The sequence below is a fragment of the Sarcophilus harrisii genome, chromosome 5 (genome assembly GCF_902635505.1).
Source record: "Sarcophilus harrisii chromosome 5, mSarHar1.11, whole genome shotgun sequence".
Classification (NCBI taxonomy): Eukaryota; Metazoa; Chordata; class Mammalia; order Dasyuromorphia; family Dasyuridae; genus Sarcophilus; species Sarcophilus harrisii.
Genome location: NC_045430.1, coordinates 19,902,191 through 20,046,369, shown reverse-complemented (window position 1 = coordinate 20,046,369; position 144,179 = coordinate 19,902,191). Strand labels below are relative to the sequence as shown.

Sequence of the window (144,179 nt, the reverse complement as noted above, 5' to 3'; positions counted from 1 at the left end):
TTTCTGAAATCATCCTGCTGGTCAGTTCTTAAGAACAATAATATTCCATAACATTCATATACCATAACTTATTCAGCCATTCTCCAATTGATGGGTATCTACTCAGTTTCTATTTTCTAGCCACTACAAAAAGGGCTGACACGAACATTTTTGCACATGTGGGTCTTTTGCAGTAGAGACACTGCTGAATCAAAAGGTATGCCCACCTTGATAGCCCTTTGGGCATAGTTCCAAATTGCTCTCCAGAATGGCTGAATCAGTTCACAACTCCACCAACAATAGTGTCCCCAGTTTTCCCTCATCCCCTCCAACATTCATCATTATCTTTTCCTGTCATTTGAGCCAATCTGAGAGATGTGTAGTGGTACCTCAGAGTTGTCTTAATTTGCATTTCTCTGATCAATATTTTTTATATTGGCTATTTTATATTTTTATATTTATATTATATAAATATATTTATTTATATATATATATATAGCCACTTTTTATATGGCTAGAAATAGTTTCAATTTCTTCATCTAAAAATTGTCTGTTCATATCCTTTGATCATTTATCAATTGGACAATGGCTTGAATTCTTACTAAGCCCTTTTCTTTAAGAAGATGGAGACTTCAAAAAATGGAGACTTCTAAAGAATATGAAATTATTGATAATAGCTTATTGTCTTAAGTAATTTGGATCAATCCCCTACACAGAGGTCATGAGACACAAATAAAGGGATCAGTGTTATAACTCAAGATTTTTGAGCCACATCTAATGTTTTTTCTATTTTGCTGTTCAAGCATTTCAATCATGTTTTTTTTTTTTTTTTTTTTTTTTCATTTTTCAATCACTCCATTTAGGGTTTTCTTAGCAAAGATACTGGAAAGATCTGACATTTCTTTCTCTAGCTCATTTTTCAGATGAGGAAACTGAGGGAAACAAGATCAAGTGACTTGCTTAGGTCACATAGCTAGTAAGTGTCTAAGAATAGATTTGAACTCAGGAAGAGGAGTGTTTTATTCATTATTGTGCTACCTACGGTTGCAAATCTACTGCTCTTTCCATCATGCCCTTATAAAACCCACCAAGAAAAAGGCAAGATTGTAGTGGAAAGAATAGAGCAGTAGATTTGCAACCGTATTCATAATCTACTTTTTTTTGAGAGCCAACTCCTAGAAACAATATAAGGTCAGGTATCTATCTCCATGAGCAGAAGTTTTCCCATTGGAATTATATACACAGAGTAACTTACAGGTATAATAAAAACAAACCAAAAAAACCCACACTGGTAAGGTGAAGGATAAAATTATCTGGCAGGGATGCTGGAACTTGGCCCTCACATTAGCAGGTCACTTCAGAAAGTCACAGCTTAGGAATGTTTCTTACTAAGGCAGGTTGATAACTTCTCTTGGAATCGGGATAGAGAAATAGCAAGAAGAACTGGAAAGAAGCCAGGGAATAATGTTCATTGGGAAGATGCCCAAGTCCCCACATCTCCCCCTCCCTCCACATACGCGCATTTTTGAAGGGTTCCTATAAGTTTCCCATAAAATATGTGCTCTTTGAAAGTAGGGATGGTTTGGGCTTTTCTTTTGATGATTTTAATTAGATTCTTTTTTTTCAATACTTCTAAAGAGTCATGGTTTTAGAGTTGAGGTAGTCCCTCCACAGCAAAAATCATAGCCCCTTCACACCTTAGTAGGTGGTTTGGTGAGTGTTTATGCCTAAAAAACTTCATCAACCAATAGGCAACTTGCTGATATTTAGTCAAATCCAATTACTCTATTTCCTCACTTTACTGATAATCCCATGATACAGTTCTGCCAAAGCTAGAGTTGGGAAGACCCTGCCTCTGATAAGAACCGTGTGCTTCTAAACAAGTCACCTAAACTCTTAAGAATTTCAATTTCCTCATGGTCAACATGGGGATAACGATATCTCAAATGCATCAAATGTTACTGTGGGGAATACTATGGCATAATGAATAGAACTGCCTCTGCCATAAATTGACTAAGTGTTCCTGGGCAAGTCATTCAACTTTTTGAGAGCCAACTCCTAGAATGAATATAAAATGAAGATCAGGTGTCTATTTCCATGAGTAGAAATTTCCTCATTGGGAGTTATATACACAGAATAACTTACAGGTATAATGAAAACAAACAAAAAATCCCACACTGGTGGTTGTGTGAGTCAAATAAGAAAACATTTGTTTGCAAATGTTAAAAGTGTTTAATTCATTAATAAATATTTATTTAGCTCCTGGGACCCACAGGATACAAAGAACCATAGAGGAAATGGACTATGCCTTTAAGAAACTTATGTTCTAACCAGGGAAATAAGATATTAAGAAAATAGACACGTGCAAGAAAGAGAGCAGATACAAGTTAGGGGGGAAGACATAGGTACAGAAAGAGCAGATACAAGGTGACCTGTAGTTTGGGTACCTGGGTAATACAGTGCATAGAGGGCCAACCCTGGAATCAGGAAGACACTGTGTGACCCTGAGCAAATGCCTTGATCTTGTTTCCCTCACATTACTCATATGTAAAAATAAGCTAGAGAAAGAAATGGCAAAGCACTTCAGTATCTTCAACAAAAAAACACCAATAGGTGTTAAACATAACTAAAAAAAAAAAATAATAATAACTTGGAGCTTGAGAGGAAGACACACATAGAATAGATATAAGGTAACCGTGGTCAGGGGGGAAAACAATAATAATTGATCTGACTGAAAGATGTTTTTATGGGGAGATTTTTTTGTTGTCTTTTTAAGGTGGAATCGAGTGTATATTTCAGTATTTCCATCTCAATGGCAGGCCATGTTGAAGACGAAGAGATAAGCCAGCTTCCTTTCTCTGTAGACTTTTCCCAGAATCACTCCACTAAGGGACTGGATGATTCCACTGGTCTCTGGGAACCCACCCTGACAGCTGCATTTCAAGTTTCTATTTTCTTTCTCCACCTCCTGAGGTCATGCCATTATCTCATTTGAACTGATGGCTCTCACTCCTAGCTTAGGACTGGCCCCAAGAGAAATGGCCCCAGGGTTAATATGAAGCCTTCCCCACCCTGTTTAGAGTGAATCCCAGCACTAGGACCATGGGCTAATATCCAACCCTCATTGCCAAGTGCATTTCCACCTCCAGATCTTTTACTCATGATTTTCTTTCTGCCTGAAATGCCATCCCTCTAAATCCTCTATTGCCTTAAAAACTCAGAAAAGGGCACTGGCTCTAAATTCAGATGACCCTATCTCTGTGAACCTGGGCACATGACTTTCTTCCAAAAGGCCTCAGTTTACTCATCTGTAAAAAGAGGGATTAGGTTGATTAGATGGCCTCAGAGGCTCTAAATCTTTTATTCTAATTCCCACCTCTTCCAGGAAACTGTCCAGAAAGCCAGCTGCAGCACTAAGCTCAGAGGTTAACACCCAGCCTCCCACGGCTATTCGGAATCAACCTCCAGTCTAGGCCCAGGGGTCAACAACCATTCTCAGGAATTAAAATCAGGCTTTCTCCGCCCAGCTCAGAAAATCAATTGCAGTTCCAAGACCCAGGGGTCAACACCCAGACTCATCCACCCTACCCAGCCCACACTCTAGGTCTGGGGCAATCTTAGAACCTGACCATACTAATCTCAAAAACCAGATGGATGGCTCACCCACCACAGAATCTGGCAGGACCTCTCACTCCTCTCTCTCTCCTCCTTGGAAGCAGATAAAGACTTGTCACATTCTGAAATGCCACTGGAATCAGCAATTCCAGTAATAAATGCAGGGAAAGAAAAATTGGGGAAATAAGCAGCGGGAACCTTTGATGACAAAGGGCCTCTCCCAGCTACTTTGGAGCTTCCCAGATTCAGCATCTCACCCACTCCACTGCCTACCCCAGATTTTCTTTCTCTCACCTTTTAAAAATGAATGTCAGGCAGGAGATTGGCACAGAACATCGGTGTTCCCTTTCACCTCGATGCCAGCTCTTTCCTCAGCAGGATTGTGACTCACGTCGACTTCCCTTCCAACTCAAAGCTCTTGCAGCCTTCAGAACACTTGAAGGAAAAAAAGTTAAAAATAGTTTCTCCTTGCTGGGCCACATGGCTTTCCATATGGTGACGCAACACACCTATTCAGCAAGACCAGCACACTCTTCTGCCAAGCCTATCTCTAATTCAATGTGGAGTTTTCCATAAACCAGATAAGGAGAAGAGTTATCTCTCCATCCCCTACAAAGACAAGTCCTTGGATGGTCGAGTCAGGAAGATGGAAAGGAATAGAAAGTTTTCTGAGCCTTTAAACAGAGAAAAGTCTGGCCGAAGCACAGGCGTGTTGTGTGATCTTCTGGGAGATCAGATCTTCTTTAAGGATCATTCTTGACGGCTGACCCAACCTCTCACAAAAAAAGTGAGTTGATTTGAATGGAGTCTTCCAAGCCACGTAAAATTGGGCCAGATTTTATGGTTCTACAATTCCATGTCCACAAGTCTTTTATCTTTTACAAGGAACACCTTCTGGTATAAGACAATGGGACTAGAGTTGGGAAGGATCTTGGAGGCAATTAGTCCAACCTTTCATTTTTAGATGAGGAAATATAAACTCAAGGTGTTTAAATTATTTGACCAATATCAACAGGTAGTAAATATGTGAGGTAAAATTTGAATCCACATCCTCTGACCTCAGAACCAATGTACTTTCCAACATACCATAGCTTATGTGCAAACAATCAATCAATTAGGCTTTCATTAGGGTGTCTTCTACCTATTCATATCTCAAGGCCTCCAAAATGTACATACAAATGGTACATACCAATGTACCATTTGTTTCCGGGCTTCTATGCAAAGGCCGGTGGTGTAACTCAGGTAAAATAGTTAGAGCTTTGCTCCAGGATGGCAAATTTAGAGGGTACCAAAGATTGTTTGCTGGAAATATACCCTTATTTACTTGCTCATCACCTGGCAGCAGCAGTGGCAGTGATCACCAGCTTCACCACCCTTCTCATGCCCTTCTAATCTTCCCAAGATCCAATAGCACACTATATATCCAGTTCTATGATTCCTAACCTAGGGCCTTTTCCATTATTTGTAGTCAGTTCCCCAAACCTGGGCTTGATAAAGGGTGTGGGAAAGAAAGATACCTTAGACCAAGATAATGTAGCAAAATGAAGAAAGAAATGGACTTGGAGCCAGGAAGACCTCCATTCAATGCCCATCAAACATTTTTTTTTTTTCTGAAGCAGTTGGGATTAAGTGACTTGCCCAGGGTCACATAGCTAGGACATTAAGTGTCTAAAGCCAGTTTTGAACTCAGGTCCTCCTGACTGCAGGGCTGATGCTCTATCTACTATACTAACTAGCTGCCCCCCACCTCAAACACTTAAAAATTGTGGAATCCTGAACCTGAACTTCTCCATGGCTATTTCCTCATCTCTCAATTGAAGGTATTGACTTCAGCAGCCTATAAGATCTCTTCTACTTCCAAATCCCTAATTCATGAAATAAATGTAACCTTTAGGGAAAAAAATACCCACTTTTTAGATAAAACACAGGTATTATAAATTTCATGTGTGATGAAAACTGAATATTATCTGAAATCAATATATTATTTATTTGAGATGTTAGGACAAAAGGTCACAGAATTCTAGGAAATAGCTAGCAAGAAAAAAATGTTTTGCATGTTACCAATTTTATTTTATGTATACTGCATTTTATGGGTTATTTCATGGTTACTGTATTAGTAAAAGTGCATATTATTAGAATTAATGTTTTGTTATAAAAATTGTATACAGATGTCTTGGGGAGGAGTAGGAAGGGAGGGAGGGAGAAAGATTGGAACACAAAGTCTTACAAAAATGAGTGTTGAAAATTATCTTTACATGTATCTGGAAAAATAAAATACTATTGAAAAAGGAAAAAAAATTAAACAAAAAAAGAATTGTATGTAAAAAAAAAAGTATACTTTCAGCAATCTCTAGTGAAAAACAACATATTGTGCTCACAGGAACTTAACTCTTCATTTCTCATAGATTCAGAGTATTTACATTCATATTTTTTCCTTACTTTACTTAGTATCTATGAACATTCCACCCATGAAAGTTGAGAACTGATTGCAATGAATGTGCACTTTGCATATGAATGTGAGCAGGGAGAGGGAACAAGTATTTATTAAGCACCTGCTATCTGCCAGGAACTGCACTGAGCTCTTTACAAATATTATCTCATTTGATCCAATTATCAAGATAGCTGGGAAAATTGGGCTTCAGCTTAGTGAATATTTAACTGACTCATAGCAAGTTGTAGACTAGATTAATATTGGCATATATGCCCTGATATCATACTATCATATATGAAAATGACACTATTGATCCACTCTCAACAGAGCCAAAGATTTGAGGTGGCTAGTTTGATTCCTAGTACTGATGTGTTTCTTATAAACAATATATTGTAGATTTCTGATTTTAAATACATTCTGCTATCCACTTCCATTTTATGGGAAAATTCGTCCCATTCACATTCACACTTATGATTACTAGTGGATTCTCAGTATTGAGGCAGAGATCTAAGTCATCTACATTCTCTAGTCTGCTATTCTGGAAATGAATGGCCAGGTTTAGACTAGTGGTATTAGTAATATTAATGATAAAACTAACATTTATATAGTATTTATTATTTTCCAAGCACTGTGCTAAGTGCTTTACAATTATTATCTCATCTGATTCTCACAACAACCCTGTTGTGTTATTATTATCATCTCCATTTTATAGATGAGGAAGGTGAAGCTAAAAAAGGGAAGAGGGGATTAAGTGACTTGTCCAGGATCACATATTTAGTAAGTGCCTGAGGCTGAATTTGAACTCAGGTCTTTTTTCCCAGGCCTAATACTCTATCCCCTGCATCACTTAGCTGCCATGAAGACTAACCAGCCTCTTCATCAAATAGAGACCTAAACTTTGAACCTTTTTTTTTTTAAGCTTTGTAGTAACAACAACAACAACAAAACCCTCACATTTCTCTAGTACCTGAAGAATTGCAAAGAATTTTCCTTTCAACATATCTGTGAGATAAGTAGTATGAAGGATTAATATCCCTATTTTGCAGATGAGAAAACTTAGAGAAAGGTTAAATGACTGTCTCATATCTATTAAATATAGGAGCAGAAATTTGAACTTAGTCTCCTGATTCCAAATGTTCCACTCCCCCTACTAAACTCCATTGCCTCTCAAGTGAACTAACCAAATAGATAAAATAATAATAATGATAAACCGTATAAGTAGTAAAGTAATGTGGGTAGATTTTATTTCATGAATTATCTACTATTGTTACCACAATACAATAGAATGATAAAATATTGACTCAAACTACCCAAGAGGGTTCTGGGATTAGTCTTTGAATAAGATACCTCATACTTAAGACAGACCACAATATTTTCCGTCCTCCAAAAAATGTTAATCTCTTTAAAAGCCTAAATTATGAACAGAAAGAATGAAAAAAGAAAGATTAAAAAATCAGTGATTGCTTATGTGATATACAATACCAATTACAATATACAATCTAGAATGTTGGCACTGGGAAAGAACTTAGGAGATGGAATTCTGAGCAAGAAATTTTTTGAAACAGAAGGATTGAACTGGATGGGATCGGCAAACATACAGAATCAGAACTAGGAGAGACCACAAAACCCAGAGTTCCTCTGAGACATTAGAACATAGAATGAAAGAGATCAATGGAAGCTTAGAATTTAGAATTTCAGGGTTGCAAGGGGGCTTGGAATATATAATGTAAGAACTAGAAGAATTCTTGGAAGACCATTGAGCACAAACCTCTCCTTAACAAATGAGGAAACTGAGGCTCCAAAATATGAAATGATTTGGTCAAGATCACACAGGTCACAATGAGTGATTTAGCTAAGGCTAGAACCCAGATGACTTGAAGTCAAACCTAGAGTTTTCCTCAAGACTACAGACACCTTTTAAGTTTGGTTCTGGGACAATCGAGTGATACAATGGATTTATTCTCAGGATAATGCTTTGAAAGGCACAAAATAAAATACTTAGGATTATAACAAAATTAATTAACAACATTAAAACAGAATTAACAAAATATTTTTTAAATAAATTCACATTTCCTAAGTTGTATCCTTTTTGCTATACCACGTCACCCCTGATAATTACCATGACTACATTACCATCACTATAATTTCATCATTACCCATCCCCTCATCTCTCCTTCTTGATTCCTCTTCCTTGTCTTCCCCTTTTGCCTCTACCATTTGGGAGTGTTGTCATGCTTCATTTAGAATTAAATAACTTACTCAAATACCATCTCTCCACTCTTAATATTTAAAACAGACAAGTCAATATTTTTAATAGCCTTGGATAGTATGCATATATTATTATTATACCCACTTGACAGTAAATGGCAAAGTAGTATGTAATAGGCAGAGAAATGGAGTAGGATCTGAGCTTCAAGGCTCAGATCCCAGCTCTACTATCTCCTCTTTGGAACCTCAGTGTTCTCATCTGTCAGATGATGGCTATTGAAAATGAACACCCTTCCAGCTAAGATTATGACTCATTCAAGGGCTCAGAGGTAAAAGGTGACAGTTAACGAGTATTTCTCAAATTACTATGTTCCAGCCACTGTGCTAAGTGCCAGAATGCAAAGCAAAAAACCAATCCCATGTTGTCATGAGTCTATTGGGGGAGACAGCATACAAACAATTAGGTACAAATAAGATAAGCATCTGATAAATGGGAGTTAAGACAAATACAGGATACATAGGAGATAATCAATATAGGAAAAGTATTAGGATTAAGGGGGATTGGGAAAGGAAGACTCCGAATGCCAAACAAAGGATTTTATATTTTATTTCAGAAGTGATTGATAGGGAACCAAGGAATAAAAGGAGGATGAGAAAGGAGACATGACATGGTCAGATCTGACTTCTAGGAAGATCAGTTTGGCAGCTGAGTGGAGGGTGGACTAGAATGGGAGATAAGCTAAAAGACTATGGCAATAAACTAGACATGAGTAGACGTGGGCCTACACCAAGATGGTGGCAATGTCAGGGAGAAGAGGATTGGTATAAGAGATGTTAGGACAGGATTGATGGCAAATGATTGCACAGGGACATGAGAGTAGTTGAGAGGGATACCTTCATTTTGATTCTGGTTGATGGAGAAGATATTGGTGGCCTTGAGCAATAATCAGGAAGTTGGAATGAGGGAATGTTTGAAGGGAAAGATAATAAAGTCAGTTTTAAACATGCTGCTTTATCCAATTTGAGATGTCCAATAGGTAGAGAGAGAAGTGAGTCTGGCAATTGGATAACAAGATAGGGCTGGAGACGGAGACTTGAAAATCATTATAGAGATGATAGCTTAATCTATGAGAGCTGATGAGATCACCAGCAAAATGGTAAAGAGGGAGAATAGGAAAAGGTTTTGGGACTGAGCTGGGGTGAGGAGGGGAAGGGATTACCCACTGTAATCAGGTAAGAGCTAGTTGAACAATGAGACTGAGAAGGAGTGGTCAGGGAGACACAAAGCTATTGTCCCAAAAACCTAAAGAGAAAAGAGTATCAAGAAGAGGGTGATCAATGAGATCAAGGGCTGGAGAGGTCAAAAGAAGGATTAAGTCTGAGTAAATGCCCTTAGATTTGGCAAGTAATAGATAATTGGTCATTCAGAAGGGAGCAGTTTCATCTGAATGATGAGCTCAGAAGCCAGGCTATAGATAATCAATGAGAGTGAGAGGAGAATTATAGATGACTCATTTAAAGACTTTCTCCATGAAAGAAAGATATGGGAAGAGAGCTGGGGAGGATAGTCAGATCCCAGTGAGGATTTTTGGTTTTGTTTTTGTTTTTAAGAGAGAAAGATCTGAATATCTTTGTAGGCATGAGGAAGCAGCCAATAGACAAGATGAGATTGAGGATAAATGAGAGTGGAGATGAAAGATGGGGCAATACTATGTTTTGATCCACATTTAGTCTCCATAGATCTCTCTCTGGATATGAATGGAATTTTCCATCCCAAGTCTATTGGAATTGTCTGAGATCACTGTATTGCTGAGAACAGCCAAATCTATCATGATTGATCATCACATAATCTTGCTGTTTCTGTGTATAATGTTCTCTTGGTTCTGCTCACTTCACTCAGCATCAGTTCATGTAAATTAAAGAATTCTTTTCTATTCCAAATTGTATTCCTGCACTGATGAAGATTTGTATTGTATCTTTTGAAAGACATTAATAGTCATTCTACTGTAGAAATATATGAGAGAGTGAAAGTCATCAAAAAATCAAGAAAAAAGCACATCCATTGCAAAGCATGATGTTGCAGAAAAAGTACTATATTTGATTTCCCAGAACTTGTTTCTAAGGCCAAGTTCTCTATTTCCTGCCTATGATCTTGAACAAGCCATTTCCTTCCCTCTGGACTTCAGTTTCCTCATCTTACTTTTTTTTTTCTTTCTCTGAGGCAATTGCCCAGGATCACACAGAAAGTGTTAAGTGTCTGAGGTCAGATTTGAACTCAGGTCCTCCTGACTTCAGGGCGGCTGCTCTATCCACTGTCCTACCTCACTGCTCCTAGTTCCCTCATGAATAAATTGAGAAACATTAGATTATATGATCTTGAGGCAGCAATTTGGTCCAGTAGATAAGAGCATTGTGTCTGGTGTCAGGGAGATCTCACTCAAAACTAGCCTGGATGTGTCACTTAATCTCTGTTTGCTTCAATTTCAACTGTAAAATGGGAATAATAACAGCACCAAGAAGGAAACATTCCTGCCCTTGAGGAGTTTATATAGTTTTCTAGATTAAATAAACTGTAAAGTTGGAACTATGGATAGGATGATAAAACAACCAATGCAAACTTCTTGAGGGCGGGACTGTTTCCTTCTGGTCCTTGGTAAAATGGGAATGACAGCAGCTCCCTCCCAGGATTATCCATAGGATTAAAAGAGACAATATTTGTAAAGTGCTTTGCACTTCTTGCTTTTACTCTGCCACCTTGGCTCTGCCTCCTACTTCGTGATTTTCATATCTATTAAAGGAAACATTAGCTTATCTAACTGTTATGACCCGTGCAGTGTCCATCACCTGGTCCACCACCCTCAATAAATCCTTGTTGAATTAAACTGAATTGACTTGTTCATTTTATATCCTTCTCAGGCCTGGATATCAATTAAAGTTCTTAATCATCGATTAGAAGGGACCGGAAAATCTGTCTAATCCAACTCCCTGATTTTACAGAGATGGAGGCTTGACACCAAACCCAGCTTTCCAGACTTCAAAATAATGGCTCCATCCAACTACATTGCTCCTCCATTGTGTTTTCCTGAATTGGATTCAAATTATTCCGACTTTAGAACTGGAAGGAACAGCAGGAGTCTCGTAATACACATTTCTTCTTTGGAAGCCCAGAAAAGACAAGGGGTCCAAAATTACAAGTAGTAGAGATTGGTTGATAAGGGATCTGAACTTAGGGGTCTGAGCTTTGGTCCCAGCATCCTTTGCTCTATGAGGATGTTTTAATAAAATCCTTCTGATATTTTTCTCCCTCAAATATTTAAAGGGCCAACAGAGCATTTAGCTTTCCCACCCAGGTGCAAACACTCCAGGTGGGTAACAAGGATAGCTTATTTTGGAAAATGACCATAAAGCCCTTTGCAAATTTGATAAAAATTATTTTAAAGGGCCTGACCCCCAGAAAGCACTATAAACATGCTCAATAACAAGCAATAACCAGAGAGCGAGCTATAAATGCAGGAGAAAGCCACAGGCCCAAGGCCAAGAAACCTTTGTGGCCCCACGTCATTATTTTCCATAGTTACTGCCTTGTTCCAAAAGGGTCTTTCTGAGCAGCCCAGCCCAGATCCTGAGGCAGCCGGGCCTCTACGATTGTTGCTCTCCCAGTGGACTGCTGTGATTTGCAGCTGGCACTAACTTGAAAAAAACTCCCCACCCCCAAAGCAAAAAAGACTCCAGCTCAAAGGATGGGGAGGGGTGGGGTGGCCCGGGGATGGGAATGGGAAAGCTTTCAGAGCCCATCTCAGGCACGAGGGCTGGCGCAGAGGGAAGCCAAATACTAGCTTTGTTTATTAGCAACAGCAAGGTCAGATGTTGCTAAGCTGCTAATGACAAGTTGGCCTCTAAAAAGAAAGGGAGATGGCCTTAGTTCTTGGAATATCTCTCTGGATCTTGTCCTTCTTTGCTCCTCCTTTTTTCAACTATTGTTCTCCCTTCCCAACCACGTTGATACAATGTGAGCTCTATAAGAGCAGGGAATCAAAAGAACAGGCTCTAAGGGATGCCCCCAGCCTCTTACCATCTGTGTGAACTCCAGGGGATTCTTTTCCCCCTCGAGGCCTCAGTTTCCCCATCTGTGAAGTGAGAGGGTTAGGCTAGAAGGCTTCTGTAGTCCCTTCCAGCTTTACCTCTGTGTGCCTCAGTTTTTTCATTTGTAAAATGAGGGGCTGGGACTCTTTGGCCTCTGAGGCACTATCCAGTTCTAGGAAGATATCTGCTGACACAGGAATCAAGGAAGGAGAGGCAATGAAAGTGGATGAGAATATTAAGAGAAGAAAGAGGGAGTCAGAAACTTTGGGCCATTCAGAAGAACCATGAATGGCAGGTTCATGACTTTGAATGGAAGATCAGAAGAATGGGTGTAAGGAGTATTCAGGAGTCCCTGGGGTGTGGGAGGTTGGAGCCCAGCAGTGATACCAGGATTGAAGCACAGTTGATGAGGATGCTGGCAATAGAGTCTTTGTATCCAAGGGACAAATTATAGTTTCCAAAGAGGGGAAGTTCCCTGAGGAAGCCGATCCCCAAGCATAACGTGTGACTGAAGTCCATGGCATTTGTGTAATTGTAATGGAGTGCTGTACAACTGGGTCTGTGGCTCTGTTCCCCAGGCTTGGGAGTCTGCCATTGGGACATCACGTCTTTTTGCAGAACAAGACTCTTCCACAAAGCAAGCATCCCTGCAATGGGCATCCCACAGTCAAGCACGGACTCTTTAGAGTAAATTAATTTATCAGATTGCTTTATACTATGAAAGAAATCCTCAGGGAGCAGTAGAAGGCACAGAACTCACTCATTCTTTCTTCTCTTTAATATCCTCATCTACCTTTATTGCCTTTCCTTGATGTCTCTGTCAAGCATATATCTCCATGGCCTTGACAGTACCTCAGAGGCCAGAGAGCTCCCCCCATCCATTTAACAAATGGGAAAATTGAGGCACAGAAGTAAGTTATAGCTCTAACTCTGGAATGGAGCTCAGAGGTCATAGAGACCCATCCCTATGATTTACAAATAAGGAAACTGAGGCACAAAAGTCATAATTCTACCATTGGAAAGGACCTCAGAGGTCAGAGACCCATCCCTATAATTTACAAATAAGGAAACTGAGGCAAGGAAGTCATAATTCTACCACTAGAAAGGACCTCAGAGGTCATAGAGACCCATCCCTATGATTTACAAATAAGGAAACTGAGGCACAGAAGTCATAACTCTAACTCTGGAAAGACCCTCAGAAGACATAGAGACCCATCTCTATAATTTACAAATAAGGAAAGTGAGGCACAGAAGTCATAACTCTAACTCTGTAAAGACCCCCCAGAAGCCATAGAGAGCCATCCCTATGACAAATAAGGAAACTGAGGTAAGAAGTCATAACTAACTCTGGAAAGGACCTCGGAGATTATAGAGATACATCTCTGTGTTTTACAAGTGAAAAAACTGAGACATCTAGAAGTCATAATCCAACCTTTTCATTTTATTGATGAAGAAACTTCAGCTTAAGGAAAGGAAATTGTTTATCTGTGGTCACAAGGATGGCAAATCAAGGAATGGATAACACTTGCATTTGAGAGTTGAGAGTAATTTTTGCATGAGCAGTGAGCAAATATTTGAGGAAATAAAAAAAGGAATATGTTCATTCCCTGGCCCCAACCCTTTCTGCTGAATTTCCTCAATGATTTAAGTATAATCCCTAACTCATTCATTTCTGTGGCCCAACTTTCTAAATCTTCTATTTGCCAACTAAGAAAAATTCATGTTGCATCATTTTTATTTCAGTTCTTTTTTATTTCTCTGAAGACTCTGCTTAGATTTTTTTTCCTTACAGCTTATCCACCACCCACAGCAATTTTTGATCCCCTTTTCATGTAAATTTATTCCTTACCTTGCTTGATCCAGACAGAAACTGCCACATCCATCTCTTCCCTTCCCCACCATCCATTTCAGCATTAACTCACTAGGATAAAGTCAATCCCACCTACAGTGAACTTGACAAAGAGTCTCTCCTTGAAGATGGGAAGTCAGGCTGTCAACCTGAAAATAACCATTGAAGCCAGAGGTGTGAACAGGGCCAGGTGAGGAGGAAGGGGGAAAGAAGGTCCAGGGGAGATTATCCATCCTAAACCATCACCACAAAGTCAGGAGACCTGCTGTGCAAAATAATAATAAATTTTAGAATAGTAAATAACAACAAATGAATTGTAATAGCAAATAATAACAAATAGTAAAAAATAATCATTATTAAATACATAGCTGTATTAAAGCTTGCAAAAATACTTTACAAATAGTATCTCATTTGGTCCTTCCAGCAACTCTGGGAAGTAAAGGCTATTATTATCCCCATTTTTTAAACAATTGAGGCAACTGAAGAAAAGTTAAGTGACTTGGCCAGGATCATATAGCTAGTAAGGGTTTGACACAGGATCCAGGTCTTCCTGGCTGCACATCCAAGTTCTCCGTTCACGGTGCATCCTAGGTGCCTCTATCTAGCTCCCTTAGGGAGCTTACATTCTGCTAGAAATATATCTAGGGTACATTTCCTTCTAGCATTGAAATTACAGATCTGAGTCTTTTCTCTAGTCCCCTCTCCTTCATTAGGATGTGAGTGCCCGGGAGGACCAGTCCCTATTTCTATTCTAGTTGGTGTTAAGGGACCAATTTCAGGGTCCCTGGACATGGATCTGGGGATCTGTAAGCACAGTTTCAGCCTTCTGTTTCTGCCTTTCTTTGTACCTCAGGAACTTAGACAAATGAATCGATTGACTGACTGAGGCCCCTCTTTTCCAGAAAAGGAAACAGACCCAGAGGGATTTGCTCAAAATCACACAGCCAGTTAGTTAGTGGCAGGCTGATTCATTCAATCTTCACATCACCCTGATGATACAGGCAGAGAAAAATGTGTGAGAAATGGATAGGGATTTATTTGGTTTCTATAGAGTTATGAAAATTAAATTGGAGAAATGAAATTTAAATTAGAAAAATGAAACCCACAAGGACATCAAAGAATAGTCAGGGATGGAGATTTTAGATTTGAACAAGGGCCCTCAGAACTTTGCCTCCATGATGAGACTGAAGCTCCTTGGGGGCAGGGACTGGCTTTTGTAATCAAGGATGGTTTTCTGAGAGTCTGAAAAAAAAAATTCTGGGTTATCTTCTTTCTTAAGAATGTAAGCTCCTGGGGCAGCTAGGTGGTGCAGTGGCTAGAGCACCAACCCTGAAGTCAGGAGGACCTGAGTTCAAATCTGAGCTTAGACACTTAACATTTCCTAGTTGTGTGACCCTGGTCAAGTCACTTAACCCCAATTAACTCATACAAAAAAAGAAAGAAAAAAATGTAAGCTTTTTGGGGACAGACATTGGCTATATAATGAGAGATGTAATTTCTGTAACACCCAATTAAGGGAGAATGGGTGTTCAGGATAGGAAATAAAACACTGCCTTTGCAGTACTAATCTAGGCACCCAATTCTTGCAAGGACGTAAAAATAAATCTTTCCTACATTCAACAGTGAATCAATGGAGTTCTTGGTAAGATATTTTGTTTCTTAGAATAGTAACAGTAATAGTTCCCTAACTACTATTATCCTCAGTAGTATTAATGGAAGATAAAACTGAAGCCCTCAGAGATCAAGTGACAGCAGGATCAAAAGCAAGATTCTCTAGCTTCAGATCCAGGACTTTCAATTACCTCCATTGCTCCTCTGGGGTAGTGTGTCCATGCATTTCCTAGCCGAGTATGTCCCCCTTGGTGTATTTGTCGGCACTCTGGTCCATTTAAACCATTCCACTACTTGCGGAAGCATATCTCAGCCAAGGACACAAGAGTTAAAGTCATTTTCTTTCCCCTGGCCAACATGGAAAAGTAAAAGGATTAAAGAGTGGGACAGAGAGAAAGACCCTCGAGTCCCAAAATTGATCCCTTATCTCCAGCTAATGTAGAAAAAGGAACTGGTCCTGAAATGTCATTGGGATAGAGAACTCCCAGGTGAGGACATTCCCTCAACCAACACAGATAGAAGCCTTCTCTATAAGTAGAGTCCTACAGAAATGTGAATCTTTTCAATCGGCAATGGGATTGGTTTATTCTCAGAAGGAATGGCTCAGGGGAAAATGGAAGGAAAGCTCCCAGAAGCACATTCTGTTTGTAAATCTTTGTGGGCAGAGATGCAGATGGATTCTGGGAAAAAAACAGAATTATATTGGCAGACTAGAGAAAGAGGGTCAATTAGATTATATAAATGATCTCTAGCTGGAGGAGGCAGTAGCCTGATAATGGAAAGGGGAAGACATTAAAGATGAACAAAGAGCGGACCAATGCAAAGCAGATGGGAGGAAGCACAGTTGGGAAGTCAGAAAAAGGAGAAAACTCAAACTGGCAAAGCCTGGAAGAAAAGCCAGTTTAAGGCCCTGGAGAACCAGGGGCTGGGTTTCCTGACAGCTGTTTCAGTCAAATGAGGATTGTGATAACTTTCAGGAAAAGCATTGCAGAAGTTTCAAAACCAAAGCCCATGTTCAAATCTGGATCTCATGTTTGCTAGCTGCTAGGAAAACCTGTTTCTTCATCTGTATAATGGGTATAGGTAACTCAATCTTTTGAAGAAAGCACCTCAAAGATCTATAAAATTTTAAATGGTTCTTACTGTTACTCTTAATAATATTATTAATTACCTTGTTGCTTCTTTCAAGTCAATGAGCCCAGATTTTGACTAACAAAACAAATTATTAACTAGAGCAGCATTGTTTAAACTTTTTGGATCTTAAACTCCTAAGAGCAAAGGTTTTTTGAGTATCCATAAAACTCCTGATATATGTATATTTATTTACAAATTATGTGCATGTTCTACTGTGCTAATATGTCAGGAGAGGCCACAGTTCAACTCCCAGATTCTGCCAATATACATCATAAAATCCAAATAAAAATTAGACATTTTAAAGGGAGAGATAAAAATGAAATAAACACTGCTTTTTAAAAATAGCATTTTTTAAGAGTACAAAAACTTTTTCACATTGAGCTAGGATTAATTAGTGAAAATGTAATTTAATACTCTTCATTATTTTGGGAAATCTTGTTCTAACTTGGTGATACAAATCAAAAGAAAATTCATCTAATTTTAGGGGCTAGCGTAGCTGAAAGATTTACCTCACCGATGCTCCAGAGAATTCAACTACTAAGTGTGTCATTTAGTGAGCCCACTATTCTGTGCTTCTAAAACCATGATAGCCATTTTTCTTTTTTTTTATTATTATAACTTTTTATTGACAGAACCCATGCCAGTGTAATTTTTTACAACATTATCCCTTGCACTCACTTCTGTTCCAATTTTTCCCCTCCCTCCCTTCACCCCTTCCCCCAGATGGCAAGCAGTCCTATACATGTTAAATATGTCACAGTGTATCCTAGATACGCTATGTGTATCTATCTATCTATATATATCTATATGTATATATATGTATATCTATATAGATATAGATATGTGTGAGAACCGAACAATTCTCTTGTTGCACAGGAAGAATTGGATTCAGAAAGTAAAAATAACTCGGGAAGAAAAACCAATATGCAGTTTACACTCATTTCCCAGTGTTCTTTCTTTGGGTGTAGCTGCTTCTGTCCATCATTGGTCAATTGGAACTGAATTAGATCTTCTCTTTGTCAAAGAAATCCACTTCCATCAGAATGCATTCTCATACAGTGTTGTTGCTGAAGCATATAATGATCTCCTGGTTCTGCATGATAGCCATTTTTCAAAGCCATCCACAGTTATACAAGGGTTTTCTTGAAACTCATTGAGTAAATTTCCATGATGTCAATCAGTTGCTCTTGCTGACTAATCAGAAAGCATTACATTTTTATGCTTTTGACATAAACCCACTCAAATTATGCATATGGAAGATTTTTAAGCAAGATTAGAAAGTGATCTCGAGTGATTCATCTATTGCAGACATGAGAGTTAATAAAGGTGATAGAAAACGAAAATTTAATATTCAAAATCCTTGCTGTTCAAGGTGACTTCTTCCTACTTAATATCTCAGACCCTCATCAAATCTCACTTGAATTAGGACCATGCCTCCCTCTTGGCTCTCCCCAGTCTTTTTCCACCCTTACCCATCCCTTGCACAGCCAATGGGATCTTCCTAAAGTGCAGGTCTAACCATGTTACCCCCTAAGTAACTTCCCATCACCTCCAAAGTAAAAAGAAAGATGTCTCCTTGGCATCAAAAGCCTTTTACAACTTGGCACCTTCTTCCCTTTCCCAAGTCAGAAGAGAAGAGAAGAGAAGAGAAGAGAAGAGAAGAGAAGAGAAGAGAAGAGAAGAGAAGAGAAGAGAAGAGAAGAGAAGAGAAGAGAAGAGAAGAGAAAAGAGAAAACTCCCAGGTCTCATCCAAGGGGAAACTCCCCCAAATCTCTAGTGTAGCAAGCTGGAAATAGAGACATGATGGAGACCATCCATTCCTCTCGAATTGGCTTCTTTCCAGATTCTTTTTTTTCCTTCAGAAGCCACCTAAAGTGAGGTTGACATCATCCACCATGTCCCTCAAAGCTGGAAGCCAGAAGTACCCTAAGTGACCACAGATCTGATGCACCAAAGGGCTGCATGGAGCCTTCTTCTCTCCCTGGGTGCGGGGCATTGAGCTCCACCAATGAGAAGAGGTCCCACCCATGCCAGTGGTTTTTGGGACTCAGGTTATAACAAGATAAAAGGCTGAAGGAAGAAAACAACCCCTGTCAGACATTCCTCTCATATCATCTTTATTAAATTGATGGTGCTGTAATTCTTCGGCACCAAAGCTTGCATTAAAGCAGTAAATGTTGCCTTAACCTGCTTGGTATTTACTGAATGGCTGAGAGTGTCCCCATCCTGAAAGAAGAGTCTCCGACTTCATTGCTTTCCAAAGGGAGAGGTGATATTTTTTCCAGAAAGAGTAAGATCAGCTACCCAGTCACCTCCTGCTCCTGCTCACATATGCATTCCCTTTAGTTTTCCAGATGTTGGACAGAGCACAGTAAATGAGATGAACATCTGGCACAGAAACTATGTATCTGCCCTATTTTTTCTCTCTAGAATATGTTGCCGTACTAACTCTGAATGGCCATGGATGCTCTTTCTATTATTCTAATCATCCAAAGGCACAGGAGGAGAGACAATTCCAGAGTTTAGCCATATCTGGATATAATATGGCTCTCCCACACTGGTGATACCTGTGAGCAACATATAAAAGTGCAGAGGGTTCAAATCTCTAGGCAGGCATTCTGGAAGCGGCCATTACAATAGGAACAAAAGAATTAGGTGAGACATCTTTGGAGAGTCCTGGAGAGCCTGACTACCTAGGGAGTTTTTCTTGAATGTGTTTCTATCTTCATGTTTCATGCATCTCGAAAAATAAAATTTACGTCTTCAGCTGTACAACAAACTCCTGGAAATCTTTAGCAGAGTTAACCAAAGGGCTAAGAAGCCATGACTATGTGATATCAATGACAACTGTCCTTCACAGAATATTTTGAGTCCTCTCTGGTCTTTCATCTCTGCTGGTGTCATAAGTCTCAGGCCCTTGGCAGTCAGAGATCACAGAACCCTGGTATCATCTTTTTTTCCCCATCATTTTTAAAAATCATCTTTTTTTCATTTTGTAAAAAAGAAAATTAAGGCCCCCCCAAGGGGAAGTGATTTGGCCAATTTCACACACAGAGTTAAAAACAAAACAAGAACTAGAACACAAATCTGACTTTTCTTGTTCAGGTCTTTCCATTACACAGTATCCCATTTGCCAGAGCAATGCTACTAAATGAAGGCCAGGCCTCTGTTACATTTCTCTGCAGATTCTATCATGGGTAAATGACCAAAATTTGAGTACAAGATTTACAGACATATGACTTTTTTGGAAAACTAACATGCTGACTTTTTTATTTTGCTTCTTGAACTTCAAGATCTTGTCTAAAACACATCTTGTTCTAACCTCCATCTAGTAAACAATTATATAGACCTGCCTGTGCAAATCTGTTCATGTCCCATCAGCAGAATATTTGATTTTGAGCAGATAATAAACTTCTTGAGGGCAGAAATTATTTGGTTTGTCTTTGTATCACCAATATCTAGCATATACCTGGCTTACATAGTAGATGTTTAATAAATGCTTAGTTGAATCAGGAATGTCCATTTATTTTTTAACCTTTTTTAAAATTTCTCTTTTTTTATTTCAATAGTATTTTATTTTTTCCAATTACATGTAGAGATAGTTTTCAAAATTCATTTTTGTAAGATTTTGAGTTTCAAATTTTTTTTTCTCCCTTCCCCATCTCCAGACACCAAGCAACTGATATAGAATATACATATGCTCATTTTAAACACATTTCCATATTAGTCATGATGGGAAAGAAAAATCAGAACAAAAGGGGGAAATCATAAGAGGGAAACAAAGCAAATTAAAAAAAAGTGAAAACAGTATGCTTCAATCCACATTCAGGCTACGTATTTCTCTCTCTGGGTGAACATGGCGTTTTCTATCCCAATTCAATTGGAATTGGCTTGAATGTATTTCTAAGGAGAATTGAGTCTAACATAGTGAATCATTACATGATCTTGCACTTATTTTGTGCAGTGTTTTCCAGGTTCTGCTCACGTCACTCAGCATCAATTCATTTAAGTCCTTCCAGCTTTTCTAAAATCAGCCTGTTCATCAACAACAATATTATATTCATATGCCATAATTTAAGAAATACCCATCTAGAACTAGAAAGAACTTGAATGGTTATTCAATCCAATTCCTCATTTTACAGATGAAGAAACTGAGGTGTAGGGAAATGAAGTGATTTGTCCAAGCTCATGAATTTGAACCCAGGCCCTCTGACTCCAGAAACTGATCATTTTGCTCTGTCTGTGAAGCAAATTGTTTTTCCAGTTCTTAGGACGGCCATGGCAAGCTGGATGATCCAGATTCCTTGACCTCATCCCCTTGGTGCCCAGAACTTGACAGCTGTCTACTTAGGATTAGGCACAGTGTCTATGGAAAAAGACCTGCGAAAGGACATAGGTAATGAGTCCCATGAGGATGGCTCCAGTGACCTTGGCTTCTTAGTTCTGGCACATGTGCTGTGCTCTGCTTCATACGCATCTCCTTGCCTGTGGACCAAAGCCCAATGATTTAAAGATTTCCCTCCTGGCTCAGATGGCTGCTGAATTGACATGTTTTTCTCTTCACTGATTCACAAATTCCAGTCTATAGTTTTCACATTTTGCTTTCGGAAATGAGATGTTTGGACTCATTTTCTCCATTACCTGCTTCCAAAAAAAAAAAAAAAAAAAAAAAAAAAAAAACCCTAACTCTTTTGGTTTAAGTGAATTCAACTTAATAAATATTTATTAAGAACCTACTATGCACAAGGTCCAGAGATATACAAAGCTCAAAAATAAATTCTGGACCTCAAAGAGCTTAAGTTCTATAGGCAGCTATGAAAGCACATGAATTAAAAAAAAATGCAAATTATATTTTTGTATTACCCTGTATACCATCAAACAGGATGGTCTGACTGGCCTTGGAAATGGCTCTCACCATGCCCAGCTGGAGTTTTATATCTGGGGCGTGGCACTTGGCACTTCCCCCTGTCACCCAGAAAGATTCCCAAGCATCCAGGCCCTGGGAGACCCAGCACCCTCAAGGCAAGGTCACAGTGGAAAACATGTGCAAGGCTGCTGGTGTGTGATGTTCGCTACCCTCCGACTGGGGAACAATCGGCTCGGGATGCTTGCGGCTATTGGAACTGCTGGCTTGGTGGGTGCGGTCCATCAGCTGGAGGTCTCCCTTCCCATGGACACTTAAGGGATAGCAGATGGACAAGTTGCTATGAAAAAAAAAAAAAGGCACATTCTTTCCCTCCTCCCATTCTATGGTTGCAGAATTAAAGAGATGAAAACATAGACCATGGAGTCTGGTCAGTGTCATCTGAGCCTGGATGAACAGGGAGGATGATGGGAAATGATTCGTCTTCTTTTGGCCTCCAGCTCTCTGGACCCACACTCTTTTAAGTCTTGATTATATCCATGCAGTTCCTTTATAGGCTGTATGTTTAAGACTTCTATCAACGGCTTAGCTAAAGACATAGAAGGCAGGCTTGTTAAATTAGCAGATGACACAAAGCTGGGTAAGAAAAGGAAAATATTCAAGGACATTCAAGTTTTTAAAAGCCTATAAGAGCGTAGAATCATGGACTTTTTTTTTTTGGTGAGTGGATTGAGAACTATCAGTAAGGAGCTTCCTCCACCAATGCAACTTTTGTCTAGGAATACAACATCATAGTCAGGTGCAAAGGAAGACATCAGAAGTCATCTAGATCAAAACTTCTTAAACTGCGAGTCCCAGTCATGAAAAATTTGGCAACAACATGAGGCTTCTGAATGTTCTACATTCTTCAATATCAAATATTTCACCAAGATTTAATTCTTCATGTAAAAATAAACAAACATATTTGTCTTATTAGTATGCAAATTTGCTTTCATCTTTAATAAGTAGTAAAATTATATGTATACCAAAGAGTTGTTTTAAAATAAATTTCTTTGGGATTTATTATCAGCAAATGTTTAATTTGTATACCTATTTTATATACCTATATACCCAAGGTCACATAAAAATTCTTGGATGAAAAGGGCATGAGTGGAAAAGTTTAAGAAGTCCTGATCTAGAACAACTCCTCACTTTATAGCAGAATAGAGGGATGCCAAAGAAAGGTAATGATCTGTCCAAATTTATACTGATTCATACTGTCAGTTCCCCTTATTACTTCTGACAACGGGAGTAACTCACAGTCCCTAGCTTGATGGAAGTCTTTCTCTTATTTCAGAGAATATTTTAATCTTTAAAGTATGATAGTCTTGAAGCTACGTTTTTGTGGAATATCTAGTTTCTCTTCCATTCCAGATTAGAGACTTCCATTAGCCACTACTGTTCCAGAGATAGTACTGGAATACCCACAGGAAGTTCAAAATTATCCAGCCTTTAGCTATTTTTTCCTTTCCTTTCATTTGTTTTAATTAGTCAAGATTTATCTTCTTACCCTTCCATCCCACCTCACCCCCAATTGAGAACAGAAAAAAAAACAAAATTCATTAAAACATATATAGTCAATGAAAACAAATTTCCACATTGACCAATGGCTAAAATTTTTTTTTTTATCTCATTCAGCATTCTGAGTCCTTCCCCTTTCTATCAGGTAAGTAGCATGTTTCATTATTGGTTCTATGTAGTTCTAATTGATTATTCCACTGATCGGCACAGTAGTTTTTGTTCATTCATCCTCCAATTTATGGGCACCACTTCAGATTCCACCTAATAAAGGGCAATATGTATTTTTATATATCTTCAGCATTTGATTTGTTTAGGATTAATAGGAATAGATTGAACTAGGGCTCAATCTATCTTCCTTCTAATTCTCCCTTCCCCCTTTTTCCATTTTCCCTTCCATTTCCCTGTAGAGTAAAATGTTCTTCTATATTCAACTCTCTCTGTGTATTCTTTCTTCGTTTGACCAGTTCAGTTGAGAGTGAGATTCAAGTACCTGCAGCTCTCCCACCCTCCCTTTTATGTTTATATATATGTATCAAATATATTATATATAATATAGTACATATATAATTATATATATTATACATGATATATTACAATATTAATAGTATATTAATACATTATATACTATTAATATAAAAATTATAAATATATATATCAAATAATAAAATATGTTTATAAATATAAACATAAAAGAGGGGTGAAAGAGCTGCTGGTACTTGAATATATATAGTGTCTATTTTTTTTTTCAGCTTTTTGACTTTGTTTCAATATTTCTTGCTGTCTCATTGCCTTTTATTTGGTCCATTCCATTTTCAGGGGGTTTGTTACTTGAGTATGGTTTTGTTCCTCTTGTGCCAAGCTGTTAATTACCTTTCCAATTCATTCTTCCATAGCTCTCATTTCCCTTCCAATTTTTTCTCGTGCTCTCTTTGCATTTATAAAAATATTTTAATTGTTTTTTTTTTTAACTCTTACTTCATTTGTTCAAAGAATTCCTGTGCCCAAGCTCTGAGGCATTGTTTGTAAATGTTTTGGAGTCATTCTCTTCTTATGTCTTGAGCATCTTTGCTACCCTAAAAGATCATTATGATAAGATTCTTTTTTGTTGTTGTTGTTACTGGCTTTTCCATTCTTCCAAATTATTTCCTGACTTCAGACTTGATAGAAAGACTGAGTTCTGTAGCACAGTTGGAGGGAAGGTCTGAGCTGGTCCTGTCATTGCTTGTTTGGAGTATCCAGTGTTACATTATTCCATGCTTTTAGGGACTGGGATCCACAAGCTTTCAGGGCTCCAGAACTGGTCTGATTCAGGGCAAAGTCCGATTCTGCCCTACTAGTCTTAAACTCTGCAAATACCTCCCTTGGATTTGGATCTGAGCAAGAGTAAATGCTGTTGGAATGAGTAACCATAGATGCCCCTACCAGCCAACTGGGAGGCTCTGTTGGTTCAGAGCAGCAGAATTGTTGGCTCTGTTTTGTTTCGGTTATTCCTCTGCAGCCTAGGCTAGATGCTAGAAGGGAGATTGGCTGCCTTTGGCCTCTGAACTTCCTTTCTTGATCTTCCAGCCTTTTGAAGTTCACAAGGTCATTTTCCAGTGAAGGCTCTCCTCCATTCAATCACTTTCCACCCCCAAGGAATTTCCTCTCAAGGGTTTGGCTAGAACCGATTCCATGAGCCAGCCTGCCACTCAAATGTCTGTGTTCTGTACAGACTTACTGTTTTATACCAGGGTATGATTAAATATTCCCAATAGATCCCCAAATACTTCCCCTGTAGTGTTCAATGGCCTTCGTTCCTTTCAAATGGAGTGAGGGCTTTTTGTACTTACTTAATTGATTGATTAAAGTGGTGCTTTTCCTGATTAAAATTGTTACTTTCAAGTGAAGTGGGGTGATTGATTGGTTCAATCAACTTCCACCCTTAACACTCCTTTCTCCCAGTTTTTGACAAAGAGGTAGCTGTTTCTTGCCAAGGCTAATTCTCCTCCTCCACCTCCTCTTCCTCCTCCTTCTCCTTTTCTTTTTTTCTTTTTCTTCTTCTTCTTCCTTCCTCTTCTTCTTTGTTTCTTCTTTTTCTTTTCTTCTTCTTCTCCTTCTTCTTCTTCTCCTCCTCCTTCTCCTCTCTCCCCTCACTTTCTCTCTCTCTCTCTCTCTCTCTCTCTCTCTCTCTCCCTCTCTCTCTCTCATTCCATCTCTCCTCATTTCTCATGTTCAAGCTTTTCTTTCTATTCACATAGATATCATCATTGCTCAGGTCCCCAAAACCTCTCATGTGGATTATTAAAAGATCCTCCACCCTGTTGGTTTGCCTACCTCAGGTTTCTCGAGGTATCCTACACAGAGTCACCAAAGGGACTTTCCATAAATATACTACCCTACTCAATCAACTCTATCGATTTGCCATTGACTCTGGAATAAAATATCTTTAAGTCTTCCATATGAATTGGACCCTAGCTTTCCAGACTCATTGGACATTACTCCCAATCTCAAGCTCTGTGATCTAGCCAAATTTCCCTTTTCTCCATTCCTCACATGTGATACTCCACTTTCCCATTTTTTGGACATCTGAAATAGTCATCCCAGATGCCTGAAATTACCTCCCTCCTCACTTCCACCCAATAGCACTCCCTTTTTCTTTAAGACTCATCTCAAACACCACCTTTTTCCTGACTCACCTTCTTGTTAGTTCTGCCCTCCCTCCCAAACCACTCTGTATCAAACTAGTTTGTATGTGTTCCCTTTATATTTATTCTATATATGTATATGTATATGACTAGTCTTGACAATTAGGGCATAAACTCCTTACAAGTAGAGATTATTTCATTATATCCCCAGCACCTAATACAATGGTGATACATAGTAGTAATAAATGTTAATACATTTTTGTTTAATCGATGAGTGAATGATTGGAAGAATAAATGAAAAGATTGTCATTTGAATCCAGAAATTCTCTCAATTCCAAATCCAGTACTTCTTCCACCAAATCTCACTGCATTTTTTCCCCCTCTGGTCATTAAAATGTTTTGCTTTGTTTTGATTGGAGCTAATCTAGGATTCTTCCTTTTGAAGTGAGCCTCAAAACCAAGAGTACCAGTAAGGAGTGGCCCCTTTAATGACAATATCAGGGTCACAAGTTTATAGAACTAATACTGGAAGGGACCCCTGAAGCCACCTACTCTAACTCCATTTTACAAACAGGGAAACTGAGACCCAAGGAGATTAAAGTCACATAAATTGTAGGCATCAGAGACAAACTCTGAACTCAAGCGTTGTATATCCAAAGCCAGTGCTTTTTCCATTATACCATGCTTCCTAGAGTCAAGAAAACCAGCTCTAAGATCATCAAAATGTCAGGTAATGAGAGCAGGGGAGAAAATGAAGGATTAACAGTGAAGATGAAGCAGTTAGGGGAGAAGTCTCTTCTTTTGAAGGAACACATGACATTAGTTGGCAGCAGAGAAGAAACTGCGATTTGGCAATTGCCACCAGATGAGAAGCCGTTACTGCAAATGCAAAAATACTCAATGATGTCTCCTGCCATAGTACCTGGATCGCATAAACAAACTATTTCAGCACAACCACCAGAAATGAAAATGTGAAAAAAAAAAAAGTCCTTTTTTCATTTATGCACAAAATATGAGACTGCTCAAAAAGTTGGTTTACAACATTAATTACTAGTGCATTACACAGAACACAGTAATTTTATTGGTCATACAATATTTTGTTAAGCATGTGTGGCAATCCCATAAAGTGGATCAGCTGTGACTGTACTGTTTTAATGAAAGATGGTTGCTCCATTCAACACGTGGTCCCCAGATGAAGTCCATACTGGGATCCAGTTTTTTAAAAAGGGGAAAGAAAGTGAGAGATTCAGGGTGAGAGGGAGGAAAGACAGAGACAGAGAGGGAAGAAAAGAGAGAGAGAGAGAGAGAGGCAGAACAAGAGAGAGAAAGGTAAAGAAATGAAAAAAGAGAGAGGGACAGAGAGATGGAGATGGAGAAGGAGAGAGCCAAGGAGAGAGACAAAGCCAGAAAAATGAAAAAGAGAGAGGGAGGGAAAGACAAAGAGATGAAAGAGAAAGAGGAAGGGAAGGAAATAGAACCAGGAAGAGAGAGACCACAAGGAAAAAGAAGAGTAAGAGGCTATTGAAATACTTGTAACAATGGTCTGCTTTGTATTGAGATTAATTTCTTAGAAACATATTTTAGGGTCACTTACTTCTTATGTGACTTTGGACAAGTCTTCCCGGTCCTTGGTTTTCTCATTTGTCCAAAAGGGGTGGGGCATGTGAGACACGGAGGTTTCAGTTTATCATCTAGATTTCCTTTTTAAAGACCATGCCTTAAACTTAAATCACTCTGGCTCTCATTGATTGATTAGACAATTACAGGTCCCAGGTCAAACCCCACTGGTCATCTTTTGGGCTCAGATGGTCTCAGAGTGAATGTGATTGGCCAGAAAGCCCTAAGGGTCTTTCTCTCTCAGGTTTTGGTTTTTTTTAAAACTAGGTAAAAGAGGCCATTCTTTGCCTCTTTTCTTACCTACCTTTTACTCACTGAATGGGCAGTTGCCTTGGTCAAATGGAAACCTGCTAAAGACCTCAACTTAAAAAAAGCCAAGGTGTCCCACTGCATCCTGGGACATCTCCAGTTGTCTTGATCTATATCTTGTCCTTGGACCCAGATGGCTCTGGAAGAGAAAGTGAGGCAAGTGACCTTGTACAGCCTTCCCTCACTTAAATCCAATTCACTTGCATATCATGACATCCTCCTGATGTTATGGTCCCCTTTAAGAATGAAAACATATAATAGAACTTAAACCTATGATCCAGGACTCCCCAACTCCTCCATCACTAGATAAATCTTATTAACTCCAAACCATGTCTTAGCTAAATTTTGCACTTTCCCAGAACCTGCAAACAGCTGGTACTGAATAAATGCTTCTTGAATTAAATGGTTTCAAGTCATTCATTCTGTCCCCCATCACCTCACTTCCATCCACACCAGTCCCACTGATGTGAATCCTGAAATCAGCTTATTCTTTCCCTTTTTCAGAGCTAAAAAGCTCAACCCAAGAACCTAATTTCCTAGACTATCTTATTACTATAGTTAAAGCAACCAAGATATACCCAGATTGCTTTGATGAGCATTTTTAAGATAAACGGGAAGCCAGGTTTTTCCATTCTATCTTTGTTAGTATCAAGAATCCCAATATCTCAATATACATCCTTGTTCCTGCCTTTATTTCTCCTCCTTCCCTGAGAAACCCACAAGGTTCTATTTCCCTGTAAAAGATGTGCTTATGAGAAAGATTTTTTAGTCCTTTTCAGGACTAAACCCACAATGAGGTTCTCTCTCTGTCTCTCTCTTTCTCTGTCTTTATGGTATCTTCCCTTTAATGATGTCTCTTTACTTACTGTAGCTAACTCTGGTTACTCTGCTATGGACTCCTCCATGGATTTAGCTTGCTAGTCAACGGCATATTCCGACCTAATGTTATTTTTCCTTTCTCCTGGAAAATTGTGAATTCCACTGGGGAACTTGTCTTTTTCATTGTTAAAACCCTTTTCCTTGTTAACGAAAGGCTCTCCCAAATCTATTTACAACTCCTGGCGCCTATTTTACCTCTTCGTTTCATCTTTAAACTCTTCTCCTAAAAAATGTACTACATTTTGGTAATTTTTCACATGTGAATTGCTACCGGACCTCATCATCTGGTGCTTACACTCAATCTCATCACTACCACTATATTGTCCTCTTATTTTAAATCCTAACATTTTGTCCCACTTTACCTAAGCAACCAAAAGCTTCCATTTGCCATCCTAGCTAATAGTTTCATTCCCATCCCTGTGGACTACCACAGGTCAAGTTTAAGTCAAGTTTAGTTTTACTATATTCTCTCTGGATTGGGACAGGAATGCAGTGCATTGGGACTGAATTTGAATCCCACCTCAGATAGCAGATGTGTAATCCTAGGCAAGTCACTTAACTTGCCTCTGTCTGCCTCAGCTTCCTTATCTGGAAAAGGGATAATAATGGCGCCTCTCACACAGGGTTTTTGTGAAGATCAAATAAAAAATATATGTAAAGCACTTTGAAGAACTATGTAAATAGAAGATGTAAGCTGTTGTTATTCTCCCTTCTCTATTAAATTAGACCTATTTTTTTAAATCCGGGATGGGGGGGGGGAAATACATTTTTATGATGCTTCAAGGTTTACAAAGCACATAATCACTTTGGGGATTAGTTACAGGTATTATACTTGGACAGCCAGGTGGCTCCGTGGAGGTTAAACTGGAACCAAGAAGAGTAAATTTCATGAGTTCAAATATGACCTCAGACTCTTACTAGCTGAGCAAGTCATTTATGTCTGTTTGCTTTAGTTTCCTCATCTGTAAAATGATCTGGAGAAGGAAATAGTAAAACACTCCAGTATCTTTGCCAAGAAAATCCCAAATGGGGTCACAGAGAGACATGACTGAACAACATTATGATCCCCATTTTAGAGAGGGGAAAAGTGAGCCTGAGAAATGTGGTCAGGCCATGAACACATAGCTAATAAGTAAACTCAGGTCTTCTGTGTTCAGGACCCCCATTCTCTCCATTACTCCTTATCATCTCTCCACTGAGCTAACCCCAAAGCATCCCATCCATACTGACCTTTCCCAGCTTCTTAAAGTATTACATCCACAACTGATCTTGATCCATGACCAGACCTTTTGTCATTAATTACCTTCTTCCTCTACATTTTTTAATGGAAGCATTTTATTCACTGCTGCTGGCTAATACAAGCTGAATTGTCATCAGTTATCTTGGATATGTCTTCTCCCCCCAGAGTGTAATCTCCTTGAAGGCAAGGAAGATTTCCCCACAATAGTAAGCACATAGTACATACTCAATAATTACATAATGCATCAAACCCAATTGTTTTACTTCTAGTACCAATATGGCAGGACCCTAGTTCCCATGGTTCACTCTGGCCCAGTCAATTCTTTATGAGTTGTAGATATTCATGTAAAATTCCCTGGATCTCCCCTTTAGAAAACTGATCTAAATGAGCAATAGTGAAGTTTTTAGACTCTAGAATGGGTCAGAGAACACTGGTTCAAATTGTGAGGTCAGATTTGAACTCATGAATGCAAGTCCTTCCTGGTTCCAGGGCAGTTTTCCCACTGTGCCAACCAGCTACCCAAGCATCATGATAGCTGTAAATAGCCCCCAAAGTTTCAATGTGTACTTTGGCCACTTACTTCCTTGGGTCTCAGTTTCTTAATCTATACAATGGAGGATTGGACTAAATTGAATTAAAATCTACAAACTAAAAATTGAACTAGATCTACAATCCTCGGATACTATTTATGGATTGTAATCCATGGATCCTACCAATTTCAAGCTCCTCCAGTTCTACAATGAGAAAGCTCATTCATATTTTATTCTAGTTATTCCTAAATTATGGCCCATGGGGCAAGAAGGGGCAAAGAGAACAAAGGCCAGACCAAATACGATGAAAAGATACCAGATCACAGCAGTTCAGTTCAGCTTGTTGCATTTTTTATTTAATCTTAAAAAAAAAAAAATCAGTATCCAATGAAAAATCCACTTTGGGTGAGTTCTCCAGCTTTTTCCCATGTGCCACTGAGCTCAAACAAACCAATGAGAGAAAACCAGTTTTGGCTGGAGCCTTCAAACGCACTGCACCAATTAAATTACACCAAATATATTATTATACCTTTGAAATGGCTTTCAGACCAATAAATAAAAAAAAGACAAATTCAAATAAAAAAGTCAACTTTGTATTACAAAAAAAAAAAAATAGAAATTAAATAAAAATCACAACACTGAGTGAAACAATTATGTGCAGTCAAGTTTTTCCTTTCTCTCTTTCTGTGTCTTCCTCTTTTAATCTTCTAGGAATGATAGCATGCCAGTAAAACCCCTACAGAACATTTCCAGTCTGACGATAAGCAATCGATCATTCATTCACATTTGTACTTGAGAGAGCAGGCTTGGGCAACACCCTCCCTCCCCTCCATTTTCAACCTGAAAAAAATGCTTCTGATATCTGAACCGGCTTCTCAAACATGGAGGCCAATCCAGGTTACCATAATTTGATTTCCACCTGGCACTTTCTGAACATTAGGGAAGATTTGCAGCTCACCCATGAAGGGAAGGATCAGTATACCCATTGGGCAGATGTGTAAACGGAGACACCAAGGGGTCTTGCCTAAGAGGGATGGATACCTGGAACGCCAGGTTCCCTTTCCAGCATCATTAATTCCATGGAAATTAATTAAACATCACTCCTGTGAGGACTGGTTAACGGGCAGGCTAGAATCCAGCAGAAAAGTTGGCCAAAGGTGCTCCCGGCTATTTCAAGTTTCTCTTTCCAAGAATCCATGAACTTTTCAGAGATCCTGGGTTAAGAATCCCACTTCTGATCACTGCTTTTGTGACATTGGGAAAGTCACAACTGATTCACCTGGAAATACGTTAGTTCTAAGTCAATGATCCTATGATATATTACTTGTGTGATTTTGAACAAGTTTTTGAAACTTCTGAGACCTCAGTTTCCCCCTCTGTAAAATGAGGGGTTGGGCTAAATGGCCTTTGAGGTCCCTTCTTTGCTCGCAGAATGGAATACAGGAGCACTCTAGGGGTGGAGGAGCTAAGAGGGGAAGAATATTTGGGAGCAAAATGGTATTTCACTGGCTTTGGAAATACACTGCACCAAAGTTCTTAAGAGCATTAACAGCTGTTTGGCAAAGAAAAAAAGGGGGGTGCTGAAAGCAACGGGCACATCTGCAGCCTTTGTACCTGAATCACACGGGGACTTCCTGACCAGGCCAGCTGTGGTCCATGGACAGCTGGCGGCAAAGAAGGTTCACTTTATCATTCGTTGAGTTTGTGATGTACAAAATGGCACAGGGGATGAACTCCCAAAAGCCTTTACCCTCCCCCGCCCTTTATTTTTAGGAAACATCCATTTTCCTTGTGGAGGGAGGGGGGGTTAAGTCAACTGCATTAGGATGCAGTGGAAAGAGCATAGATTGATTAGAAATCCTGAGAACCGGGTTCAAGTCTTGCCTCTCTGTGGGGAAGGCACTTCATCTCTTGCCTCTTTATTTCTTTGATATGTATGATCCCCAGCACGCTTTCTAGTTCTAACCTTCCCATAGGGCTTAGCCCTTCCTTTGGCTCCACTGGCTGGCCTGAGAAATCCAGGGGACAATCTCCAAGAGGGCAGGAGCTGGGTTTGGGTTTTTTTGTTTTTTTGCCTTTTTCTGTGTATCCCCATTGCTTAGCATAGTGTCTGGCATGCATTAAGTGTTTAATAAATGTTTTATTGGTTGACTGGTTAAGATGGGAGCAAAGCAGTGCCCTCCTGGTGAGGAGACAGATGAGTTCTAGCTATCATTCTCGATGCTCCAGAATCTCTAAGGTGCATTTCTTTCATCTTCCTACTCTTTCTCCAACAACTACGACCTCCCACAATTCTCTGCTCCCCAGAGCCTGGCAGTCAACCCAGTGGTTCCAATTTGTCCAGGCCTGGGGGGCTCTGTAAATACCCTCCCAACTAAGGTTTATTCTACACTAACCCATCAAGAAGATGGAGAATCACTCTGGGTGCTATAGGAAGCCCAGTCAAACCTCGCCTCAGCTAACTATGAATCTGGGCAAATTGTTTCACATTTGGGTCTCATTTCCTCATCTATAAAATGAGGGGATTGCACCCATTAGCTTAAAAATTCTTTCTCTGACCCTGTGATCCCCATTTCCATTTAAAAGCCCAGAATTTTGATGCATCCTCCAAACCCTTACAATCGACTGAGTTACATTCTATTTAGGGGGGGATGCTCATTCTGACGGCCTTTCCATTACTTGACCAATCACTACACCCTTCCCATATGCTAACGTTCTAGAAGCAACCTACTCTAAGCTCCCCAAGCCTTGTGCACACCCCCTCTAGCAAGAGGGCACTGCTTGCAGACAGTGGATCGGGCAGAGTTGAACCAGTTAACCCTGTGGAGACTACAGACACAAAAGGAGGCTATCCAACGGGAGCCTGAGAGGCAGTATTCCAGTTAATACTATGACCTTAGAAAAGAGTGACTGATAAAAATGTCTGTTCCTGAGGGGGAGTTGCCTAAGCTAACACCCAAGAGGCTGCTCCCCCAGCTTTGAGTCGGCTGCTAATTTTACTCCCCACTCCCGTGGAGCCTCTTCTCAGAGCTAAGAACAAATTATACACTTGACAGAATTTTACCCCCCTTTTTTTCCCCTCTGCTGCCCTTCAGGCGGCTGTAAGAATGGGGCAAGTGAGATGGATTTAAAAAAAAAAAATGGTGGGCAGCAAGCGGGAGATTGTGATTAGCGCTCCAGGATCCACAACACTCTTGTGACCTTTCCATTTAGGGTAACTATCAGCCAATCCTAGTGGTTCAAATTACAGATGTTCCTGCCCCTAAAGAAAGCTCATGGAGGAGGAGAGCTTGGGGAGGAGCTGGTCACAACCAGTGCTTTGGAAAGCTCAATGGCCGGAATGACCCAGTCCCACAGACTCCTGAGAAGAAAAAGTAGCCTCCTTTGGGACCGACTCTTCCAATGCCAGTTCCCCCCCTCTGCTGCCCTGGCCAGAAGCAGTCTGGATGGGATTTTGAATGAGAGATCTCCCTGATACTCCTGCCAGCTGCTGTGTCCTCTGAACAGATGGCATCAGGTACATGCTCATTAGACCCAAAGGGCTCTGGGTAGCAGGGCACGCTCACGGGATTTGGCAAAGGAAGATCCTCCAACAGGTTTTTAGATCCTTGCTGTGCATCAGTAAAGCAGTAGCCAGCAGGTGTTGCCGCCGGCCCAAAGGCGAGCCATCACACCTCTCCACCCTCCCCTCCCCACGCTCCCCATCCACCCAGCCACTAATTCAGTTTGTTACAGATTTCCAGGGCTTTCTTATACACCTGAGTCACATCGTCCATGTCCGTGAGCAGGGAGAAACTGTTGTCCACCAGCCGGTTCCGATACCGTTTCAGGTACTGAGGCCGCGGCCGGTTCTGAAGGCCCTCGAAATCCTGGATCTGGAGGAAGTTCTCGGCGGAGACGCAGCTCCGGATCCGCTGCTGGGCAGGCCGGCTCTCCTGCAGGTCAAGCAGGTCAAAGGAGTCACTGGACAGGATGCTGTCATCACTGATCACACTGGAGGGACGACTGTAACTCCGAGAGAGCCCTTCCCCCGGCACGCCCCTTTCTTCCATGGATTCCAGCATGGGCGCCCCCGGGCTGACAAGGGTAGAGTCCGTGCTACTGGCTGAGTACTTGCTACTGTGTTTCAAGATGCCCTTCCTTCGGTAAGAGAGGTTATGGGGACCCTCCCGAGTAGAGTCGGGGATGCCTGGGGAGGGGAGGTTGCTGCCTCCCGGGGCATCGTTGCTATCCAGCAATTCGGAGGACTCGCTCCGTTCTGGAGAGGAGTAGTACCCAGATTCTCTCTGCTGGGTCTTCTTCAAGATGCCCTTTTTGGGCATCGTGGCCGACTGCTTGGGTCCAAGTTTGCCAGCTCCCTCGGTCTCCACGGGGCTCTTCAGGGGCGCCCCAGTCCTACAGAGCTCCTGCTCCATTTTAAAACCCGAGGGCAGTGTGGGGCTGACCACCCCTTCGATGAAACCCGCACTGTGAGACCGATGCTCGCTGTTGCTCCGCTTTTTCAAGATGCTCTTGGGCCTTTTGGAGCTGGACTTGCACGGGCTCTCCCCTGGCCCATCCTGGCCAGACTGGGCGATATCATTCTCCTTTTTAGACTTCTTCAGTGACCTCTGTCTTTCCAACGCCCCTTCTGAGGCGCCGGGCTTGGCCAAGCATTTGACTTTGGTCTCCCCTTCTGCTTGCAGGCCCGTCGAGCGATGGTGCCAGTCGATGATCCGGGCCAGCAGCGGGGACTCCGAGTCCCTCAGAGCATCGCAGTCACAAACGCTACTCTTGTAGCCCCAGTTGACCCACCAGTGGTTGGCGATGTCTTCGATGGTGGCCCGGCGTTCGGGGTTGACCATCAGCATCCACCTGATCAGTCCCCGGGCATCTGAGATCAAGAACAGAAAAGTCTTTGGTTAACAAAAAAAGGAAAAACTCGATCATAAAGAACGATAACTGGATGTGTAGATGATTAAAGAGGGGCCACGAAGGAAGAACTTTAACAGGAGCTCTGGATGCACCTACACCCCTGGCTCTCGGGTTAAACAACTTCAGAATTCGTGATCCTTTCAGAACGATGTACCATTGCATTATCAAGTAATTTTATTTAATGTAAAGGGGAAAAAATGGGCAAAAAGAGAAAAAAGTTCTTGACCCAGAACAGGCCTACCAGATACCTGCAGTGGGTATCATTTCTACAGAAAAAAGGGGAAACACAAAGAGATTACTAAATATTCCTTTATCACTTGGAAGAGACTTACATGCATATATATGTGTATATGTGACTCTCTGTGCACATATCTATGTATACAAAAACACATGGAGGGGCGACTAGATGGCACAGTAGATAGAACACCAGCCCTGAAGTCAGGAGGACCCAAGTTCAAATCTGATCTCAGACACTTAACACGTCCTGGCTGTGTGACCCCAGGCAAGTCACTTAACCTCAATTGCCGTAGCAAAAGAGAAAAAAAAAAAGACACATGAATACACATACTTTATACATATGTACATACATATATACCACACCATACACTATCGTTTGGAAATGAAAGGCAAAGTCTTCCCTGGAGAAATGAGCCTGGGGCTATAGGGGATCATGCATGGGGGAAACTGAGGTCAGTGGATACTTGCACAACTGTGAGGACTTTCTCTGAGGTTTTGATCTACTCTATGAAGGCAATAGCCACTTGCGGACATGCTGATACCTAAAGAAAGTGTTTGGTTGGATTGGGTCAATGGTTCTCTATTAAAAGTCAGGTCATCTTTTTCAGGTTTTGTTTATTTAAGGGGTGGGAGTTGAATGCGTAGGGACCTCTAAGTAAGGAAATTCTCATTCCAGTGCAGATTGTCTCAGTGACCCTAGAACCTCTGTGGGCCTTAATTTCTTCAACTGTGAAATAAAACAATTAGAGCAGGTCAGTGAGGTCAACTCAAGTAGAAGTGGGAAGCCATTTATTGATTAGAAAACTATATTTTAATATTATCTATCTTCTATTTTATTGGGAAGAAGGGGCAGCAAAGTATCACAGTGGATAAAGCATCAAGTCTGGACTCAAATTCAGCCTCAGACGCTTATTAGCTATAAAGCCCTGTACAAGTCACTTAACCCTTTTTATCTCAGTTTCCTCATCTGTAAAATGAGCTGGAGAAGGAAATGGCAAACCACTCCAGGATCTTTCTCAAGAAAACCTCCAAAATGGGTCACAGAGTCAGACACACGTGAACGAACGAACACACACACACACACACACACACACACACACACACACACTTTATTTTTAGCTATTTTGTTAAATATTTCCCAACTACATTTTAATCCGGTTCAGGTCACAAGTGTTTGACCTCTCAGGATCGATGATCTCTGAGATTCCTTCCAGTTTTTGTTTTTGTTTTCACTTCTCAGATGGGCTAAGATGACAGAAAAAGATAGTGATGAAAGTTGGAGGGGATGTGGGAAAACTGGGACACTGATACATTGTTGGTGGAGCTGTGAACTGATCCAACCATTCTGGAGAGTAATCTGGAACTATGCCCAAAGGGCTATCAAAATGTACATAATACCCTTTGTTCCAGCAGTCCCATTACTGGGTCTCTATTCCAAGGAAATCATAAAAGAAGGAAAAGAACCCACATTTGCAAAAATGTACCAGCTCTTTTTGTGGCAGCAAAGAATTGGAAAATGAGTAGATGGACATTAATTGGAGAATAGCTGAATAAGTTATGGTATGTGAAGGTAATTGTTCTATAAAAAATGATGATCAGGATGATTTTAGAAAGGCCTAAACAGATTTACATGAACTGATGCTGAGCGAAACAAGCAGAATCAGGAATATATTGTACATAGTAACAGCAAGAATGTATCAACTATGAAAGACTTGGTGCTTCTCAGTGGTTCTGTAATCCAAGGCAATCCCAATAGACTCTGGACAAGAAATGCCATCTGCATCCAGAAAAAGAACTAAGGAGACCAAATGTAAATCAACACATGCTAGGTTCACTTCTTTCTTTTTTTCCCCCCCTCTCTTCCATGGCTTTTCCCTTTTGCTCTGATTTTTGTCTCCCAACATAATTCATAAAATAATGTGTATTAAAAATAAATTTAAAAAAAAATCTTGTTTTAAACACATGTCTGGGACAGAGACATTAAGTGATCACTCAGACAGTAAAAGTCAGGGAAGGACACTTGAACCCAGGTTTTTTTTAACGCCAAGGCCTGCTCTCAGTGCCGTGCTCTGTTTTTCACATAATCCGCCTCCTACCTCAGGGTCAGGCAAGAGAACTGATCTGTATCAGGGCTTGCTCTCAAATTACAGCCCGCCTGCTCTAACCGCTGGGAAACTTCTGCTCTCTCAGACCTAGCTGAAAAGACCTTATTGGAACTTCCTGGAGGCCAGACAAACCTACCATATATCTTGGTTTATGAGGTTGACCTTCTGAGGTTGGAGAGGGGGAGAAGTTCCCAAATTGGGGTCAGTTTATAGGCCAAATATTTCAGAAGCTAAGTCCCTGCCTGACCCCTTCCCAGTGGCCTCAGGCCTACAAAGTTGCTCTCAGGCCTACATCCTCTACCTATGGGCCACAGCTAGATAAAGGAAGAGGTTTCTCTATGGGATGACCAGAATTTTGATCCCAAAAAATTCAGGCCAGATTATATATGTCAGGTGAATTGAGACTGTGATATATGATAGCCCCAACCAACCAAAAGTTATTTCCAAAGGGGAAGAGGAGGAAAGGGGAGATATGATTGGTTAGAACAGCAAGGAAGGGGAATGCAGATGTGGTAAGGTTTAGTACAGTGTCACCAACATAGGGAAGAAGTCCTAGTGCTGGGACCTCACAGCTGTGAACAGAACTTTTATCCTTGGCCCAGCCCCTAATTCTGTGGCTATTTCAATGAGACAGGGAGCAGAATGAGGGTCTAGGAAGCTCTGAAGCAGAATATAATGTTGGGGAATTTTCCAAGGAATTTTTAGGGTTCTTCTTCAGGAGCTAACTCACCCATCTTTCTCTGTTGGGTATAGCTCTATGAGGGATTAGGAAGGGAAGACAATTAGGAGGTCAGGGACCCTCTGTTATACTCGTTGTAATAAAATGATACCCAAAGTATTAACTGGACTTGAGAAGGCAGCATCAGTAGCCTCCCCATCAGCTCTCAGCAGCAATCCCCCAGATCTGCTATGTACCTGAAGGTTGTGTGGGCTCCCGGTATTCCCCACTGCTGATCTGGCGGATGAGATTCTTGTGATCGAAGCCATCAAAAGGCATTGTCCCATAAACCAGAGTGTAAAGCAATACGCCCAGGGCCCAGCTATCCACCTGGAGCAGAAAGATAAGAAGCAGAAGAGAAATAAAGGTCAATTCCAGCAACGTGTCCTTAGATCATGAGATCTTTTTCTACTACAGCCCCTTTGGGCCATCTGGAGAAGCCCATGGACCCCATCTCAGAATGTTTTAAAATACATAAAATACAGAGGATTTTTTTTTTTTGGAAAAAAAAAATAAGCTTTAATAGTTTAAAATTGCATTAAGATTTTTGAAACATCCTGTATAGTTATCCAATTTTTTTTTAAACAAATTCACAGAGTCCAGGTTAAGAACCTCTGACCTAGACCATTAGCAGAGCCAAGCCAAGCAAGCAGATGGCTTCAACCCTATTCCCCCTTAAGTCCCCCAGGCTGCATTTAGCAACTGGCATGTGGTAAGTGTCTGTGATTGACAGATGATCTCCAAAGCATTACAGCTGAATGCCACAAGGGCTTCCAGGGAAGGAGGCCTGAGTCCTTCCATCAGTGACTATGGAAGAGTAATGGTAGGTGATCAAAAACTGGGCAGCCAGATGGGGCAATAGAAAGTATGTTCAGCTTTGAGTCAGGAAGACTTGAATCCAAACCCAGATTCAGACCATTCCTAACTATATGACCTCTGCATTCTTTCATCTTCACCTGCAAATTATATATATAATTTTGTATAGTATTATATTATTATATGAATGTATATATATATATATATATACACACACATATACATATACGTATACATACACACACATACACATAAAATAATAGCACCTACTTCCCAATGTTGTTGGGAGAATCAAATGTGATTTTAAGACACATAGTAGGTTCTCCATAAATGGTATCTATCTGTCTATCATTATCATTGGGTATTGATTATATAGGTCCACTGCTTTTTTACTCACTTAGCCTCAGTTTCCCCATCTATTAAAGAGAAATAACTTTAGAGGTTTGTTGTGATAATATAATATTAAGTGTTTTGCAGTCCATAAGGCCATTTGTAAATGCTAGATATTCTTTTTCTTCTTCTTCAGACTCTTCACATGTATGCTTCTGGTTTGACAAATAGCTTTCCTAGGGTCACACGACCAACATGAGGCAGGGCCTTTATAACCCCCAAGTGACCTCTCTTTGGAGAATATGGCGGCCCAAAAAGTTAAGACTTAGGAGCCAAATCTAGGGCAGAAATAAGACTACTACATTCTGTCCTAGTAATAGCACATTGAGTAGTTAGGAGCCGTTAGGTTCCTTTGTTAGGAATGACGTTGATAAACTGGGGAGTGTGTTTAGATGCATCCAGGTTGGTGAAGGGACTTTGAATCATGCTTTATGATGACTAAGTGGACAAACAGAACAGCTCTGCTTTTTACTTCCTGAATGATTTTGAACAAGTAATTCCACCTTCCTGTGCCTCAGTTTTCTCACTTGTAAAACAAAAGGGCTGGACTAGATCAGGGGGGGTCATTACCTTTTTTTTTTTTTTTTTTTTTTTTTTTTTTTTAAATAAACCTTTCTGGGCATACTGATGGATACCTATGCAATACTTCCCCTAGGTTATTAGAATCATGCTCATTACCTATATTCATAAATGAAAGAATGCTCAATTTCAGATAGAGATCAGCAAGAATGAAGATAAATGTATCCCCACCCAAGTTCACCAATCCCTTGAAATCTATCCATTGACTTATGTTAAAAATTCTGACCTCTAAGGTCCCTTCCAGTTTTAACCCAGTTTCTATGTTTACTCTGTGTGGAATATGGCAGCCCACAAAGCTGAGGTTTGGGAGCTTCAATGGAAACCCAAGCGCCACGAGGCAGAGAAGGGAACATGCTAGTTATCTTCATAAATGGGGGATTTGATTTTTGGTTCGGTCCCAGATGGCAGAACTGGGACTTATGGGTGGGAGTTATAGAGGCAAATTTAGGTAAGATTTTAAAGAAAATCAACTTAATAATTTTGGTGGCCCAAAGGTAGAACAGGCTGCTTTCAGATAGTTAGTGAGCTTCATATAATGAGGACTGGAGGACTTCAAGCAAAGGCTGGGTAGCCACTTATTAGGTCTGTTATAAATGGGATATCACTGGGACTAGAGTAAAGTGCCTTCATGGCTGGGTCCTCCAAGGCCTTCAAGTCCAACTTTCTCATGTTATAGATGAGCAAACGGACTAATACTCTTGCTATTCTTTCTAATTACATTTCATCTTCTTCGCTTGAACCCAATATTCTAGCCCACTGAGGTCTTTTTGGATCCTGTCATTCAAAATATCCCTCAGGTTTTATGCCACCTGAAAATACAAATCACGTGATCTAGGTCTCACAACATTCTGTTTAAAGAAGCCTCAGTTAGGGGAAAGAAGAACATAAAGAATAATGTCTCTCTGTGTGTGTGTGTTTTTCATCCATAGGAAGAATCCACTGAAATCTATTTTTGTATCTTAATTCTACCCATCACACCAGCCACATTGCTTACCTCAGGTCCTCGATAAGGTCTTCCATTGACAATTTCTGGGGATGCATAAAGTGGACTCCCACAAAAAGTCTGCAGAAATTTATCCTTTTGATAGAGGTTGGAAAGACCAAAGTCAGCAATCTGCAAAGAAAACCAAGAAACCATTGTGCTCATTAATTCAATTCAGATCAACTCAGTTCACTGAGCATTCATTAAGACCCGCAGCGCCCAACTGCCTAGTTCACTGGAATTCTGGCCAACATTTCTGACATCTACACTTGTTCCATCAAACACTATCATTTCCCACAGGAGCATTTCTCCATTAGACCATGGGGCTGTATTTCCAGTATTCTTTCTCCAGGAAAAGATCCATTTGACTTAGGAAAAAAGAAAGTTACAATAGGAGATAGCCACACACACACACACACACACCAGATATGTTTATTGTCACGTGTGTAGCTTAGATGGATTCATTCACTGGAAGTTAACTTTTAAAAATCCCACGATAAAAAAAATTGACTTACCTAAAAATAATCATAGAAAGTGATAATGACTGAATGGAACACTTGTCTAGTAGAGTAAATATAAAATAATAGGTATCCCCATGGCTTTTAATTTACTTTAAATATTGTTTACATTGAATATTGTTGATTAAAAAAAATATCAATTCCCATTAGTGATAATTGGGCAAAGTTTAAAGCAGAGTTTCTTAACCTGGGGTCTGTAAAATTTTTTTGTTTAAATATGTGTGTGTGTATATGTATGTAATTTCACAAAATTCCTTTATAACCCTGTATATTTTGTTTTATACCCTTAAAAATAATGTTCTGAGAATATTCTTATCCTTAGGTTTGTTGTTTAGTCATGTTCAACTTTCAGTGACTCCATTTGGGGTTTTCTGGACAATGATACCATAGTGATTTGCCATTTCCTTCTCCGGGTCATTTTACAAATGAGGAAACTGAGGCAAATAGCATGAATGGTTCAGGGTCACACAGCTAGGAAGTATCTGAGGCTATATTTGAACTTATGAAGATGAATCTTCCTGGCTGTAGGCCCAATATTCCATATACTTCATCACCTAGTAGCCCCCTGTCTGGTACATTGTAAATGCTTAATAAATCCTTGTTCCCTACTTCTGTCCCCTCCTCCCCCTCACCTCTAATGTAATTCCCTTTCTATATTCTGCTAAAAAGCTTTGCCTGAAAAATCTCCATTTCTCTAATTCGGAGCCCAGTTGGAACACCACAGATGGTTGGTTGCAAAGGCAAACACTAGAGAGAGCCTATTTTGGTTTCTTTCTTTCTTTTTTTTTTTTCTTTTTTAAAGAAAAGAGAGCCTATTTTGGTTTCTTTCTTTCTTTTTTTTTTTTTTTTAAAGAAAGGAAGAAAAAGAAATTTCAATTGAATGAATGGAATGTCATTGAAAGCAGCTGGGGCACGATGGCTGCCCAAGAACGCCATTCACTGTGCTCGGATTGCACTTAATTATGGAGATTCCACTTTCTTATCGAGCCCCCCTGAAGAGCTGGCAGAAAGCTGGTCCAAAAGCCCATGAAGTGTGCCCCGTCAATCAGAGGGCAAAGGGAGCTAGATCAGGGTACAACTCTCCCGGGCCATTCTCGAGCATCATTGTCTCTAAGATGCTGCTAAGCCAGGATTGAGGCAACACATTCTCTCTCTGATATTTGTGGGTAATGGCTTTGGATCCATCTCTCCCTGTCCATCTGTCCACACAATGTCTGCCTCTCTGTTTCTGTGTGTGTCTGACTGTCTGTATCTGTCTGTCTCATGTGTGTGTATGTGTGTGTCTCTGACTGTATCTGTCTTGTGTGTGTCTGACTGTTTCTCTGTCTCACACAATGTCTGTCTCTCTATTTCTGTGTATGTCTGTTTGACTGTCTCGTTTTGTGTGTGTCGGTCTGTCTGTCTCTGTCTCACACGATGTCTGTCTCTCTGATTCTGTGTATGTGTCTGTATCTGTCTGCTTCATTCTGTATGTGTGTGTGTGTGTCACACACACACGGGTACTCTAACACACACACACACACACACACACACACACACACACACACACACACACACACACACACACATACCCAGCAGCCTTCACACTAAGATCCTCCAAGCCTGGGCCAGTCTTGTTTTCACGTGGCCCACTTAGGCTGAGAATATTTACATTAGGGCCAACTCCCATCCTCACAGACTGATGTTTATCCACTTCCCTCATTAAAGCTGTCAGAGCCCCTAACACAAGATTAATAGAAATCAAGATGACTTCATGTTCTGGGCACTTCCGTGAAAATGTATGAATTCCAAAAAGAAAAAGAAAAAGAAAAAAAAAAAAATAAAACTTCCCTCATCTGAGGAGTTGAAAAGCTTGGATGTTAACTCCAAGCAGCAACATAATAGGAAGAATTATTCATGTTTATGACTGATGACATGCAAGCTATTCATTCAGTCAAACATTTATTATAGATCTACTTTCAAACAATTAATTAACAAGCGTTATTAAGTACCTATTATAAACTAGGTCGGGCAGCTGGGTGATACAGAGTATAGAGCACTAGGTCTGAGTCAGAAAGACCCGAGTTCAAACCCAGCCTCAGACCCTATGTGACCCTGAGCAAGTCACTTCATCTTGCTTGCCTCAGTTGTCTCATCTGGAAAATGAACTGAGAAAGAAATGGCAAACCACTCCACTATCTTTGCCAAGCAAACAGCAAATGGGGTCACACAGAATCAGACACAAATGAAACCACTTGACAACAAAAAATGAAGGAGGCACTAAGGAAATATACAATGACAAAAATGAAACAATCCTGCCCTCAGGGAGTTTATAGTCTCCTAGGACTTTAACACATATGCTCAGAATAAATCAAAACAAAGTAATTTCAAATGGACTAAGAATTAGAGAGATAGGAAATCCTGGCTTACATTCTATGGAGGGAGACAGCATTTAAATGTATCTACAATTATACCTAATTGTATATTTAAATATACAATTTAAATATACAATTTTATATACAACTTAAATATACAACTACTTTGTATCTACAATTATACCTAATTGTATAAAGTAGTTATGATGCAATAACAAAGTAGATACAATGAATACCAGGCTCATTTTCCCACTGGGATATGGTAAAGATACAAAAAGCACTGAATTGGGAGCCAGAAGATCTGGGTTCAAATTCTTCTTTGGCTATTTTGTAACCTGGGACAATTTCACGTTTCCACATCAATAAAGCAAAAGGGCCTCAGACTTCCCAATTCTCAGTTTATGATCTGATTTTGTGAATGAGAGAACAATGTCTTCAGAAGGGGGTCAATTCTAGTTACTGGCAGACAAAACAAGATTTCAAACCCAGTGCTAATACTCTGCCCGGAGACTTATTCCCCCAAATCCTATAAAGTTCTGTAGCACCGAAAAGACTATCAATGTGTCCAGCCCTTCTTTTCTCAGATGGGCCCAGTCCAAGGTCACGGGAGCCATGAGAACTACCGGAGTGTCGAGGGCCATCCAAGATACAGAACCTCAGCTGTTTGCTCAAAAAAGACTCTTTGGGAGGACAACAGGGCTCTGCTCTGGAAGAAGACATTTCATTGACCCAGCTGGGAATCTCTGAAGAATGTATATATTCTCTGGTTCCCACTGATGTCATAGCATAAAACCATCTCCCTTCCCCCAAGTTGCTAGACAACAGAGACTCATTTGCGAGTCTTTGATCTACCAAGTAACAACCACACCATAGGATACAAAGACACAGTGGTGGATGCTGGGTAGAAGGCTAGACTAGGAGAGAGGAAAACCTGGATTTGAATACTCATTCTGACTCATAGGTATGTGACCAGGGACAATTTGCTCCCCCAAGGGGAATTTCAATTTCTTCATCTGTAAAAACTCATCTGAGAAGGTTGGGCTCAAACAGCTTCTAGTTCTAAATCTGTTCCCATGACCCCTCTGAGCTTTGGTTTTCTCATCTGTATAATAGGCATACCTGTCAAAAATCACGGTTAGCTTATTTTTCAGATGAGGAAATTGAGGCAAATAGGGTTAAATAGCTTCCCCAGGGGTACACAGTTAGTAAGTATCTAAGGCTGAAAGTGGCAGGGTATTGACCATTTGAGTTATTCTTGGAAAGTTGCTCTAAATGAAATCCTAACTAGCCAAGCAATTTTCCAAGAATAACTCAAATAGTTAAAAAGTGTGAGTTCAGTTTCTTCTAAGTGGCTCCAACACACTTCTCAGACTTTGTTTCCATTATTCATCTCAAGATAGCTTTAGCCCAAATTTGGCATCCCCAGAACCCACTAAACAAACCTAACCTCACTTGTAGGCCTTTATTTCCACATGGCCAAATGGCTAGAACCCCATCTCCTTTCGTCCCATCTACCCTCAAACCTTAGTTTACAATGTAGGACAGTTAAACGGCACCATAATGCATAAAACTCTACACTTGGAATCAGGAAGACTCATCTATCCTTACTAATTATGTGACCCTGGATAAGACACAACTATTTGCCTCAGTTTCCTCATCTATAAAATGAGCTGGAGAACAATATGGCCAATCATTCCAGGCTCTCTGCTATGAAAATCCCAAATGAGACCACAAAGAGTCACATATAATTGAAAGACTGAACATCATCTTAGGTCATAATCCATTTTCTCCATGAAGCCTTCTCTTTCCTAATAGGAAATAAAACCTCTGTGCTCTTTGTATACCTTGATCCTGAACTAATTTGTGTTATAGTCATCTTACCATCCTCCCACCCCACCCCTAGAAGCATATAATTTTTATTTTATTTATTTTAGTGACTTGTCCAGGATCACACAGCTAGTATTAAGTTGATTTGAACTGGGGACCTCCTGACTCTACTACACCACCTAGCTGCTCCCAAGTAAGTGGCCTTTAAACGCCATCTGTGATTTCATCAGTGTAGAAAGCTTCCTCTACTAATGCAGTTCTGATGGTCATTTTCCCCATCTTTAAAATAGGGTCAATATCATCGTATGTATTTTTAATACCAAGTCAGATACTTGTTAGGTTGTTAAATAGGTTGTTGGCGTAAACCAATGGAAAAGCACCAAATCAAAACAAAACAAAATCATTAGTCCAAACTCTTAATCTAACAATTCTTGGAATGGAATTAACTTCCTTTATCTGCAAGTGATCCATCAACAATCATCCATTAAGACTTTACTATATGCCTGGAACAGTACTGAGTGCTGAGGTCACAAAGAAAAAAGCAAAATGAGTCCTTGCCTTTAAGGAATTTGCATCCCTGCCCATTCCGCCCCATTCCCTCCAGTTTTATTCCGACTTTAACCAATACCCAATAACATGAGTATTTCCATATGAAGCTGCAAATGAATAGTATTTTTGTTTTTTAGCATATGGCCTGATCTGGCCAGAGCTGTCTTGTCTGCTACACAGCTTCTTATTTAAAAAAAAAAAAATACTTCAATGATTTTTTTTCTCTCCTTTCCTCCCCACCCCCATTTTGATAACCTAACTTCCCTTCCCCTGGGGAAAGAAAGAAAACTAAAACCCTCAGATCAGATATGCATGGCCAAGCAAAACAAATGTTTGCATTCTAATGAGACAGGCAACATGTAAAATAATTTGATATATAGGAGATAAGTGGGCAGCTACGTGGTACAGCGAATAGACTGTACCAGACCTTTTATCAGGAAGACCGGAGTTCAACCTCAGAAATGCACTAGCTATGTGACTCTGAGCCCAGATGAGATCACAAAGAGCTGGACAGGACTGAAATGATTAACATAGAAGATATATACAGGAACTTAGCCAATAAGGCAGCTGGGGACCAGTTAAAACTGGTTGAACAAGACTGAAATGATTAAACATCAAAGACATACACAGAAATTTAGCCAATAAGGCAGCTGGGGACCAATTAAGACCTTCTGAAGAAGGTGGGATTTGAGCTAAAGGAAACCAGGAACTCTAAAAGACAGAGGTGAGAAGGATTGGCCAGAATTGGGGCGCAGCCAATACAAAGATGCAGAGATGGAAGATGTATGATGGGGGTAAGGGACAGCAAGTAAGTCAGAGGTGATGGATTGAAATATGTGTGGAAGGGATAGGTAGCATGGTTCAAAAGCTAAGAAGGAAAATGGTTGTGAAAAGCTTTAAAAGCCCTCCCGACCTTCCCAAAAATGACTTTTTTCTTTGAATGGAGATATTAAAGCACCCCCATAAACACTCCTGCTTAATGCAAGAATATAACCTTGACACAGCTTTTAAGCCTCTGAGGCTGGATTTACTCAGGTTTTCCTGACTCCAGACCCAGCCCTCTGAGAAGAATGATCAACTCATTACAGGCACTGATTTAGAGCTGAAATGGACCTTAGAAGTCAAGAAGTCAAGACTCCAATATTCCAATGGAATTCACCAATTGGGTAGCTTACTCCAGCGATACATATGGCGGTCCATTAGGTCTGTGCATTTATTAACCTACCAATATTTATTGAGCACGTCTTATAAGCTAGGCACTGCGAGTGATACAAAATACATGGAGTCAGTTAATCAACAATAAACTTTTTAATCAACTTATTCTAACAACAAATTATAATTCAGAATTATATGGTAGCACTATAGTGGAGTAAAACAGTTACTGCCTCCTAGGAGCCTTCAATCTAGCCATTGAAAGAAATAAAAACATGTCCAAGAGCTCATTACATAGTAGATATTTAATAAGTAATTAATTAATTAAAGGCTATTAATTATCTCCATTTTATAGCTGAGGAAACTGAGAGGTTAAAAGACTTGCCTACAGTTACACAATCACATTAAATGGTGCGATTATGGTCAATTTTGGCTTGAAAGAATAGTCAAACTAATACATTGTTGGTGGAGTTGTGAACGGATCCAACCATTCCAGAGAGCAATATGGAACTATGCCCAAAGAGTTATCAAACTGTGCATGCCCTTTGACCCTATCAATGTTTTTACTGAGCTTATATCCCAAAGAGATCTTAAAGGAAGGAAAGGGACCCACATGTGCAAAAATGTTTGTGGCAGCCCTTTTTGTAGTGGCAAGAAACTGGAAACTGAGTGGATGCCCATTAGTGGGAGACTGGCTGAATACATTATGGCATATGAATGATATGGAATTATTATTGTTCTCTAAGAAATGACCAGCAGGGTGATTTTAGAGAGCCCTGGAGAGACTTACATGAATTGATGCTAAGTGAAATGAGCAGAACCAGGAGATCATTATACACTTCAACAACAATACTACATAATGATCAATTCTGATGGATGTGGCTCTTCTCAACAGTGAGACGATTCAGATCAATTCCAATGATCATAAGATGGAGAGCCATTCACACCCAGAGAAAGGATTGTGGGAACTAAGTGTGGATCGCAACATAGCATTTTTACTTCTTTTGTTGTTGTGTGTTTGAATTTTATTTTTTCTCATTTTTTCTTTTTGATTGGATTTTTCTTGTGCAGTAAGATAGTTGTATAAATATGTACGCCTATATTGGGTTTACATATATATTTACCATGTTTAACATAAAAAAAGAATAGTCAAGAAAATGTCCCTCCCCTGTCTTTGAAGCATCAGGGGATTTATGGACGTGGAATACTGCATATGCTGTCAGACACAGTGGGATGTCTTTATTGGGTGATTTTGATGAAATGCTTTCCACCATCCCTCCCTTTATTTTATAATCTTGTTACAAATATAGCTAACTGAGTAAGGGAAAGAGAGAAGGAAATATTCAGAAACAAAGGAAATTTTAAACAGAAGGGAACAATAAAAGTAAGATTTTTTTTTAAAGAATAGACTGCTTTGGGATTCTCTTCTCAATTGATGGTCTTCAAAAGGATGTAGACTGAGGTTAAATTTAAAGTTTGCAAGGGGGAGAGAAGTAGGAAGAGTAATCCAGTTGGACAAAACAAGTGAGGTGGAGGAAAGGGAATGATAGATACACCATAATCAACAGGGAACTGCCAAAAACTCCCATGAGACTTTGCTCAGGGCCAAATCCTGAGCTAGATAAAAATTGGGGCTTGTGCTTACAGTATCAAAAGACCTGGATTCAAATCCTGCTGCACATGATTAGCTCTGTGATACTGAGAAGGCCATTCCATTTCTCTAGCCCCATTCTTTCATCTATAAAATTGGCTCTAAATTGAGCTCTATGATCCCACGATCTTGAAATCTAGTAGAAAGAACAGTCACCAGGAGGTCAAGTTTTAAGTGAAAATCCCATCTCTGGAGCTTCCTATCTGGGTGACCCTGGGCACATCTGTAGGTGCTCCTCAACTGTCCCCAAGTATCTTTATCTATGAAATGAGGTGGTAGCCTGTGAGGTCACTTCTTGCTTGAAATCTATGATCCTTCTTATTAAACTCTGTTAAGCCAAGGATGCCTGTTTAAGTCCCGGCAGTTTTCCACTTCATTTCTAGAACCAAACCCTTCTGTCCACCTTTCTAATATAGAAGAACAGCATTTACATTATCGAAAGAGGCGACAAGGTCTATCCTTACCACCTCTGGATATGATGACCTGGAAGTAAGAAAGCTTCCCAGCCTTCCTTGAGGAAAGTCCCCAGCCTGGGGCCACTGGGACTGTGCTCTCATTACAAGTCACTTTGCAGGAAAATGCTGAGAATTGTCGACATTCCATTCTCCCATCACTATTAATTGCGAGCTAATGACCACGCCGGGTTCTTATTTTAGAGACAGGCTTCCACAGAGCATGGAACGCAGCCAAAGGAAGAAGTGCATTTCTCTCTCTCTCTTTTTTTTTTTTTGGTCGACTGACGGGAGTGAATATTTTTAGAATCTACACCCCTTGCAACTGCCAGAGAGCTCATTTCCAACTCCAGATGTGTTGGGTGCACAGAACTACAGGACTGACTGCAGAGGAAAGGCGGATAAGCTGCTCTGCGAATATTGAGACTACAGAGAAACAGGACATACTGGGCATCCACAGGATGTGAGCAGGCTTTCAAGTTACAAGGCCCCCATAACCTTGAAAGGGGGAAACGAGATCTAAAAAGTATTATTGGAGGTGGGCTCCAGATTAGAAACTGTTTGCTCTTATCCCACTGATTGCCTAAGAGGCCATCTGTTAGGTTCCTCTAAACTACTTTAGGCTGCCGACTATCTGAAGGCAAAGCCAACTTGCACATCATGGGCTTGCAGGCCAGCTTGTGGCCATGTGTTCAGCTTTGGGTGCAAATGCTTTTTATAAATGTTTCCTGTAAAAAGGCTGAGTCAGGAGAAGCTGAGAATATAGGGCGATCGCACAATCAAAGCCTGGAGGAAAGCAACAAAAGTCAGGAAGCGAGAAGCTAAAATGGGTGGGGAGTCCTGAGACAAGACCCAGGTAAAGCAGTGGGGGATCAGAGGCATGTGGTTTTCTCCCAAAAACTATGGGGATCGTGCAAGTGAATCTCAAGGTTCCTTCTGATCCCCGAGGTCACAGAACTATAAATATAACCCGGAAGAGATCTCAGAAGTCACCAAACCCAATCCCTTCATGTTATTGTTAAAGAGAGTGAGGTCCAGAAAAGTCCTCCAAAATCACAAAGGCATCAAGAACCAGAGCTGGGTTTGAATTCTATCATTCCAATTGTGGATGGTGAATCCAGAGGAACAAATATAAGATCTTATCTCTAGAGTTAATTAATTAATTAGAGTTAATTAACCTCAGAAATGGTTTAGTCCAACTTCTTCATTCAACAGATGAGAAAACAGCACCTGAGAAAGACCTTGCTTTCATTAAGTAAGTAGTATGAAAAATAGGCTTTGAATACAGGCCTTGTGACTCCAGAGCCAATAGTGTTTTCTTTTTTTGCCGAGGCAACTGGGGCTAAGTGACTTGCCCAGAGTCACACAGCTAGGAAGTGTTAAGTGTCTGAGGCCAGATTTGAATTCAGGTCCTCCTGACTTCAGGGCTGGTGCTCTAATCTAGCTGCTCCACCAGTAGTGTTTTCAGTGTACCAGGCTACCTCAAAACCATGAGCAGAACGGACAATTATTGTGCAATAAGAACTGGCAAAGATGAGGGATTTGGAAAAATTTGAGATGACTTCTAGGAACTGACAAAGAGTGAAATAAATAGAACTTGAAGAATATATACAATAATGCTATAATATTAAATGACTAAATGAAAACTTAAAAGCCAAATTGAATAACTGAAAAATCAATGATTGTCCCTTAGGATGAATAATGCCCTCCTCTCAACATTGAGATGGGGGACTGCTTGGGCAGAATGTTGTATACATTGTCATATTCGGTCCCAGCATTCTTCATTAGAATGTCAGACTGTTGAAAGTAAGCATTCAGTGCCTTATGATACCTGAGAACGTAAATATCTGTCAAGTCATTGACAAATTGCTTTTCCTTTGTTACCAAGGGGAAGAGGATATATGAAAATGACTATGATTTTTTAAAGCCATCAATAAAATTTCTTTAAAAAAATTTCAACGATGCTAATGTTATCCCTTGTACAAATGGAAGGAAGACGACAGTGGCTCTTAAGGTGAAGAACACATTTTCTGTTTTTTTCATTTTAATTTGGGAAATGCCAAAAAAAAAAAAAAAAAAAAAAGAGTCATAATTTTCTATGTACAAATGCAGAGTTTGGGCTCATCAGAATTTTCATTTTAAAAGCGCTACCCCAGGCACAATAGTCTCAGGCTTGATGGGCTCAGCTCCCACTGAACTGTCTGACCCAACATAGTTTCCTTTCTAGCTTATGCAAATCATTCATTCTACTAGGATTCCAGCTCATTGTCCCTGTACAATCACTGGATAGAATTCTAACCATTCTTCTTTTCCCACTGGGGAATTTTATGAGTGGCTAGAAAGCTATTTGGCTTACCTCTACTGGGCCTACATCATGCAGACCAAAAGGTCATGCCTCGATGGAAAACCCAATCCCAGTTCATTCACTGCCTTGAAAAAGGCTCTTTTTTGTTTTGAAAGCTTTGGAGGAGGGAAGCAATGTTCCTAACTGCCTCCCCCCTATTGAAAAGATAGGATGGCAGCAACAAAAAAGAAAGGCTTATGATACAAGAAAATATTCATAATAGCATTTTGGGTGGCAATAAAGAAATGAAAATAAGCGGGTGCCCATAAGTTGGGGAATGATTGAACAAAGATTCATGAATTAAAGGAATATGACATAAAAAATGATAAATTCTGAGCAACCTGGGAAATTTTTCTCTGAACTGATGCAGAGCAAGGTAAGCAAAACCGGGACAACGATACACAAAGCAATCACAGGAACGTAAACAAAAAGAACAATATAATGAAACCGAATTTTGTGTAATTATAATGATCCATCTTAGCCATGAAGAAGAGATGATTTCACTGAAAAGCAAGGGACTAGAGGTATAGTATGTTATTATATGCTAACAGATACATCAACTGGTTTTATCTAATTTTTTAAAATTTTGTTTCAAGAAAAGGTTGGGGAGGGGGGTTAGAGGAAAATAGAAAGGATCACAATGTAAATGAGATAATCTTTTTAAAAGAAGCCATCATTATTCTTTATGTATTAGAGCCAACTTATTGTAAAATGTATACCCTTTTATTAGATACAGTTTGGAAATTTCCTTTACGTTGTTCCAAATCATGGCTTATTCAAATGTACATTCCTATAGTTTTATCTCATATAATAAAAATTATACACCCTTAGAGCTGGAAAGTCTCGAAGATTGTCTAAGATCACATTTCTACTCCCATCAAGGAATCCTTACTAAGTCATCCCTGTTGTTGTTGTTTGTTTTCCTTTGTTCTCAAAGAGAACCATGACATCAGGGAGGTGATGCTATAACCCTGGACTTAAGAGAGGGAAGGCTGTGCAAGATCACCTGTCTTACTTTCTCCTCCAGAGTCATCTGGATCCTTCCCTTATATTGACAGTTAAAACCAATTTAGATACACCCAGTCAGAATCTTGTACTTTGCACAGAATCCAAGAGTCCATGGGTATGGTTAATAGCTAAGCATTAGCTTCTGGAGACAGTTATATAGGCTTATCAGATGACAGGAAAGCTGAAAGAAATCTCAGAGGCATCTAGTCTCTCTTATTTTAGAAAAGAGATACATTTAAGTCTGGGGCAGGTTAATGTGACTGTTGACACAATAACTGGGAAAGCTGGGATACAAACCCATTCCCCTCATTCCCAAAATAGTTTTCTTTCCAATAATCGCTAATTTATTATCTCATCTGATCCTCACAACAATCATCATCATCACAGATTAGGAAAAGAAAGCTTAGACATTATGGTTTGCCCAGGGTCACTCAACTAAGTAAGAAATAGTGGCTTTGACTTCAATTTGAGTGTTTTTGCTTCTTTTTTTAAAAAAAAAAAAAAAAAACAATTGTTGGATCATACATTTAAAGTTGGAAAGGACCTTAGTCATCAAGTATAAACTTCTCATTACACAGAAAAGGAATCTGTCCAAGGTTATGGAGGTAGTGTCAAAGCTGGGATTTGAACCTAGGTTCTCTGATTCCCAATTCAGTATTTTTTCCATTTTCCCATACTGCCCCTCTCTGCTGTCCTTGACCAACATTTCCTTTTTTCCCCATGGATTGCCCATTAGACTGGGGAAGAGAAGACTGAGCCAGGATGACCACTCATTCATTGAGGGTGAAAAAGGTAACCGAACCATGGGAGCTGGGAATCATGGTACATAAACAGAAACCCGGAAGGCCAAAGCAACTGCATCTGAGTAAAGGAAATCTTCTCCCCATGCCTCTCGGTTCCCTGGATAGAAACAACAACAAAGGAAGCAGAGAAGGACCCTTCCCATGCTTTGTCTAGGGATCATTGACATGCCTCTGACGTCATGGATGGCCAATTGGGAAGCCCCGACAGTGCCTGGAGACCTAAGGCCATTCCATACTAAAGCTCATGTGGTGTACAAGGTTTATTTTAAAACTGCATTTGCTTATTTTTTAGACGCGATCAAAAGGACATTCAGAGGGGTCGGTAGGAGGTACTTGAACCTTGTAGGCCAAGAAAGTTTTTTCTAATCCCAGCAGCCGCCAGCAATAATACTATCTATAAAGTAAACTCTTCAATGAACATACTTTGCTCTTTTCCACAAGCAAATGTTGATGCTCCTTCCACGACTTGTTTTATCAGGGGCTTGGTGGGGAGCTGGGAATGAAGCAGAGTAGAAGATGGGCAGGAAAGAATAGTGGTCCCATCGATTCTCAAATATTTACAACAGCTCTTACTGCAGTAGCAAAGGATCAAAAACAAAATGGGAACCTACTACCTGGAGAATGGCAGAACAAATCACAGTATATGGAGATAAAAGGATATTATTTGCTACATTTTTATGTGGTAGCAAACTGGAAACAACCTCAATGCCCATCGACTGGGGAATAGCTAACCATGTAATTATTTGTACATGAATAAAATAGAATCTTATTGTGCTGTTAGAAATGATCAACAATGATGGATACAGAGAAACTTGGGAAGACTTTTATGAACTGATGCAGAAGAAAAGAAGTAGAACCAGGAAAACAATGTACATAATGACTATAACAATGTAAATGAAAAGAACTAACAAAAGGAAACCAAATACAATGGAAAAAATAATGACCAGCTTAGCTCCAAAGCATACATATAAAAAGGCATCTTCTTCTTTCTCACTTTGTAGTGGTAGGGAACTCTAGGTATGGAACACTGTTTATAATGGCTTTTTCCAATCTTGTGTAGTTTTGCTGAATTGTTACTTTATCCCTCCTCTCTTTTATTATTCTGTTTTGTAGGGATGACACTGAGGAGATGGAGGGAAGAATAAAGGATAAACTGGGAAAATATAGATGATGTAAAAGCAAAAAGTAGAAATAAAAACCAACTTAGAAGAGGCAATGTACTTATTTAGCTTATCCATGTTTCTTTTGTTATAAGGACAGAGGTAGGGGGGAAAAGAGTCATTGACTGAAAAGTGAGTATAATGCTTTGATTAAGAGCATCAATTGAACAAGCAGATTTCAGAAAAACTTAGAACGACTTATATAGTGAAGCAAAGTGAAATAAGCAGAACCAGGAAAACATTGTACACAGTAACAGCAACACTGTGTGATGATCAACTATGAGAGACTTAGTTCTTCTCAGCAGTACAATGACCTAAGACAAGTACAAATGATTCACAAAGGGAAATGCTGTTTATAATCAAATAAAGAACTGACAGACTCTGAATATCAAAGTAAGCTTTTTTGTGGGGTTTTTTTTCCCTTTTGATCTCTTTCTTCTATCATAACTGTGACCAATATGAAAATGTTTTACAAGATAACACACGCATAACCTATATCAAATTGCCTACCATTTTAGGAAGAGGAGAGGAGAGGGAAAGAGGAGAAAAATTTGGAACTCAAAATCTTATAAAAATAAATGCTAAAAATTGCCTTGACATGTAATTGAGAAAAAATAAAATACTCTTTTAAACAATAAAAAGAGCACGAATAAAATGTGTCTCTTAAAAATGACTCCCAGTCCTACAGTGATGTCGAACTCTACTTGGCCTTAGATGCTTTTGGTATTCCTAATATGGGATCTTGAGTCAAAAAGGACTTTAGAAGCCTTCTTCATTTACAGAAAAAGAAAGGGAACCAACCCATGGTAGGATTGGAATCCAAGCCCTTAATCCAAATCTAATGCCCTTTCTATAATAGATGTTCTCACCACTTTACCTGGAGAATGGACAAGATTATTTAAGAGCAGGTCCAGCCTGTACCTCCTTGACATACCCCTCAGAGACTACATCATGTATTCTGGGTTAGCAATACTCAGTGGCATCCAAAGTTCTCTCAAAATGGCAGACTCTGAGAGGAGCATCCCCAACCCCTAGGCAAGCAGTCAAAAAAAATCAAAGGTGGTGAAGGCAGATCTGGAATGAAGCTACTCCCTCACTGAAATGCCCAAGGCTTGGATATTTGTCAATTGCCCCAAAGTCTTACCTTAATATTACAGTTATCATCAAGCAAAATGTTCTCCAGCTTCAAATCCCTATGGACAACACCATTCTGAAATAAAAAGATGAGACATGGGATGAGAAGATTGGGAGGAAAGAGACAATGAAACAAGGAAAACGGGAGAACTGAATGATAAGAGAAAATAAGATTGAGGGGGAGAGAGAAAGAGAGGAATAGGGAAGGAGAGAAGGGGGAAGAGAGAGAGACAGAGAGATGGAGAGAGAAACAGAGACAGAGAGAGGAAAATGAGTCAGAATGATACAGGAACAGTGAATGATACATACAGACAGTGAATGAAGAGAGACAGAATAGGACAAATACGGGAATAGGCAGAATAAGACTGAGAGGGGAGAGAGACAAAGAGACAGAGAAGGAGGGGCAAGAGAGAGAAAAAAGAGAAGGAGGAGGAGGAAAAGAGGAGGAAAAGAATGACACAGGGACAGTGAATGAAGAGACAGGGAGAATACAACAAAGACAATGAGCATACACAGAATAGGACTGAGGAGAGAGAGGAAAAGAGGGGGTAGGGAAGGAGAAAGGGGGAGTCAAAAAGACAGAGACAACATGAGTCAGAAAGAATGATACAGGGACAGTGAAGAGCTAGAATAAGGCAAAGACAGATGGGAATGAATGGAATGAGACAGAAAAAGAAAGACAAAGAAAGACAGGGGAAAAGGAGTGAGTCAGAAAGAATGAGACAGCAATAGACAAAATAAGAATGAGCCCCGGGTAGTGAAAATGAGAGAGAAGAAATGAAACAGAAACAAAAAGAATGCAACAGAATCAGTGAAAAACAGAGAGAGGAGACAGGGACAGATTGAATGAGGGAGTGATGGAGAAAGAGACAGGCAGAGAGAGAAAAGGGAGGAGGAAGGAGGACTTTGAACAAAGGGAAATGTTGGACAGATTAAAGAATTGGACCAGCAGGGGTGGTCTCTGAATCTATACTTTGGGGCTGTTTTTATGTTCATAACACTCCCAGCTCAGGGACTAGTGACAAGAGCCATATTAGTCACTTGCTGTGTGTGGTTAAGAAAAGAATGACTGGAATCCATTTCTCCCCCAATGCCTGTAAAACAGTGAGGGGGATTCTTTTTTGGAATGGAATTCCACTGTGTGAGTGCAATATATTCTTCCCAGACACCGGCAAACTATCTGCCATTGACATCAGTCCTGAAGGGAATACCGATTTCCCCTTCTTAGGTCCTCTCAGATCTGGAAGTTCTAACCTTACCTAACCAAAGATTGACAATAGGAAGGGACAACTCCTTTTGGGTTCCCAAGCCTTTCTCTACGTCGTTTAAAGTCAAACAGAACCCAGACAGCTTTCAGGGAAGATTTCTGGGCTATGTAGCTGGCACTTGATATTTCTCACTTTGCTGAGCATAACTCAACGTGAGCTGGAGGAGAGCACAGAGAAAGGGCAGAAGAGAATGATAACTCATCCACTGGCCACATCCAACAAAGTAATGGCACTTTTCGGGCACCATTGTTTTTTTTTTTCCAATGGGAAATCAAAGAGCTCGGGGACTGGCTCTAAAACTAGGCTTTCGTGATTCCCAAGCAATCAGTCAGTTTTTTGTTTCATTTTGTTTTATTTACAAAAGAGGAAGGGGAAAGGCCATAGAATCTTAATAACAGAAGGAGCTTTTAGCTCAACCTCATTATTTTATAGAGGAGGAAACTGAAACAAACAAAAGAAGTAAGTAACCAGCCCAGAGTTTTAGTTACAGAACAAAGTCCCAAATCCAAGCCTAATGACTTTTGGGAAGGCATCCATTCCAATACAAGAAATTGTCCTAAGGAAAGATTCCAGCTTAATTTCAGTTTGTGGCGTGTGACTTGGAGTTCTTTAAATCTTGCTCCTTATTGTATTAAATCAATTGGTTCTAATAGATTAGATCAGTTTTTTAACTGAATTGACTTTTCAATTGATGCATACAACAGAGAAAGGAATTCCCCAAATCAATTCTGCTTCTCACCTTATGACAATAGTGCACTGCGGAGATTATTTGCCGAAAGAAATGTCTCGTCTCCCTCTCGCTGAGCCTCCGCCGCTCGCTGATGTAGTCATACAGCTCCCCTTTGCTGGCATACTCCATGATGATCACAATCTTATCCTTATTCTCAAACACTGGAGAGGAGAACAATAGAGAGGAATACAGATTCAGGGAATAAGTTCACAGGTCAACTAGAGAAGACCAGAAATCTGCCAGCAGCTCAAGGCCAGAAGGAATCTGGCATTCACAATGTCAAGGCATCTCCCCAACAAACTAGTAGATTCCACATTTAAGAAGACCAAGGGAACTGTATAAATAGTAACACTGACTTGGTTAAATGTAAAAAATGTACTTATTCAAAAGTTTGAATGCTAAAAGGAACTTTAGAGGCCATCGAATCCAACTTTCCCATTAACTGAGACTCAGAGAAAAGTGAAGTGTCTTATTCTAGATCTAGCATGGTTTTCTGGATCCCAGAAGGAACTTAAAAGCCATTTAGACAAACCTCTTCACGTTATAGAGAAGGAAACTTTTCTAAAGACTAGTAAGGAGTTATAGCAGGGCTGAAATCTTAGTCTTCTCACTCAATCACATATTCTTCCCACCTTTTCAATTCTGATCTAACTAGGAAACACCAGGCTGATATGAACTATTTATTCTTGGTCACTGAACCCAGGAAACCCAAGCATATAGATGCTATGTTGTCCAAGGCAAGGATACTTGAAGTTAAAGTTCCCTTCAAAGTGTTTTCAGTCTGATCTACTTCTCTCTAGAAGCCCACCAGTCAGTGGTTAAATCAATTCAACAATTATTGAGCATTTATGTACCAGAAATTGTGCTGGGTTCCAACAATCCAAAGACTAAAGTAACTCGATTACTGGAGGTAATATTCACCTGGGAAAAAATAATGTACACACAGAGAAGAAAATACAATTTTTAAAAAGGAAGGAAGGAGGGAGGGAAGGAGGGGGAGGAAGAAAGGAGGGAAGGAAGGGGAGGAAGAAAGGAGGGAAAGAAGGGAAGAAGGAAAGGAGGGAGGGAAGAAGAAGGATCCTGTTCTTTTCAACTCCTAAATCTTAGTCAAGCCTCTGTGATAAAATGATTTAGAGAGAAAGAGGAAAAGACAGGAAAAGCCAGAGAAAATTAGCTGTTCCCCATCTGCTGGTCTCCCTGCACCCCAAAGTTCAGGCTTCTGCCAGAGACCTTAGCCTGCATGCACATTCATTAACAATAAACTTTGGAAACTGGAAGAGCAATCTCTGGATGCAGCTCTGACTCCTAGTCCAAGAATGATTAGCCCTTCATACCCTAGGGAGGCCTGGTTTCCACATTAAAAAAAAAAAATTAGGAGGAGCACAATCTTGACAGGTTGGTGAGCCAGTATCAATACACACAGCTTCCCATCCTTTGGAAATCCAGTAATTAGGTGGCTCAGAGGATAGAAAGGGTTGGGCCTGGATTCAGCTGTGTGTGGGGCAAGTCACTTCAGCCCTGTCTGCCCTAGTTTCCTTAACTGTAAAATAGGAATCATTAAACACCTCTCTCTCAGGATCATCAAGGACCAAATGAACTAATAATTGTAAAGCACTTAGCAAAGTGCCGGACACATGATAGACACTTAAATGTTTGTTCCCTTGTCCTGGGAAAACAAATTGTCAAAACTATTTTTTGTTTGTTCTATTGTTGTTGCTTCTACATAGACAAAAAAAAAATAAGAATAATAATAATTAGAACCACTGAATTTTTCACCTTTACAACTGGATAATCTAACATCGGGTAGACAGACCCTTTGGAAAAGTTTTCTCTCTATTTCTGTGTGAGCATACATGCATGTCTATGTACATACATGTATGTGAACAAACATGCATGGGTAATAGATGCCTACATATAAAGGGGAAATCTACACTTTTGCCTTTATTTTTGTGTTTATGCAAAATGGAAATACAGAAAGAATCAAAGATGATGTCATTGTAAAGACACCCCTTTATTTTTATTATAATATACCTACTATGTGGTTATGCTCTTCATGGAAGAAAGGTGACAGTCCTATGTGGGGGGGGAACATGATCAACATGGGAATTTCTTTTGCTTGACTCCATCCATTTATTTCAAGCATTATGTTTTTGTTTTTTTCTTTTCTTTTTCTTTTCCCTTTCTGCTCACCCTGTCCCATTCACAGATGAGCAAAGGGAGACCCTAAAGTAGGGGTCCTCAAACTACGCCCGCAGGCCAGATGTGGCAGCTGAGTATGATTACCCCACCTCACCCAGGGCTATGGAGTTTCTTTATTTAAAGGCCCACAAAACAAAGTTTTTGTTTTTACTATAGTCCGGCCCTCCAACAGTTTGAGGGACAGTGAACTGGTCCCCTGTTTAAAAAGTTTGAGGACCCTGCCCTAAAGGATAAAATGACTCCCCAACCTCCTGCCATGATCAGATAGGGAAGGCATCAGAGTAGTAGTGATGCAAGCACTTACTTGCCCCAAAGAGAGGCCATACAAGGATGAGGGCTGTGACCAAGCAGATAAACCAAGGCAGACAGCAAAATCAGAATATCATTGGCCCAGACCTAGGACTCCGAGGGAGCAATATCCGGCTCCCAGGGCGGGTCAGTCTTTTCCAAGCCTTAAAGAGTTGTCTGGGGCAATGACTCACAGGTCTAAGTCTTCCAGTCATAACAATACCAGTACCTTACACTGATATGTACAGAATGTCCCAAAAGTCTTAGTGCAGTTTTAAGCTTAGCTTTTTTATTTTTCCCAAGACTTAACAGTATATTGTACAGGGCATGTGCTTAATAAATGGTTGCTGGATGAATGAATGATTTCTGTGGTACTTTCCACCTCAAAAACATGATCCTATGACCTATGAACTTTAAATTAAAACACCTTAAATAACAAAATCTAGGCCAAGTATGTTAGGTCTGAAAGAACTAGAGATAGGAAAGGGAAGAGACATCAAAATGGTTAAAAATTATCCCCATCTTTGCTAACTTTTATATAGAACATAAGGCTTACAGATTAGTTTACAATCATCTGTTTTTGAATCCCAATTAAAAAAAGAAAGAAGGAAGGAAGGCAAGAAAGAAGGAAAGAAGGAAGCAAAGAAGGAAAGAAGGAAAGAAAGAAAGAAGGAAGGAAAGAGAGAAAGAGAGAAAGAGAGAAAGAGAGAAAGAGAGAAAGAGAGAAAGAAAGAAAGAAAGAAAGAAAGAAAGAAAGAAAGAAAGAAAGAAGGAAGAGAAAAGAAAAGAACATTTGTGGTGGACTCTGCACAATCTAGCATTTCTTCTGAGCTACTTCAATTCTACTTTCTTCGTAGAGCACAGCATCTTCTCTGATGATGATTCTTGTTATTACCTGGTCCACCTCAGCCAAAATTGGGGATTATCTCCAGGAATCCTCAACCCTTTGTCCAGTTCTAAATCATGTGTCTGAAAGTAGCTTGTTTATCCTACTAGACTGTCAGCTCTTTTAAGCACGTGGACCACTTACAATGTCAAGTTTTCACCCCTAAAGTCTCCTCCACGAGGGCAGTTCTGATACCCCGATGTGACACGGAAAGACCCTGAATTCTCAAAGGCTACGAGTACCGATAAAGCACAAACTCCAACAGGTGGTGCTACGACAGAGAGTCTTCCAGCACAATCCTGGCAACAGTCTGCTTTCCAAGGGCCAGCCTAGCTAAGCACTGGGGCGCATCTCCAACAGGCTAGCCACTTGGGGATGAATTCCTCATCCATGGCAACCAGTGAAACAAAGGAAAATACAAGACAGCCCTCAATGCTGCCTGGCCCCCTTCGGGTCCTGCACTGACACAGGAGGCAGAAGAGACCAACAATCACTTTTAAAAATGTCTCTAAATCTCTACTCAGAATTTACAGGAGCACAGGAAGGAAAGTCTAGTAGGATGATTTACCATCTCCACTGTCGCCCAGGAGAAGCAGGAAGAGGGTCAGTCACAGAAGCTGAAGTCAAAGCCAAGTACAAAGAACAATGGCTCATGAGTCAGGGAACTTGAGTTCAAATCTAACTTCAGACACTTACTAGCTGTATGATCCTGGGCAAGTCACTTAACCTTGTTGCCTCAGTTTCCCCATCTGTAAAATGAGTTGGGGAAGGAAATGGTAGACCGCTCCAGTGTCTTTGCTGAGAAACCCCCAAATGAGTTCATGGTGAATCAGATATGACTGAAAAAATGAATGAACAAAAAAAGCTTGATCCTACTACCTTTGTGACTGTAGACAAGGCATGCCAGTTATAAAGCCTCAGTTTCCTTATTTATAAATGAAGAAGTTGGACCAGCTAGTCTCTAAGATCCCTGCATCCTATAATCTAATCATTTTTGATTATTAAATATAATCAGTTGGGGGTGGGGGAGGAGATTTCCCTGCAAATTTTGCACAAAAAATAATAATAATATTCAAATTTATACATAATTTCATTTTATCTTCCAACAACCCGAGGAGCTATATTATCCTCATGTTACAGTTGGAGAAATTAGAATCTATTTTTTTGCTCAGGGTCACACAGCTAGCAAGTGTCTGAGGCTGGATTTGAACCCTCATCAGTCCTAGTTTTCTACCCTCCTATCCGAATCCTCCGGCCGCCTCAAAAAATGACTAATGGAACTGAATTGTTACTGGGCCGAAATAAATCAAAAGACACTCCCCCATTCTCCTGGCAGAAAAATGTTACTTCCCCTGACTCAGTGTGCGGCCAGCTATTTATAAGGTTCTAAGAGTGGATGAGCGTGTGTTTATGTTCCTAGTCACAAGGCAAAATTTTCTTTTCCACAAGTAGGAAAAAATTTCCTTTCCAAAGAACCCGAACCTGCGTCTCCTGCCTAGATCATTTGTTGGATCAGGAACTTGATGGCCCCCAAAAGGGTAGGACAGGTATCTGTCTACTACCAGAGAGAACGAGAAGCTTAAAAAACCAGCACAGAAATTTAGTTTATTACTCAGTTATTCAGGCGGCAGCAGCATCTGGGGAGGAGTACAGTAGTACCAAGTCCCTGGAAAGGTTTATCCATAAAATAATCCAACTCCTATCTCCACCAGGAAGCCTGCCTGGATTGTCCTGGTGGTCTCTGCCCTCTAGAGAAATGTTAACAGCCATGGAAGGTTTCCTGGCAGCTTGAGCTAATCCTTGAAGGATGAGTACAATTCAGATTCTCTGGTGATTCCCTAATGGTCTGAACACCCACTGCCATTAGATAATCTCTGCTCTAAAATACAGAACTCTAGAAGGAGAAATTCTCTCCCTCCCAAACAGAAACTAGAGGAATCCTGCTTGTTTCCTTTGGAGGTCTGGTTGCTGCGGCAACATTCCCTTCTTCAAATGAAATGTGGGTTTCATCAGATGTTAAATTCAAAAGTTTGCTTTTGCCCCAAGATTGTCTGGCTTTCAACCAGTTAATGACCCAACCCCTAATGATTCCCTCCTCGCTGCCCGAAGGTCAATACCAAAACTTGACTAGCAGCAAAAGATGAGTCCTCCTAGAAGAAAAATAGTACTTTGGCTGAAGAAGGGCCAAACAAATCAAACAACTGTGTTACCACCTTTTTGAAGAGAGAATCTATGGTTTTGGTCTTAAGTAACTATGACAAGTTCACAGTTTTTTATAGAACCCTCCTTCCAGGTCTTCCTTGTATATTGCAATGGCTGGGTTTGTTGATGTTATTAAATTCACAGAGGGGGAAAAAAAAAAAAGAGTTGTTTTTTTTTGTTTTTTTTTTTAATGCTTTGATCAGAGAACAGTAATGGTTGGAGGAAAAACTTAAAAGGTCGCCTTTCCTTGTCTGTTTCTGAACTGATCAATCTTATGTTCTTAAGGAAGAAATGATTTCTAAAGGCAGAAGAAAAAGGAAGTCACTTTTTAAGAGAAAAATCTCTTCTTAATACCTTATCCATTTCTGAACTGACCTGGTTTCTTAAAGAAGAAATTGATTTCTAAAGGCAGAAGAAAAAGGAAGTCACTGTTGAAAAGAAAAATCTCAGCTATAATGAAAAAAAATTCAAAAAAAGAAAGAAAAATCTCTTCTTAATACCTTATCCATTTCTGAACTGATCAATCTAATGTTCTAAGAAATTGATTTCTAAAGGCAGAAGATAAAGGAAGTCACTTTTGAAAAGAAAAATCTTTTTTTAAATACAACGCCCCCCAAAATGCAAGAAACTGAATTTGTTTATTAAAAAAAAAAAAAAATGTTGACTACTTCATTATGGCCTGGTTTCTTCCACTTTCCTATAACCCCAGGCTAAGCATGCTCATTTGTTGGTTTTAAAAGAGAAGGACAAGCACCTAGGCTTGGAACAGTCCAAATTCTCCTCATGCCTTACCCTTCTATCAAGACAATCTTCTCAAACAGTTCCAGTATGTTGACATTCCTCCCATCTGGTGTCTTTCCACTCCATGGTATTTTTATTACTTGCCGAGCAGTCCCAGACCTTAAGTACCTTTCCACTGCCGAGGATGCTTGTCTGATTAAAGGTCTGTGGGAGCCAACCATATGGGCTGTCTTTCCTTTAAGGAACACAAGCTGGGAGCAATGGATCCACCCCAAGATCTAAACATCTACGACTCAGCTCAGTTCAGGGATGCAAAGCTAAGAGACTAGTCCAGTCCCTTCATTTTACAGATAAGGAAACCAAGACTCAGGGAGGATCATAGCCTCATAAATTTAGAGCTGAAAGAGCCACTGAATGCAACCCCCTCAATCCGAGGTCCAGAGAAGACCACCCAGACTTAGATCTGGATGGGACCTTAGAAGATCTGCTAGTCCAATTCCCTCCATTTAAAGAGGGGGGAACTGAGATCCCCCCAATTAGAATGTGAGTTCTTTAAGATCAGACTGTCCTGATTTGATTTTTTTTTTTTATCCCCAGGATTTAGTACAGTATTTGGTATACAATAAGCATTTAATAAATGTTTTTCATCCATTCATTGACTTGTCCAAGCTCATACAGGCAGTAGAGCTGAGAATTGAGATCAGATTATCTAAGTAAATACTCTAAAGTACTTTCCCCCAATCACCCCAAGAAGCAACTAGGAAGTGTAGAGGATAGAGTGCCTTGCCTGGAGTAGATCTGACCCTAGCCAACTCACTTAATCCTGTTTGCCTCGGTTTCTTCATCCATAAAATAGGCTGAAGAGGGAAACAGCAAATCACTTCAGTATCTTTGCCAAGAAAATCCCAAATGATATCACAAAGAGTTGGACACAACTAAAAATTCCTGAAGGATATCGATAAGCTGTAAGGTTTTACAAAGAGGGCGACTGGATTAATAGTGAAAGGTTTTGAGGTCTTGACATACAAGGAATGCCTGAAGAAAGTGGGTATGTTCAGGCTGGAAAAGATAAGATCCAGGGGGAACATGATTATAGTTTTCAAGTATTTGAAGGACTGATGAGGGAAAAAGAAGGATTCAACTTGTTGGATCATAGAGGATACCATCAGGAGCAATGGGTACAAACTGGAAAGAGGCAATTTAAGTCTGACCTCAGGAAAATCATAATTGTAATAAGAAGAATGATTCCAAAATTGAATGGGGGGAGGGGGATGAGTTCTCCCTCCTTGGAAACCTTCAAGCAGAGGCTAGATGGACTCATCAAGTCTGTTACAGCAGGGACTCCTTTCACATATGGCCTGGAGTAGAAAGCCACCTGTCAGTTCTCTAAATTCTGTGTTTCCAAGAGCTCAATTAGGTTAACACCTTGCTGTTACAAATATAAGGCTTTGAGGCTATAAAAGGCTCCTCTTAAGTCACAGCCATTTGTGGTAAATACCCACTCCTGGCCTAGAACCACGTGACTATGCTATTTATTGTTGCAAGGAAAGTCGATGAGCTTTTATTAAGTACCTACTGTATACTAGACACTTTCAAAAAATCACTACACTAAACTGCAAAAGCATTTTCCTTATTTTATTTTTTTGAAAAAATACACAACTCGAGACAGCTACGGGGCATAGTGGATAGAGCAGCAGCCCTGAAGTTAGGAGAACCTGAATTCTAATTTGACCGATTCTTAATGCTTTCTAGTTGTGTGACCCTGGGCAAGTTGCTTAACCCCAAATGCCTCAGGAAAAAAAAAAAGAAAAAGAAAAACACACAACTTGTTCGTGTAAGAAGTAGTATTCTTTTTAGTAAGAGAAAACTAAATTCCAGGAAATTCCAAAGGGTGAGGCAGGACAGCTGGGGAGATACATAGTCTTTCTTTGTGTTCTCTTTAATCACCAAAGAAAACAAGGAAAATAATAGACTTGCAGGTCAAACAGTTCACTTAATAGGAAGCTAATTAGAAAAGTAGCTGAGCAATATCAGGAATAAAGGTCTTTCTTGATTGAAGGTGAAGAAAATTCATTGCAACTTTTTAATGCCTTGTCATTAACCCTTGATTTTGATCCAATCTATGGGGACTTAATATGGAACTAGTGAAACGACATCAAAGGCTAATTTTCCCCCAACTACTTGACGATTAGCCATGGGAATAAAAGAGTAAACACGAGTACAACGTGTCTCTCTGCCAAACTCAACAACCTGCTTTAGTGTGCTGGGAGTCCCAGAGAAGGGGAGTTGACATTTGGGTAAGTAAACAAACCATTAAGTTGGGAACTGGACCGCAAAAGCATCAATACTCATTTGCCAATTGCTGCAAGACCCAAACCTGGGAGAGCATCAGCTCTGGGATGTGAGGATACGGGTTTAACCCCCACTTCTGATGCTTACTCTTACTGCTCAAATGGTTCCTTCTGGTTCCTCATCCCTCATTTCCTCATTCAGCAAAATGACTCCTTCCACGCTAGATCTGAAATCCTTTCATCCCCAATGGCCCTTTTCTAATTCTAAATTTCTATTATGATGAGAATATATTTATATTAAAAGTAATAACGAAGTCAGACCTTTCCATTTCATCCCCATCAATAAAGACCTTCTCTTTGGGACCTCATATAGCAATATTTTTCGCTCTTATCATATAATTCTTATCAATGAATTATCATTGGGACCTTAGAGATGATCCCAAATCTGGAACTACATCTTTGCCCAATTGGCCATCTTTTCCCTTCTTACTTTCACTTAGTGCCTTCTCTGGCTTCTGTCAAAGACTAAGCTCAAAATGAACTCTTCCCTGCCTCATCTCCCCAGGTGACTTCCCTGGGATATAACCTTCTATCTATTCTGTCTGTACATAGTATATACATAGTTGTTTGTATGTTGTCTCCCCCCATCTGAGTGCAGTGGGATTTTTCCCCCTTTCTTTGTATCCCCCACATAGTAAAGAGCTTAATAAATACTGAGTGTGTGTTTGATGGGCTCCTACTAGTCTATAAACTGTAAATCATACAAAAATTATGCAAGAAAGATCTCAACATCACCAGTAAGCATAATGCTGTGGTTACTGATCTAGAGCCAGACACCTTGGAAAATGAAGTTAATTGAGCCTTAGAAAGCACTGCTAACAATAAGGTGAGTGGGAGTGATAGAATTCCAGCTGGATTTTTTAAAACCCTAAAAGATGATGCTGTTAAAGATCAGTGTCCGTCCCAATCCCAAAGAAGGGAAATACCAAGGATTGTTGAAATTACTGAGCAATCGCACTCATTTCACATAGGAGCAAGGTTTTGCTTAAGATTCTGCAGGCGAGGCTTTGGCAATAAGTGAATTGAGAATTATTAGAAGAATAGCCTGGTTTTTGAAGAGGCCGAGGAACTAGCGACCAAATTGCCAACATTAACTAGATTGTGGAGAAAGCACGGGAGTTTCAGAAAAAACACACACACACACAAATCTATTTCTGCTTCCTTGACTCCACTAAAACCTTTGTAATTGTGAATTACAAGAAAATATGGCAAAGCCTCAAAGAGATGGAAGTACCAGATCATCTTACTTGTCTCCCGAGGATAAGAAGCCACAGTTAGAATCAAACAATTGATTAATTTAAGATAGGAAAAGAAGTATAACAAGGTTGTACGTTGTCACCAATTTTTATTTAACTTATATGCAGAGTGCATCATGTGAAATGCCAGGCTGAATGAATCAAAAGCCAGAATTAGGATTTCTGGGAGACGTAGCAAAAAGATAAGCAGATGATATCAGTTCTGATGGCGAAAACTGATGAGTTAAGAATCCTCTTGAGGGTGAAAGAATATAAAAGCTGGCTTAAAGCTTAATATCAAAAAAACCTAAAATCTTGGCAACTGTTCCTACCACTTTCTGACAAACAGAAGGAAAAGAAACAGTGTCAGATTTTCTATGCTTGGGCTCAAAGATCACTGCAGATGGCAAGTGCAGCCATGAAATTAAAAGCTGCTTACTCCTTGGAAGAAAAGCTATGGCAAATTTGGACAGCAGACTAAAAAGCAAAGACTTTCCATTGCCAACAAAGGTCTATGTATTCAAGGTCCATGGTTTTTCCAGTAGCAATGTATGGCTGTGAGGACTGGACTATTAGGAAGACTAACCATTGCCGAACTGATGAATTGTGGTGCTGGAAAAAAACTTCCAAGAGTCCCACAGACAGCAACGAGATCAAATCAGACAATACTAAACGAAATTTATTTGGGCTATTCACTGGAAAAGTCAAATATTGAAGCTGAAATTTGTCCACATAATGAGAAGTAGGACTTACTGGAAAAGACTGATGTTGGGAAAGATTGAAGGCAAGACAAGAAGGGGACGGAAGAGGATGAGATAAAAAGATGGGGTCATGGAAGCAATGAACAGACTTCTGGAGACACTGCAGGATAGAAGGATCTGGTAGGGCAAGGCCCATGGGGTTACAAACAGGGCTATGTCTTATTACAAATTTTGCATCCCCCTCAGTGCCCAGCAAAGTGCTGAGCACACAATAGGCACTTAGTTTCTCCAATAGATTAATTTTAATTCAATTCAACAAATATTTATTAAAGGTCCACTATAGACAACTTGGGGACAGTTATGTGGCAGAGTGGATAGACCACTGGACTTGAAATCAGAAAGATTCATCTTCATGAATTCAAATCTGGCCTCAGACACTTATTAGCTGTGTGACCCTTGTCTTGTCACTTAACCCTGTTTACCTCAATTTCCTCATCTATAAATTGAGCTCGAAAAGGAAATGGTAAACCACGTCATGGCAAACCACGTCAGCATCTTTGCCAAGAAAACCCCACAAATGGGGTCACAAAGAGTGGGACATGATTCAACGACAACAATGGTCAAGTTGAGATGAAGGATGGTGGAGTGGATAAAAAGTAAACCTTATTGTCAAAAAGACGTGGAATCAAGCTCCACACCTGTAACTCTTGCTGGTTGTATCACCCTAACCAAGTCACTTAACTGTATAATAATCCAAGCAGTTCTCTAAAATTGTAACCAGCAGAGCCAATGCATACAAAATCAGCCCACTGGCCGCGTCTGACAATGGCTACCTTACTCCACCACCTACAGACATATTTTACCAGCAATTTTCTAAAATCTTGGTTTAAATCTTTATTTCCCAAGCTGACCTCCGAGGCAGATGGACTGTCTACACTACAAACACCGTCACTGATACCACATTCCCCATATTTGAATTCTGTCCATCCTTCAAGGTCGGACTCCAATAAAGCCTCTGTGAAAACTCCCTGGAATATACTAGTCTATACTGACCTCCCAATACCATAAACTCCTTTGACTTTATCACTCAGGAAGTCTTCATTATACCACATTGTATCTGGCACATAGTAGGTGTTTAATAAATGTTTGCTGATTGACTGATGGATTATAGAAATAGAAATTATTATTATTATCCATCCTGAAAAACCAAAATTAAAAAGAGAAGTTTCTAGTCATAGAAATGAGAACATGGAAATTACCAGGGAATGGGCAGACAGACACCAGACTTGCTCGGGTTTTTCGACACAGCATGATGACCATATGGGATTCAGGGATTCCCTCGGGTCGTCTCAAGAAAAATGTGAACTACAAGCGTTTGCATATTGGATATCACAGGCTTTCAGAGAGAGGGAGCTGGGAAGGGTCTCGTGAAATATCCTGCTTTGAAGTCAGAGCTCAGGTCCTGAAATAAGAACTAGCGATCTGTTTTTATCTCTCCCTGCCAATTCTCAGAACTTCAAAGGTTTGACAAAGCCCTTCCTTTTCAGCCACTCTCTCTCTATATCACCAATTACCTTCCTGCTGAGAAGATGGAATTTCTTTTGACTGAGAACAGGGTTCCCACCTCTCAAAGATCAAGGGGGAAGATAATTCCCCCCACCACCACCCCATTGCAAAATATATCGGCCAGAGCTTGAAAGCTCTCTGAAATCCATTTGTATTTACTTAACATTAAAGACAGGAGTCCATTCAGGCTGGAACAGAGTTGACAAATTTGGAGATTAATCACCTACTGCCTCCCCTCTCTCCCATTGGGTCAAAAAGATGCTGATCGTTGTACCGCCCAAAGATGGGTTATTTTTAAGATTATCTGGTACGTTGACCTTTGAGAACCACAGATCTGAAGTTGTAAAGAACCTCACAGTCCATTTAACTCAATCCTCTCATTTGACAGATGAGAAAACTTTAGCCTAGGAAGTTGTGACTTGTCCAAGATTACCCAGGTAGCATGTATCAAAAAGTGAGGGCCATCTGATTGTAGAGCCAGTGTTCTTTCAACAAGTCCTTATGCAATGCTTTCTATGTGCAGTCACTTTGAATCACTATTCTGTATGATAATGAGCGGATCTTGGAGTCGGGGAGATCTGGTTGGAGGCCAACCTCTGACACATACCGGCTGGACAATCCCTGCTAAGTCACTTTGCCTCTCAAGGATCTTGGCAACTCCCTAGTTTCAGAAGGGGCTGACCTGCAATGGGAGAGAGCATTTCCTCCTCCACCAGTGAAATCATAGGTTCAGTTGCTTTTCTTATCACTATGTGCTAGACAGCAGGAAAACTAGGACAAAAAGGAAGATAATACTTGTCCTCAAGAGCTTACATTCTATGCATATAAAGGAAGTCAACTTAGAATATCTACAAATGAGATGCAAAGAAAGTACTTGGAGGAGGGGAATCAGGTTAAGATTCATATTAGCAATGAGCTAAACCTTGAAGGAAAGTGGAGGTAAAGGAGGAAGAGTATTCAAGAATGGAGAGACAGGAGGAGAGATGGAAATAGTTGTCATGTCATGGACGACCTTCCAATACAACATGGCGGTTTGGGAAAAGATAAAGAGACCAGGGTTCAGGGCCTAGTTCTAAAAACAACCAGCTACGTTCTTCTCTTGATTTTCCAGATTCTCCTTAGGAAAAAGGCAGGAAGTTGCGCTCTGGCCCCCTAACATGGCCACGAAATGCGGTCTTGGTAAAACGCCAGCATCCATAGCATTTTATGGACCCACACACTTCATATATCCAAGAGACTAATAACAGCCAAGTTTCTACCTGGAATCTCAGCAGGAATAATATTTTTAAAATAGTTAGCCAAACAGAGTTTAAAAAGCAATAGCTTTATAAAGATTCCCAAAGAGGTGGGCAGGACATTTGATCATCACCTTTTTCTGGACCCAATTTCTGATGTCATCGACACAGGGACTGTCCAGTGAGGAAACTCCCTCTTCCCATCCAGACGGACACTTGCTCTGTGGCGTATAGCTTCAGAAAGCTGCCTAGGGCTCTGATCGTAATTTGTGCAGGATGTGTCAGGGGTGAAGCTTTCTCTCTGTCTGCTGTGCCATTCCTCTCTCATTCTCCTTTTTCCAGATGAAGAAACTTAGGGTCAAAGAAGGGAATTCACTTGTCCAGGATCATAGAACAACAGGGGAGTCTAGTAGGATGGTCTATCCATTAGTCCATGCTAATGAGACAAAGGAACAGCAACAGGAGGTAGGAGAGCACCAGACTGGGGAGTCAGGAACTCTTGGGTCCAATCTTGCCTTGGGTTTACTAGCTTGTGATCCTGGACAAGTCAATTGTATTTCCTAAACTCTGGAGATTTTTTTGATTTCCTCTAAGCTTTGGTTAACTCATGAGCGTTAGTCTAACGCATTGGCTAGACCATTACCAGCCTCAGCTCCAGTAAGATACCACCGAGAGTTACCCCTGACTAGCTAGCTGAGTAATAAGGAACAAGTTTTTTCCTCTGAGCCTCAGTTTCCCCAATGTAAAATCAGCAGAGCTGAGGCAGATAACCCTTGCCTTTACAGAAGATAACACTTTCAGCTCTAACATCCCACGAGTCTCTCTTTTTTGGACATATCCATGTAAAAATGTTATTTATTTTGTTCAGATGATATGTGTTTGGAGCAGGATATTTGTGCTTCACATTTTCTCGTTGAGGGAAGGGAAGGAGAGAAGACAGACTTTTAGTGATTTTTAAAAAATAACTTAAATTTAAAAAAAATTAAACCCACTCCACGAGTCTGTTATACTTCATGGCGTCCAAATTCTGGCCCTGTTTAACTTTCCAACAGCTGTTAATGGAGACAGACAAGCAGACTCACAGTTTGACAACAAGGCCAACCAAAAAACCCTCCAAAAACACTTGAGAAAGGAGCACTGGCAAACACTCAGGGTAAGATATTACCAACATTAGTTTCTAATATTAGTCATAGCTGACATCCAACACTTACGTGATTACAGTCCAGAGGAGCATAGATTAAGGGTTAGGAGAGACCCAAGGGACCATCATTTTACATTTTACATGTGAGGAAACTGAGGTCTAAGAATAATAAGTGACTTATGTAGTCAGGAAAACCCGAGTTCAAATCCTGCCAAAGTCAAAGGCTCTATCCATTGTACCGTATTGTCCCTCATTATCTCATTTAATTTTTGTGTCATTCCATTGAGGCATTACTGTCTCCATTTTACAGATGAGAAAATGAGACCCAGAGGATTTAAGTACTTGCCCAAATGCTGTCTTTCCATTTTCCCCACCCATCTTTTCTTCTTCCTCCCTCTCTCAACCTCTCTTCCCCTCTGAATAAACCAGATAGCTACATTTGCAAACCATCTGCTGGCAGAGTAGTCCCCTCTCTCCTGGTGTCCCTGAGGCCTGATTGAAGTTTATTCATTTATTCAAGATCAGGGCATGTGTTTATCACAAGAACAAGATTTTGAACAACTCCCGGTGGCTCTAAGATAATTCCATCCCAAAGCTGCCTCCCCTCTGATCCTAGCCGAGGGGGGGCATCTCCTGGGAAAGCCTCCTCCATCCTCCCCAAGGGCTCACACCTCCTTTCACAAATTCTCTTACATTTGCTTACAGGCCATAGCAAGTCAGCTCAAGCCAACAGGAATTTACTAGGTACTTACTTATTAAGTACCAGACACTGTGCTAGTTGCTGAAAAGAAGAAGAGCACAGAAGAGGGAAGGAAGGAAAAAAAGAATGAATGAAAAAAGAAAGAATAAAAAAAAGAAGGAAGCAAGAAAGGAAGGAAGGAAGGAAGGGAGCAAAGAAAGAAAGGGAGGGAAGTAGGGAGGAAATAAAGAAAGAAGGAAAGAAGAATATATTCTGCTCCTTGAAAACACTACTACACCATATTGAGAACAGGGACTTTTTCATATTTCTTTTTTAATCCTTTGCCCCTAGCATGATGTGTTGTATACAGTAGGTATTTAATAAATATATGTTGTCAGATTCTTTCACTGTTTTGATCAGTTTTGCTGGGTGTTTTTTTTTTTTTCTTTTAAATACACATCCACTAAATAGCCATCTTTACTTGATTTTGTTTGTGTATCTTTCAGAGAAATACATAGGCAGACTATCTTATACGTAGCCTCGTTTGTTGGGTTACAAGAAACTGTTGAGACGCAGCTCATCACACAGCAATGATATTTTACAAGCAAGTCTAACCAGGTAAATCCAAGGTTATCATGAGAGTTGAGTAAGCTGCCAACCACCTGGCCATTTTGTAAACTGACCCATGAGGGCTTTCACCAGACATACAGTCCCCTGGAAGACCCTTTGGTCTGAGACGTGGAGCGGGTAGAAGGTGCTAGGGAAAGATCACTGACCTTCATAAATGCTGATGATATGAGGATGGCTGAGGGACGACATGATCTCAATCTCCCGTCGGATGTGAACCATGTCCTGTTCATCTTTAATCTTATCCTTACGGATGGATTTTATGGCAACCTATAAAGTCAGGAAATGAAATGTTATTCAGGGATCTAAACAGATGCAAATCAGCCATTGAGAGAGTTGGGAAAATAAATACAGATGTCACTTGGCAAGATGTACAATGAAGAAAACAGAGACTGGGGGAAAAGAAAAGACCTCTGTCATTTCTTTCATTTATAGCAAAAACATCCTTCCCACAGACACAGGGAGTGGGAAGTGTGATGGGTCGGGTACTGAGAGGTTGGGAGCGGGGTCTTCCTATGAATGGTCCTTAATAATGATGGGGATCCATTGCACTATTGACAATAAAATGCCAACATCTTGAAACAAAACAAGAAAAAACCCAGTTAAAAGAGTGCCAAAAAGTAAATGGGCCACAGACGCCAACCAATCCATTCGGGGAGCTGCTCCATCTGTGACTGTGGAACAAAGCCTTCGTCACATGCAATGGGCACAACCAGTTTAGAAATTACTTTTTCCTCCACACACCATTATTTCTGAAACAGACCAGAAACTTCAGCCTTCAATATGGAAGTGAAAAGGGCACCAAGGAGTCCTGGGTGGGAGCCCAAGCTACATATGGAATCCACTCAATCTCTTAGCAGCTCTGTGACTACAAGCAAATCACTCTTTCCCTCCCAGCCTCAGTTTTCTCATCTCTATAATGGGATAATAATGCTGCATTAACACAGCTCCAAGGGTTGAAGATTTTATAGAGATTTTGCATTTGTATCCAGGCACATAAAAAGGCATTTAACAAATGTTTATTGATTGAATAAATTTGAAACTTCACCAATAAAAGGAACTCCCAAAGAGTGAACCTCGTTGGGGGCAGCTAGATAGCACAATAGATATCAGCCCTAGAATCAGGAGAAATGAGTTCAAATTCAGCCTTAAATAGTTAACATTTACTATCTGTGTGATCCTGGGCAAGTCAATTATTCCTAATTGCCTCATACACCACTCCCCCTCCAAAAAAAAGTGAAACTCCTTTACAGATGGAGATTGATGCCTTCTAGGAAAGTGTATTAGAGAATTGCTTGCAGCATTGAAAAGTTAGGTGATTTGACCAGGGTCACACAGTCAGTTAAGAAAGATTCAAATCTGATTTTCCTGACTCTGAGATCAGCTTTCAATCTCTTCCTGACTCTGGTAGTCAGGTACCAGTGCCAAGCTGATACCTAAGAAAAATTGCCCAGCTGCCAAAAACTGAAGGTAAATTTGGTTTCTGAGGGGAGTTACTGAATTAAATAAAACAGCCAGCAAAGAAAACCACCATGGGCTAGTTTACCCAGCCCTTACGTAAACCAAAATGATAATAAAAGACCAAAAAAAAAAAAAAATGACAAAAGACAACTTAACAAGGAAAAACCTGCCTGCCAATGGAATCATCTCTGAGTATAAACAAGCCGGTGATGTGATTAATCTGTTCTGGCAACAAGAAAAAGAAAAAGTGAACTGCTTGCGTAGAAGAGACCAGAAAGATTGCTGCCATCTACAGAAACCCTGGCTCTGCTGCACCTGCAGCTCCCGTGAAACCCTCCTCCAATGACCTTAGCTCTTACCCAAAGGCCTCCTTTCATGGATGACAGACCGACAGCCATCCGTTTGGACAGTGAGAACATGAAATTTTCCAGAAGACCCATCCTCCCTGACAGCCCCTTCCCAGCTCTGACATCCCCTGTTCTGAGCCCCCTCCCAGGCCTGACATCCCCTGTTCTAAGCCCCCTCCCAACCCTGATATCCTCTGTTCTAAGCTCCCTCCCAGCTCCAACATCCCCTGTTCTAAGTTCCCTCAGAACTCTGACATCCCCAGTTCTGACAACCCCTCCCAGCTCTGACATCACCTGTTCTAAGATCCCTCCCAATTCTGATTTCCCCTGTTCTAAAGCCCCTCTAAGTCCTGACATTTCCTGTTCTAAAACCCCTCTCAACTCTGATTTCCCCTATTCGAAAGTCCCTCCCAGCTCTGAAATTGCCCGTTCTAAGACCCTCCCAGCTCAGATAGTCCCTGTGCTAAGGATTCCTAGTTCTACTTCATATATGTGTAATTCCAGGACAAATTCTCACTTCAATTTACTTCTATTCTCAGCCTTCTGTCAGAGGGTAGTGGGGAAAGCTCTTGGGAACTGCTTGTACTTAATGGGGTAGTTTACAATCTGCAAAGTGCACTCCTTACAGATAAGAAAATTAAGGCTACCTGGGATTTACCAAAGACCAAAAAAAAAAAAAAAAAAAAAACCTAGTACGGTATGAGAGGAATCCAGCTCCTTTGGCTTCCAATTCTAGGTTTCTCCCCTCACCCCACCCACAAGGGGCTTAAAGATTTGTTTTTCTTTTTATTTCCCCAGCAGGAAGTTGATAAAGAAAGAAAATAGATCATTAATTGAATTTTTAAAATTTAATCTTTTAAAGTAAGTCCTTAAAGACCATCTGGCCCTTTTGCCGAGCTATTTTTGCCCTCTTTTTTTTTCTTCTTTTTTAATTTATTTGTATAGCTTTCTGGGAGCAAAAAAATGCAATGGGAAATTTTAGTGATGTAAAAAATTTTAAAAATCAGTTAAAATGTATTTAAAAAATAAAAAGATGGTTTGGCCCAATCCCTTCATTGTACACACAGGAGACAAAAGCTGGCCTTCTCTTACTTCCCCCGACCCCACCATGGCCAGCAGGGTGGAGGGGAATTCACAGAATGAACCAAAAACAAACCTTACCAGAGGCTCATTATCCCCCAGCTGAGCCCCACGGGCTCCTTCTCGGCCAGTGTTACAGCACCAGACGGTGTCACCCCCTCTAAGGACTCCCAGTTTTTGTCATCTGCTAAGACTCCAAAATTCTGCCTCAAAATCCTTCCCTTTTTTTGCCTCTGACCCCTGGGATCCTTAATACTTTTTCTTGGGGGGGAGGGGAAGAGGCTGTGAACCCATCCATGTCTAGACCAAGTAGACAACCAGGATGTGGGTGGCTCTTGGACTGGATCCTGCATTCTTATATGAACTAAATACAGGCCTAGGGGTGTGTGGGGGGGAGGAACACCCCTCTGATTATGCAAGGGCCTGCACTTGGCTGTGCGGAAAAACTCAAGAAGGCCCCTATTGTCAGATACACAATCAGGACAGATTCTTTCCCCGTCCACGGTCCGTGGAGAGATAATACCGTTCACTGGCAGGGGGAAGACTTAAGGGGGGAAAACAGCTGGCTTGTGAATGCCTGCTAATAGTTAAGAAACAGGCAATCCCACCTCCTCTCTCCCCATCTGCCAAAGGGGACACCAAAGACAGGGAATAAAAGGGAAAATGTTTGGGCTCCACTAAGTGCCAGGAAACTGAAGGTGTCTAACCAACGTTCAACAAGCCAGCTCCCCAAATCTCCAAGACCCCTCCTCTTTGCATTATAACCCATTGATGCTATAAAAGGATGATGCTTTGGGCTCCTCTCTCAAGGATGCTTGAAAGGCACAGTTAAAAGGGATATCTGCTTCTCGGCAAGGAATTCACACAGGAAGGAGCTCAGATCATCTATAGCAATGGAGGCAGAGAAGCGGGATTATATAGTGTCTCAGTTTCCTCATCTGTAAAAGTGAGGATTCAATGGCTTCTAAGGTTCCCTTCCAGATTTAAAATTATTCACGTTATCTATGTGATTGTGGGCAAGTCCCTTGACTATTATGTGTCTCAGTTTCCTCATCTGTAAAAGCGAGGATTCATTGGCTTCTAAGGTTCCCTTCCAGATTGAAGACTATCCATGTTACCTTTGTGACTGTGGACAAATCACTTAACTGGACCTCAGTTTCCTAATCTGCAAAATGATTAGATTAGACTAGATTTCTAAGGTTCTGTCCAGCTGTAACAAGCAACAACATTGGATGAGCCCAGACAAATTGGACCCTCTTTCCTAAAGTCTCCAGCATCTTAGCCAATAGAATGTTAATGTCTGGAGAGGGGAGTTACTCAGGAAGAGATAGGGGAAAGACAAAGGAAACTTTTATTTTTATTTTATTATTTCTCATCTTTGTATTCCTTAAGCACCTAACAGAGGGCCTTGTATACAACAGGCATTTAATAAGTGTTTGTGGACCTGAATTGTAGATTGAACCAAAATAGAATCCAGGATTCCAAGTCCATTCAGTGCTCAAACATAGGATAGAAGGTTTTAAGTCCTAAGTGTTCTAGGGAATCATAAGATCATACATAGGTTTAGAAATGTAAAAAACCTCAAGAGGCATTAAGATGCAAGTCTCCCATTTTAAAGCTGAGAAAACTGAGGCCTGGGAAGATGAATGATTTGCTCAAGATTAGTGAATGGCCAAGTCAGATTTCAAACTGGGGTCCTCTATCTAGAAATGCAGCCTTTCCCCTGCAGTTTTGGGGTGCCATAAAGCAGAATGTGCCAGTGACAAGTGACCGGTATAGACAAGCAAGACAGATGGCTCAGAGGAGGAAGAGGGAGGCTGGGGAGAGGGGAAGAAATGGGAAGAAGAGAGGCCTTCTCCCTCTATAGTTACTTAGGGAATGAATCTGGGCCCTGGGTGCTCCTCCTGCCTCCTCCGTCAGCCAAACTGATAAATGATTTTATTTAATGAAATTTTCATTTCTCTCATTAATCAAGGTTCAAGCACTATCAGGGGTAATAAAAAATTCCGTGGATTTGGAAGGGCTGGGAATAGATACGGTCCCCAACAGTCCCAGTTTTAAAGGCAAGTTCAGATTCAGACTCAGACACTTAATAGCTATGTGACCCCTGGGTAAGTGACTTCACCCTATTTGCCTCAGTTTCCTCATCTGTAAAATGAGTCGGAGAGGGAAATGGCAAACCCCTCCAGTACCTTTGCCAAGAAAACCCCAACCGGGATCACAAAGACACTGAACCACAACAAAAGCGACCCCGGAGGTGGGATGAACCTCAATTACTGAATCCAGAAGGATGCCTTTGATTGTAATGCCCTTTGCTTTCATGATACAGCGCCAAGAGTACTGGATTTGGAGTGAAAGGATCAGACCACAGGTATCCGATTAGAAATCATTTGACTTCTCTGAGTCTCATTTTTTTCTCATCTGAAAAATATTAATTAAACGTTTCTTGAATAAAAAATGTGCAGGTGGGGGAGACAGAGAGGACTGTGGTTTGATTTGCCCCAACCTCTATTTATCCTGATAATAGCCCTGGGCCGTGGGCCCCTCTGGGAGCAACCTCACAGATTTATAACTGATCCCCAAAGCTCTTCCCATCTGTAGCAGCCACAGTGGGAAAAGGCATTCAGCAAAACTCAATACTGCTCAAAATGTTCAACTATAATAAGAGATTTAATGAATCATGGGAATTGGTCTGACCAAATTTCTCTTAAATTTTCAGGCCCCAGAGGTGGGAAATCCTTGGGTCTAATCTTAAGCCAGGTGCTCTGCCGAAGTTTAAAGCATCAACCTGTAGGGTGGCCCATGCAAAGGAGATCTCTTTACAAGCCAAGCTGCATGTCGAGACTCCACAATGTATTTTAAATGGGCTACCCTGGGTAATATTAACTGCATCATCTTTTTCTCCCCTAGTAAATTTATTTATTTTTAATACACATTATTTTATGAATCATGTTGGGAGAGAAAAATCAGAGCAAAAGAGAAAACCCATGGGAGAGATGAAAAAAAAAAAAAAAAAAAAAAAAAGAAGTGAACTTTAACTGCAATATCTGACATCGGAAGCCCATCAATTCATGTCTCCTTTATGGTAGAGGCTCCTGTACCTTTTTGAAAAGCTTATTATAACAGACATTAAAGAAAAAATTAAATTATAACTTAGTAATCATCTGTGGGAAGAGCTACAGAGGACTGGGAGCTTGCCTTAGAATTAGGAAGACCTAAGTTAAACTTTGGACACATAATGGCCTATGTCACTTAACCCCATCCATATAAGATTAGAAATTTCAGAACATGCAAGGCAATCCCAATAAACTCTAGCTAGAAAACACCATTTGTATCCAGAAAAAGAACTATGGAAATTGAATGTAAATCAACATATACTATGTTCATTTATGTGTGGATTTATTTTGGCTGACTAAAAATTTTTTGTTATAAAAAAAGATTCTTTGAGGGAAGAGTATTTAAATTAAAAAATGATTTTAAAAGTGAGTCAGTATGCCATAGTGATTAGAAACCCAGGAACAGCTAGATTTAAGTCCTGCTTCTCACACATACCAATTGTATGATCTTGGGCAAGTCACTGTCTCTCTGAAGCCTTAATTTCCTCATCTATAAAATGGGGTAATTATGGGTCCTCTCACGAGAGTTATTACAAGAATGAGATAATATAAGCACTTTTGCAAACTGTACTATATAGCTTATTATTATTATTATTATACTCGACAACTCTATGTAACAATTACTCAGGATTCTTTTAAAAATTATATTTTTCTAGGAGCAATAATAATTTATTACCATCATTATTAAGAAAACTTGTTTTTAACCTAGTGAGAAAGTTTGGGGGAAAGAGAAAGAGAGTCTAGTTACCTTCAAATAATCCAAGGGCTATTGCACGTAGCTCCAAGGGGCAAAACAAAGACTAATATGTGGAAGTAACTGGGGAGGAGTGATGGGATGGAATGTGGGGAGGAATGATGATGCCCAGTAGAATAAAAATCCTTTCCTAGGAATTGGAGTTCTCAGAAGATGAAAAAGTTATCTCATGAAGTAATAAGCTACCCATCTCAAGGTCTTCAACTACTTCTCAGGAAGTCACCAAGTGGGAGTCAGAGCCTCCCATGAGTAGGAGTTAGAATAAACTGTCTCTTGCATTTGTTCCCATGTGAAGATTCTGCAATTCTAGGAATCTATGCAAAAGACTAGCCTCTGCTTTGTAGTTCAGGTAAATAAAGACATATATTTTTATTTAATCACAGGATAACTTGGATTGACAGCTTCCAGCCATTCGTATTATGAATTCATATTTAAAGCAAGCCACGAACTATATGAAATGTCAAGATCTTTACAGGTATTTGGAGGAGGGATTGGTTTTAGAGAAGGCTCTCAAGGCCACTCTTCACCAAGAAAGAAAAATAAAAGTTACACTAAAGGTCAATCTGAGCATCAAGGTGACACGATTGTGAACAGAGCACCTGGAATCAGTAAAACTCCTCTTCATGAGTTCAGATCTAGACTCAAGACACTTACTAGCTATCTGACCATGGTCAAGTCATTTAACCCAATTTTCTCATCTATAAAATGAGCTAGAGAAAGAAATGGCAAACCATTCCAGTATCCTTGCCAAGAAAAACCAAAATAGGGTCATGAAGAATAAGATGTGACTGAAAAAAAAAAAAAAATTAATCAACAACACAAAAAAAGATCAAGCTAAGAGGGGTTCTTGGTTTTGTCCAAGAGTGAACAGCAGTGACCCCATGGCTGAAGGTTGCTTAGGAGGAGAAACATCTCAGGAGCTTTGGTCCTGCTTGGCCCCAGAGGGTAAAAGCACAACCTATAGATGGAAGTTACAAATAGGTCCATTTAAGCTCATGGGGAGAAAAGATATCCTAAGAGATAGTATCAGTAAGAGCAAGTCCTTGAGAGTTTCACAGATCTATAAAGAATCTCAGAGAGTTTATAAATCAACAAGTTTATTCTATAAATGAGGTGACTGAGGACCAGAAAGAGAAATAATTGAACCAAGATCACACAGCCAGGAAGGAACCCAAGTCCTTTAACTGGTTGACCACTTGTCCAGTTTTTTCATTTGAGATGGCTAGGAATTGAGAGTCCTTCTCATTTAACTTTTTGGTAATTGCCATTCATGTAAGAATTGAATTAATAGCTGCTGGCCAGGATCACGGTGCCAAAGTAAACCTGGAAATCAACTACTAACAAATGATCAGAGTCCATCATGGAGTGGACTATACAGTAGGCAGGCTTTGTTAAAATCGCTTTTCTGGTTCTAACTCACTACTGATTGGAGAAACATAAATTAAAACAATTATAATATGCTATTTCTTAGCTATTAGATTGGCTGATAGGACAGAAAAGGAAAATGACAAATGGTGGAGGAGATGTGCGAAGAATAAGACTCTAATGCATTGTAGGTGGAGTTGTGAACTGATTCAAACATTCTGTAGAACAATATGGAGCTGTGCCCAAAGGGCTATAAAACTACACCAAAAATACCTTTTGACCTAACAATGTCATTACTGGGTCTATATTCCAAAAGAGATTAAAAAAAAAAAGAAAGAAAGAAAAGGACAAAAATATAATACCTCTTTTCTGGGAACAAAGACTTGGAAATTTAGGAAATGCCCATCAATTGGAATATCGTGTTCTAAGAAAAGAGAAGCAGAATGCTCTCAGAAAAACCTGAAAAAACTTACATGAGCTGATGCAAAATGAAATGCAGTATATACGAAGTAAGAGCAATATTGTAAGATAATCAGCTGCGGATGACTTAACTATTCTCAGCAATAAAATGATCCATGACAACTCTTATGGACGTATCAAAAATACTATCCATCCCCAGACAAAGAACTATTGGTGACTGGATACAGATTGAAGCATACTTTTTTAAACATGCTTTATTTTTCTTGAATTTTGGAAGCTTTATGGTTCATGTTTTCTTTCATAGATGACTATTATGATGAGCGGAGCCAAGATGGCAGAGAAAAGCATAGATGACTATTATGGAAATGTTTTGTGTGACTACACATATATGGAACTGCTTGCCTTCTCAATTGGGGTGGGGGAGGTAGGGAAGAAGATAAAGAATTCGGAACTCAAAGTTTCAAAAACAAATGCTTAAAATTGTTTTTACATATAAGGAGGGGAAAACAATCAAATACATTTAATTTAAAAAAACAAAAAAACACTTTCCTAAAGTAAGCCATAATATATTGTGTCCCTCAACGGGCCTTAGAAGCTCCACCATGGGATTTCAAGAGACTTTTTCATCTTTCAGACTTTTTTTCCCCCTTGGACCTTTTCAGAGAACAAATCAATAGTTATGTTTGTCAACAAAGCCTCATTCCCCAGTAGGTTGGGATGGAGGAGGATGGAGAAAGAATTCCACTCATGGCAAAGGTAGGAGAAATGGAAGGGAAAGGTAGAATACCCTCAGGGACTTGTTTTCCCTTTAAAGAATGTCAACATATCCACAGACAATTACTAATGTAGTAGTCATAATTATAGCCCACATTATACAACACTTTAAAAGTTTACAGGTTTTACCCTATCATCACCAACACTGTTTTAATCTATCAAAAGAAAAAAACTGAAAGGTAGATTAACATAACTTTTCTGTTTCCCAGAAGTAGATGTTTTGGACCCCACTTCCAGCATATGCCCCAAGGGGACAAAGACAAAAATTATATATAGTATATACATATATGTATGTGTGTATATGTATATATATGTATATATTACATACGTATACATATATACATGTGTGTCTATATCCAAATATTCATAGCTGTGATCTTGGTGGAAATAAAAGACCCGAGAACAAAGTGAGTATCCATAGATTGGGGAAAGACCGACTCAATTACAGAAATAGCCTCAAACTCAAATTGTGCCACATATTCACATAGAAAAACCCCAAACTCACATTACTGACATTGTATTGTACTTTTAGTTATTCTGTTAAACATTTTCCCATTATATTTTAATCTAGGACAGACCCCAAGATGGACACTTCTGAACTATAATATCTGAATGTGATAGAATATTATTTTGTCATAAAAAATAACAAGTATCAGGAATTCCTAGGAAAGATGTGTATGAAATAATATAAACTAAATGACAGCAAGAAAAATACAGACACAGAAAAAGAATAAATTCAGAGACTATTATTGTTCAGTCATGTCTGATTCTTTGGTTTTTTTTTTTTTTTTTTTTTTTTTTTTTTTTAACTCTAGGGTAGATTGTCATTTCCTTCTCCAGGTTCATTTTTACAGATAAGGAAACTGAAGCAAACATAGTTAAGTGACTTGACCAGGGTCACACAGCCACTAAGTGTCAGAAATTATTAGCTAGGAACTCAGAACCATCCCCTGAACCAGCTGGCTGCCTCCTGGGCAGAGATTAGATAATTTCCTCAAGATCACATAGCTAGTAAGTATCTAAACCTGATTCCTAACTCATAGATCTTCCCGACTCTGACTTCTATCTGTTGAGCTTACTAGCTGCCTCTTTCTTAGGAACCACAACAAAGTAAATGAAAAAATAAAAACAGATTTGAGAGATGGGGATACTATTTAGCAGAATGGTATATACACAGTTGCGGTCACACTGTTGAGTATTTTTAAATAATTACTTTTCTTTGTAACAAGGGCAGATAAAATCTGGGGATGACCCTTTTCAGAAAAAGATAAACTGCATCAATAGAATGCTTTATTTTGCTTTGTCTTTTTAAAGAAAAAATTATGTTTCTTCCTCTGAATCCTAAAAAAGTTAGGGTGGTTAGAACCAAAAAAATCACTGGACATAAGTGGGTTCAAATTCTGACTGATACTAGCCATCTAATTGAAATATCCTCAGGGTCTCAGTTTCTCCATTTGTTGCCTACCTCACCATGTTAACGTGGAGTCTCTCTGATACATAAATAGCAACTAGTGAGGGTTGAATGGAATAAGTAAGTAAATTGTGGATAAAAAAGCCCAAGGGGAGGGAAGCAAAGTTTCTGTCTGACTCACTCCCCTAGCAGTCCTGTCTAATGCCCAGAGACACTTTTTCAGGATCCCATTGATGCTTTCCATGTTTGGATGACAAATGTCAAGTCTGATTTCATTTGAAGAGGTTGAAGTAGGTTGGAATCTCAGAGTTATCAACATGGAGATTTATGCCCTTCCCTCTGCTCGCCCTTCAAGGATTGCGCTAAACATGTCAGCCTGTCATTGCAAGAGGTGAATCTGCATGAGGAGGCATAAGGAATTATGGGGTGGCAGGAAATTGTCTTCTTTTTTCTGCATTTTCTCCCTTAGGATTTGCGTTCTGCTAGCACTGGCCAAAACCCAAAAGTAAGTTTATGAGAAGTCTCATGTTGACTGGTGCCTTCATGCCCACCAAAAACAAAGCAAGAAAAAAAAATTCAGAAATGAAACTAGGACAGGAAAACAGGGTCTTGCCTCAGGGCATCAATCCTAGACAATGCTGGCTGCATTCGGCAGACCTTCAGCAACACAGAAACAACAGCTTGGTACCTCGTTAGAAAAACTAATGAATTAATAATCAACCTACAGACATCTGTTTGCTTGTATTGTACCAGACACTGTGCTAAGCCTGGAGTGAGCTTCCTCAAGGCATCACAGTAAACTTAAATCACATTTTGTGTGAGATTAGGAGGATAGGAAGAAACCAAGTTACTTAGGGCTTTAAAAGCCCTAACAGCTGATCTTAAGTTTGGTCTTGGAGGCCATAATCATTTGAGCTGATTGAATAGGGGTGATAACAGTCAGTCTTGAGCTTTAGGAAAATCAATTTGGCAGCAGCAGGAGCATGGATTGAAATGGGGAGAGATGGAGGCAGACAGACCCAACAGGTTAAGGTGATAAAGAGCTTGCACCAGGGTGCCAGCAGCTTCAGAGAACAGAGGAAGCAATATTTGAGAGAAGTTACAAAAGTAAAATTAACAGGATTAGCCAAATGGAAGAGGATAACTCCGGGATAACTAGGTGAGGTTAGCAGAGAAAACCTAAAGTACTGATAAGATCACTCCCTCAGGCAATTGGCTAAAATGATGGGGAAGATAATGATAAATGTTGGAGGGCGTGTGGGAAAACTGGGACACTAATATATTGTGGAAGTGATGTAAACTGTGTCCCTTTTAATCTTTAAGGGGAAGAGTCGGAAAGGAACCCTTCCCCCAAAGATTACAGGGGACATTTCACATCAGAAGTGTGAACTGGTCTAACCATTCTGGAGAGCAATATGGAACTATGCCCAAAGGGCTATCAAACTGTGCATCCCCTTTGACCCAGCAGTGTCATTGCTGCCTCCAGAAAAAGAACTAAGGAGACTGAATGTAAATCAACACATACTATGTTCACTTTTTTTTCCCCTCTCTCATAGTTTTTCTCTTTTGTTCCGATTTCTCTCCCAACATGATTCATAAAGAAATGTGTATTTAAAATGCTAATATACATATGCAATAAAATAATAAATCAATAAGTAATTTTTTTTTTATTACTAAGACAAGCAGGGAAGGGCATTGATGGGGATGAGTTCAACATTACAGTCTCACCTCTTGTGGAAGTCTTAGGTAACCCCATTTTACTGTTTCCAATCAGAAAGCAAACCACCGAGGTGAAATTTCCCCTAGAAATCTGCCTATAACCTATGCTATCTTTGCTTAATCTCTTTCGGGCTTACCCACCACTGCTTCTGCCTCATGGTGGTGTTTTCCTTCCCCTCCCCCATGTCTGGTGCTGTCTTTCTCCTTCTTGTGGTGAACTAGCTCTTTAGCTGCTAAACTTCTCTATGAATTTAGCCTGCCAGTTAATCTATTTCATATTTACCACTAGTGAAGCCTATTTTGCCTCTTTTCATAAATACACCTACTTTTTGGCAAAAGAGGAAAGCCATCGTGAATTCTTCACATGTCAATTGCTCACCTCAATCTCATCAAAATGATCAACTGGGGTAGGACCCAAGACAGAGTCAAGTGGGGCACCTATAGTTGGTAAGTGGGACCTAGATGAATATTCAGCAACTGACAAAGAGATCAGACAGGTAATGAGAAGAACCAAGGCAGAGAGCACTGGCTTGAAAATCTAGCAGAGAAGGAGGTATTGTCGAGGAGAAGAGGGAATTCTTGACAAAGCTTTTGGCATTCAAAGGCAGAAGGAGACTGGCCTCAGATAAAGGGATTTCAGAGATCATGAGCACGTAAATGTACAGTTGTGAGTGATGGCAAGACCCAAATTATGACCATTTCTGGGTATAGCTCTGGTGTAATGGAAGAGTAGGAGTGCATCTACAGAGGAGGCAATAGGAGTTCATGGGAAAAAAAATGCTGGATTTGTCTACGTTCAAACCCCTTTCCCACCACTTATTAGGTGTATGTTGACTATGGTTGGTTGACCACGGACAAATCATTTAATCTATTTTCTCATCTATTAAATGGCATTAATAATTCTTACACTCTCTATGTCACAGGATTGATGTAAATTGGTTTATGTGTATGTTACAGAGAGCACAGCATAAATGATAGTCAAGTACTACCTCTAATGTGTATTGTCTTTCTCTGTAATAACAGGAAAATCATTTCACTTTTCAGTGACTTCAGGCAATTCTCTAAAGCTATTTGGTTCCAGAGAAGTCGATAGACAAACCTACATGGGTAAAAGGAGTATCTACTCCCTCCAGGAGTTCTCAACCAGGATAAAATCACAGAGAAAGAAAATATCTATGGACTGATTTATCTTCAGATCCAGGAGAGCAGAGATTGCATATTATATAAACTTTCTATCTCCCCCAGTGCCTAATATAGAACTCTGCCTACAATAAGCACTTAGTCATGCTGAAAGAAATAGAAGTTTAAGAGTCCAGTCAAAAACAATGAATAAGATACTTTCTGTTTAGAACGGGGAGGCAGCTAGATTGCACAATGGGTGGAATGCTAGACTTGGAATCAGAGAAAACCCAAGTTCAAATTCTGCCTCAAATACTAGCTGTAGAACCCTGGACAAGCAATTTACCTCTCCTGGGCTTAATTTCTTCCTCTTTAAAAAACAAAATTTAAATGGGGATAATAATGGCACTTAATTTAGTAATGGTTTGTTATGAGAATTAAATGACATAATATGTCAAGTACTTTTACAATTCTGAAAATGCTGCTTTAAACAGTAGTGATCATCGTCATTATTCCAATTACTATTGTTGTTACCAAGTGATTCTGATAAAGTGAAGGAGGGAAAAGTGGGGAAATAATATGTATAATGACAAGACTGGAAATGGAAAGAATGATAAGATCTTGAGATTGGGTAATTATTATGTTTGTCCCCAAAGAAGTGAGACAGTGAGCTCCACTCACTGCTTTGGAGACATGGGGTTGTATGGGGGCAGAATAGGGATCTACTATCAGATTTGGTTGATGTGTTTCTTAATTTTGTTCAATTGCTTTCTTCTCCCCTTTCCTTTTGATTCTGAGCCAATGGAGAGCTGAATGAGTAGGTGAAGAAGGAAGGCTATATTTGGAAAACAAAATGATGTAAAAGCTAAATATATCAATATTTTTCCAATTTCAATTTAAATCAGCAGACTAGGCTGAATATACCCCAAAAGACAATTCCCTTAATGGGAGTATGGGCAGGTGGAGAGTTCAAGAGTCATATATTAACTGGTGTCTATAAATCCCCAGCTCTGTCTGTGTGCCAGTGCCGTGGATTAATATAAAAGCTAAAATGAGAAATTCTCCTTGTTCAATGTAAGATGTGTCTACAAAGGCCAGAACCAGAGAGCATAAAAATGAGGCAATTTCAAGTGCATTTCTTCAACTGCCAAACAGCTGCTTACTTCTGCCTTCCCCCACTATCCAAAGCCAAAGGCAATATTCAAATGGAATTTCTGCAAAAGAAAAGTCATCACTTTCCTTCCAGGTTACAATTTTCCTGGAACACCACAAGGCTAAGGTTACATGTAAATTGGAGGAAGAAAACAAGTAGCATCTGATTGTTCTGTGTCTGTTTATGTCGTGGCTTGGAAGAGTTCAGGCTTACACAACTTTTACCTATCAGCCTCCAAGCCCAACACAACTGAGCCAGCAAACATGTGGCAGGGAGACAAATTCAGTGTCACCACGGCCGCTCTCTCCCCTCCACTGGAAGAAGTTTCCTTCCAGAAGACGCAGAACCTCTTGCCCTAACCCCTCATCTTCCAGAAGGGCAAAATGAGATCTAGAAAGAATAACGTGAATCAAGACCGTCAATTTGTAATTGATGAAAAGAGCTTGGGTGATCGTTTCATAAAGTCAGTGGTAAGAACTGATTAGATGCTTGCTGTATGCCAAGAACTAAATAAAAATACAAGCAAAAAGGTAATCCTGCTCTCTCAAGAAGTTTCCATTCTAATGGAGGGATATGGTATTTAAAGGGAAGCTGAAGAGGAATGGGAAGAGAAAGGGGTGGGAAAGAGGAATTCAGGGAGCCAAGAGAGGGACCAGGAGAGGAGTGAATATGGTTACCCTGGATACTTCTTAAAATGGAGATCTGAGGAAGTCACCAAGTAGTCACCAAAAAGCTCCAGGAAAAGAAAGATCTTCCAGGATGAGAAGCTGCAAGCTCACTCCTTTTACAGAGAAGAGCCAGTGTGATACTAGGAGAGCAGGAGTTTTAGAGTTGGTGAAGCATCTGTGAATTTATGCAATTGCAGCTCTGGAGAGGGGAAATGACTTTAGGCTAACAGCTTTAAAGCTGAGAAAGCTCAGACCTCATGCAATCCAACCTATTCAATTTACAAAGCAGGGTACTGAGTCCCAGAGAGCAAGTGACATGATCATAGATTTAAAATTGGGATGAAACGTGGAGAGTTCATCTAAGTCAATCCCCTTATTTTATGGAGGGAAAGGCAGGCCAGAGAGTTGAAGTGATTTACAAGTAGATAAGTAGGAAAATCAGGATGATTTGAACCCAGGACCTTGGTCTCTTTTCAGTGTGCCAGGATGGGTGCTGTTGCACACCTAAGTATCACAGATCCTCTGACTAGACACTAACACTTTTTATTTTCTGTGCTCCCCATATTTCTCTATTCCACCAGTAATAAGCTAAGAGGAGAGTGACAGATCTGTCATAACCCCCCTCCCAAATCCTGTTTTGTTTGGCAGCCTGCTGAATGAACCTGACTTCTTAGAAGGGCAAGGCAGCATTCTTCCAAGCCAGACACACCCAGGACATCGCCTTCCATCAAAAATCTCTGCTCCTTTCCAAAGCCCCATTTGACAGCATCCACATGAACAGACACATTACCGAAACATTTTTATCCGTGTCTGATTAATTCCTTGAGAACATTTCTTTTAATTATTAACTTCATTCTGAAGGCACATCCAGCCTCCTCCCTCTCCAGAGCATTCCCCCCTTCCAGCTACTAAAGCAATCTTCTAGAGGCCCCGAGTCTGACCACATCACTCACCATTCAATAAATTCCAGTAGCTCCCTATCACCTCCAGGATCAAAAAGATCTGTTTGGCTTTTAAAGCCTTTCATATCCTGGCCTCCTTTTACCTTTCTAGTCTGCTTACATATTACCTTTCTTCATATACTTTTTGATCCAATGGCACTGGTCAAGATAATAACTAATATTTATCTATGTGCCAGACACCTGCTAAATGCTTTACAAATATAAACTCATTTAATCCTCACAACTTTGTGAGCTGAGTACTATTGTTATTCCCATTTTACAGAGCAAGAAATTGAGGAAACAGAAGTGACTTGCCCAACATCACAATGCTATGAAAGGTCTGAGGTCAGATTTGAACTGAGATGTTTCTGATTCCAAGCTCAGTAATTTATCTACTGCATCACCTGGCTTCTTTCAACAAAATCCCATCTTCTATAAAGCCTTTCCTCATTGTCCCTAATGCTAGTTCCTTCCCTCTGTTACTTCCAATTCCTCCCATATCTATCTTGTTTGTACATGGTCGTTTGCATGCTGCATCCTCCATTACCTTGCAAACCCCTTCCTTAAGGATGGCGGCTAACTTTACCTTTCTTTGTAACTCCAGAACTTAGCACACAGTAGGCACTTAATAAATGCTACGGAAGTGACTGACACAATTAGTCTCATAGATGCAAGAAATGAACATAAATGCTTTTAGACACAATACAAAACTTAGTCTCAGAAAACAAATTATGATCTTGACAGAAATGATCTTGGGGTAGACTGTTACACACATGCACCATCACTCAGTCCTGTATAACAAATCTGAAGAGAAAGTTCTATCCGTTTGGGAGATGGGACACCCAGATATAATTATGATAGAGGGGGAAAGGAAATCAATTTTTTTATTTAACTTGAAACTGGTCCATCTGGTTTTAAGATCCAAAATGGATAGCATGGAGAAAATTCCAAGACTCCAAAGAACAACTCCTGATTTATCTTTAAATAGCCTTTTAAGTCTAAGCCCCATCAAAGATTATTTTAGTTAACCAAAAGGAAAGTTTCCTAAGAATATGGTCAGTCACAGCTCTGGAAGAGTCTTCATTGACTATCTAGTTCAATTCCTTAGTTTACAAAGGAGAATACTAAGACCTAGAGTTACGTGACTTGGACAAAATCACACAGGTATCAAAAGCTGATGCTAAATTGAGTGGGAAAAGTCTGGGGTCAAGCAACTTATTTTTCTAATATGTATCCTACCAGTAATTTCCTTAGTGTTCTTGAGCAAGCCCCTTCCTAGTTCCTCATCTGCAAAACGGTGAGGGAGTTAAACTAATGACCTCGAAGATCCCATCCAGCCTTGGCCATTTACAACCAGTAAGATCTGGTCATTACTCCTACCTGAACTTCAGATTAAATAAAAAGAGATGATATCTCAAGTGTCTTCCACGTCTCCCAGGATACGACCCAATGACTAAAAAGTATATAAGGACACGGATTCCATGGAATCTAAGACTGATTTCTTTCAACACTGCGATTTTAGGAGTGTATCCCACTTGATTTATGATGCTCAGGTTGTACAAAGGTATGTGAGTGCACCTGGGTGTGGAGACCAGTAAAAAACTAAGCCCCGGGCTAAAATTCTATTTTATACTCAGGCCCAGAACATCAGGCATAAAAGCTGAAGTTCCAGGCACTTCCAGTAGGGGCAGCTCCAGGCTCTGTTACTAACTGGAGGTGGCAAGCAGGATCTTTCTAGGGTTCCACTGAGAGCAAAATCTCTCCCAGCTGTCTGTGCATCAAATAGAATCCAGACTTCTGTTTGGATTAGAAGGGACCTCAGGAACCAACTAGTCCTAGAACAGACAAGGAAACCGAGGCTCAGAGGCTTGTCGACTTGCTTTTTAAAAATATATATTTTTTGATAACATTATTTCAAGTTTCCTGTGTAATTCTATGCTTTTGTAAGCGTGATTCTGAGAGGGTCCATAGGCTTCGCTTGTCTGCCAAAGGGTTCTAAATTACATCTCCCATCTGGAATCGGAACGCCTTCCTTCAATCAAAAAACATTTGTTAAATGCTTCCCATATTCCAGACACTGTTCTAGCCATTGAGGATACAAAGACACAAATAAAATAGTCCCTGCCCTCAAGAAAATTCCATCCTACTGGAAGAAACAATAAAAGCACATCTAAGGGAAGACAAAATATATTCAAACTAAACACAGGAGGGGAAGGTGGGAGGTGGGACACTAGTTTTTGGTTTTGGGGGGGATCTTCATGTAGAAGACACCACTAGTTTGGGAGGAAATTAGAGGTTCTAAAAAGCAGAGGCATGGAGCAGCTAGGTGGGGCAGTGGATAGGAGCACCAGCCCTGAAGTCAGGAGGACTCGAGTTCAAATCTGACCTCAGACACTTAAACACTTCCTAGCTGTGTGATCCTGAGCAAGTCACTTAATCCCAATTGCCTCAGCAAAAAAATAAAATAAAAAGCAGAGGTGATGAGGCAGTATATTCTAGGCAAGGCAATCTTGTTTCAGATGAAATCTCCACTAGGAACACCGGTTCAGATAACATAAAAAAGTGTCCACCGAAGGCCTCGACCGAGTAGAGAATAGGAACGATTGGAATACCAGGGGAAATGAGAAGGACGACACTCCTTCTTGGGGCTGGAACCGATTCAATGGCAGTACTTCAAAAGAAGCATCCCCTAACAACAGCATTGTCATAGCCAGCAGCCACAGCCCAGAAACATCCCAGCTGAGCTCAGGAAAGCTGCCTTCTGATGTTACCATACACCCAAATACCAATACTCCCCAGATGTTCTCTATGTAAAACACTTGCTTGGAAACACCCTGCCCCGCTTTCCAGAAAACCATTACATTTGCTTAATGGTCTTGTACGGTTCAACTAAAGTATCCTGGAGCCGCCATCTGAATGCAAGCCCACTCCAATGTGTGCGCCCCATCTGAGGGAAAGATGAGAAGGCAAAAGGAGAGAGCGCTTTCCATGATTTATGCAGCTTTTATGATGGGGCGGTCCATCGAAAGTAATCCAGGCTGCAGACAATAGCCCAAGACACTTTCAAGTGCATCTCAGAGCCCATCCCTGCCACTAATGCTGGCTGATGTTGAAACAAAAACACTGTACATCAAGCCAAGAAGGACTGGGGCCAAGATAAAATACTTTCACCTGAACCAGATCATTCAAAGGAAAGCAAGGATTTACCTGGTTTGGAGAAGTTCACTTATCTGGATAGAAGGATAGGATCATCAGAAGCAGGGACTTTAGATTGTTCAAGCCAACCCAACAAGGAACTCAGAGTTGACTGTGGTCATATACTTAGTGACTATCAGGAGTGGGATTTGAATCTAGACTCACAGACATTAAATGCAGGCACCATCCATCCTACCAGTCTCATTTCTGGGAAAGGTGGCATATGAGCGATATTTGGAACAGAGATCCTATGTAGTTGAGGTGAGAAGAGAACATATTCCAGATATGAAAATGATCAATTCAAAGGCAAAGAAATGAGAGGGGGGGGGGGGGGAAGGGAAGGAGGAAGGAGGTAAGGAAGGAAGGAAACAAGGATGGATGGAAAGAAGGAAAGATGGAAGGAAGGAAACAAGAATGGATGGAAGGAAGGATGGAAGAAAGGAAGGAAGGAAGGAAGGATTTCAGAGTAATGTCCAAGGACACTGGAAAGATAATTAAAGGCCAGGTTGAAAAAGGTTTAAAGCCTAAACAGAAGATTTTATATTATAACTACAAAGGCAACAGACATAGTTTATTAAAGTAGGGGATGACATAGTCATTCCCATGCTTTAGGAAGATCACTTTGGCAGCTGAGTGGAGCCCGGCCCAGAGTAGAAAGAGACTTGGAGCAAGCAAACTCATCAGCAGTCTATTACCAAAGTCCAGACATAAGGTGATGGAGGTGTCTGCGCCAGGTGATGATGATGTAGGACAGAAAGGTGCACAGGTGTGAGATGTTATTAAGGTAACAGTAAAAGCCTTGGCTACAGGAGGGCAAGAGAGAAGTCAAGGATGACATCCAGGGCGAGAGCCTGGATGATTAGGTTGTTTGGGCCCTGAACAGTAGTAACAAGGATTGGGTCATCCCACTAATCACCAGATGCCAACTGTAAAGATCTATGGGAGCTCAGAGTATAAACAAAAGACAATCCCCCCAAATGCTACTGGAAAATTAGTAGCTTATCCAAACAGCTCCTACAATTAGGTCTCATTTTAAGACCAAAAGGAAATGGAATGGAATAGGGGAAAGGAGGGAGGAGGCCCAATATTTACTATGATTTTCCTCCCCTGACTTTTAAATGTTCCAGATGAATGATGAATCGGCAAGAGGTTAAGACCGTGGGCCTTCTCTCCTACTTTTTTTATGACAGAAAGAGGCACTGCTGGGTATTTTGTAAGCATTTAACAAATACTTGCTGGTTGATCAAAGACGAAGGGGTAATCAAAAATCATGTGGCATTTTCTAATGGCTACCATGGCAATGAAATATGCAGGGCTTCTCCCCACACTCCCAGATGTCCCCTACCCCTTTCCTCCTTCAGCAAGAATTGAAATAACAGGGTCAGATAGTGGCGTTTTACTTTGGGTTGGTATTTTTATAGGCCATTAGAAAGTTTCCCAACTGGTATGTAGAGCTTCCAAGCCTGGGGAAAGGTGAGACTCCAAAATAAGCCCTATTTCTGCTCAATATTTAGATTCCCAGAAGTCTTCCTCATTCCCTTCCTCCCCTGGACGTCCAGTATCCCAAGATGGGCCATCCCACTGAGCACAGATACCAATCTAAAGCTGTATATGAATTCACAAGATAAAAACAAAGGCAGTCCTTCCAAAAGCCTGGAAAATTGGGAGCTAATCCCAACAGCTCACACAATTAAGCCTCATTTAGAGACCAAAAGGAAATGGGATGAAATTTCAGAGAGGAGGGAGAGAGAGGGGATACTTACCAATTGCTAAGATTTTCCTCTATTGATTTTTAAATAGGAAAAAAGGATTTATGCAAATCTCATCGGAGAGTGGATGGGAGATTTGAGTGGATTCTTTTGGGCAAAGAATTTCCAGCCCCAGAATTCCATGGAGATGTTACATCTTAATTACTCAGGGAAGAGAGATAATTTGCCTCTTTGAGTGCCTCCGGGCTATGCATTTAAATGACTACAATCTTAGGGAATAATCAGTTTGGGTTGGTCGTTTTTGTTTTTGTTTTTTGTTTCTTTTTTGGCAGTTCCTTCCGTAATATAAGAGTCTTCAGTTCTAACAAAAAAAGATTTTTTACCATGGTAGGTCCAGTTATTCAACCACTACTCAATAACCTCAATCAAAGGGAAATCCTGAACAATAATTTCATTATCTGACCCAGATAATAAAATGATTAGGTGAAAAAAGGACCCCCTCTAAAGATAAAGGGCTTAGGTTAATTCCTGCCTATTATGGGTGGGGCCATAGCTAAACTATAGACCCACTCCCACCCCCACCTCAGAATTTCAATTTTCTCATTAGCAAAAGGAGAAGGTTGTTTGAGATGACTTCTAGGTACTTTCCAAGTTTTAAGCCTCTAAGTGTGACCTTGGTCAGGTCACTTACTGCCACATTCAAAACAGGAAAAATTAGGATTCGAATATAGATCAAAAATATTCCAATCCTTTCTTGCTAGGCCTTTGAGTTTTAAATTTTAAACTGAATGTCAAGGAAGCTCTCAAGCCTGCTGTCCCCAAAAGCCTCCCTTTTCCTCAGGAGCACCCTAAGAAGTTAGCAGCGCTGGCTGATGATCAGCTGGGCCAAGTGCTAAATGCACACATCCTTCACATCCTCTGCTCTTCCGGATTTTTGCTGCTAGCAGCCCATCAGCACACCCACGGAGCTCATTCCTTCCTCTGACACAGCCCCTTCACTTAGCTTGGGAAACTGGGGACAATTAGCTAACTGGGGGAAAATGCAGCAAAATGCATCATCATTGAGCATTCTCTATCTGAACATACAGATGCATACGGGGATATCTGTGCCCTGAGCACATCAAATATGAAATACTGATTTCTAGCCTCTTTCCTTGTGTGTTCATGCTGCTGCAGAAACTTGGTATTTTATCTCCCTCCTCCAGACTTTTGCACAGGCTGTCCTTTATAACTAGAATGCAATCCACCCTTTTGGAACCCTCAGTTTCCTTTAATTCTGGCTCAATTCATCATCTGCTATCTTCCCAAAAGCTCTTTGTGAGATTTACTTATCAGTGCTCAGGAATGGGGAAAAAAAAAAAAAAAAAACCTTTACAAGTTTCTTTAAGAAACATCCCAATCCCAAGACATATAAGGAAATGATTCAAAGGCATAAGGATAAGAGCCATTAGCCAACTGATAAATTTGTTGAAGGATAGGACTGGGTATTTTTCTAAGGAAGAAATCCAAGCACTCCATAGTCTCGTGGGGGGAAAAAAGTCTAGAAATGCACATCAAAGCAATTCTGAAATGTCACCTTATACCCATTAATCAGATTTGCAAATATGAGGAAACAAGGGAAAATGACAGATAATAGAGAAGTTGTAGGAAAACATTATAGTGATTCTTTTTGTGGTGGCAAAGAAAAAAAAAGGAAGTTGAGGGACTATCCAATTAGAATGACTGAACAAATTAGCATAAATTAAAATAAATGGAATATTATAATTATTTTAATTATAAATTAAAATAATGGAGAAATGTTCTTAAGAATAGAAATGTCTATTCTTTCTATAGAAAGAACATACTTTCTATAGTGTTGAAAGAAATGAAGGAGGTTGTTTCAGAGAAACCTAGGAAGACTTGTATCAACTGATGCAGAATGAAGTTAGGCAAAACTAGAAAAAAAAATAGACTATTACAAAATTATAAAAAGGAACAGTCTTGAAAAACTTAAGTGCTCTGATTAATCATGATTCCAAACACTAAAAGAAAATCAGTGAGCACCTCTTATAACAACTTCAAGATTTAAAATCTACATCCCCTCACCTGATCCTCACAACAAGCTCTACTAGGACATGTACTAACATCTTCCTTTTGCAGACAAGAAAACAGAAGTTCAGGCACCTGGTCAGAGATGATGGACAAATATTCAGTAAAAGAAATATGTTTTGCTTGTCTTTGCTCATATGATACAGGAACTCTTCCTTTTTTTCTTCCTTTCTTTCTTCATTTGTCCTTTTCCAGAAGGTGGAAAGTGGTTAAAGAAAGAAATAGATGAAATATTTCAGGACTTAAAAAGCAAAAAAAATTAACTGTCTTTAAAAGACAACAGGCACGAGTGCACTGTTGGTGGAGCTGTGACATGGTCCAGGCCCTCTGGAAAGCAATTTGGAGCTATGCCCCAGAAATTACTATGATTACTATTTAATGTTTTCATTTAAAAAAAAAAAACAACTGGATTCATCTAAAAAGCAAATGAATTTCATAATCTTTATTTCATTATAAAAAAGTTCCCGTTTTTCAATGAACTTATCAATATAAAAAATATGGTGGAATGTCAAAAAGCATTTATTAAGTGCCTACTTATATGCCAGGCACTGTGCCCGTAGAAAAGAAGGGCCAGGGGAGTCAGGAATGGCTCATGTTCTCGCCGTTAGCTGGGTCTCAGGATCCAGCAGAGTCTCAGAAAGAATCTTAGGGGCCAGACTCACACAACCGGTGGCCATCAAGAGATTAGCTGTATCTTTAGTAAATAATGTAAAATTCCATGCCCTGGAATTGGAAAAGCTCAGCTTGGCCCCTACTCTAATTACCTACAAAAATGGCTCCTTCTCTAAGCTGAGGCTGGGACAATGGGAGGATGTGAGAGTTGGGTATAATACAAACCCCCCAGCTCAGGTCTCGAACCCCTCCACAATCTGGGCCCTGATGAATTTCCCTCTCTCGTTGCAATAATATTCTCCTTCATAGAATAGAGAATTGGCCTCAGGTCCAGGAAGGTTCGAGTTCAAGTCCTTCCCTTCTATCCCTGTGACATTGAACACTCAGATCAAAGCCTTAAATTTCAACAGAGCAAGTCCTTCCCCCAACCATTACCCACCTCACCTCCTTCCACCTATCTGCCAATGATGCAATCTAAGAACCATGTAACTTGGTTTTTGGCACAACCCTTTCATTTTTACAAATGGGTAAACTGAGGTACAGAGAAGACTTGGAACTATAGGATAGTAGATGAGCCACTAGAAGGGAGCTCAGGGGCCATCTAACCCAACCAACCCTCTCTCATTTTACAGATAGAGAAACTGAGGTTCTAGAGAAATGAAGGAACTGGGCCAGAGAAACACAGCTAGCAATTTCAGAGGGATGGAGGCTGGAGGGAGAGACCAATAGTAATGCTTGGGGGAAGGGATGCTCTCATTCCTTAACCATTTTAAGAGGAAACAGTGAAGCCTTTTCACATTCAGCAAAGAATTCCACCCCCTCCTCCGGGGCTCTCCAAATGGCTTTATGGGATTATAAATCCCCTCTCTCCAACTAGATTATAATATAGATAATAATATATTATAATTATGTAACCTATAGAGAGGGTAGGGTCCATTTCATAGGCTGCTCTAGAAGTACTGAACACAAAATAAATCACTCATTAAAAACAAATATAATAGGAAATCTATTTTATATTATATATTATTATATATAGTATAGCTAAATTATATATAAAAATAAAATAGCTGATCCTTATTCATAACAGCTTCAAGATTTAAAACCTACATCCCTTCATCTGATCCTCACAAGCCCTACTAGAAGTAGCAATAATCTCCCTTTTGCAGATAAGAAAACAGAAGCTCAGGTACCTGGCCAGGGTCACCCAGCCAGTAACTAATAGTCAGAGGTAAGATTTGAACCCAGGTGAAAACTCATCTTCCCGAGTTCAAATCCAGCCTCAGACGCTTTCTAGCTATGTGAAGCTGGCCAAGTCCCTTATCCTTGTTTGCCTCAGTTTCCTCCTCTGTAAAATGAGTTGGAGATGGAAATAGCCAACCACTCCGGTATCTTTGCCAAGAAAACCCCAAACGGGATTACAAAGGGTTGGATATGACTAACAATTGAATAACAGCAAATCTCCTGTTATATCTAGAATAGGATGATCTCTCTGCATGTATACTGTAAGCAATATGAAAATAGTCTTTTTTTTGCGTCAATAAAGATTATTGAATAGGATAACTCGAGGCTTAAAACACCCCCACACTCACATACCATCCCCAGCTTTAACATTCAGTTTAAAGGTTCCTTCAGGGTTCTACATGAATTAAACATCTGGTGTCCCTGGTAAACTGCCAGGATCCTTTACCAACATGGCCAGACTCTATTCACAGGCAGTGCGTCATCTGGCCCAGCCCCCTAGCATTCAATGGCCCAGGATCTCCTAATTCATACAACGTTCCCTCTTGTCTGAGCAGCCGATGATAAATCTGTTCTGTTTCAGGGCAGATACTTAACAAATCATAGCTCCCACATGCTTCCAGGCTTTCATGTGGGTAGAAGAAATGAGGGTCACTGCGTCTGCTGGAGAGGGCCTCAAAGGACAGGAAACAAATGCTACTGGAGGAAGGTCTGCCTGATCTTGTCTTTCTAATGACTGGGGTCAGAGAATGTAAAAGCTGGAGATGAGAAAAGCAGAATACAGGCGCCTTCAGACTTTACCTTGCGTCCAGTCATAGTTCCTTCTTTGACCCTATATTTGGAGCTGGGAGGGACCTTAGTGGTCACCTAGTCCAACCCATACACTTTACACATTAAGAAACTGAGATGAACACTCTGGGCCTCAGTTCACTCATCTGGAAAATGAGTAAATTGGACCAGAAGATAAGCCAAATCGAACTTCAGATACTTACTCAGGGGAAATAAAATTCATGATTCAAAACCAGCTCCTCTAACCTATGATGGATTGCTTGCTGTCTTGAGGAAGGAGGAGAGCGGAAGAAAAATTTCTAAAAGATTCTGCAGTGGTGAATGGCTGAAAACTATTTTTGCATATGTTTAGAAAAATAAAACACTACTAAAATGTGGGAAAAAATAAACAAATGAAAATAAAATAAAATAAAATTATATTCTAATACCCCCAGATAAAGGCACTTCCCAAAGTACTAAAGAGCTGTTCAGAAAGATAAAAGCCATTGGAGAGGTTTTTTCCAACAAGGTCTTAAAGGAGTCCCAATTAGGACCAGTCAATTTACCCAAAGAAAATATGAACCTAAAGGTCTATACCAGTTTCCTGGTTCAGGACAGTCTTGTCTGGTATAACCCCCCACAGGATGGGTGTGTATTGTGGGATGTAACTCACACCTTCCCCACTTTTTCCACAGCACTCTCTCAGTCCTATGAAGCCCAACCTTCTCATCTGCAGAATGGGCACAGTGGCTTTTTACAATTACACAGTAGAGTACACATTATGACTAAAATGGATAGTGAAAAGTATAAATGAATTAAGATATCAGGTGATCTAATCCTACCCCTACTAGTTCTACTGTTCTTATATAAGTCACTTCCCTTTATGGCCTCAACTTCCTGGTCTGTTACTGGAGGTAGCCAGACCACAAGATGTCTAACATCCCTTCTAGCTGTTAAAAAAATAAAATAAAATAACCCAACATAGGTCAGTGTTTCTTAACTTTTACAGAAGGGTTGTCAGTACTGGTGGAAGAACATCCTCACAAAGCTATTCCCCCTCACTACAAATGCTCCAATTAACAAGTTAACCTCCCAGATCTGTATTATTTTTTTCCAACTCTAGGCTATGAATAACTTTTGGCCGGTGCTAGATATGCCCATTTTTGGTCAGAAGGAACCAGGACTTCAAACAGGCAACCAACTCCAAGATGGCGGCACTGGGACTCCCCAAAAATAATCCAGGTTTGGGCTGGCTCCCTCACTGTGTTCCTGACGCCTCCCAGAACAGGTTCAGCCTGGAATCAGAACTTGGCCATTGTTCCCGATCCCATGATGCCTTCTTCTGTGAAAACTACCAAGTCCTCCAAGGTTAGGAGAGGGCACATCAACACCTAGGGCAGGCGCCTGAATTGTGTCATCCGGACTGACCCAACGGCAAGGTCCGATGCACTTTCAAAACAAAAGTTTTGTAACACATCCAAGTCCTCCAGAAATGCCTCAGGATCCGCTGGAAGACCGAAGCTTCCTTTCTTGTGTTCTTACCTTACTAATTACCACTGGGCAAGTTCTTCATTATTTGACTATTTACTGAGGTCTAAGAAAGAATATTCAAATGTTCATGGGTGAGAGACAACATAAGAGGAGGAGGATGGGATGGAGGGTGGGGAATAGCTAGATTGCAATCCTAGCTCTGACTTTTACTCTTAGCTGAGCTCAGGACTATCCCTCTCAGAGGCTCAATCTCCTTATCTATAAAATGGGTTTTCTCCAGGGCTAAAATAATAAAGCCAAGTTTGAAATTGAAGTGAGATAGATTAGAAGCAGCTCAAGGGTAGAGCCAGGTCTGGAGTCGGGAAGATCTTTCAGGCTCAAATACTTACTATGTGACCTTAAGCAAGTCTAAGCTTGACCTGCCTAACAGGTCACCTGCCTAGCTTTTTTTCCTTCCTCCCTCCTTCCTTCTTCCCCTTCTCCTTCTCTTTCCTTCATTCCTTCCTTAATATCTTGATGTTCTTTCTTTCTTAAGGATCATGACAAACCCAAATCATGTTGGCTCTCATTGAAAACAAAAAGATCCCAGGTCAAACTCCTTGTTTCAGAGTAAATAAATAGAGCAATTGTTGCTGTTTTGGCCAGAAACGCTAAGGTTCTTCCCTCCCAAATTGGTTCTTTTTTTTTTTCTTCAACTAAGTCAAAGAGGCCATTTTGGTCTTACTTCTTACCTAGCTTTTGTCGCTGATTTGCCATAGCTTCAGTCAAACCTAGACCTGTTAAAGACTGTAGCTTTAAAAAGAGTAAGTCCCATGGCACCCAAGGCCATCTCCAGTCAATCTGATCTAGATTTTAGCCACTGAACCCAATGGCTCTGGAGGGAAAAGTGACCTTGCCCAGCCCTTCCTCATTTCAATCCAATTCACTTGCATTTCATGGTGTCACCCCCTGATTCATGGTCCTCTTTGAGAAAGAATGAAAAATATCAACAACCCTGGACAAGTCACTTAAGTTTGGTCTGCCTCAGTTTCCTCATCCTGTGAGCTCTCAAAGCCTTGTTTACCTATAAGGGTTAATACACAGCTTCCTCACAGTATAAGATCAAATGAGATCATATTTGCAAAATGCTTTGCCCATCATTGAAACACCAGCTATTATTAACCTTTAAGTTACAATAGAAATGTGAGCTATTGTCAATGGCTTGTCTCCAAACTATCAGAATGAAACACAAAACAAGATGAAAAAGCCATCCAGAAAGAGTCCAAATTATCTCGTAATAATAGTAATAGCTAACCATTGTAGAATGCATTAGGATTTGCAAATTTATTTGACAAATATTATTTAATCTTCATAATAATCCTGGGAGACAAGTACTACAATTATCACGATTTTATAGAAAACCGAGGAGACAGAAATAAAGTTACTCGTCCAGAGTGAACATAGTTAGTCCACATCTGAGGCCGACTCCAGGCCCATACAGCTGTTAATTCACCTAAGTGGTTTCTCCTAGTTTATAATCTGTTGTCTATTTTTTCACTTTTCTTTTTCAAAATTATTAATAGTAAACGGAATAGCTTATGGAATTTAATTCATGAATAAATGGAAAGAATTATCACCAGCAATATATATTTAAGGGTGGGAAGAAGCATAGTGTATCCAGTATTATTCTACTTTGCATAGAAATCAAGATGGGGGGAAAAAGCTTAGGGAATCCTTCCAGTCCACTTTACAGATGAGAATACTCTAGGCCCAGAGAAAGATGTAACTGGCTCCAGATCTCACAGCAGGTAAATGGCAAAATTCAGACGCTAGTACTCCTTTGTTTCAGGAGGCCCAGAAGAGTGTCAACAGATCCAAATCCTCTCATATCAGACAATAAATGTTTTTTAGGCATTAACATATCACTGTGCTAAACTCCAGGGAAAAACACAGAAGTTTGAAGATATAGACCTTATTCACGTGGACTGATTTACAATCTAAATGAGAATAAATAGAAATAAACCAAAAAAAAAAAAAAAAAAAAAAAAGAGAGAAAATTTCCTGTGATCTCCTCAGGTGGGAAGTTCTCCCCGCCCATTTCCTATGTCCTATGTCCCCCTGCCCCCCAGGAAACTTGAGGGGAAGTTCAATAAAGGAACTCCCATCTTGGATGGCCCCAGGAGCATTGGCCAATATCAACTTCAGAATGTAGGATGGGGATCCAGGCAAAGAAGAAAGTTGCTTGGGGACATTATGAAGTTGCATGATTTCCAATTATTAGGCATAGGTGAAATTCAGTTCTCCTTCAGCCAAGGCTCTCCAGGATAGAAAATAAAACATGTTAAGTTATTTAAAAAAGAGAAAATTAGAAAAGGGAAAATAAAATTCACTGAGGGCAGGAAGCTCTTAGGGTTCTGCCTTTGTATCCCCCTGTACCTGGCACATAGCAAGTAATAGGTGCTTATAAATTCTTTAAATGACTTGGATTGTAAAGGGTAGGCAGTGGGGAAGGAGTTGATAAGTGACAGGAGATCAAGGTGGGGCTCTCTTTAACTTTTGATAAGACATTACTAGATAGGCTAATCAGACCCAAAGCATATTGGGAAGAGTCCATCTCCTGAAGAAAGAGGATCCCGATTCATATCCTAGTTCCTTTCTCCCTCAATGACGTGCAACATGTTACTTAATTTCCCTGGGACTCCCCTATGAAGTGATGAGGTTCTATTAAGTAGCCTCAGAGATCCCAAAAGGTTAGGGCAAGATGGCTTGGGAGGCCCCTTCCATCTCTAGATTGATAAGCCTAGGCAATATTAATGAAGGAAACAACCTTCTGAGTCTCTTCTGACTTGGGTGTGGTCTTTTTAATTTCTCCCTTAATCATTCCTCTGGCAATGGTAGACTTGACTTTAAGTCTGGCAGAAGGGGGAAACACTCCTGGATGACATCTTGGGGAGGTCCTTAAGATACAGTAAATCAAAAACCAGGAGATTCTTAAGAGATTGTGAATCAAAAACCAGGAGACCAAATTCAGAAATCCACCAGCTCAGAGAATACACACCACTCTGGGAATTCCTCCCAATTCCACTCCGAATCCATGTTTCTGCTTGGCCCTAGGCTTCTTGATTCAATATTTATACCATTAATGGACACGGCTTGGCTAATTTGCTCTAGCTTTCACTGCATGGAGAAACAACCCTTCCCCAACTAAACAAGGTAACGCTAGCCAAGCAAAAGGGAAGACCTGATATAGAAATTCAGCAGCCGGTCTAGAAGGGCCGCCTTCCTTCTCCAGAGGCAGCCAGCCTCTATCACCAGGGGCAGCTGGGTGTATTAGAGAGAGGGCTGACTGATTCCACCTCTTATTAGGTAGCTGGGAGACTCTATTCATCATCAATGAAATGGGGATGATAATACTGAACTTCGTACAGAGAAAAGCTTAGGAATGGTTGAGCTACTTTTAAGAACCTGGGTTCAAGCCCTACCTAAGAGACAGACTGGGAGGACAAGTCCGGGCAATTTAAGGCACTTCTTCAGGCTCAGGCAACTCAACCGTGGATCATTCTAAGTTGTAATAGAGTGGCTGTTCAGCATTCACCACTGGGGTTCCTATCCTTTGGGGATGGATAGATGAGTGAACAAATGAATGAATAAAAGAATAGTTAAAATGAATGTATGAATAAAAGAATAGATGAATGTATATAAATAAAGAATAAAAGGATAGAGAGAGAAATGAATGAGTATACATATAAATAAAGGAAAGATTATAAGAATACATAGATAAAGCCACAGGTTCGGACCAAGCTATTAGAAATCATAAGATCATACTATCCATCCCCTCATAATGGATTTCCAAGGAATCACCAAGATCCTACTGCCTACCCCTCATAAAGTAATTCTAAGGAAACACCACAATAACAAATTGTTTTTGTTGCTGGAGGGGGAGGGTCAGATCTCTGATTTTATCAAAGAATTTTCAATGTGAAAATCCCTTCCACTGATGTAGATCAGAGCTTTGTTCATCAGAATCAGCCATTATGCATAAAAGGATTCCAACTACAAATCCAGAACTCTTTAGCTATCAGAATTAGGACAGAGTTCGGTAAAGTACTGTGGGGAGGAGAGAGGAAGCACTGATTTGGCAATCAAAGGATCTGGGTTCAAATCTTGCCTCAGACACTAGCTGATACGACCCTGGGCAAGTCACATTATCTCTATGTGCCTCGGTTTCCCCATCTGTAAAATGGGGATAACAGGACCTCCCTTCCATGCCCTTTCAGAGGCTCAAATGATATTTAGATACATTTAAAACGTTTTGCAAAACAATCAGCTACAGAAATGTCAGCACAGTTAAAGCACTTTACAAACTGAATGCATTTAATAAATCCGAGTGATTATTATTATGAGCAAGAGAAGTCACTGCAGTAACCCCCGGATACCCAACTTGGGCAGCAGAGTGACCTTGGCTCCCCTGGTACCCGAGTGGCTGAGAGCTGAGGGAGGTCAACCCCGTTCTCAGTGCACCCCCTGGTGGCTAAAGTATGAATATACTGTGCTTCTCTCTAAAGACATAAAGCCTGCAGTTAATCCAGAGAGACCCTTTCCAATCTCACCCTCCCCCCCCAGGAAAAAAAATTGGCCAGGAGGAGAATTACAATTAACCTTCAACGATGGACAAAAAAATCCCTAGAGTGAAAAGCTGATGGTCTAAAGCACCGGAGCGCCCACCCACCCATTAGGCCATTTCCCATCCCCAAGGGCAGATCTCCAACCCTAGCCAAATCTAACTACCTTTTCTGCCCACTTTGCCAGCTAAAACTCAGATTCTGTCCAATTTTTTTCAGGATCTCCTGCAGCTGGAGGAGGCGGGGAAGAACCAGACTTTTGCTTGTCTGAAAGATCAGATGCACTCCAAGAAACTAATTCATGTTTCTCCAGTCTGCATTCCCTCTTAAAGTCCAAGATGGATCTTGTAAAGATATCTTCTCCTCTCCAGCACTAGCATGGCACAGTTCAGTCTGAGTGTCCTAAGCTGCTGACTGACACTCTAGCCATAGGGCAACTACTTCCCAAAAAAGCAAGGAAAGGGACCCCTGAGACCAGCTAGCTTCCCCCTTCCCCCACCACTCAGGATAGGAGAACCAAAGCATAGTGAAATAGAAGGGATTTGCCCAAATATTTCAGTCTTACATCCCCCCCCCCAAAAAAAAAAAAGTACTTTTTACCTGAAATACCAGATACTTAAAGGCATTTTTGTCTTGTACTACTATCCAGATGGTTACCTCATTTTTTCCATATTACTGTGGGTGTGCAGACTCAGGGAAAAAAAAAAAATCAACAATCTCACTTCATTGAACAATTTATTTTCCTGTTTTCCTGTAGTCAATGCAGAGATTAGAACTTTTTTTAGCACACCATCACCCTCACCCCCCCCCTACACACACACACACATACAACAACAAAAATAAATTTAAACCTCCCCAGGCACCAGGTCACTCCATAAACGCGTTCCTAACTAATTTCTGGCTCTGGTTTGCAAACTATGAAAATATCTTTAATCTGCTTTAAAGATTCAGGGACTTTTCTGCCACATAAACATTCCCTGCAGCAAGCTGCCTGTCACTTTCCACCAAAACCAAGAGCTTCCAGCTCAAGGCAAAGCTGGCAGAAACCAGCATTAACATGACAGCAAGGGGGACAGGAGAGGGGAGCAGATCTCTAGGAACCCCCCCCCATCCCCTACATCCCCCCCACACACACACACACACACACCCCCCGGAGATTGCAAAGAAGAAGCAATCAATCAGATTGGTCAGCCTGGGCCAGATCACCCTGGGCAAGGAATGAGCCCGGTTTCAAAGGCAAGAAAGCTGGATTATACCAGATGCAGAAAACCTGAGTTTTTCCCCACGCACCCAAAGTCAAATTGTCTGCAGCCCCCCTTCCACGCAAGGTCCCCCTCAGCCCCTGCCTGGCCGGACAGAAAGCCTGCCACCGGCCACTTAGGAGCAAGGAAGCCCCGGGGCCCAAGTGGGTGCGTGCACACCCGGCGTATGGGTGGCTGCAGGAACAGCCGGTCCGCGTGTGCTCGCGTGCCTCCTGCTGCCGTAGCTCGGGGAGACGGAGAGGGGGCCAGCTGTGAGTCTGGAGAGGAGGCATTAAGGTATCCCTGCGGAGGGCTCTGAATGGGTGCGCGTGAGGGAGAATACAGATGCACGACCCCCACGGCTAAGTGTTTTCCAATCAAAAATGCCATTTTGCAGCTGGGGTCAATACCCGCGCCCCCTCCCCACCTAAGTCTGTGCAGACAAGATGTAACAAGTGTTTAGGGATGGATACTGGAACCCGTCCGTTGGGGGGGGGGAGGGCGGGGGTTGGGGAAGGGGCTCCAGGAGAAGTTCCTAAGACTGTCTCCCCCCCCCCCCAACAAATACATAAATACAGAGAGACACCCCCGCCACCCCGGCCCCTTCCACTGAGGAGGCAAAGAGGGGGTGCCCTTACCACTCTGCCCGAGAACCTCTCCGTAGCTCTCTTGACTTTGCCGTAGGTCCCCTTGCCCAGGGTCTCCTGCAGCTCGTAGCGATGTTTGAGGTTGTGCTTGTGATGGTGTCGTTTCACACCGTGCTGCTGCTGCTGCTGCTGCTGCTGCTTCCTCAGCTCCGGGGCCGCCCCGGACGCCAGGGTGCCCGAGCCGGCCACCGAGCCCGCCGGGGCTGAGGTCCCCGTAGCCGCCGCGGCCGCCGCAGCCCCAGACCCCGGGTCCGAGGCGCCGCAGCCCGGGGACAGAAGGGGGCCGGCCAGCTGCGGAGGCGCAGCCCCCTCCATCTGCTGGAGCCGGCGGCGTGGGCTGGGCTGGGCTGGGCTGGGCAGGAGGGTCCCGGGGACTCCCCGGCCGGTCAGCGTCGGTCTTGCCCGGCGCGGCTGCTTCCAGCGCCCCCGGCTCCGGCCCGTGCCCGGTCACTGACGGCAGCGGCGGCGGCGGAGGGTGCTGAGGCTGAGGCCGCTGCTGCTGCTGCTGCAGCTGCTGCACATCTGGCGGAGCCCACGCGCCCCGCCCCGGCCCGGCCCGCACCGGCCGCTCGCCCGCCCGCAGCCGAGGATCGGCAGAGGTGGCGGCGGGGGCAGCCGAGCCGCTGGGGTTGGTGAAGGGGAGGGCGGAGGGAGGGAAGCAGGGGGAGGGCTGGCCGGCCGCCGCGCCCCCGACCCCTCCCGGGAGAGCGCGCGGGGCGGGGCGAGGCGGGGGAGGGGAGGGGACGGGGGGCGGGGCGGCTCGCTGGCCCCGGCCCCCAGGACTGGCGGGGAGGAGCGGCCGGCCCGTCTGGGGCTTCCCCCGCCTCCCAGCCGCCGGCGGCGGCGGCCGTGGCTACCGCGGAGCCTACCCCGAGACCCCCGGGATTTGGAGGGAGAGGAGGAGGGGAGGGGGCTGCGTGTCTGAGCTCGCTCTTTGTGCAGCCGGGGAAGGGGAGGAGGGGGAAGAGGAGGCTGGAGCCTGGCGGGAGGGGGAGGACGAGGACAAGGAGGAGGAGGAGGAGGTGAGGCAGCCCCCTCCCCGGGGCCGAGGCGACCACGACTAGCGGGGCCGTGCTGAAACCCCTGGAGGGCCGATTTCCAGCCCCCAGCCCCAGCTGCCGACCCGGCGCTCTCCTCCTCCTCCTCCTCCTCCTCCTCCTCCTCCTCCTTTTCCTCCTCCCTCTCTAGGCCTTCCCGGCCTCCTCTCGCCGCCGGTGGACGTAGCCGGGGCAGTCTGGGACGGTTCAGAGTCCGCACCGTCACGGGGGCGCCGAAGCGGAGTGGGGAGGGGCTTTGGGGACCCGGGGCCCGGGGCACCCCTTCATTTTTCTGTAACTGTAGCGCTGGCAGAAGGGAGGGCAGCGGCGGCCGGAGGTAGTTGGGCAAGGAGGAGAGAGGGAGATCGGGGGAGTACGGTTACAGGAGGTGAGTCACTGCCTTCTTCCTCTCCCTCCACGCCGTCCCAGATCCCCTCCTTCCCGGCCTCTGGCCGCGCACCCCAGCCCTCGAAGCCCCCTACCCCCACCTTGGCGGGAGAATTGCGTTTGGGGAGCCCAAAGCCGCCCTTTCCCTCCAGCCCGGCCCCTTTCCTAGAGCAGCGTGGAGCTGGAGGCAGGGAGAGGGATAGGAGATTGGAGTCCAGAGGGAGGCCGGACCGGGACCCTGACCTTGGCCTACCTTCCTCCCCCTTAGGCTGTTTGAGGTGGGAAGCCCAGGGCTTCCAGATAGAACCAGCTAGCACCGGCGCTTTTTGCTCGGGGGCAGGACCAGAATTTGCATGGACACCATCCAGTCTGTGTTCTGGACAGATAGATGCTGGGGGACAACTAATGTTCCAATCTCGGGCCGAGAGAGTCCTCAAGCATCACCAACAAGGTCCAGGGGCTGCAGGCCTAGCTTCACATGGGAAGATTTATTTTTCCCTTCTTCCAACCGAAAATGGCTGGACCCTCCTCCTAGAGTAGCCGGGGGATGGGAAAAGGCCCCTTCATGCTCCCCAGGGATTGGAATTAGTATCTAAAGGTGTTCTAAGAGAGATCTGGGCCCTCATTGGGCATAACTCCTGTCCTCTAGAAGGAGAAGAGGAAATGAAAAAGGATGCTGTCTAGGGGAGAAGGAACCCACCTGGAATATAAAGTGAGATTTAACTGAATTGTTAATAGCAGCAGAATCACTAAAGGGACAGCCTCCTTCTTAACCAGGAAGATGTGTGTTTAAGTTCTACTAGCAGACTGTGCTAACCTGGGCAAGTCCCTTAAATCTCAGGAAGATGTGTGTTTAAGTTCCACAGGCAGACTGTGCTAACCTGGGCAAGTCCCTTAAATCTCAATATCACCCCTCTCCAACTCCCTAAGATCATGATTAAGTTGCCCTTTAAGGTGAGGGTGTGTTTTGAAAGAGGGAACTACCTAGCAGTGAAATCTCAAATCCACACTGATCCCTATATCTAAAAAGTGATTAGAAGCACAAAACTAGGTGATAAAGAAGGCCTCAAGACTCTGTCCAGAATTTCAAAAATCATCTAGTGTAAATTTGTATTGTGAAGTAAGTATCCTGTTGGAGTGCCTTACATTTACCTCTTTCTCTTTATTTCCTGTTTCCAATGTCAGTCCAAGAACATTTATTAAGCGCCTGCTAAATGCTGGGGATACAAAGAAAGGCAAAAGACCATTACTGGCTGAAGGAGCTCAAAGTCTAATAATTTCCAGATCTATGACATTGTGACTATCCCAACACCATTATGAAAAAAGAAGGAATGACTTACTTACACAAAAATATTAAATATAAATTACTGGTTATATGTTTGAGATTAATTAAAGAGGGAGAGTAGAGACTTGTGGGGAAAAATAAAACAAACAAATCTTGAACTGCTCATCACATCTTGATGTCTTGATTGCTACCCACTCACTGCATAACACTGGGCCTTCCCTTCTCTGGCCTTCCATTTACTCCTCTGTAAAATGAGTAATTGGATTAGTGATTAATAGACTACTGACTAGTTTTAAGAGGTGGTGCAGTGAATAGAGCACCAGGCCTGAAATCGGGAAGATCGGTGTTCACATTCAACTAGTTCTCTGTCCCTGGAAAAGATAATTAAACCCTGTCTGCCTCAGTTTCCACATCTGTAAAATGAGCTGGAGAAAGAAATGGCAAACCATTTCAGTATTCTTGCCAAGAAAACCCCAAATGGAGTCATAAAGATTTGAACACTACTTGACAACAACAAGGGTCCCTTTAGGGTTCTAAATTGTTTCTAGAATATATAACAAAGTAGTCTACAGACCTCAGTTTGAAAGAATCGTATATATATATATCCAACCAAGCACAATCCATTTCCTTGATCTAGTAAAAAACAAAAAACAACAAAAAAAAGTTCATATGACTTCTATATACCAGTGACACAAAATTAAGCAAGATTCTGACATTTTTGAATCAATGTCTCCATAACCTGACTCCAGAACCTATTTTTTTCAGTCTTCTCCATATCATTCTTCTTAGCTAGTATCCTAATCAAACTGGTCAACCCCTTCTATTCTCATCCTCCATACTCCTACATGGAGTCCCCTATGTCTAGCACAAAGTGCTCACCTCCACTTCTTACAATCCCTAGTTTCCTTCAATGCACAGCTTGGGTACCATTTTCTAGCTACACCAAGAATCTTGTGTCATGGACCCCTTTGGCAATCTGCTAAAACCTGGGTAATTCCTCTCAAAGTCAATTGAAAGTGAGTCAGCATTCAAAAACAACTAATGATATAGTAGACTCTTATCAATGGAGCCAAAGTTTCCAGATGATAGAAAGTGACCTCTGCTTTACTCAGGCCACATCAAGAATGCAATGTTTGGTTTTTGAGATTAGGATATCTGAAGAAGGATATTAATAAAACTATTCCGAGGACAACCTGAATGGTGATGGAGATACAAAATCAATATATATAAAATAAAATGCATAGGATTACATAGGAAACCAAATATACTACAATAGTTATCAATATAATTTAAAGAACAAAAACAAGGAGCCCAGATTTAGAGCCTTCATGTTCTCCCATTTGTAGGTCAACTCTTAAAATCATTTTGTATAATGTCATATATTCCTTGCTTTTATTTATATTTATACAAATACAATATACAAATATATATTTCTAAATAGAATATAACTTCCTTGTAGGCAAGAACTATTTTTTGTTAATTTTTATATCCCTAACTCAGCATAATACCTACCCCACAGTGGATGCTTAACAAATCATTACTGAAATGTTCATTGATTCTCCTAACAAAAATCAAGTCAACAAATATTTATTAAAGATTTGTTGTGTGCTTGGTACTGGGCTAAAGATTGGATGACCGACATTTCTATCTCATTTATTGTTCAGTAATTTTTCAGTTGTCTCTGACTCTGAAATGATTTGCCATTTCCTTCTCTAACTCGTTTTACAGATGAGGAACATGAAGCAAACTAGTTAAGTGACTTGATCAGGGTCACACAATTAGTAAGTGTTTGAGGCTGGAACTGAACTCCAGGTCCAGTACTTTATCCATTATGGTGCCACCTAGCTGCCATATCTACCTTATACTGTAATACAAATTTTATATTTCAGACCTCGACACTAAGACTGCATCTACATGTATTCATCTGAAATCTATGAAAAGAAATGGAATAGCAGAAGTTAGGCGGCACAATGTATAGAGCACCAGTCCTAAAATCAGCAAGACCTGAGTTCAAATCCAGCCTTAGACACTTACTAACTATAAGAAATCATTTAATCCCAATCACCTCAAAAAGAAAAGAAATGCAATAAAATTAAAGATATGGTCATGAATATAATTTCAGGAATCGACTGTGTAACTACAGATTGGGAAAGACATGTTTAAATATAATTCATGGAGAAAAGACAGAGAAGGGAAGGAGAATAGAGAATGTAAATTCAACTGGAATCAGCATCCAAAAACAACCAATTGGATGACAGATTGCATGGATGGGCCCAAAGTGTCCAGAGACCAGAAGATGGTGGACCCACTGAGACGTGACCTCCTCAGTGCTATGCCCTGTGAGCAAAGCAGAATTGAATTAGTCCAGATGCACAAATTTAGAGAAGCCACCCCAAATGTTCATTGGGACTATTTGTGTCCAACCTGTGTCAGAGCCTTTTGAGCTCATATTGGTCAATCACAATCAGACATATTGTAATTCAACTCTAGCACAGTGATGTAATTTTGGTCCTCTTTGAGAATGAGCAATCAACCAACCACCAAGTAACCCAAACTTCCTGAAGGCAAGTGTCTCATCTTTGTAGTCTTTATGTCCTTCCATAGTGCCTAATACAACAACTTTCATCATAGAGTGTTGAATCTGGAACAGAAATATTAGATCTGAGAGGGACTTTAGAAAAGACAATATTAGTTAGAAGGTCTTAGAACAAGTAATTGCAGAACAGATAATCCTAACTAAGACCTAAGTTAGGAGGTCTTAGAAAGGTAATTGCAGAACAGACTATTCTAATAGTCTAACTCTAGTTAGGCGGGCTTAGAAAGGTAATTGCAGAACAGACAATATTAGAGTTAGGAGGGCTTAGAAAGGTAATTGCAGAACAGACAATATTAGAGTTAGGAGGGCTTAGAAAGGTAATTGCAGAACAGACAATATTAGAGTTAGGAGGTCTTAGAAAGGTAATTGCAGAACAGACAATATTAGAGTTAGGAGGTCTTAGAAAGGTAATTGTAGAACAGACAATAGTAGAGTTAGGAGAGCTTAGAAAGATAATTGCAGAACAGACAGTATTAGAGTTAAGAGGTCTTAGAAAGGTAATTGCAGAACAGACTATTAGAGTTAGGAGGACTTAGAAAGGTAATTGCAGAATAGACAGTATTAGAGTTAGGAGGTCTTAGAACAGGGAAGAGCGGGAAGAGGCCTTGGAATAGGTAATTGCAGAACTGGAAAAGGCCTTAGGTCTGGGAATATCAGAGCTGGACTCGGAATGAGTATAAATAGCCATTTTTTCTGTTTTGGCCTGAAACCTGAGGGTCTTCCCCTACCAGATTGATTTTTTTTCTGTATTGGCTATGTAAAAGAGGAGATTCTTTACCTCCACTGCTACCTAGCCTTAATCATTGAATGGGTGTTGCTTCAGACCAACTGATTCTTTTTAAAGAGTTTAGCTTAAAAAAACATGAAGGGCCATCTCTCAGTTGTCCTGATCTATATCTTGCCACTGGAACCAAATGGCTCCAGGGGAGAGAATGAGGCTAGTGATTTTACACAGCCCTGCCTCATTTAAATCCGATTAACTTTTAAATTATAATGCCTCTTTTCTGATGTCATGGTCCTCTTCAAAAATGAAGGATAAACATTTAAGCTACATCTGGAACACAATTGTTGGTTTTGAGGCGCCCCACTTGAGGAAATATATTAACAAGCCTGTCCTAAGGAGGATAATCAGAATGATGATGGAGATACAAAATCAAATCATATGTGAGCGAGTTGAAGAATCATAGATTTAGACCTGGAAAGGACCTTACAAGCCAAACTCATTTTATAGATGACGATCCAGGATCAAGCGGCATTTGCCAATTTGATTACCATTAGGCAAGGGCTGTGATTTGAACTGACCAATCAGGAAAACCCCAAATGAGATCACAAAGAGTTGGACACAATTGAACGAACAACAACAACAATGACAAATATATTTATTTTCATGTTGTCTCCCCCATTAGATTGCAAGCTTCTTGACTGACCTTCTTTTTGTATAACCCAAAGGCTTAGTACAGTGCCTGGCACATAGTAGGTGCTTAATAAATGTTCATTTTAATTTAAATTAATTGCCTGGCTTAAAGTTTGTTGTCATTGTTAATTCAACTAAAATTATTATCTTCCTTTAAATCTTAGATAATAAAAATTTCTTCAAACAACTTGGTGGTCAAAATAATATTCATAATTTGTAATGAATTCACACTGAGACTTTGGTTTACTTAGTACAATATAATGGAAAGAGCACTGAACTTGAATTCAGAAGATCTTGGTTCTCATTAATCACTTAATAAGAATTTTCCTGACTTTTCTATTAACCCCAGGCCTTATTTTCCCCCTTGGTAACATGAAGATGCTGAAATAGATGGTATATAAGTTGCCTTCTTGCTCTCCAGTTCTGATTTATAATCTAGCTATTCAGTCCTATGCAAGTTACTTCTCTATGGGCCTCAGTTCCCTCATTTGGAAAATGAAGGCATTGACTCTGGTTTCTCTCCTGTGTCTCTCCCTGTCTCTGTCTCGTTTTCTTCCCACCCTCTCCATCTCTTTCAGTCTGTGTCTCTCTCCTGCTCTCCTTCCTCTCTCTCTCTATTTCTGTCTCAGTCTTAGTCTCACTGTCTCTGTCTCTAATTTTTTCTTTCCCAAGGTCACAGAGTTCTAAGTGTCCGAGGCTATATTTGAACTCATGCCCTCCAGCCTCTAGGGCTGGTGCTCTAGCCAATGTATCACCTAGCTGCCCAATTCTATAATCTCTTAAACCTCGACTAAATCTGACCTTCTGAGATTCTGCAAGAAGTCACAAAATCATACATTTTGCTTTTATAATTAGACGTCAGTAGTCTTCAAGCCCAGACTATTTTCCAGATGAAGAAACTGAGACCCAGATAGATGAAGGGGGTATACCCAGGGTCACACAGCAAGTTAAGTGGCTGAGTCCACAGAATCTGAACCCAAGGCATTCTGACGCCAACTCCAAAATCCTACTTCACCGCCTCTCAGGGCCCTTCATCTTCCTTTTCCTATTTGAAAGTTTCTCTAAGGCTTTGTTTATTTTGTTTTTCAATAGTATCTTGAAACTGAAAAATAATAGTCTCTTCCTGGGGAATAAAATGAAAGGGATTAGTCTGGGAGGACTGTAATAAAGAGAAAGAGAAATTCCCAGGCCACAGGGGAAGGACTGGCAACGCCCCAGAAACACCACACAATCCCACCCTGGAAAAAGGGAACAATCGAAGGTCAGAGGGCTGGAGCAAGAATAGCCAATGTCACCAGCCAGGAAATCCAGGGAGAGCTTTGGGGCCGAAAGCCACCTTTGACTTTGGCTCCCTAGAACCTCCTGGTTTTCACTGAGGTCCCTAAAGTGGGACCTGCTATCCAGATTATAGTATCAGAGATGGGGGGTAGGGAGGGTGGATGGGAGGGCCTGAGGGCACTTCTTCCACCTGGGTACTAACTGTATGGCCTTAGGCAAGTCACTTTTCATCCCTTCCCTGCCCTACCACCATCACTGAGTTAACTCAAATATAAAATGAGGAGATCCAGATTTCATAGGATCCATGTTTAATCCAGAAAAGTGACTTGATTTGACCAAGATGACCCAGGTGGTAAATAGCAGAGCTGGGATTCAAAATCCAGCTCTTCTTACTCATTCCATTGTTCTATCGGAGTCTTCTTCACCTTTCCTGAATCAGACGCCTCTGGAGGGAGGGCAGTCTGGTCGAGCCAGGGATCCCCTTCCCAGAATCCTGTTTTTAAGTGCATACAACAAAATACAGATTACATAGGAAACCAAGGATTTTGAAATACAATTGTTAAAATAACCATATAACTTAATTCATAGGCTCTTGAAATGTTAACTCCAGGTTAAGAAGCCCTGTAATATGCCATCTTTAAAAAGTGTGATACCTGAGGAGAGGGGAGGAGAGGAGAGGAAGGGAGGGGAGGAGAGAAGAAGGGAAGGAAAAGAGAGGTTCGGAGGGGAAAGGTGGGAGGGAACAGGAGAGAAGGGGAAGGGAAGAATGAAGAGGAGAGGGGAGGGGAGGGAAAAAGGAAGAGAGGGAAGAAAGGGGAGGAGAAGGGAAGGATAAGGAGGGAAGGGGAAAAAATTCAATAAAGCCATAGAAAAGAGAATCTAGTCAGACATTATCATCTCATAGATGAGAAAACTGAGGCTCAGTGATATCAAGTAATTTGCCCAAGTGAATTTTCTCCTCCACTTCTCATTGACCAGTTATTTATATTTCCTCTAGGGATGGGGAAGGGAGTGGATACAGCAAGTACACAGATAAATATAATTTCAAAGTCATTACAAAGAGGGAGAAGATTAACAATTGGGGGAAGACTGTCAGAAAAGATCTCAAATAAGAATTGGAACCTGAGCTGTGTTCTCAGGGAGAGCAGGGATTACAAAAACTGGAAATTAGAGCTAAAATCCCTTCCAGCTCCAAAATGAAACAACCGTAATTCAAGGCCAGTCCTCATTTCTCTATCTCTCTATCTCTGTCTTTCTGTGTGTGTCTCTCTCTGTCTTTTTTCTCACTTTTTCTCTATCTTTTTCTGCTCTCAATCTCTCTCTCTTTTCTCTCACTTTCTCTATCTCTTTCTCTTCCTCTGTTTCCTTCTATCCCTCTCTGTTTCTCTTTTTTTCTCTCTTTTTTTCTATTACTGTGTCTCTGATTTTCTCTCTTTTTGTGCCTCTGTCTGTCTCTGTCTCTCTTTTTTCTCACTTTCTATGTCTCTTATTTTCTATCTCTCTTTCTATTTGTCTTTGTGTCTGTCTCTGTCTGGCTCTGTCTCAATCTACCTCTCTCTCTCTTTCTCTGTTTCTCTTTTCTCCTACTTTCTCTATATCTCTCATTTTCTCTGTCTCTATCTTTCTCAGTCTTTCTCTGTCTCCCTCTGTCACTTTCCTTCTTTGTCTCCCTGTCTCCCGATCATTTAACCAGAGTTAGCCCTGGCTCCTCTCCCCAAAGACACTCACTCACCAGTAGGTACAGCACCTCAGTGCCAGGCACTCTGTTGAGTCGTGTTTACTGTCACCAGGGATTTGGGCTCACAAAGGGAGGCAGGAAGACAAGAACATTTCTGGCATGTTGCAAGCCTGTCAGTGACGAGCGAAACATGCCGTCCACCTGTTTCTGTCCCCTTAGATGGTACAAAGCTCCCGGCCGCCTGGCTTGAGTGGAGACAGGCTGTGCAGCTGACTGCCCAGTGAGTAAGACATTACCCATCTCATCGATGTCCAGGCAACACCTCCTCCCCTGCCCCCTGAAATTCCACTGTCACCAGCTCATAATCACTAGCCGTTGCTAACTCTGCCTCCTTCCTGGGGCATAAGCTCGAGGACACGCAAGGAAATTGGGCTCATCCTGCTTAGCCCAGAAGATGCCTTCAACTTGGGTTGATTCCCAAATGACATGATCATAGCTGAACGGGACTCCTGCGGCCATGTAAGCTAAAAGTTTCATTTTATAGATGCAGAAACCGAGACACAGAGGGTTAAGTGACTTGCCAAGCAGACGGCAAATGTCAAAGTCAGAATTTGAACCCAGATTGTTCAATATGCCCTCAGATGTCCCATGGAACCACCCTGATGCTTCTTCCACTGTTTATAGCAGCAAAACATACTGGAAAAAATATAGGATTTTCAGCCAAGAGACCTGGGGTCAAGTCCCATTAAGTGCTATGTGACTCTAGGCAGATTATTCAGCTTCTCTGGGGCTCAATTTCCTTAGGGTCATATGAGAGAGTTGAACTAGATTGACTGGAAGATTCCTTCCTCCTCTAAACATATGGTGTTACTTTCCCAAATCTTCTCTTTGCCTATAATCCTCGGAATGAAAGTAAGCTGGCACTGGAAGGGGCCCAGTGGAACATTTCATCTGGCCCCCTTATTTTCTTTTTTCTTTTTTTTCTTTTTAAAGCTTTTTATTTTCGAAATATATGCATCAACATTCACCCTTGCAAAACCTTGTGTTCCAAAATTTTTCCCTCCCTTCCCTTCACTCCCTCCCCTGAAGGCAAACAATCCAATATATGCTAAACGTGTGCAATTCTTCTATACATATTTCCATGATTTTTTTGCTGCACAAGAAAAATCAGATCAAAAAAAGAAAAAAATGAGAAAAAAACAAAATGCAAGCAAACAATAAAAGAGTGAAAATGCCATGTTGTGGTCCACACTCAGATCCCACAGCCCTCTCTCTGGGGGCAGATGGCTCTATCCATCACAAGATCATTGGAACTGGCCTGAATCACCTCATTGTTGAAAAGACCACTTGATCTCATAAAATCTTCTTGTTGTTCTGTACAATATTCTCTTGATTCTGCTCCTTTCACACAGCACCAGTTCATGTAAATCCCTCCAGGCCTTTCTGAAATCATCCTGCTGGTCATTTCTTATAGAACAATAATATTCCATAACATTCATATGCCATAATTTATTCAGCCATTCTCCAATTTTTGGACATCCACTCAGTTTCCAGTTTCTGGCCACTACATAAAGAGCTGCCACAAATAATTTTGCACATGTGGGTCCTTGTCCCTTTTTATGATCTCTTTATAAGTCTAGTAGAAACACTGCTAGATCAAAGGATACACACAGTTTGATAACTTTTTGAGTTCCAAATTGCTCTCCAGAATAGTTGGATCCATTCACGATTCCACCAACAATGTATCAGTGTCCCAGTTTTTCTACATCCCCTCCAATATTCATCATTATCTTTTCCTGTCATTTTAGCCAATCTGAGAGGCATGTAGAGGTACCTCAGAGTTGTCTTAATTTGCATTTCTCTGATCAATAGTGATTTAGAGCATTTTGTCATATGACTAGAAATGGTTTTAATTTCTTCATCTAAACATTTTCATATCCTTTGACCATTTATCAATTGGAGAATTAGCCCCCTCATTTTCAAAATGAAGACATCTTATATTACTGGCATTTCCCATTAATTCACACATACATACACAAACACACAGAGACAAACACAAGCAATTGAACCAAATAAAAAAAATTAAGTATAATGAAGTCAAATCAAAAATAGACTTAATAATATTATATTATAACAATATATTTAATAGTGTTTAATAGATTAAACACTTACTGTGTGCCTGGCACTTTACTATGAGAGGGGAATACAAATACAAACAAAAGAAAAGATAATCCAGGCCCTCAGAGAGCTTATGGTCAGTTAGGTGAAGGCAACACATAAAAGGAAGATGAAAAGGTAGTGCTCTGAACCTAGAGTCAAGAAGAGTCATTTTCCAAGTTCAAATCTGGCCTCAGACACTTACTGGTTGTGTAAATCTGGGCAAGTCACTTAAACCTATTTGTCTCAGTTTCCTTATCTATCAAATGAGCTGGAGAAGGAAATGGCAAATCACTCCAGTATCTTTGCCAAGAAGACCCCCAATGGGGTCACAAAGAATTGGACATTACTGAATAACAACTAATTTGTCCTGTATATAACTTGTTTTGTGTATATTTTTTGTTATATCATCTCCCTAATTAGATTGTAAGCTCCTTGAAGGCTTTAAGTAGGCACTTAATAAATGTTTATTGACTAAGGTCATACTGGCAGAGGTTAAAAGAGTCAGCATTTGAATCTAGATTAAACTCTAGATGAAATATTCCCTGAGACCTTCGCCTTTTGCCTGTATTCCCCCCCATCTTTGCTTATACATTATATTAATACATATTTAGGGTTTGTTCAGGTCACTTAAAGTGTCTCTTAAAGAGTCCAGATTTATAATTAGCAATATTGGAACGGAGGGCCAGTTCAGTTGTAGGAGGTGAAGGAAGGGACCTTTGACCTTGGGGTCCCTTCAGTAGAGGAGACCTCGGGACTCTCCAAGGCTGCTGCTGGGGTGGCAGAGAGAGCAAAATAGAGCCATCTGGTAAAGGAGGAGGATGTATGATTTGGCAACACAAGTGAAGAAGCTATCAGATGACATATCCTTCCTCTCTAAAGAGCTTCCTATTTTAACTAACTGTCCTTGCTAATGAGGGCCTAAGCTCATTCGTTTCAGCCTCTTGAAGGAGTGTACATTCTACCAATACCATTTACATTTCAGTCCCCTTTGACAAAGTCCCAGCTGCCTGACCCTAGTTATGGTTCTGACTTCAACCAACCCTATTTTTTTTAATCTTTCTATTCTGTTCTAAAGAAGAATAAATATTATTATTATTATTATTATTATAGATAATATTTGTACAATGCTTATCACAAAGCCTGGAACATAGTAAGCGCTATAAATGTTGTTGTTTTTGTTTTTATTATTATTATTCTTATGTAAGACAGTATTTGTAAAATAGTGCTGGACACATAGTAAGTACTATATAAATGTTATTGTTATTATTATTTGAGATACTAGTTTTAAAGTGCTTAACACATAGTAGGCACTATGTAAATGTTAGTTTAATTATTATTATTTTATGAAATAATATTTGTAAAACAGTTAATTTTTAAATTTTTTTTCTTTTACAAAATAAGAAACCAAAGCCCCAAAGATAGAATTCATTCAAGATCACGTAAGCAACAAAGTTTGGTCTCAAAGCCAAGGTTCTTTGAATCAAAATCCAAGATTCTTTCTGCTACAATATGCTGCTTTTTCTGCATTGTACTATGGGGAAAGAGCCCTAAACCTGATATTTGCAAAAATCCTTTAATACTTCCTGTGTGTCTATAGATAAATTATCTTTCACCTTCAGTTACTTTATCATTAAATACTTGTGGTATTTATTTCCCAGGGCTGTGATAAAGCTCAAATAAGATCATATCTATTAAGTGCTTTGGGAAACTTAAAGAAGCAGGTATATAAATGTTAGCAGTGCAATCTGGGCCAGAAGGCCTGGATTCCAGTCCTGCTTCCAAAACATACTGGCTGTGTTCCTAGACAAGGCTTTTCATCTCCCAAAAGTCTAAATGATTCTAAGGACATAGGCTGCAGAGGGATTGCCAACCTGCATTGGCAAAAGTAGTTTCCTCCCCTGGGAATTCCCTATGCCAGTTAAATCTTAGTTTCAGTCCTCATCCCTTTTAAGATTCTCTATCCCTTCCTTTGGGAAGCATAGACCAATATAAGTGATACAAATGGTTGAAATCTCCAGCTTCTGAGAAAGGGCTCACTTCACTTGTTTGCCTCAATTTCCTGAACTGTAAATTGGGGATAATAATAGAACCCCTCTCCCAGGTTATGGTGAGGAACAAATGAGATAATAATTGTAAAGCATTTATTGCAGTATCCGGAGCATGGTAAGTACTATATAAATGTTATCAATGATTATTATACCTATTATTATATTATTATTATAGATTTAGCACCATGTCTAGCACATAAGCACTATATAAATGTTATTATGACTATTGTTAGTGGTATCATTATAGATAATTTTATTTGTAAGGCACTTAGCACAATGTCTGGCACATAATAAACACTATATAAATTTGTTAGTGGTATTATACAAAATAATAGTTGTACAGTAGTGGCAGGCACATAGCACTACATAAATATTATTATTATTATAGATAATATTTGTAAAATACTTATCACAAGGCCTGGAATATAGTAAGTTCTATATAAATGTTAGCTTTTATTATTTTTCTATTAAAACAATATTTGTGAAATATAGTAAGTACTATATAAATGTTATTGTTGTTATATTTGAGATACTAGTTTTAAAGTGCTTAGCATAGAGTAGGGACTATGTAAATGTTAGCTATCATTATTACTATTACATAAAATATTATTTTAAAAATAGTGTCAGGCATATAATAAGCACTATATAAATGCTGTTATATTATTTGAGACAATATATATGTTGATTCATGTTGTTTGTTACATCATTACTAGCTTGTGTTATATTACCATGTGCTTGTGTAATACCTCCCATGCTGATAGATTTATGTATATCTGTTTCAACTTCAGCCCAGAGGAAACCTGCTAACAATATCTGGTTTGACTCCCCATTTCCCTTTGGTGTTCTCATCTCCTTTCCTGAGAAGTCAGGGAGGGCGTGATCACTTCCTTTTTGGTGTTTTCACCTCCCTTCCTAAAAAGTCAGGGAGGACATGACCACCCATGTTCTAAAACAAAAGAAAGTGGGAGATGTAGCGGGCCGAGACTCTGAAAAGGTGTACTTGAATCAAGGACAGCATGATGCTTATAGTTAAGCACCTACTCAGTGTGAGATAAGGGTTCTCTATTGTGATGTAATGGTGGTGCATGCTCAGTATGTTGTAGTGATGTAATTGTACTGAAGTATTTAAGGGAATCTCAGACACAGAAGGCTTTCTCAGTCACAGACACAGAGAAGATTTCATGCTCCAAACTTCAGACACCAGACTCCATCTTTGACTATCCTCCTGGGTCTCCTGCCTCCTTCACTTCTCCATTAAGACTAAGGACTTGGGCCAATCCCAAGATCCTCCAGATTGCCTGAACATTACATATATATATATATATATATATATATATATATATATATATATATATATAATACTTAGCACAGTGCCAGACACATAGAAAGTGCTATATAAATATCGTTATTCTTGTTATTTTTTGAGATAATATATATAAAACACTTAGCACAGTATCTGGCACGTAACAAGGACTATATAAATGTAACTATTACTATTATTAGTGGTATTATATGAGAAAATAATTGTATAATAGGGGCAGGCACATAGCACTGTATAAATATTATTCTGGATAATATTTGTAAAATGCTTATCATAATGTCTGGAACATGAGCACTGTATAAATGTTAGCTATTATTGTTGTTGTTATTATTTTTATTATTAATGCTATATACAATAATATTTGTAAAATAGTGCTGGGAACATAGTAAATACTATATAAATATTATTGTTATTATTATTTAAGATAATATTTTTTAAATGCCTAGCACAATATCTGGCATATAGTAGGCACAATGGAAATGTTAGTTATTATTATGAAATAATAGTTGTAAAATAGTGCCATCCTGAGAGTAAGAACCATATAAATGTTGTTATTGTTATTATTTGAGATACCATATAGATATGTATATATATATATATATAAAACACTTAGCACAGTGTCAGACACATAGAAAACACTATGTAAATATTATTACTATTATTTTTTGAGATAATATGCCAGGCACATAGTAAGCATTATATAAATATTATTATTTGAGATAATATGTACAAAATACTTAGTGGAGTATCTGGCATGTAGTAGGTACTATATAAATGTTAGTCATTATTATCATCATTTTAAATCAGTGAAATGTAAACAACTGATAAAATGATCCTGACTGATAGCATATACCACAATCAGTTTCTGTAGCCCTCATCTCTCTATCCAGAGAAGGAACATGTGATTCTTCCCTGTTCTCCAGGATTGTGATGGATCACTACATTTAATCTTCCTCTCAGGCTCCTTTTCTTCTCTTTTATTGCAATCATTGCTTCTATTATTCTCCTTACTCCCTTCTGCATTGGGATACTCAAATCTTTTCATATGTCCTTACCATATTTATCCTTTCCTATGGTGCAAAAAGTATTCCGATATCCCTATACCACAGTGTGTTGTTATTTGCCCTTCAATGACCCATTTCCCTCTCTTTTTCTTTTTTTCTATTTTGTTTCTAGTTTTTTGTTAGTGGTACACACACACACACACACACACACACACACTAAATGCTTCTATGAATATTTTGTGTATGTCTTTTTTGTGGGTGTTGGTTTTTTGTTTATTTATTGGTTTCTGTTTTGCTGAGGCAATTGAGGTTCAGTGATTTATCCAAGGTTACGCAGCCAGGAAATGTTAAGTGTCTGAGGTCGGATTTGAACTCAGGTCCTCCTGACTGCAGGGCTGGTGCTCTATCCACTGCACCACCTAGCCGCCCCATGTATATCTTTCAGTTGATCAATCAACAAGTATTTATTAATTTCTTGCTGTGAATCAGGCAGATGTTGGAAACAGAAAGTCAAAGAATTAAACAAACCCTGATCTCATTCTATTGTTTGTTCTTTCTTATTTAAGAGGACCAAGATATCAAGGAAGTGATATCATGACATGCAAATGAATTGGATTTTGGCAGGAGAGAGCTGTGCAAGGTCACCAGTCTCACGTGCTTCTCCAGGACTATTGGGTCCAGTGACAAGATATAGATCAGGACACCTGGAGAAAGTCTTCTCTATTGGCAGGAAGCAAGTATATTCTAGACATATGTGCAGCATAAATGTAAAAAGAAAAATATCAATAAAGAGCTGGTTTGGGAAGGAGATAGCAATTGGGGAAATTAGGAAAAGCTTCATGCAAAAGATAATGCTTAAGCTACATCTTAAAAGAACAGGGAAGTCAAAAATGTTGTGACATAAGCTCATGCTTTAAATGTTAAACTGATTACGTTCATTATTTGTATTTTTCTTTCTGATATTGCCAAGGTGCTATGGGATATTAAATTAACACAAAACTAAAAAAAAAAAAAAATAAAGCTTATTAAAAAAACAAACAAACAAAAACAAAAAAGAACAGAGAGGTCTATGAACTAAAGTGGAGACAATTCCTTGAAGGATATGCTTGATAATAGAATTTCCAAGGGAAATGATATCAAAAATGGAGCAACTTTTTTTATTAAATCCAAATTCCAACCCCATAAATTTATGGACCTGCCTTTCCAATCTCATGCTACTTCTCTTTCCACAGTCTACAATGCAATTACATTGACATTCTTTTTTTTTTTTTTTTTTTTTTTGCACTCACTTTTCAAACAATTTATAATGAATATTGCTTTATGAACATGTAGGGTTAGAAAAAACAGAGCAAAAGGGAAAAACCATGGGAAAGAGGAAAAAAAAAAACAGAAAAAAGAAGTGAACCTAGCATGTGTTAATTTATATTCAATCTCTATAGTTCTTTTTCTGAATGCAGATGACATTTTCTGTCCAAAGTCTATTAGGATTGCATTAGATCATTGAATCACTGAGAAAAACTAAGTCTTTCATAGTTGATCATCGCATAGTCTTGCTGTTACTGTGTACAATGTATTCCTGGTTCTGCCTATTTCACTCAGCATCAGTTCATGTAAATCTTTCCAGGCCTTTCTAAAATCAGTTTACTCTATTTTTTTTTTTTTTTTTCTTTGCTGAGGGAATTGGGGTTAAGTGACTTGCCCAGAGTCACCAGCCAGGATGTGTTAAGTGACTGAGTCCAGATTTGAACTCAGGGCCTCCTGATTTCAGGGCTGGTGCTCTATCCACTACACCAAGTAGCTGTCCCTTATCATTTTTTATAGAACAATAATAATTCCATTACCTTCATGTATCACAACTTGTTCAGCCATTCCCCCAATTCAGCTTTTTTCTTTTCCAGTTTCTTGCCACCACAAAAAAAGATGCTGCAAACATTTTTACACATGTGGGTCCTTTTCCTTCCTTTATGATTTCCTTAGGATATAGACCTAGTAAAGGCATTGCTGGATCAAAGGATATGCAGTTTGATAATCCTTTGAACATAGTTCCAGATTGCTCTCCAGAATGGTTGGATCATTTCACAACTCCACACAGCAATGCATCAGTGTCCCAGTTTTCCCATATCCCCTCCAACATTTATCATTATCTTTTCCTGTCATCCTAGCCAATGTGAAATGATTCAGATTGATATTTTTGATGTTCCTTGAACACAGCACTCTAAATCCTTTCTCCGTGCCTCTGAAATGATAGTGCCCCATTCCTGGAAGCCTCTCCCTCCTCACCTCCACTCCCTAGAATCAATCTCCAGGTTCCTTTAAGACTCAGCTCATAAAGCTTTTTTTCCAACTCCCACCTCCAGGTCCAGTCACTGGTGCCCAACCCTGTAGAATTAATTGGGGTTTATTTGGTACTTATTTTGTCCACACATACAAGCATGTAGACTCTTGCAATACCTTGTATATTGCCTTCTCATCGAATGTAAATTCTCTGAGGGCAAGGAATGGTTTTTTTTATTGGGTTTTTGGGGGTTTTTTTGGCCTTATCCTTTCCCCAATGACTGATACATATTAACCACTTAATAAATGAATCTTAAATTGAGTAAAAGTGATAGTCCTAAGAATATAAGCTTTTTGAAGCCAGGGACTGGCTTTTAGTTTTATTTTTTTGCCTCCTTATCCCCAGTCCCTAGCACAGTGCTTGATCCACTTAACAAATACTTGCTGATTGATGATCTGACAGAGACAGTGAGGCACTTGGTTATTGTTTGTTGCTCAGACCAATGACATCACCAGGGTGATGTCTGGACTTGTGCCTGAATCAGATTTAAGCGAGACGGACCTGAGATTCTAAGACCTGCCTAGTCCCACAGCAAGTAGCCAGGACCAGTGGCCGGTGGCCACCGAGATAGATCCGGCCAATCAGCTCTTCCTTTGCAATTGTGCCGTATCAACCCAGCCAGAAGGTATTGTCCTCCAAGGCACAAGTGATTTACTTTCTGTTGACAAATTGTACATAAAGGAAAGTCCTAAAGATCAGCTCACAAGATAATCCCAAGAATTTGTTTTTTCTCAGCCCATCCGTCTGCCAACAAGCACTTAATAAGTTTCTCCCATTTGCCAAGGACTTTGCCAAGGATTGGGGGTAGAAAGACATATAGAGAACAGCTTTTCCCCTCGAGGAACTAAAGAGACTGCCTGTCTGTGCAATAGGGAGGGGAAGAATAAGGACCTCAGACTGTCTCCCCAGTATAAAATAAAGTGGGCATTTGGCAGATGTCTGCGAGCTTTGATCTCTGGATCAACTATGTGCCCAACCAGACAGACCAGCTAAGGGCATGCTTCAGCCCAATCCCCACCTCATGCATGTGCTTAAAAAAAAAAAAAATCCCACTCATGTTTAAAATGTTTGGGCTGGCCGGATCGCTGACCAGCCCAGCACAGTAAGTGCTAATGTTAGAAGCACATGGCAAAGATGCTGATGGATAATGTTCTGCCTGTAGTTAGAGCTGAAATTAGATCAGAAATGGCTTCCTACAGCACCACCCAGTGGCTGAGGATGCATGCACTCAGACTGGCGCCCCTCACAAGCCCCAGAAACAGGAACCCACTTTTCCAGGGGCAGGGGATGGGGGAGGAGTTGAATTTCATTCCTTCTTTGCTAGCATGGGGATCCAGAACAGTGGCCCTCCGAGGAAAAGGAGTCAAAGATCCAGATGAAAGGGGGGACAGGATTTATTTTAACTTCAGAGAGAAATGCTTCTCAGGGGTGGGGAAATGTGACTTCCATGAACCATTATGAAGAGCTACCCTGGTCCCATTATGAGATCTGGCCTTTAGTCTCAGGTCAATCACCAATTTACTGTATGAACTTAAGTACTGTCATTTAATATCTCAATTTCCTTCTCTGTAAAATGAGATAATACTTATCCGGAAATTTATCTTTCTTAGTGATACAATGGATAGAGTGCTGGACCTAAATTCAAATCCTGTCTCCCCTATTCATCAGCTACGTGGCCTTCAGCAAAATCTCGTCATTTCTCTCCTAGCCTGAGTTTCTTCAAATGAAAAATAGGGAAAATGCTTGCCTGTTCTCTCAACATACTTTTTCTATTTTTATCCAGTAATAATAATAATAGCTAGGATTTATTCAGAGTTTTAAGGTCGCCAAAGTGTCCGACTTGATCCTCCCAACAACTCTGAGAGGTAGAGTCTTATAGAAGTTTTATAAAACAGTTTTGATGGTCTCTGCTTTAAAAGATTGTTTGAAGTTAGAAGGCTAGGGCAGCTAGGCGACGCAGTAGATAGGACACCAGTCCTGAAGTCAGGAGGACCTGAGTTCAAATGGGATCTCAGACACTTAACACTTCCTAGTTGTGTGATCCTGGGCAAGTCACTTAAACCCAATTGCCTCAGCAAAAAAGAAAAGAAGTTAGTCCCCTGCACCAGAAACGAGGAATATAAGGAAGTCAAAGAAATATAGGAAGTAGATGAACCGATATATAATGAAATAATCAAAACCAAGAAAACTATATCCACAATGACTACAATAATGTAAACAAACAAACAAAAAAGGAAATTGAGTATTGTAGCATTATAATGGCAAGCTGGTTTCTAGAAAAACTTGAGAAAATACTTCCTTTTTTAGAGAGAAGGAACTATGGGTGTAGAATGTTACAAATGTCATTAGTTCCATCTGTTGACGTGTGGACAGGTTTTGGTCCTGGGGGTAGTAGCAGCAGCAGCAACAGTAGTAGTAATGGATAGTTAGTTATAGTAGCATTGGAAAAAGCGGTGGTAGTTGTAATAGCAGCTGCAATAATAAGAGTAGCAGCAACAGTAATATTTAGTAAAATTAGTAGTTGTAGTTGAAATTGTAGAGTAGTAGTAGTAGTAGTAGCAACAGCAATAGTAGTAGTAGTGGTAGTAGTAGTGATAGTAGTAGTAATAATAGTAGTAGAGCAGCAATAACAACAACAATAATAATAATGTTACAACAAGAGTAGTACTATTTATAATAATAGTAACAATGGTAGTTATAGTAGCAGTATTAGTAGTAGTAATAGTAGCAATAGTAGTGATAACAGTAGCAGCAGTAGTGTTAATAGTAAATTGGTCATTGTAGTTGTAATAGTAGTAGCAACAGTAACCAACAATAGTCATATTAGTAACAGTAGTAATTAGTAGTACAATTGATAGTTGTAATAGGAGAGTAATAATTGTAGTAGCAGAAATAGTAGTAGTAGTAGTAGCAGCAACAATAATGGTAGTTGTAGTAGTAGTAGTAGTGGTGGTGGTGGTGGTGGTGGTAACAGTAGTAGTAGTAGTAGCAGCAGCAGCAACAACAATAATGGTAGTTATAGTAGTAGTAATAGTAGTGGTGGTGGTGGTGGTAACAGTAGTAGTAGTAGTAGTGGTAGTAGTAGTAGTAGTAGTGGTAGCAGCAGCAGCAGCAGCAGCAGCAGTAGTAGTAGTAGTAGTAGTAATAGTAAGAAGAGGAGGAGCAGCAATAATGGTGGTAGCAGTAGTAGTAGTATTAAGAGCAGTAGTAGATGTAATAATGGTGGTTATTAATGGTAGCAGCAACAGTAATGACATCTACAATCCTTATAGTCATGTAAAACACTTTGGAACCCATTTGGAGCTTTCTTGGCAAAGATACTTCAGTAGTTGGCCATTCCTTCTCCAGCTTATTTTACAGATAAGGAAATTGAGGCAGACAGGATGAAGTGAGTTACCCAGGTTCACACAGATTTAAAGCTAGATGAGGAACTATTGAGATAATATTTGTAAGACACTTAGCATGGGGCCTGACACATAGTAGGCACTATATAAATGCTAGCTATTTTAATTATCAATAATTTTAAAAATTAAAACAGTAAAAAACTGACTTGTCTAATTCATGAGATTAGTGTACCATTGAAAAGCAATAAAAATTTTAATAGTTACTTGCTAAGAAGTAAGCCATTTAATACATCTTTTAGCCTCAATGTAGTCATTCATAAAAGTCCCCTTGCCTCCCACAATCTTATTGGCTCCAATGCTTAGAAGAATAGATTTCAGAATGCTGTTGGTTCATATTCTGCATCTGATACCTGCTAACTATGTGATCTTGGGCCAGTCATTTGATCTCTGGGCTCTTCTGACAACTCCTTAGGATTAAATGAATAAATTATGGATTGCTTATTAATTAATTTAACATGCAATAATATGCAATAAAATAATCAATTCTTGGCTCTATCCCACAGGAAATTAGAGAAAATGACCTATGTATAGAAATAATTGCTAGCATTTACAAAGGAATTTAAGGTTTATAAAATGCTTTATGCATGTTATCTCCTTTGATTTTCACAACAATCCTGCAAGGTAAACTGAGGCAGGTAGTGGTTAAGGGACTTGTCCAGGATCACACAGCTAGTAGGTAACTAAAACATGATTTCAAATCAAGATTTCCTGACTCATAGGAGCTACCCTGGCAGTGGTGGAGTGGTTTACTGTACCAGGAGTGGCCCACAATTATGAAATCACAGATCTTTTGCATGTTACCATGCAATAACTTTCTTGCCATTGCAACCACACTGGCAACTGTGTCTTGATAGTCTCACTTGCTATTCAGCACATGACAAAAGAAGGTGGCTGCCTTTTGCTTCTGTTGCTTGCTAGATATATCAACCCCCACCCTCCCTCACTTCCTGCTCTGCATTTCAGCTTCCTCCCTTGTAAAATAGAAGGATTGGACTACGTGTTCCTTGGGGCTTTCCAGCTTTGAATCGATGCTTTGGCCTATTGCTGGGGTACTCCTAAACCTACACCTGAAAGATCTGGAGAACCTTTGACCACCTGCTCTGGGCTATAGCCAAAAGTGGATCATTTTATTGCATTTTTTTTCCAATGAAAATTTGACCTCTGTGTTCTTCAGACAACTCTCTATTCCTCCATTGAAAAATAAAAGGGGGGAGGTAGACTTTTTACTCGCTGATTTCTAGACCAGTATCTTCTTGAGGTAAATGCTATAATCACAAGATAAATCTGGGAGGCAGGAAGATCAGCTTCTTAAACTGTGGGTCATAATTGAATTGAGAGAGATGAGAAATTATGATTTATTATCAGTGTTTTATTTGTATGCCTATTTTATATACCTGTATACCTGGAATCATGTAAAAATTTCTCAGGTAAAAAATGGTTATGAATGGAAAAAATTTAATAAGCCCTCTCTAGGGGACTGAGATAATTTCCCCAGTCACAGCTGTGACTTACTCAGTATGAGTATTTTAATCAGTCAGCCAGGATTACCTGGAGTCAGGAAGATCTGAGTTCAAATACAGCCTCAGATTTCCAAAGAAGTCACTTCATCTTATTTGCCTCAGTTTCCTCATCTGTAGTATAATTTGTATTCATTTTCGAGGTGCAGATTTAACACCCATCTCTGGAGAACAGTTGGAACTGTCTCAAACACTCCTGTATGAGATGTCTGCCGTATCCCTGAATCCCCAAACTGCTGGAGAAGGAAACAGCAAACCACTCCAGTGTCTTTGCCAAGGAAACCTCAAATAGGGTCATAGAGAGTTAGACACAATTGAAAAACAATAAACAATAACAAGAGGAAGAGAAAGAATGGGCGAGTGTTGAAAGATAGGGTTTGGCAGTATTATCTGTAAGTCCCACAATTGGCAATCAAGGCAACAGTGGAATGGTCGCCACTTTCTCACCTATGTTTTGGAACATGTTGTCAGTCAACCCATCAGTAATCACATATTAAGCACCTATTATGTGCCTAGATACTGCTAAAGAACTGGCCCAAAAAAACAGTCCCTATCCTTGAAGAGCTTCCATTCTAATGGGATGTAATGAGCAAGTCCGCTGAGAAGTTAGGCAATTTGCTAATTTGATATTAGGCCAAAAATTAAGATGGGTAAATGTGGGAATCAAGTGTAAAGACTCTGGAGATGATAATATGTAGACCTACTAGGAACTGAAGAAAGAGCTCTCCAAGGAAGAGAAAGTACATGACAAAGAATAATTCATAAATCTTTTTACCTGTTTCTCACTATTTCACTTTGTCTCTTTCACACACACACACACACACACACACACACCAACAAAAAAAGGAAGGGATTTATAATCAGGAGTGTGTTAGTGAATATTTAACAACTGGTATTCTGGAAAAAAAAAAACCCAACACGTATACAAGACACACTTTTATGTTTAATTTTCATTATTAATACTTTATCACTTTCTTAAATATCAAAATTAACAAAACAATAAGCTAAGCCTTGATTTCTATCAATGCCCAAGGTGCAGATGGTCACACTAAAAATTTAACTCAGTTCTGAATTACAGTTAGAACTGTCTCAAACACACCCCTGTATGAGATTTCTGCTGCATCCCTGTGTCCCCAAACTGCTGGACCCCACTGTATCAATATGTATCTTTCCCTCCCATCCAAATTGGGAGTGAAGGTCATATTCAGATAGTAGGGGCCTAATCAGTCAAGGAAAAACCAAAAATGTTTACATAGATCTTTTTAATAGTACAAAAAAAAAAACAAACTGGAAACTAAGGGAAGTACCTACCCATTGGAGCATGGCAAAACAAATTGTGCTACATGAAGATAGTGGAATATTATTGTGCCCTAAGAAAGGAAGGGATAGTTTCAGATGAAACTAGGAAAATTTTTGTGATTTGATGAAGAGTGAAATGAGAAATTTTTTTACAATAACATTAACATTGTGAAGGCAAACAACTTTGAAAGACTGAAGCAATCTGATCAATGCAATGACCAATTCGGTTTACAGAGAACTGATAATAAAGTCTGCTGTGCATCTATGAACAGGATTCAGGAGGCAAAAATGAGACCTATTTCTGGAAAGATCAATATAGGACTTTGTTTTGTATCCTATAGATGTTTTTAAAAAGATTTTTTTCCTTTCCCTAGGAGAGGAAAAGAAACATTGTTTAAAATGTTTAAATTTTAAAAAGAAAAAAATAAATGTGAAAAAGAAAGACTAATAACATTTTTCAAAAAAAGTTAACATTTATAAATAAAAGAATCACTTTTTATTGCCATGGTTACTCTCAGATCCTCAGTTCTTCATGTATAAAATGGAGGTGGTGGCCCTAGTGCCACCTGACTCATAAGAGTGTTGTATGTTTCATTATTCAATGACTATAATCTTATCTATCTGGGCTCTCCTGACAATGGCGAAAATTACAACTCATTCCTTCTTCTGTTCTGTTCTATTGTTTCCTTGTTGTATGTCTACCACAAGGATGCCCACCCAGTGGAAAGGACAACTTCTCATTTAATGTCTTAACATTGCTTGGGTATCAAAGAAGCTACATCTGCTGCCAATCAGTCCTTCCCCTTGTTTTGGGATGAGCCAATCTCCTTTTCTAATTGTAAATTTCTATGAAATTCTCTTTTTCTCCTATTTATTTCATTATAGGTAACATGATACAGCCCACTCACACCCACTCTGTACTTCTATGCTGCCCCTTGGATGACTCACAGCTTTAATTTTTTCGAGATTTCAGTGTTCTATGACTCACAATTTTAGAGCAACAACATTGTAGTGTTGCTGTTTTTAAAAAAGAAGAAGAAGAAGTTGATGAGCTTTTGTTTAAGGAAGAAGTATGGGGTCATTAAGGTTCTGCAATTTCCCTGATGTAATAAACCCTATCTTCCTTCTACATCATCCTGAATACAATTCTTCTTAAAAAATTATTTTTATTTATATATTTTATTTTTTTCTACATCACTCTCATTTCCAAACATATTCCTCCTCCACTCCCTATTTCAGTGAGCCATTCCTTATAATAAAGAATGCAAAAAGAATGAGGGGGGGGGGAAACTTACAGCAAAACCAACCAACACTTTGAATCTGACAATAAATACATTAATCCTATACACATAGTCACTGCCACCTCTACAAAGGGAGGCAGGGAGGAAAGGTACAGTCTATCATCATCATCATCATCATTATTATTATCCCCTCTCCTTTTGCAGGAGGGGGAATCATTAGACCAGAGATTTAAGTCTAGAAGGAATCTCAAAGGTCATTAAGTCCAACCTTCTCATTTTGTAGATGAGGAAATTGGAAGAAATTAAATTATTTTTCACAGATAATATGTGTCTGAGAGGGATTTGAGCTAGGTTGGTCTTCCTGATTCCAAGCCCAGAATTCTATTCACTGTACCAGATAAATACATCATCCGCACCTGGAATTGTGCTTAGTCTTCCCCTATAGGGGGAACTCTCAAAAAGCTGAAATGGGATTTTAAAGTCAAAAAATATGGCTGGGAGAGTTGCTGCCCAGTCCTGGAGACTAGTAAGTTTGTAGAATTGTACGGTAGAAATATCCAGAGTGGACTTCTTTGTTTGACCCTAGATACAAGGAGTCCCTGAATCTCCAGCTAAGACAGAGTTCAGCAGGTATTCCCTGACTACGGAGGATAGGTGTTTGAGACATAGCAGGTGCTGTGAGCTACAGAGCAGGATAGTAGGGAGTATTAAATGGAAGCATAATGATAAGAGACAGTAACCAGAACACAGAAGGGAATACTGCCTGTGCAACAACAAAACTTTCATTAGGAGATAAGCAATGAGGAGCCCCATATGGTGGATGCAAGTGGACTATCTACTCAGTACACGTCTGTACATATTAGAGATGATATAAGCTTCTGAAGAAGGGTTGATAAAGACATTACTATCTTACAAGGGACTTTAATATGAATTCTGTTTAAAAAGAAAACCAAACAGCTTGCTCATTCTTGGAGATTTGTGAATCCTGTGCTAGCAAGGGGAGTTAGTAACAACATGACTGCGAAGTGACACACAGAAAGTTTCCAGATTTTCTGGTCCCAGATAAGTGATCCAGAAAACAAATCTCAAAAATTTACCGTGGTCCTTTGTATTCTGTGAGAGCCTCTGATACAAAAGTTTTGTAAGGAATGACCCTTTCAGCTTAATGCTGAAAGGGACATAAAGAGTATCAGCATAAAGAAAAACATTTAAATTGACTGGTAAAGGAAGTATTGATATTGCATCTATAATGACTGAATGTTTTGATGCTTGAAAAGAGTGAGAAAAGAACTCTGGTTTAATAAAAAAAAAAACTGTAAAATATATATGTAAAGAAACACAGTTTTCAAATGAGTTTGGATAGACTGGAGCAGAAAATAGATTGTGTAAATATAAAGGTTTAAATCACGTATGGGATAGAGGGTGATGACTTATTTGTATGTCTGATGGTCTGTAGGGGGCAGGGAAAGAACTTTTAGTCATTAAAACATGGAAAAATGGGATTTTGAAAGAATGGTTTCTAGACACAAAATGCCCAATTCTGGATCATGCTGAAAGCTGAATAAATGTTTGGGGATACAGGGTTTTGTGGTACCTCCACTCATTTACATGTAACTCAAAACTTAAAGTTCCAAAATTTAAAAAATGAAAAAAAAATTCCCACATGAGTCACGGTTTGAAAGAAGAAGCGAAACAAAAGGGAAAAGCCAGGAGTAAGGGGAAAAAAATTGAAAATAGTATGCTTCAAACTGCATTCAAACTCCATCAATTCTTCCTTGGGATGTGGATAGTATTTTCCATCATGAATTTTTTGGAACTGTGTTAAGTCATTGCATTGCTAAGAGCTATGTCTATCAAAGTGGATGATCACACAGTCTTGCTATTACTGTGTATAATGTTCTCCTGGTTCTGCTCACTTCACTTGGTATCAATTCATCTAAGTCTTTCCAGGTCAGAATGAAAAATTCTATTCAGAAACTAAGGAATGGTTAAACAAGTCCAGCTGATTTCATAGGGAAAAAAAATTGGTGAATTGTTATTGCATAAGTGAAAAGTGAGTCACTTGGTACCACAAAGCTCTGATTTAATCCTTGGAAGATTTAGAAAGCAGAAACTGAGAACCTATTATGGGGAAGAGAGTGAAAAATGGGAAAGGGGAAAAAAATTTACCTTTGTTGGAGCTTTTTGACTGAAATTCCAACTATTGCCCTTCAACATTACCTAGAACTTAAGACAGGCAAAGCCCCTTGGAAGGATCTGTTGATCCTATTTGAGAGAAGAACAGAAAGGGAAAGGATAGGTCATACAACTGCTATTACATAGAAAGAGAAGCTGAGAGTTAACTTAAAGATACAAATTCCTGATAAAAAGTATATAGCCAAATATATATATATATATTAGCCAAAGGAAGAATTGGCTAAGTATATTTGCTTTGTCTTGCTAATTATCTGGACTCAAATGGTAATGGGTCCCCTGTAACTTAAAATACGTACATGCCTTACTGAAGAAAGGAAGTGAACCTAAGTTTTTTTTTTTTAAATTTATTTATTTTTTTAGTAAAGCTTTTTATTTACAAAACGTATGCATAAGTAATTTTTCCACATTGACACCCCACCTCCTCCCCTATCTGGCAGGTAATCCAATATATGTTAAATATATTGAAATACATGTTAAATTAAATATGTTTATACATATTTGTATCATTATCTTGTTGAGCAAGAAAAATCAGATCAAGAAGGAAGAAAAAGAAAAACTGAGAAAAACAAAAAGAAAAACAAAATGCAAGCAAATAATAACAGAGTGAGTGAAAATACTATGTTGTGTTCCACACCTCTGTTCCCATGTTCTTAAAGGCTGTACCAGTGGGATGCAAATTCTTGCAGTCTCTAAAGAACTGCACTGATGGCAGACTGTCTAACTCTTTATGAAAAATAATTTCGTTTTAACAGAGATACTCACTGTACCACAGAATCATAGATTAATATGGAGGGATCTTAAAAGCCATTGAGTCCAACCCCCTCATATTATAGATGAAGAAAACAAAGTCCATGGAGATGACAGAATCATAGGTTGAGAAATGGAACTGACCTTGGAGACCATCTTACTTTAACCCCCTTACTTTACAGATCAGGAAACTGAGGGCCAGAGAAAAGTGACTTGCCTTGGGACTCAAAGCTAGTAAGTGTTTCAGGCTGACTTTAAATGCAGGTCTTTATGATTCCAAAGCTAACAATTGACTTTCCTATTTCACCAAGCTGCCATTCATCAGCAAAATCAGTGATGACTTTGTTTTGAACCTCTCCAATGTACAAGTCATAGAATCATTATTTAGACTTGGAAGGGGTCTTGGAATTCTTTTAGTCTAACCCTATCATTTTATAAATGAAGAAACTAAGAACTTTAAGGAGGTTAAAAAGCCTTTCTTAAGGTCATACAGCTAGTGATTGGTGGAAGTGGAATTTAAATTTAACTCAATGATTTCAAGTTGGGTGTTCTAAATCCATCTGCCCTCAACCCAATAAATATTTGTTGGATAAATTAATCAATCAATCCATTAACTCAAAGTCCTGGGGATAGAAAGAAAGACAAAAGAAAGTTTCTATCCTCAAAAAACTGACAGTCTAAAAAAAAGCAAAAAAAAAAAAAAAAAAAAAAAAAAGAAACTTACAATCTAATGGGTCAGATAACATGCAAACAGCTATATACAAACAAAATAAATTGGAGATAATGAATGGAAGAAAGGCATTAGAATTAATGGGGATCTTTGGCATGCTATCTAACTTCTCTAGAATCAATTTTCTCCTCTATAAAATGAGGGGGATCAAACCAGAAGGTGGTTAATAACTTATTTTTCCAAAAAAAATGCCAAGATAATTTTCAACATTCATCTTTGCAAAAGTTTGTGCTCCAATTTTTTTCCCCTCTTTCCCCTTCTGCTTTCTTGCCAAGACAGCAAGTAATTTAATATAGGTTAAGCATGTGTACTTCTTTTATTTTTAATTTAATTTTTTTCCTTTTTCTGCTTATATGTGTACATTAATTTTTTAATACATATTTCTTTATGAATCATGTTGGGAGACAAAAATCAGAACAAAAGTGGATAACCATGAGAGAAAAAAAAAAACAGAAAAAAAAAGGTGAACATAGCATGTGTTAATTTATATTCAATTTCCAATGTGCAATTCTTCTAAATCTATTTCCATATTCGTTATGCTGCACAAGAAAAATCAGATCAAAAAGGGAAAAAGATGCAAGAAGCAAAAAACAAGCAAGCAAACAAACAAACAACAACAACAACAAGGTGAAAATACTATGTTTTGATCTACATTCAGTCTCCATAGTTCTCTCTCTGGATGTGGATAGAACTTTTCCATCACAAAGTCTGTTGAAACTGCCTTGAATCGCTTCATTGTTGAAAAGAGCCAAGTCCATCACAGTTGATCACCACACAATTTTTTTTAATTTTAATTTTTTATTAAAGCTTTTCATTTTTAAAACATATGCATAGATAATTTTTTAACATTCACCTTTGCAAAACCTTGTGTTCCAGATTTTTTCTCTTTCTTTACCCCAGTCCCTTCCCTAGATGGCAAATAATCCAATGTATGTTAAACATGGATCATCACATAATGTGATAGCTGGTGTATACAATGTTCTCTTAATTCTACTCACTTTGTTTAGCATCAGTTCAGTCTTTCCAGGCTTTTCTGAAATCAGCCTGCTCATCATTTCTTGTAGAACATTTATATAAACATTTTTGTATATGTGGGTTCTTTTCTCTCTTGGAAGGCTTTCAGTGTCTCTTTCAGTCAATAATTTAAGAGTTAATGAATTGGGGGCAGCTAAGTGGCACAGTGGATAGAGCACCAGCCCTGAAGTCAGGAGGACCTGAGTTCAAATTTGACCTCAGACACTTAACACTTCCTAGCTGTGTGACCCTGGGCAAGTCACTCAACCGCAATTGCCTCAACAACAACAACAACAACCAAAAAAAAAAAAAAAAAAAAAAAAAAGAGTGGTAGGAACAGGGGCAGCTAGATGGGGCAGTGGATAGAGCATGGGGCCTGGAGTCAATCAGGAGGACCAGACACTTAATAGTTGAGTGACCCTGCACAAGTCATTTAACCTCATTTGCCCTCTTTCCATGTATTTGAAAAAAATAAAATATTATTAAAAGACTTCCAGTCTGATCCCACTTATTTTATAGAGGAGAGAACTGAAGTTTAGAGAAGTTAGATAGCATGCCTAAGATCCCCATTAATTCTAGTGCCTTCCTTCCATTAATTATCTCTGATTTATCTTGTTTATATATAGCTGTTTGCATGTTGTCTGATCCATTAGATTGTAAGTTTCTTTTCTTCTTCTTTTTTTTTTTAGACTGTAGGTGTTTTGAGAGCAGGAACTTCCTTTTGTCTTTCTTTGTATCCCCAGGATACAGTGCCTAGCACATAGTAGGCACTTAATAAATATTTATTAGCTGGCTAACTAAGATCACACTGGCAATGAGTAGCAGAGCCAAGATCTGAACTCCGTCCCCCTAGCTCCCAATTCCACCTTCATTCCCCTGCATTATTCTCTTTTTACCCTAAGAGGGAAATGAGCCAGAAATGCTATGCTCTTTATGATCATTGTGGAGTTGAAAAGAACCTTGGAGATTGTGTAGTCCAAACTTTATTTGATAAATAAGGAAACTCAGATCCAGGGAAGTAAACGTCCAAAGTCATCTGAGATATAATTAGCCAATCCCGCAACAGGAGCTTCCCACCCAGGTCTCCTAGTTTCCCAGTCAAGGTGCTCTTTTTCCCATGCCCATTTGCACCCAGGGATCACGTCCACAGTCAACAGAGAAGCGGGGAAACAATGGAAACTACTCATATCCCTATGGAATTTGAAGAGTAAGCTGATGTGGGTGAAGATGGGAGGGGGTGGATAAGGGTGAAGAGGAAAATCTTTCCAGGTTGGAGAGGCAAACAACAGATGTGCTGTTATCTGCTATTTGCTCTACAGTTCAGACAGCAGCTTCTCTCTTCCCCCACGCCGCCCCCCAAAAAAGTAGTGGGTTGAATAAATAAAAGCAATAGATATAGGAACAAGAGTGAACAAAGAGGGTGGGAGCCTCAAAGAGCCTTGTCACATAAAAGGGAAGGCTTTGAGGCAAAGTCTTCAAAGACAGTCTGAGATTAATTTTCTTTTTTTTTCTGCAAAAAAAGCTAGCCTGATTGTAGCATACTGGGCCTGGGAGTCCCCAGATCTTCCGAACTCAAATCCAGAGGAGATATTTCCTGTGCTTTCTGAAAAGATTTTAAGGAACTCCCTGAAGATATTGCATGATGGAGAAGCAAGATCTTCCATGGGACCGAATGTTCTGCTAAAGTGTATGGTGGTGAAGGGTTGCATAACTGACCACAAAGTCATAAATCCAGTCCCAACTCCTCATTTTATAGACAAGGGAATGGAGAAATTGTGATTTAGGATGATAGGCTGATAGACTTTGAGCTGAGTCCAATTTTCTCATGCGAAAGATGAGGAAACTGAGCCACAGAAAAATTAAATGACTTAACAAGGATTAGTTTTTCCTAGTTTTTCACCCACTATTTTGCACCAGCTCATACACACATTCGCCTTTTAAATATTTTCCACATTCATCTATTTTATAACATTATTACATTATGTTCATGTACCACAATTGTCTCTTAACTATTTCCAGATCAGTAGGATAGACACTTCTTATTTTTTAAAATTCATAATAAGGAGGATCCCTTATACAAATAAACAAGACAGTGTTGATGTGATCGTGTTATATTTATTACACATAATTTAAAAACAAGTTATATATAATAAGGATTCATGGTTTCATTGCCAATCCATTTTTCTGTCTTTTCTATGTGAAAATATTAATTTTTTTCAAATTCATAATGAATAAAAAACCAGTTTCTTATGGAGCCCTCATCAAGTCTTTCAGGGCAACCTATTCTAGTTCCATATCTGCACTCACATACACAATTTCAGAATTAGAAATTACTTCAGGCACTTTCCAGTCTAAGCCTCAAAATAATCCCTTCTATCACATCCTATCTCTATCTTTCTGGCAATTTTAGAACCAGGGAGAAAATAAAGTTTAGAGCGATTAGATTTTTTTTTAAAAAATCACTATTTTCTTCCTCACCATGTTGAACCTGAGAATCAAGGTTTTCTTTGTTGGTTAGTTATGACTGACTTCTTCATGATCCCATTTGGGGTTTTCTTGGCAATGACACTGGAATGTTTTGCCATTTCCTTCTCCAGTTCATTTTCCAAATGAGGAAACTGAGGCAAATGGCATTAAGTGATTTGTTCTGGGTCACACAGCTAAGTGTCTGAAGACAGCTTTAACTCTGGTCTTCCAACTCCAAGCCTGGAATTCTATCTACAACATCACCTCACTATTCTGGAATTGAGGGAACCGTTAAGCTAACTGTGTCCACAGCCATACAGTTAGACTATACTTCCTACCTTCTGACTGCAAACACAATTCTCTTTCTACTTTACCATACTGAAGCCCCAGTAGAGACAATAGAAGCAATTTTAAGCCAGTCACTTACTCTCTCTCTGAGCCTCAGTTTTCTAAACATAAAAGAAAGGGTTTTGATCAGATGATCTCAAAGATCCCTTCTAGCTAATCCTAATTGTACCTTTGATTCAGTGGAAAGTACATAGTAGGGGCTCAATAAATGCTTGTTAGCTCATTTCTAATGGAGAAGTTCTAAGAAAATTATTTTAAAAATTCTTCCAGAAATAATATATAATCTTTCCACTCCTGAAATGGAACCAGTAACAGGGAGCAATGGCATGGTACCATTGAAAAAGCATTGGACTTGGAGTTAGGAAAATCAGAGTTTGAATCCTGTTTAGATGTTTACTTATCTGTGTGACCCTATACAAATCATTTTACCTCAGTGGGAGTCAGTTTCCTCTTACACAAAGTGATAGGGTTGAACTATAGCCCTTTTGAGTGCTATTCATCATATGAATAATAATTGTAATGGAACTTTGGCTTGCCCAGATCATCTAAGAAGGCACCTATTTGGGAGATGGCAGAGAACTCTTTCTGGGAGAAGATATTCTGGGTTGTCCTACCTTGAAGTTGGGAGCAGCCTCTTTCCATTGGCCACATAGCTGGAACTGGTTGCATCTTTTTTTTTTTTTCTTTTTTGCAGTTCCATTGGAACTGCATTGGAGTTAAGTGACTTGCCCAGGGTCACACAGTTAGACATGTTAAGTATCTGAGGCCAGATCTGAACTCAGGTCCTCCTGAAATCAAGGCCGGTGCACTATCCACTCCACCATCTGGCTGCCCCAAATGGACATACTTAATGAAATAAAAATTCTCTTTTCTGTTAGTGTCTAGGGGTGAAGATCTGATTCACTCCACTGCAGAAGCACCATTTAGTAGAAATGGGCCATCCTCCCTTTCTCCTTAGGTCCTATGGCCCTAAGAAAGTGGCTTGGGATTTGGGTCTTAATTATTTCCTTATTGGTTCTGAATGCAGGGAATAGAGTCACAGACTCAGGAGCTGGAACCACCTGGGACTTAAAAGCCCAGGATTTCAAGCCAAAACTTGTAACCAGCCCAGCAAGGAAACACTTTTTTTTTCACTTAATAGTATTTTTTTTTCTAATTACATATAAAGATTTTCAACATTCATTTTTGCAAGATTTTGAGTTCCAAATTTTTCTCCCTTCCTCCTTTGCCTTCCCCCCTTCTTTGCTTCCCCCTCTTCCCAAATCAACAGTCTAATATAGGTAATACATGTACAACCATATTAAACATATTTTCATGTTAGTCATGTTGTGAAAGAAGAATCAGAATAAAAGAGAAAAACCACAAGAAAGAAAAAAACAAAAACAACAACAAAAGTGAAAGTAGTGTGCTTCAATCCAAATTCAGCCTCCATAGTTCTTCTCTAGAAGTGGATAGCACTTTCTTTTCCAAGTCTTTTGAAATTGTCTTGGATCACTGTGTTGCTGAGAAGATTCAAGTCCATCATAGTTGATCATCACATAATCTTGTTTCTGTGTAGTCTTCTCCTGGCTCTTCTCATTTCACTCGGCATCAGTGCATCTAAGTTTTTCCAGGTTTTTCCAAAATCAGCCTACTCACCATTTCTTACAGAACATTAAAATTCCATGATATTCATATACCCCAATCAGTTCAGCCATTCCCAATGGAGAGGCATCTCCTCAATTTCCAATTCCTTGCCAACACAAAAGAACTGTTATGAATATTTTTTATACATGGGTCCTTTTCCCTAAGGAAACCCTTTTAAAATGAGAATACTTTGGACTCAGAACTTGGTGAGACAATTGCCATGTAAGAACTTAAATCAAGAGAACTTAAATCAAGTTATGAAATTAATTTCCTTCCCCTCTTCAGAGACTGATAAAGCAGAGGCTTATGTCCCCCACCCAATGTTGGGGAATAATGCTTGTATGTTGTTCTTGCTATATCTTTGAAGGAAATATTCTTTTTTAAAAAGCTAATTAAAGGGAACTGGATTGCTTGACTCCCTTAGGTTCCCTCCAAACCCATTAAAATGCTGGAGGATGTTGGGAAAGGTGGGGAGGGACAAGAATAGTCACCATTACATAAAACTAACAGTTTGCACTTGTAAGCTTTATGATTTGCCAAATACTCTATTCACAATAATCTCTAAGTAGATGGTAGAAACAATTATAACTTAGATTTCCAGGAGATTTGAAGGTTTCTATAACCTTCATTGTACCTCATCATACAACCTGGAAGGTTCAAATATAAGTCTTTATGCAACTGAGTCAAAACTTTGATTCATGTGAAAAAAACTACCATTGTGGGACTGTCACTTAGGTAGCCAACTCATAATTAGCTTAGATAAGTGCTAAATTAAGTAGGGTTCTCTATGGTCACGAGGCTCTGAGCGATTTGTTTATAGTGATCCAGAATCTATACCCCTGCCTTCTGACTCCACGCCCAGTACTCCTTCCACTGGACCTCTCCAAGAAAAAATGGCAAACTTGAGTCAGTCACTTAGCTTCTCTGGGCCTCAGTTTCCCCAGCTGTAAATTGATGGAATGGGATCAGAAGATTTTTAGGGTCCCTTCTAGTTATAACTCTCACCATCCACTATTCCTAGACAAGCTATAAACAGGCCTAAGCAGCAGATTAA

The 144,179-nt window shown here is 40.1% G+C and overlaps 1 protein-coding gene across 1 annotated transcript; it reads right to left on the bottom strand.

Moving 5' to 3' along the window:
- Positions 1-30,870: 30,870 nt before the first annotated feature.
- On the bottom strand, positions 30,871-108,587 carry NUAK1 (NUAK family kinase 1). Its single transcript, XM_031939516.1, has 7 exons — positions 107,986-108,587; positions 74,225-74,345; positions 58,234-58,385; positions 56,237-56,302; positions 41,287-41,406; positions 38,705-38,837; positions 30,871-35,406 (listed from the first exon to the last, which is right to left on the bottom strand). Exons 1-7 carry the CDS (start codon positions 108,307-108,309, stop codon positions 34,250-34,252), a joined length of 2,073 nt encoding a protein of 690 aa, XP_031795376.1. The 5' UTR covers positions 108,310-108,587; the 3' UTR covers positions 30,871-34,249.
- Between the last annotated feature and the right edge of the window lie 35,592 nt (positions 108,588-144,179).

Excerpts from the sequence above, each read along its gene's own strand:
- NUAK1 (XM_031939516.1), bottom strand. The coding sequence starts at position 108,309 with ATGGAGGGGGCTGCGCCTCCGCAGCTGGCCGGCCCCCTTCTGTCCCCG. Across the intron at positions 74,346-107,985 it reads AGAGGTTCTCGGGCAGAGTG|GTTGCCATAAAATCCATCCG; the intron begins GTAAGGGCACCC and ends CTGACTTTATAG. Across the intron at positions 35,407-38,704 it reads GGAGCCCACACAACCTTCAG|ATGCCCGGGGACTGATCAGG; the intron begins GTACATAGCAGA and ends TCTTGATCTCAG.